We start from the raw sequence: 144,179 nt of genomic DNA, 5'->3' as shown, positions 1-144,179 counted from the left end.
GCCGTCTCTCCCGTAATAAAATTGCAAGGATGTAAATGGCACTGTACAAACGGAGAACGGGACACGTGTCAAACTTTGAATAAGGTCCCAAGGTCTTGACCTACCTCTGTGGCTAATTTTGTTTTGGGTGCAAACTCCTGTTTGCATCTGCTATTTGTTCACAGGTTTTCCAAATGTAAAACTTGACAGGAAGCATATTGGCAAACAGTGTCAAACTCTCATTTGCACATTCACCCTGTAACGTATTCAGGGTGTACGTATTGGAGCTTTGCATACGGGTACATAGTTGGGGGTTTGCACATTAGAATTTAATGCTACTAGCCAATACCAGTCCTTTCCAGGATTTACCTGCCTTAAATGAGTGGACAGAGAGTGAAGCGTGTGCAATGTCTGCCTGGAGAAGTAGCACATGTGCAAGTATTTAATGGGCAAATATCGAGTGATGTGGAATCTCGTTCTGAGTGAGTTTGGAGCCAAAATGGAATTAGCGCTCTACTTGTTGCCTGAGCAAAAGGCTAGGATGACCAAGCGTCTGTAAATTTCATGGAACGGTCTGTTATTTTGGTGTCTAGTCCATTGTCCGTTATAATTCTTTTTGCGGGTGCCTTTTGTCCGTAATTCTGGGGTTTTCAGGAATCTGAGATGACCCCTTTGAGAAGCCTCAGGGATTTCACTGCAGTCACAGTTGGGGGCCAGCTCGCATTTCTTTCAAGTGAAGAGGCTTCCACAGCTCCTCCCAGACATATCATTAGCCCCATTGTCATTCTGTCTGTGCCAATTCTCTCATACCTGATGACAATACACCATGCTGCAGTTACAGCCTGTGGTGTGTCTGTGCCTGCATCGGGCAAGGGCACCACAGCAGGAATGCCTAAGCTTTCAGAGAGAATACAATATAATAGCCTGTATTTCAAATGAATAAAATAAATACGTAAAAAGTACATTTTTAACCCACTTGGTACTTTAAGAGAAAGAAAATATTTTTAGCCAAATATGAACAGTGGCTGTGACTTTGTGCCATCGCTCACACCAGAGGGCTCAATGATAAAGTGGGTTGACCTATAGACCCTTGCTGTATGCTGTGGTGGGCTAAAACAAAGTGTAAATTTATCAATTTACAATTTAACAGGTCAATGAATTATTCTGGCTCACCAAATGCCCCTTTATGTATTTATACTTCTGTGCAACTTCCTCTGTTGTGTCTGTAAAAAGTACCTTCTTTTCCCTGAAGTTTTGTCCTGAATTTTGACCTTGTGTCCTGAATTTTTGTCCTGAATTTTGGCCTTTGTCCTGAATTTTCACCCATGCCAGTTGGTCTACCTAAAAAAGGCTTGTGATGGAACGGCCCGTAAACCCCTCCCCGAAGACCAAAACCCCCCTATCATGCCTTGTCCGACACCCCCGGGACTGAGTTTAACTCACCGACACGCCACCGCCGAGACAGGACGCCGAGCAACCTCCATCACCAACGAAACCCCGCCCTTCTTTCTCCCACAGGAGCCAACCCGAGCAACAGGAAGGGAGGAACCATACCAAGCTGACCCCGGAAGTCCCGCCCCCCTGGCAGAGTCAGCACAGGATAAAAGCCCGGATTCAGCACAACAAGGCGTCGGAGTTTCGTGGCAGGACCCTCTGGCTGGAGACGGAGAAGGTGACCAGACGTGCGAGGAAGAAGTGTGGACGGAGGAGTGGTGGAGTCCCTTGGAGGTGGCTGGAGAGCGGCCGTAACTCAAAGGAGAGTTACGGCGGACCGCGTGAGTGCCTTTTGCCTCCTTTATCCCTACTCACTAGGAGTTCGTGTTAAAGCCCCTGTATATATACCCCCTCTCCATAGTCACACTCCCCATGCACTGTATTATAGTCACACTACCCGTGCACTGTATTATACGTATATAGCACTTCACTGTAGAAAGCCCTTTCGTTACTCGCACACCCCACCCCAGCACCCTCTCTATTACCCTGACCTGTGTTCCTTATACCCGGTACCGTCCTTCCCCCACTGTCCGTTTCCGACCCCGCTCTTGCACTACCCGGGTGAAGGTGTACAGTTGAGACTCTCTGTCTACTCGATCAGACTAACGGTCCCTTGTTTGTTTCCTCTCTTCCGGTCCTCCTGGGAGCCTCCCCGTCATCGGAATATATCCGGACCGTCCGCGGACCTCAAGAGGAGAAGAAGCAGCGCCTCTGTCTTCATCGCCTGGTGCTACCCCTTGGACCTGTTGGGACTATCTGTGCTGTACATCAGTAATAAAGACCGAATATTGCCAACTATATACGGCCTCCTCGCCTGCTTTTCCGGCCCGCTACACTCACTCCACGACAAGGCTGAACAGCAAACTCTTGTGTTCTTTTAAATCCAGATAAGCTTCTTCTGCTGTTTTGCTTTTTCTTCTCATAACTGTGTAAACTCAAGAAATGACACAATGTAACTGCATACTTCTGCCAAAGACGTTAGTGTAAAGTGAACTGAACATCCGTACTTAACACAGCATCGAGCCCTCGTGGAAATAAAGGTATTTCTTTTGATTGGAGACACTGTCTGGAGATTTTGATCATTGTGCAAGATACATGTTCTAACTGAAAACATTCAATACCACAACCAAGTTCCAAGAGTAAGTTTCCACAGCTGGACCTCTCTATCCCCTGACAATCAAAATGTTAAAAGGAGATACTTGGGGAATCAGTGATTGCGCACATGTAACTGGGTCCTTTGGGTCCTGAGACCGCATCAATACCTATCACAGGGACTGTCTAGTGGCCCCAGAGTTCCACCAACCACATAGAACTGGCCTGGGGCTAAGGGCCAAGGAGGTTTCTGCGGGGATGTCATGTGATGCAGCCAATGTCACCTGGCAAATGCCCCACTTGCTGAACAGGACACACCAAAGGTGTCAGGCTGTCCAGAGTTAACAACAATTGCTTGGTAGTAGTAGTTGGTGGTAAACCTGCAGCAGATTTGCCTTTGAGTGACTCATGAAAGAAATACCTTAGTACATAGGTAGGGGGTGCCAGGATAACCTGCAGCAGCCGCTACAGTGGTGAATTCACCGTCTCTTACCTTCCATCCTATTGTCACTCAGGACAGAAAACACGCCCTTTCTCTGTTCTTTCATAATAATATTAATATAGCAAGTCAAAGGTGAAAACAAACCTCACCTAGTGCTACTTATTCAAATTTCGGACTCTTCTTTAAATAACCCAATATCACTCATACTGAAGGATAACATCCTGACAACTCTGACACCACAAGCGCGAACAAAAATGCTACAACGCGCTACAGCCCTTGTCAGCGGCATTTAGTATTTGACTTTAAAATAACATCTGCTGTGTTAGTCTTTTCTGCAAACTGTTTGCCACCATCTCCACCTCTCGCTTTATTGCTCATGCTCGCATTAAAGGCAGTCTTCAGAATCCCCTCAGGAGGACTGAGTGCACCATGGGGACTCATATCCCGGAGAACAGCATCTGACTGCGCGGGTGATGCACTGCGGAGCTGGGAGTGGGAATGGCCAGCCGGCGGTGGTATTCCCATTCTGGGGATATTTACAGCGCAGCTGACAGCTAGTTACCTACCTATTGTGCTAGTTATAAAACCAGAATGAATACTGCATTAGTCACCCACCAGGCGCCACGGGGGCAGTAAAAGAAAATAATTAAAAACCTTAGGACACCAACATTTCCCTCCTCTAATATAGCTAATTGAGAGGAGGGCCTGATGGAGGAGAATGAACATGAATAGAAATGAGGGAGCTCCAGATGGAGCAGGAGCTAATAGGCTGAAATAAATCTTGATTTCGACAAGAATAACTCAGTAAAATTTATTTGAATATGTCACCCTGCAGTTAATAGAGTCAGAATAACACTTGTCAGCCTTGTTACAATGAATCAAGCTGGAGGGCCCCGGGCTTGGCTTTGCGGTGAAAGGGATCTGTATCAGGATGTGCTTGTACCCCCTGACCACCGCAAGGGGGCGCTGCAGAGGAGGGTGTCATGTCTTAGGGTAAGCGAGGTGCACGAACACAGACCCCGCCAAGGGCTATGAATTAGGCACGGTCAAAAGTATGCATCGTTCCCCCTGGTACGTGCAAGAAAACACCGTTTTGCTTCTGGTTGTGTATGTTGGATTAGGCATGCACTAGAATATTCAAAGTGTCGTCAATCAGCTTGTGCACAAACAGGAGTTTACCTGACAGTTAAGACCTGTTTTTCACAATTTTGAGTCATGCAACAATGAGACTCTTCGAGGGTTTTTTTTCTCCTTCTGTTTGTCCTCTCTTAGTCTGTTCATTATTATTACTTTCCACTTGTCTTTGTTCCGAGTGCGTAAAATGGGTGCCGGGCAATTATATATTGATAATGCCTTTTACACCATTCTGTAATGATATGTTTTCAACATTTTATTGTATTCCCTTTCCTTTTTAAAAAGTTCAACAGTTTTTAGTGGCATGTGACCATTACTTACCCTTTTCGTTCATTTACAAAGCAAGGGATTAACACGTGTGATGTATGCCATCCCCACAACACACCTGAAAATGTGCGCAGCTGATAGCATGTGCTCTAATGCTGACTTTTTCAGAGATGGAAGTGATGTGTGTTCCCACACGTCCTACCACATTCATTCATTAACCATTTGGGTTTAAATTGGATGTGAGTGTAAGTATAGGAAGTTAACCTCGTGATTTCTTTGAACTCCATTCATTAGTATATATGGTAACATTTGCATGGCATTTCTCAGGAGATTCAGTGGAAATGCTGAGTGTTATATTCTGAACGGGAGACTGCGTCTGTGTGCATGTGTTTAATTATACACACACAGCCTGCCTACATACATACTTTACAGATGCTTGCTGCTTTCTGACCCATGGGTACAGTACACCTTAAAACGTTATGAATCGATGCGATATGCTTGCCCATAGTAGAGCAGGGTGACTGTATGACTGCAAAGCACAGAGATTCGCAATTACAATGACCTACATCACAGAAGCAAACAACGTGCTTAACAATGTCTTATTTCTGCAGGTGTGTGATGGCTGCAGTCATTTTTGGGGACCACAGTCTGTATTTCATCATCAGTTATTGACCCAAGGCAAGGCGCAAAAGAGAAAGGCAGGAAAGGAAAGATGGTGGAAGAAAGAGGTCTGAGCTACAGTCAAAATCAGGCAGACTCGGCATTTATCAATCCTGGTGTTCGACGAAGCCAGAGGGAGGCTCCAAAGAACAAAGGTTGACACTGGCACCTATGCTTTTTGTAAATTTAGCACTGGGGCTGATACAACCATTCTGTTTGTCGTGTCCGAGTAGGAAGTAAATAGAAATCTTTTTTAGTAACCCTGTTTATTTTGTGGCGGGTTGGAGAAGGTCAACCTCATCAGCTCTTAATTGAATAACTAGCTGCAACGCGTCAGCTGGAGCTAGTTAAGATCTGCCCTGCTGAGGATGAACCAGCTTAATATAGATCAGAATTGCAGATCGATTTTGATGCAAGGCCGCCTATGCTACAAAACGAGATTTCCATCGGCATTTATTTGTATTTGTAGTCATTGGGTGCTCAAGTCTTCCTTCCATCCCTGCTGTTCATGGTAACATAACTGTCCCCATACTTGTTGTTGGAAGATGGTTCATAGCAGAAATAGATTGTTGATACTTGTCTGGTGACTAGTGATGACGTGTACAGAGCTCACTATATGATGTATTCAGTAAGCAGAATTATGGATTTAACAAAATCAAAGAGCATTTCCATGGTGACTGACACGCTCGATAATTAACTGCATGGTGATTAAGCTGCTTGTCCCTTAACCTTGTCTGTGTTCACACCCCTAGATTAATTGAGCTGTTGTAACCTTCTAATTTACCCTAGTGTCAAGACTATAGTTGCTAGTTGTGTGAACTCGCTCTCAATCTATATGTGCTTTCCATTACGCTGTTGGCTGGCATAACGTGCTGGGTTATTACTACAGATGTGTCTAAGGACAGAAGTTTGGCATGTCATGTATCTGTCAATGTTTTAAGGTTCCTTCAGGGTATACTCCCTGATATGTTGTGTTGGGTTGGAGTATATGTGTTTTTCCTTGTGCAATGCCAAAATAATACTCTTACAGAAAACTGCAATGAACTGGAGATCATTCCTATTAGATGTATGGAACAGTTGGAGGAGATTAAATCACTAACAACATTTGGATGCAAAATAAAATCACAATTATAAAATTGAACATCTTTTCCAAATGTAAAATACTATTTACAATGTAATTTCCCGTTTCTGGTAAAGCAGAAGCAGCAGGATACCGGATGCTGCACGGCTGCCTCTCAGGAGAGAGGCGCAGGACAGGGGTATCCTGCAGGCTCCTCCAAACAAGCAGCACGTGGGTCGAACCGGGTTTCCAGGAATTTATAGATTTCTTCAAGAAGCTACGTCTGTTTACATTTTAACAAACATATGTTTGCTCTAAGCAGATAATGGTATCACAGAAGGATGGTTTAACACCAAGAAAACAGGCCACTGAACCACTTAATTTAATTTGAATTGTGGAGATTGAAAATAGACTTTAGAGAAGTAATTATGCCCTCCTTCCATATGGCAGAGACCTGAAAATCGTAAGGACAAGAGTACCTAATGAGAAAGGAGAACGTCTATAAAGATAACTTTATGAAAATTTAATACTGTGAAAAATAATATATTTTTCAGAAATCTTGGATAGCACTTGCTATCCTTGAAATGGCCTGCTTTGTTTTGGTGACTACTATAAAGTTACTAAAATGTAAATATTAGATATCAGCACATTAGAGATTACAAAGATATTACATTATCTTTCACATGCATCAATAGAAACATTGGTGACTCGCAATTCAGGGGGGCATCACTTACCGAAGCTTATGTTGGGGAGGGTTTTATGAGCTATATGGAACATTACTACAAAAGGATGTGAGACAAAGCCTCTAGGAAATACATTCTCTTCAGTAACAAATGGGTTTAAAAAACCGCAAAGTAGTATGGAAAAGTATAAAATTTAAGCAAGGTGTTGTTAGGACCTCAACATGATATGTAACCAAATGGAAGACATCCATGTCAGATGAGTTTAGTCACCACTCACCAGTCAGATTAATTTTCGACCAACATTGAGCATAAAAAGAAAGCAAAGGAACAATTTGCATTTGTCGTTTTCATTATAGCAGAGGTTGTATGTTTGAAATAGACCTGTTCGAGCAGATAGATCTAGTACTAAATGTAATGATTCAAAGATGTATTACGACATGTACTGCAGCCTAGTGGCAACAAATTCAGGGCATGGTATAGAGATGGGTAGTAAATTATAATCTATGCAAAAGCATTGTGCAAGTGTGAGTTCAACCAGAGGATCTTTTGTCAAAGAAATTACCATCACTACCCATCAGAATGACAATGGTAATAAATGATCTAATGAAAATAGATTTCATGGGCAAAAATACATAATTCCTACCATCAGTGTCATTTCAACCAGAGATTTCGATGCACGAGGAACATCTTCACTGTGGCATAGCAGCAGGAATTCTTCAGACAGAGAATATTCCACAGAAAATTACTATTTAAAAGAAATAATGCAACTACTGAATCTTGGAGGATTATAAATTACCACTCTTCGTTAAATTACGCTCTTCCGCTAGAATACGTTTTAGGCCCAGGTTTAGAGTTGAGTGGCCACTCGCATGAAGTGGAAATGTCACCCAACAGAATTATGCACCACCACAGAGTTGATCCTTCTTGCATATACACTAGCAGAGGACAGTCCTCCATAGGATGATTATCAATCACATTTTCAGGGTATTTTATGTCACCACCTATTTTTTAATCAATCATATATTCTAATGGTTAGATTGCTAGCCTTGTTATATTTAAATTCTTATCTCAAATTAAGAAAAGCATCCTAAATTCTGGCAATCTTCTGTAGCTCCCTATTTTTCTTAATTGTAAAATTGTGTAAAGTAGTATAATTGTGTAAGATAAAAATGTCTGGTGTACTACATGAGTATATAGCCATTAACACAACCCCTACTCCTAAAAGAAAGAGAGCACACGGATGAGGGCTGCTGGATTAAGGCTTCATTTTTGCGTTGGGCATCCCCTGACCCAGGAAACAGGAGAGATGCATTTCGGCTGTAGCAGCAACATCTCTCAATCTGGTAAGCGCCATTTTTCTTAACTCATTTATCATGTCTACGTAGATATAGAAAAAATACCACATGTTTAAAAGTTTAAAAACACCTCCCATTGCAATCAAATGCATTGCATTAAAATACTATCCAATGTGTGAGATGTATACATACAGTGGAACTACTAAAACTCTCAAAATGTTTTTAAAAAGGCATAATGCACCATTAATTCCTCTGCTGTCAATACATATACAGCCCATTAAAATATGATAATCGCTTTGCACAAGTAAATGTAAAACAAATTCTTTCATCTTTTGGAACACCTTTTTTTTCTTTTCATAAAAAATAGCGAAACCCCCCCTGTAGTAGCACTTTCATATTGCACGTGTTGCATATATTTCTAACACTAGGGCGACTTCATTTTCCATTATAAATTTCCTTAAATCCATTGATCGTATATAGAGCATCGCCTTCATGTCTCATTTTCATCAACTGTATATAATACTTGCGGATTTATAGATAAGCTTAAATAAACACGCACGGATTTCCATCATACAATAACAGTACGAACACCAACATGAGTAAATTGTATGCTTTGAAACATTGCGATTGCCATACAAATGTGTTAGAGTCATAATGAACTGCTAGTCCCATAATGCCACATTGAGGTATAAAAAGGATTCCAAACTCATGAATTGCACAAATAGGTCATGTGCAAAATATGCTGCCATATTTGGTGTTGTTTAATTATTTATATCCAAAATCAAGGAAAATTCAATGTTATGTATTTTTTAACCTGACTCGAGTTGCGCAACAAAAACACCTTTGTCCAAAATCTTATGCAATATGTGCTGACATGGCAGGCCCACAGCTACCACGTCCTCAAGTCCGTCTCAGAATAGTCTCAAACTCCTTCATTTACTTTAATTGTAAAATTGTGTAAAGTGATACTGCTGTGTAAGATAAAATTGTCCTGTGCACCCCATATGTATATATTCCTATGCAATTGTAAAAATTAACATTTCGGTATAAATGTTCCCATTCCTTAGTCCATAGGCATCCAACTTTCAGTTACCACCAGCCACCTGTCAGCAGGGTACTTTGTGTACAGGAAACCATCATGATTAAGAAATCTTTTTTACATTAGATCGATACCATTCATGTACGATAGGGATTTGCCAGACGAAAGATATCAAATAAAAGGTATAAATATAAATAAAAGTTCTTCCGGCAGGACGTCTGGAAAACACTAAGCTCGAAATACAATGTCAAGAAAGAAAACCCAGCACACCAGATTCCAACGTATATCTCCGATTTAAGTCACAGTTATGATTTATTCCATCAAAATAGCAAACTCCAAAGACGGATTTAACCTTAGTGGCTTCCTATTAAGAATATAGATCGAAACAAAATAGAAAGCTTGCAATAATTTCCTTTACATAACATGAAACCCCTTTGACATTTGTTATAGATCAATCAACTGCTTAACAATAAAATATATAAAATGTTAAAATGCATGAGGTTTAAAAAATAATAGCCTGCACATTGATGCCTCGGCCACAAAATACTTAAAAGAAATACAGGGGAAAACCAAGGCAGTGATGGCAAGTTAATTATCTAATTTATAAATACTCAGTTTGGCAGGTGTCTAGCTTGTACAATAAGTACATTAATCAAAGATGCCTCTGTAAACGCAACCTACTTCCTTTTTTAAAGGAAAAGTCAGAAAATCTCAAGGGCAAATAGTGCATCTGATACACCAGTATCCTACAATATCTTATACGAGGTTCACACATAACAGGAACATGGAACCGTGTTTCAAGTATGAGTGTTTGACCTACATTTAAATATACTATGAAGTACACTTAACCAATTCATGCAATTGATCAAACCGCTGTTCACACAGCCACAGCTAAAGTTATGAGAAGTTAAAACTCGAAAAAAGTAAAGGGTGCTATTACATTTTGTGCAATTTGCACACTTTTATATCTGGTTAACATTTCTTGCAGTAGAAACTTTAAGAGGAGAGTTTTCTATAAAAACAGGTTACTTACTGCTACTTTCTGGGCTTTTTCACTCTATAGGCAAGATTGAAATAGAGCAAAGAGTGTGCTCTCAGTCTGTGACATTTGGTGGACTTGAAGAAGTAGGTACATTTGGAAGGTGTCCTGGGGCTGTCATGAAGTCTGCCCTGAAGCACAATGATGCTAAAAAGGATAAAAACCAGGCTGGTGGGTACAGATGAGAGTTATTTATTCAACCAGGGCAGAGTCTCCTCCAGAGAGACAAGAAGAATATGAATTGGAGGCAGTGGCGTCACTGGGGTTGGTGTCACCCGGTGCGGGTAACTCATGGTGTCACCCCCTCACGACTTACCGCCTGGACCACCTCTGTCGGAAATGTACGGCGCTAGGTACTGTCTTACTCCCTATAGCTCCCTCTCTCTGTCTTGCTCTCTCTAGCTCCCTCTCTCTGTCTTACTACCTCTAGGTCCCTCTGGTTCCCTCTCTCTCTGTCTTACTCCCTCTAGCTCCCTCTCTCTCTGTCTTACTCCCTCTAGCTCCCTCTCCCTCTGTCTTACTCCCTCTAGCTTCCTCTCTCTGTCTTACTCCCTCTAGCTCCCTCTCTTACTCCTTCTAGCTCCCTCTCTCTCTCTCTGTCTTACTCCCTCTAGCTCCCTCTCTCTCTGTCTGACTCCCTCTAGCTCCCTCTCTCTGTCTTACTCCCTCTAACTCCCGCTCTCTCTCTCTTACTCCCTCTAGCTCCCGCTCTCTCTCTTACTCCCTCTGGCTCCCTCTCTCTCCCTTACTCCCTCTAGCACCCTCTCTCTCTGTCTTGCTCCCTCTAGCTCCCTCTCTCTGTTTTACTCCCTCTAGCTCCCTCTCTCTCTCTGTCTTGCTCCCTCTAGCTCCCTCTCTCTCTATCTTACTCCCTCTAGCTCCCTCTCTTTGTCTAGCTCCCTCGAGCTCCCTCTCTCTCTGTCTTACTCCCTCTAGCTCCCTCTCTCTCTGTCTTACTCCCTCTAGCTCCCTCTCTCTGTCTTACTCCCTCTAGCTCCCTCTCCCTGTCTTACTCCCTCTCTCTCTGTCTTGCTCCCTCTAGCTCCCTCTCTCTTATTCCCTCGAGCTCCCTCTCTCTCTGTCTTGCTCCCTCTTTCTCCCTCTCTCTCTATCTTACTCCCTCTAGCTCCCTCTCTCTGTCTAGCTCCCTCTCTCTCTGTCTTACTTCCTCTATCTACCTCTGTCTCACTCTCTCTGTCTTTCTCACTCTAGCTCCCTCTCTCTCTGTCTTTCTCACTCTAGCTCTCTCTGTCTCTGTCTTACTCCCTCTAGCTCCCTCTCTCTCTGTCTTACTCTCTCTAGCTCCCTCTCTCTCTTTGTTACTCCCTCTTGCTCCCTCTCTCTCTGTCTTGCTCTCTCTAGCTCCCTCTCTCTGTATTACTCCCTCTAGCTCCCTCTGTCTCCCTCTCTCTCTTACTCCATCTGTCTTCCCTGGATTTATATAAACAAGAGTGCGAGCAACAGGTGGCACTGTAGTGAAGAGCAAGCTGAAATTTGGAACTGGTTCACTGGAAAACTGAAGACTGCAAGATACTGAAAAATAGGAAACCATGCACCCTCAGATGAGCTAGGCTGCTTTAGAGTTGCCTTGTGAGCAAAGAAAATTGCAGTCAAGCATTGCAGATCTCCTGCGAGACGCTGGCGAGGGAGCAACAGTAAAGGTGAGAGCAGAGGCGAGGCTGCAGTGCAGATTGGTGTCACCCCATGTGTTGGTGTCACCCGGTGCGGGCCGCACCCCCCGCACCCCCCTAGTGACGCCACTGGTTGGAGGTCCCTCAGGTTGAAAGTCTGACACAAGCGGAGGTGCTGTTGCATATCTACTGAGAGACTGCAAGATGCCTTGCTTTGAAAATAGCCTTATGGACCTTAAAATAAAAGTGGGTGAGAACGAAATGAAGTTGGGATGACTGATCAACACCTAATGGAAGCTGAAGCATAGGTATAGAGAGCCAAGGTGGTACACTGGAGCATCATGAGGATTTAAAGGATGTGCCATACAGTTGTGGTCCACCCGGGACGAATGGTCAAAATACTAACCAAAGCTGACAGCGCCTCAGACTGCGGGTTATTTGTATTCTACAGCTATTAGAAGATGAAGGTATCAAGAAGGTGGCTAGGCAATGTCTACAGTTCGAAGTGCTGGGTCTGTGCTTCCATAGCAATGAATGTTCTCAGGGTCCTTTGTTTGCCTACAAACGGCCCAAGAGAATCACCACTTTGTGCTAGGACTATCATGGTTGATCCATGGACCCCGGCAAGCAATGTAAAGCTGTCACAGTAGTAAACTCAGTGGTTTTGCATACAGTAGCAGTAAGGCCAGGAAGAAACAACTCCAAGCAAACAAAATGATTTGTTGGTAGTGAGGCTGACTGTTTCCCTTCAATTCAGAGAGTAGTGTGAAGGGTGGAATTGGTCTCCAGAAAGCCACTGGCTGCAATGAAGAGGATTGAGGATTATTGAAAACTGAGCGACACAAAGGGTGATGTAACTTCCGAACCGACATAAGAAATGAGGACTGGAGGTGACTAGGGTTTATGGCCTGATTCCCCAGATCCGGGATTATCATCGTTTTTTTTGTTACTCTGATTTCATGAAGCAGTGCTTTTTACTCATGTCTCCTACTTTCCCTACTATTTTTCCCTTTTTTTATTTACTAAGTCCCAGAGTAGCATATGTTAATATACTGTTGAAAGGCAATTTACTGAGGCTGAATATGGAAATCAGATTTTTTTGTTATGGACTGCATTTTCCGTGCTAAAGATAGGTTGTGGAGTGTCTAGTAATTTGTTTTACAGCTCAATAAATAAGAGTTATATATACAAGTTAAATAACTAATGCTAGAAACAGGCATTCAAACATGTTTTGATATGTGCTTCTTCCAGCTTTGAACAACAGCAATTAATCTGGTCCCTAGGGCAGGGTCACCGTCTTACGTGGCCTGGTCAGGATTGACACAAAGTGCCTTGGGCTACCATAACAAATTTCTGATTTCATAGCTAACGGGACAACTTCCACCTGTACTGCTGACATCTTGTATCCCTCCAATTTAAAATGACTGCAGAATTAACACAAGGTGACCTCAGCCTCTATGTTTCAATTATTTCACTTATTTGTCAGTTCGAATTGTTTAAATTCATCACCAACATACACAAAACATAAAAAAATAACAAGCATACAGACAGACATAGATAAAAACTTTGTTGATGGAAGAATAACACCTACATTTTAATAAAACATTTGGTAGCAAGTGGACATTGATTTATAAAGTGGCCAGTGCAAAATGAGTGCATGTGCTAAAGCAAAGCAGGTGCTCGTAAGGAATATACAAGCAAAGAGAACAAGCATTTTAGGATAAATATCTCCTCATGCTTTTAAGATGGAGAAGCAGTTGGTAAACATTGGTCAAGCAAAGGGACGCAAAGGGAGTATCTAATGCAAAGTTGATACATGAGCAGAGGTGAAAAGCACCATTTCCTAATCAATGCTTAAGTAGTTTTAATCTTTTGTACCAGACGGCTTGGAGGAATTTAGTTATGGCAAGCACCACCATAGGGATAGAGTCTGTTTTGCAAATCCTTGCTGCTTCTCAAAAAGGTCTAAGCCCCAGAGCTAGAAAGAGCGGTCTAATCCATTTTAATCGCTCTTGCCTGCACACGGGGCAAAAAAAAGAGAATGTGCTCAACACGCTTGCTGCTAAGGGTACATGCAAGACAATTATCATGGTCTGTCTTTGATGCAGCACAATTTGTTTATGAAAGAAAGAAGCGGGAGAGTACCCAACCCAAGTTGTACAATTGTCTAAGAAACTGGGTTTGCAGATAATCTAAAATAATCCTCGAAATTATGAGAGGGCTTCGGGTCTAAGAAAGATGGAGTTAAACTTCCCACGGAGGATGAATTCACTTTATTGAACTGGACTTGGTACCAATAATTCCTCACATTAATAGGTTTATTGTGCGGAATGCAGGTTGGATTAGACCAAAGGCCTTCCAGTCTAAGGTTGGCAATGGCAAGGAACTCTTTAATGTACTTCAACCATGGAATTTTAAACACGTGCTGTCTAGGGATAATGTCTTAAAGTCCTGTTCCAAAATGTGCTAGTTCCTCATTGCACAAGATTCTGACCCAGTTTAAAAAAAGATTTTTATTGCTGAACACTTGTTTATTAGTAGCAGGCCTAAATCTAACAGCAAAAGTAGCAAAAAAGATATCTGTGGCAACCTTAAGAATGATCTTTGAGGGTGCAAGATTTTCAGCATTACTATGGCCCCAGAGTTCAGCTCCATAGATTGCTGCATTAACGCCCTGGGTTCCATAAACCTCACAGCAGGAGATATTCGGTTAGAGCGCCAAACCTTTTTTAAAAAGTACTACTGCACATGCCCTATGTTTTTTGAAAACGCTTACTCTTTTCGATTTGTTCACCATATGCATCCGATTCTGAAAGCCTAACACCCAAGTAGTCGCAGACCCTGTCTCTGAGTCACGCCCACCCAGCTACTGTCTCAGATGCATGGACTCCGCTGGAAGCGGGTGGGAACGTTTGGCAGTGATTCACCCACTGCCAGTTAGGCATCGGTCAGGATCTGTGAGTTGCCTGACTACAGGCCAATGTGTTTTTCTTGTAGTGTGTGAAGCTACAATAAAGTTTTTCAGGGAAATACAGTAGTAAGATAAAAGTACTGCTTAATTCAAGAATGCCTATTCCATCAACTGTCCCAGGAGCAACTGACATAGAGTTCCCTTCCAACATTCCAAACAACGCATTCCAGTCATATTGCTCTGTAATGGAATGTTAGAGACATCACACTCGTAGCTTCTTCATAAAATGTCAGTGACCTCTTAGTGCATTACCTTAAATATAAAAACTCGAAGGATCTGAACCATAAAAATATACAGGAACATTCCTATAACTAAAAGCTAAAGTACATATGTCCTATTTGGTAGACAGCGTTTGCAACGCTGTGACTACCACCTGCGTTGGTAACAATGCGGACGTTACATCGTCCGCATTGTTACCACGCATGGCATTACATGGCGCACAACACCAGGGAATGTGTTGGATTTTAAGTCCAACACCTTCCCTGTTGTTGTGGTAACTGGAGTAGGAACAGTAATTTATACTATTCCTAAGTCCAGCGCACCATCTAGTGCAAGTCGTAGAAACGACTTGTGTTGTAATGCCATGCGTAGTACCAACGCGGACGATGTAACTTCCGCGTTGTTACCTACTGTGATGAAATATGTGGCATTGTAACATCAAATATTCGTCTTATTTTAGTTTGTTTATAGTTCTGGATATATCCTGGCTCATAATACTTCCTTTTACTCACTCTCATAAATGTGCCTTTGCTCATGGAAGTGTTCTTTCTTTCTGATTGCCCTTGTTAGAAATGAGATTCCAGGTTGGCGGAGGAATGCACCCAGGCCAGGCAGGAATTATCACTCTGGTCAAGGTGAGCTAGATACATACTAAGGGTTTACCTGTGCTCACCCTCTGGTAGCTTGGCACAGAGCAGTCAGGCTAACCTAAAGATAATGTGTATGGTATTTGTGCAACACACACACACACACACAGTAACACAATGAATACACCACAAAAAGACTCCACTCAGGTTTATAACCAATAGATTATTGTATTCTAAATAAAACAAGACCAAAACAACAGAAATCCAAAATATAGAAGTTAAGATATAGAATTTGAAAGGAATAAATGCAGTAAAGCGCTTAGGAGCAAGTAGCGCAAAAAAGGTTACATTAGGTAATGCTGGACAAGGGCAAAGTCGATATTCGGGCTGACCGTGATGAAGAGTCGGGTGGCTACAGAGCCCAAGAAAGCTCGATGAACAAAGCATCTTTCTGGGTCACAAAAAACGAGATGCGCCAATGTCGAGTCCCTCAGGTGCAGGATGCATCGATCTTCTCATCGGAGTGAAGGAGATGGGTCAGTTACGAAGACAGGTTCCAGAGTTGAGAGGCATCGAGCGATGTGCCGGATGCTGCCATGCAGCTGAGGGGATGCGTCTATCTCACCAAGCTGCAGCGGCAGCGATACGATGTCCAATGCTTTGATCTCTGGAGTCAATGCGCTCATTCCGATCCGATGCACCGATTTCACTCCTGCAACTGGATTTAAGGGCTGGTTCGGTTCTGCTACACACAAACAGGAGATGAATTGAAAACCATGTTGAAAAACAGCAGCAGAACCCACTTCTGAGGCCCAGAACTTGGAGAGGGCAACTTGGGCAAGGGTAGGACTCACAGAAATCAGAGTCCAGTAGCACCAGCAGAATTGTAGGCAGTATTTTGTGTTCCTGAGACTTCAGAAAACAGGAGGCAGGCCAGCAAGCACTTAGAGATCACTTGGAGGGTAAGTCCAGCTCTCCTTCAGCATAGTCAGGGGTCAGCAGGCATAGGGCAACATGCAGATAATCAGTCCTTCCAGAAAGGCAATCCAGTTGAGTCCTTTAAGCTGAACTGCAGCTCTTCTGATAGAGGTTCAGTTCAAGATCCAGAAGTGTTTGATTATAAGCGGTCAGAGACCTAGTACTTATACCCAAAAGTGTCTTTGATGTGAAGGTGACTTTAAAGCCGCTCTCAAAAGTGAACAAAGGTCCCTTTCAACCCAGTCCTGTGTACCAGGCTATCTATGGGGTATAATCAGTATTTTATGTGGGGACAGGACACTGCCTATTCAATGAAGTGTTAGCCACTCCCTTCCATCTTGCCCAGGCAAGGCCATCAGAATGCAGATTTATTTATATGAGTACTCAGACATGCCTATCCTTCCTGTGTTTTGGCTGTCTAGCGGGAATGGACAAAGTGTAGCTGTCCCCCACACCAGACATGTATTAGAGGCAGGCTGTCAGGCATACAGAGCAGTAAGTGCAGAGAAATGTCCACTTTCTAAAAGTGGCATTTCTATAACTGTAATGTTAAATACAATTTCACCATTAAGGATTATTTATCATTACTATTCCAAACATTTGAAATATGAAAAAGCTACTCCTCTCTGATCAGGAATTACAGCTTAAAAGTGTATTAAGGAATTTGTCATGCTAGTTTATGAGAAGAGTAGGCCTTACAGTAGTGAAAAACGAAATAGGCTGTATGTCACTACCAGGACATGCAAAACATACCAGTACACATGCTACCATTCATTTACACAACACCCTACCCTTAGGGCTACCTAGGCTAGGACCTCCCTTAGGGGTGACCTATGTGCAATAGAAAGGGACTTTCAAGCTTAGCAAGTAGTTTTTTTATGCCAAGTCAAAGTGGCAGTAAACTGCACAAAAAGGCCCTGCAGAGGCAGCGTTCAGACTGGTCTGAAAGGCTACTCTGAGGGATGCACAATCAGTGCTGCAGGCCCACTAGCAGCATTTAATTCACTGTCCTTAGGTATATGGTATACCACTTTACAAGGGACTTACAAGTAAATCAAATATGCCAAACTGGTCTAAATTAATTATACCATGTTTAGAGGAGAGAGCACATGCGTTTTAGGAATGGTCAGCAGTGGTTATGTGCCCAGAGTCCTTAAGCCATAAAAAAGGTTGTCAGAAAAAGAGGAGGAGGAAGGCAAAAATGTTGGGGTGACCTTTCAGAGGCGGCCATTTTCAAACACCCCTCAAACCTGTCTTTTGCATATTGTATGTCTTTTGTGTTTCATATTTCTGTGAGTCAAGAAGGGCAATCCAACTTTTGTTCCATAGTCTACCATCCACTGCTTTACTGCATTACAAAATACTTTGATGACCTTTTGAGATTGTGTACATGTTGCCCACACTACACAACCAACAGGTGCTCTAATTTTAATCCAGTCATCAATTTTGACTTCAAGATCTTTTACATTTCTCCACACATCAACCTTTCCCTACCGTTGATTCAGAAGCATCTTCTCTTGATCTCTCCAATCCTATTAAATTTCCATCCATATATATTATGGTATTTGGAGATCTTCCTTTAAATAATTCAAAAGGGCTCATTCCCCTTGAAGAATGAGGAGATACATGACAAGCTGTGATTCTTCGTTGCTGCTGCTGTTCAATCCTCCAATCTAGAGAATAAGCTTTGGCTAACTGAATGCTTTCTTTCAGAATTTTAATAAATCTCTCAATTGCTACATTGATTTCAGGATGAGAGACCTAACTCTATTTATTATGACAAATACTACATGACTCAAAATAAATACTTAGTTCTTAGTATAGCAAAATTGAGCTCCATTGTCTGACAAAATACATTTTGGGAAACTCTTCATTTTAAATATTTCATTAAAAACTTTCATAATACTAGTAAATGCAATGTTACTTACATTGAGAACTTCCACCCACCTTGAATACAGGCCAATCAAGACCACTAAATAAGGAGTTTTATGTTTGCGATACAATCGCCCTACAATGTCAATTGATACTTCCTCCCAAGGATGGCTCAGAAATCTTCTACATACCATTGGCATTTGATGAGACTTTAATATTTTGTCACTACCTGTACATTCTACACATTCTCTAACATATCTTTCAATTTCTTCCTCGCCACCAAAATTGGCTTTCTAACTCTCTTTAGTTTTCACTCTTCCAAAATGTTCTTCATGTGCTTTAGTGATGAGTTTACACGTCAAACTGGAAGGTGGCAATAACGTAGTCCCTCTTAACAACATCTCTCTATTAATGGACAACTTATTCTTTAATAGAACCCATGTTTTCTCAAACACCACCCAAACTCTCCATCCTGCACTGCGTTAATTACATCTAATAACTCCAAGTCTTTGTTCAATTCCCTTCTCCATGCTTTTTCGGTTACTGCACCCAAAGGTTTCTCACACACTGCCTCTTCTTCTTCTACCATTTCTTCTATGTTTCCTCCTAGATTTTTTACATCAACCAACCGAGAAAGACAATCTGGAGGCGTAGTTTTACTCAGGTACACACTCTACCTTGAAATCGAATTCCTGAAGAGGTGTAATCTATCACCTTATCCTTTCAGATATAAAATCGAATCCTTTCTTCATGGAAACCTCTACCAGAGGCTTGTGGTCAGTATAGAGACACCAAACACAGTGCCCCACACAAAGTTGCAAAACCTCTTTAAGGCACAAAAAATGACAAGAGCTTCCCTTTCTGGTACAGAATAATTTATTTCAGATTCATACAAAGACTTGGAGGTACAAGCAATCAATCTTTCTTTTCCTTTATTTTTATGTCGAGCATTCAAGACCTCTTTTATATACTTTAGTGTATACTTATTATATACTTATATTTGGTTGTACTTTGTGGGCTCTGGAGATCAGCCCTAGGACTTGTCTGCTTCCACTTAGGGACTTTTTTTTCTGTTCTACTACCTCTATTTAACAGTCTTGATAGAAAATGACCAGCAGACATCACTAAAGTACCAGAATTGCTTTCTGCTGAGACACTTTATTATTTTTCTTTTTCTTGCAACTCCCTTTATTTAACTTTCTTTTTTTTAATAAACTTTTTTATTTTCATTTCATTCTTAGGAGTTTATATACATCAATTAACTACAGTCGTCTCCATTTGCAATGATACAATACAATCTTCGGACACTGCACACATAAAAAGGTTGCTCAATACATTCCAATCTCTATTGCCTTAGTAAACACATCCCTCACTCATTTCACTCCATCCCCATCCCCTTATTGACCGGTCATAGACTTAGTAGAAGGTCTCCCCTCAGGTCAAGGGCTACTTTCAGGGGTCAATGACGCACTAGGTGTTTCAAAAATATTCCCCCGGGATTCATTCCATTTCCCCCATATTCTCGTCCATTTTTTGGGGCATCCCGATGGGTGTAAACTGCTTTTTCAGCTACCATAGTTGTGTCCATATCATTCTCCCATTGTAACTGCGTGGGTATCACCCCAGATCCCCAGTTCCTTGCTATATTGTGCTTTTCCATCGCCATCCCCAGCGTTGCCCATGCTTTCAGTCCCATGTTCAGGTCCGTCGTTTGCCATATATTCAAGAGGCAGCACTTAGGGTCTTTCTGGATCTCCACCCCACCCACTTCTGAGATCTCATTTAAAACTTGCTCCCAGTAGGATTGTATCTTTGGACATTCCCATATTATATGACAGTATGTTCCAATTTGTCCGCATCCCCTAAGGCAGAGTGGGTCGGGTGCGTGTTCGAGTTTGTGTATCGTGGTGCGGGGGTAATACATACGATGCAGTACTTTGAGCTGTACTAGTTTTAAGCGAGACATGATAGCTGCCTCCCTGGCTGACGCCAGCGCGTCCATCCAGTCTGAGTCCGCTATGTCTCCCAGTGGTGCACAGACATAATATCGACTCCACAATTTTGAATGGACAAAATATCGAGTAAAAAATATCGAACATAATCAAATATCGAGAACAAAAATATCGTTGTTAAAAATATCGATTACAATAATGATAATAAAATATCGAGTCCAAAAATATCGACTCAAAAATATCGACATGACAAAATATCGATTAATAGCCAAAGTAAAAAATATCGATAATATGTTGAAAAAAGGTAAAAAATATAAATAAATTGTAATACTAATATAAATTGTAGTTAATGTTTAGGAGCGGGATGTTGGGTTAATAGGGGATAAGGGCGGGGAGTAATTTAAAATAATTAATTAATTTATACATGTTTGTAAATATTTTTATATTTTAATAATTGGGAAATAATTAATATTAATTAGTTAATTAATTTATATAAATTTCTATAAAATTTTTATTAGTAATTAATTGGTAATTAAATAATATTAATTAGTTAATTGGAAAATAAATAATATTAATTAGTTAATTAATTAATATAATTGGTAATACAATTTTATGTAGTAATTAATTGGTAATTAATTATTATTAATTAGTTAATTGTAAATTAAATAATATTATTTATTTAATTAATATAATTGGTAATAACATTTTATGTAGTAATTAATTGGTAATTAATTATTATTAATTAGTTAATTGGAAAATAAATAATATAAATTAGTTAATTAATTAATATAATTGGTAATAAAATGTTATGTAGTAATTAATTATTAATTAATTATTATTAATTAGTTAATTGGAAATAAAATATTAATATTTATTTAATTAATTAATATAATTGGTAATAAAATTTTATGTAGTAATTAATTGGTAATTAATTAGTATTAATTAGTTAATTGGAAAATAAATAATATAAATTAGTTAATTTATTATTATAATTTGGTATAAATTTTGTATTAGTAATTAATTGGTAAATAATTAATATTAAGTAGTTAATTACATTATTTAGAGTAATTGTTATATATATAATATTTTGTTATAGTTCATTAAATAATTGGGGAAAAATTTATTAATAATTACATGAAAATAATTACAGCTAATGTGCTAAAATATTTTCATCTTTGTTATTGGTATAAATTGTAGTTAATGTTTAGGAGCGGGATGTTGGGTTAATAGGGGATAAGGGTGGGGAGTAAATAAAAATAAATAATTAATTATGATATGTTTGTGATTAATGTAAATTATGAATTAATTGGTAAAGAATAAATATTAATTTGTTAATTAATTCATATAATTTGGTACATATTTATCATTAGTAAATAAATAGTAATTAATTAATATTAATTAGTTGATTTAATTATTAATACATAATTTTCTTTCCTTCATATTTTGTTATTATTAAATATTTGTTTGGGAATAAATATTATAAATAATTATATTTAATTAATTACAGCTATTTTGCTAATATATTAACTTATTAATTATAGTTAATTAATCATTAATAGTTAATTAAATAATATTAATTAAATTTGGGTACAGGAGGAATTTTAGTGTTCAGGGTCAGTTTTCTCTCTTTAGGTAAAGGGGTATTTTAATGTTTCAAGGTCAGTTTTCAGTTTTAGGGTAAAGGGGTATTTTTAGAATTCAGGGTCAGTTTTCAGTTTGTGGGTAAAGGGGTATATTTAAGGTTCAGGGTCAGTTTTCAGTTTTTGGGTAAAGGGGTATATTTAGGGTTCAGGGTCAGTTTTTAGTTTGTGGGTAAAGGGGTATATTTAAGGTTCAGGGTCACTTTTCAGTTTTTGGGGAAAGGGGTATAATTAATGTTCAGGGTCAGTTTTCTGTTTTTGGGTAAAGGGGTATTTTTAGGGTTCAGGGTCAGTTTTCAGTTTTTGGGTAAAGGGGTATTTTTAGGGTTCAGGGTCAGTTATCAGTTTGTGGGTAAAGGGGTATATTTAAGGTTCAGGGTCAGTTTTCAGTTTTTGGGTAAAGGGGTGTATTTAAGCTTCAGGGTCAGTTTTAAGTTTGTGGGTAAAGGGGTATATTTTTAGGTTCAGGGTCAGTTTTAAGTTTTTGGGTAAAGGGGTATATTTAATGGGTCAGGGTCAGTTTTCAGTTTTTGGGTAAAGGGGTATATTTTTGGGTTCAGGGTCAGTTTTCAGTTCTTGGGTAAAGGGGTATTTTTTGGGTTCAGGGTCAGTTTTTAGTTTTTGGCTAAAGGGGAATTTTTAGGGTTCAGGGTCAGTTTTGGGTTTTTGGATAAAGGGGTATTTTTTAGGGTTCAGGGTCAGTTTTCAATTTTTGGGTAAAGGAGAATTTTTTGGGTTCAGGGTCAGTTTTCAGTTTTTGGGTAAAGGGGTATTTTTTAGGGCGCAGGGTCAGTTTTCAGTTTTTGGGTAAAGGAGAATTTTTTGGGTTCAGGGTCAGTTTTCAGTTTTTGGGTAAAGGGGTATTTTTAGGGCTCAGGGTCAGTTTTCAGTTTTTGGGTAAAGGAGAATTTTTTGGGTTCAGGGTCAGTTTTCAGTTTTTGGGTAAAGGGGTATTTTTAGGGTTCAGGGTCAGTTTCCAGTTCTTGGGTAAAGGAGTATATTTTTGAGTTCATGGACACTTTTCAGTTTTAGGGTAAAGGGGTATTTTTAGGGTTCAGGGTCTGTTTTGTGTATATAAAGTGTGAGAATTTTTTTTATAAATATTACAAATATTTGAAATTTTTTTGTGAAAAATAGTTGCTCATTTTTATGCTAATAATAATTTTTTGAACTACTCAGCAAAAAATATACTACTAATATATGTTAATAATATTTATAAAATATATATAAATATTTGACAAATTTTACACTATAACATTATACTAAAGTAGCTATTCTAATTTATACATGGTCAGTCTTCAGCACCTTTCCAGATATTACTTTCACTTGAGTAGGAATAGTAAATAATAATTGGTAAGTGTCCAGCAACTTCTCTGATAATACTTTGACTGGAGTAGGAATAGCAATTATTAATTGGTCAGTGTCCAGCACATTTGCATATAATTTTACATTAGTGTGTTATTATATTACAAGACAATGCAAAATGGATGTTTTCACAAAACTTTATTACAATTTTCCAATTTTTTCATGTGTAATACAATACAATCACTTTCAAATATAACAAACATTTTTGGAAATGTTGTATTTGCAGAATAACACATTATCATTTATGTACATGTTTTAATTTGTCACACAACATTTTTTCACAACATTTTTTATGTCAAAACAAAATATTATTATCAATCACTTTCTGTAACAAGTATTTATATTGAAATAAATAAAAATCAAGTTATTTTTCAGTTTCTTCCATTTATATTTAATAATGTTAATATAATATATTATATTATTAAATATTTAATTTTAATATATACATTTTTATAAAGTAACATGACAATTATTATATTTGCTCAAGATATGGAAATACTAATTAAGACATTTTTTTCACATATTTCTGACAATGTTGTTTTTAAATTATACATATAAATATATTATGTTGTTAACTTTATAACTGTAAAGGGGAATAATATGTTTAATATTTATATCTGGTATTGGTAAAAGATTATTTATGCAATTATATACTTTTATAATACTTAGACATTATTATTAAAAAAAATTCATTAATAAAAATAATAACAAATATATTTATTATTATTATTATTAATTAATAAACTTAAACATTTATCTTTTTTTTTCAGAAATATATACATTCAGAGAAATAAAAATACATTATTTAAGGGCATTATTTATATAGTAAATGGTTATAATTTTTATATTAATAATAATAAATAAGTTATATTATTTATTATTATTAATTATTTACAAAACAATTAATAATTTTTTGTTATAAACAAACACAAACTTATTCCTATAAATGTACACAAAAATACATTTTTTACATATATTATTTCAAGTGTTACATACTTATTTAATATTAATAATATATATTAATTACTATATATTAATTAATATTAAAGAAATTTAATTTTTTTTAACAGTTTAAATTATAATGAGTCTACTGTATTAATTTGTTACAATAACAATGTGTATGTATTATATTTTTATACTATAACATTGTATTTTCTATGATACCTTTTCAAAATTGGTTTAAGGGGACTACTTTTTTACCGCGTAAGGTTATTGCGCTTCATTCAAGACTGGAGAAGCTCGCGGTTGGGAGTTGCTTCGTGTGGAGAGAGGTAAGGTAAATTTTATATACCATTTATGACTGAGTGGTAATGTTTGAGGGTATATTCGAACTGTGTAGTGTTTTTGTGTGTATGTATGATTTGTTAATGTAGCGTTTAGGTGTAAAGTCGTCGTTATAGATGCATCATGTATGTTTTAGTTCTAGTGTTATTTGAATTGTTAGGAAATGTCTTCTTACATGGTTAATGTTAATTGTGAGTGTATTTACAAATTTTATGGGCTATTTGTGGGTGGGTTTCGTTATGTATGTTTTTTAACAGGTTCCGGTTCCTCGCATGAAAACTACATGGAAGGAAGCGTGGTTTTTTTCGGAGATACAAATGTATGACTTATTATGGTTATATTTTTACGTGTATCTCCTATTTTTCGTGTTTGCCAGGAGCGGATTTTAATAATTTTAACCTTTTTTCGGGATTTTTGAGGGTTTCGTATTGGATTGATACATTGGTATGCGTCACCGTTTTTTTTAAAGTTGTGTGTATATCACTTTAAATACTAAAGTGTCCACACTACTGTTTTCGGGATTTCCTGGAGCGTTTATTTTATTTTTACATAATTTTCGGGTTTTTGATGGTTTCCCATATTGGATTTTTCTTACTTTGTAATGGATTGTATGGATTGTATTTTGCTTCATTACGTCTCTTTCATGTACAGAAATTGTAAGTATTTTTATATTTCTATTTATTGGGTGGGAAATGTCGATCTTTATGTAATGTGTATGTGTGATGTAATTATAAATATTGCATATTTGTTCAGAAATAATGTGCAAAATTTTGATAAGTTTGTAAAACAAATATGTCTTATTTATAATTGTTTAGAAATGTTTATGATTGTTATATGTATCATTATTGTAAGAAGATATTAGTATATTTTGTCGACATTTTTATAGTAGGGTTTTAGCTATTATTGACAGATATTCTAATCCTCTAGTTGTAGGGTATAGTGTGACTTGACTTTGCAGTAGTCGGAACATTTGTTTAGTTTGTTTACTTAGTTTTGGACCAATTTGGGTCACAGATTGTTCCATTCTTAGTTCTTGATAGCTTTGTTCTTTTATCAAAGCTTCTAGTAGGTTATGGAATGTGGGTCTTGTTCTGCTTGTGGTAGCTTGGAAAGCATTATGCCACCCTTCTACACTGTTGTTGGTTTTAGACTCTTGGTTTAAAGTACTAAGATAGACATTCCACCAAGGGATTTGGAATTTGGGTTGGCGTCGATGTCCAGACCTGTGCAACCTTCCCACCCAAGTATCTTCGAAATAATCCAGTAATGGGGTTAGTTTATCTTCATTCCTCTTGTAATATGTGCTGTCAATTAATAAATTATAGTGTTCCGCTACATCGGTAACAGGAACGTAGGCCAGTGCTATCAATTTTTTAATTTGATAGGCAAAGGTGCTATCTGTTGAGTACAAAATACTTAAAGTTGATTTTTGGAGATGTCTCCATATGCTCTGATTGAAATGATAGTAGCAACCCTGGATTGCTGTGTGGGGAAATATTTTCAAAATGCTATTAATCATAGCTAATTCGAAATCAATAATTATTTTTTCTGGAAAAATAATATTTCTGTGTAAGTGTTTTGCTGTTTGTTTGGTAGCAAACAGTAAATGAAAGGGATGTAATAATAATAAACTTTATTCGGATTATTACAATCCATAAAAGCAATACAATTTAAAAAATCTTCAAAGAGATCTAGTTATTAGTTACTTAAAATGATTGCAGAAAGGAATTTCATTAGTATATACAGTACAAATATATTTTCTTAAAGGTTTTTCCTGTGTCTGTATATACATTTCAAGAAATTAAGGACATGGTAACATGTGGCTTCGGTATCCAAAAGCTGCAGGCTCAACATGGCCACTCTGCATTGTCTGAGACCCCACGATTTTAAGAGGGTCAGTAGCCAGAGTTTGCGGTGTTCCTGATAAAATTTACAGAACAGAACTGTATGAAGCGTGGATTGACCTGATATCCCATCACATGGGCATGGAGGTGAATTTGGGTCCCACACGTTTGGTGTTGGGAAAACCACCAGTTTGTGAAATAAGTTCAGTCTGAATCTTATCAGGAGGAATCGTTCAAAGGTACCAATGTCAAGATTTAAATAGGGCTGCATTGAAAGAGTAGATTGAACCAACATGGCGTGTTGCGCCGACTGTTTCCCAGCCTCAACCTGAAGTCTTAGTTTGATCAAATGGTCCAACGCTCGCTGTTTTAAATTCTCCTTTGCGAGTTCTCCAATTTTTTCGGGATTAAAATAATATTTTTCCATTCCAAGATCTCGAAGAAAGGTCCGAATGTAGGCCAGCCATTTAATTCTCAAAACATAATCCAGGGACATTGCGTCCGCCACTATCATTTTTGTGAGGGCATTTTTATCCGATGTCCAGATACGTCGCCAAAGTAAAATTGGTTGTAACTTGGCAAGGTCTTCAATATATGGTGCCCCTAGTTCCAAGTGGCAGGCGTAAGTGGAGGAAGTTTTGGGGGCAGATAGGATAAATCTGAAGAATTTGTTTTCTGCAGTTTGCAGAGAGGTGACGTCCATGTGTCCCCATAAACCTGCTCCATATAAAGCTGTGGATTGGCATTTGGCTTTATATATAGTTATCAGTTCTCTAGGTGGACGTTTTCCTAATTTTTGAGAGAACGATACCAAAGCGGCTAGTGCTCTTTTAAAGCAATGGCTTCTGGCTTCTATTGCTGGTTTCCAGGAGAGTTTATTGTCTATCATGACCCCCAGATAAGAGTATTCTTTGGTTGAGTCAATTTTTTGACTATCAAGGTAAATAGAGTTTTGCTGTTTTTTCCCAACCCCAGCATTCATTACAAAAGTTTTTTTCACATTTATGTGGAGGTCAAGAGTTCTCATAAACTGGGAATAACTATTAAGGGACCTTTGGAGTTCACGGGGAGTTTGTGCAAGAAGGACGGCGTCATCCGCATACAGCAGGGCGGGGATCGGGCGATGTTTTGCCAAGGGGAGATCACGGGCACCCTTTAGTAGCTCAACCTCCAAGTTGTTGGTGTAGAGGGAGAAAAGGAAGGGTGCCAGGACACAACCTTGTCTGACCCCGCGCTCTACTGCGAAGGACTCCGTCAGTTCTCCCTTTATTCCATAACGAACTCTTGCAGATGGATTGGAATAGAGTTCCCTTAGAAAATTCAGGAGTGGGGGATCAACCCCCATCTGTGCCAGGAGGGACCACAATTTTGTATGGGCGACGCAGTCGAACGCCGCCGACAAATCTACGTAGGTCATATAAAGTTTTGCTTTCTTTGCATGCACATATTTTCCAAAAATTAATGATAAATTTAGGGCTTGTTCCACGGTACCTAATCCTTTTCTAAATCCGAATTGAAGGTCGGATAAGATACCTCTTTCTTCTGCCCAGTCCTGAAGTCTTTCTAAAATCACTCTTCCTGCTATTTTTCCCAATGAGTCCAACAAGGAGATTGGGCGATAGCAGGCGGGGTCCATGCGATTGCCTTTTTTTAAAATCGGCACCATAATGGACCTAGTCCAAGACTCCAAGATTCCTATTTTTGCTGTAGCGGTACAGACTCTTGTTAAAATTGGTGCCCAGAGATCTGTTTGATGTTTGAAAAGATCTGCCGGGACACCGTCCGGCCCTGGAGCTTTCCCTTTTTTGGTGGAGTTCAGTGCCACAAGAATTTCGGGAATATCAAAGCTTATATCTATTGGGTATGGTGAGAGTATTTTTTCCTCTTCTTCCAGGTCTTGATCGTGGGTTGGTTTTCGGAAGATGCTGGTGAAATGTGACACCCAAGTTACAGCGTCTATGGCAGCTTCGATTTTTGGGCATATGTCGTCTGCCAAAAAAGGAGTTCTTATAATTTTCCAGAAGGCTTTAGAGTTTTTTTCCTGGGCACTGGTGTGAAGTTCATTCCACAGCTCTCGCTTCAGTTCCTCTTTCCTCCTTTTTCTTATTTTTAGATATTCACTTCTAAGAGTGGCTATTGTTCTGGGATCCCTTTCTTTTTTATTTAGGGCTAGCTTTAGATTTGTATGAGCCTTGGTGCACTCTTGATTGAACCAGCCATTAGGCTTGGATGAGCTAGGTTTTTGTTTTCTTGTTAGTAGCACCTTAATTTTTCCCATGATTTGGGCGAAGTTGGTTAAAAGATCCGTATCATTGGTGGCTGTATCCAGACAAATTTCAATTTGGGGATGGACTAATCTTATTAGCTCTTTAGTAAGTTCCTCTGGATTTGTCCTCTCCCATTTTATAGAGTACCCATTTACTTTATCCATGTTAATATCTTCCTGAGTCAGTGCGTTAGCTATTATTTCTGAAGAACATTTCTGGTGAATTAATGAGACTTCCAGAGTTAGAATTGCATGGTCGCTTTGGGAATTTGGTATTACTTCAAAGTTCTTTACTCTTAGTTGTAAGGATGCTGATATAATTATAAAGTCTACCGTAGTTTGGTAGCCTCTTCCAATATAGGTGGGTGCAAGTGAGTTTTCCCCATAGTCCGAGGTGTTTGCTATCTGGAGATCCAGATCGGATAGGAGATCATTTATTTGCCTTCCCATTTTATTGTGGGAAAAGTGAGTGAGTAGGAGGCCTTCTTCCGTCACCATGCCGGGACATTTTCTTTTTGGTTTGGTACAGGCATGTAGGTTGAAATCGCCTGCCCATAATATGTTTACCGGGCCTCCTTCTCCTTGTTTCATTCTTAAATTAATTAATTTCTCGTGAAGGTGGGCCAAAACTTTCTCGAAGTCCAATTCATCCAGATTGTTGTAAAAATTGATAATGATCATCGACTCTCTTTTCTGGAAGTAAAGACCAAGGATCTGCAAATTTTGTGCCAATTCGATGACCTTTATTTTAACGTTTTGGATAGTGTTGGCTATAAAAATACAGAGACCTCCCTTTGGTCTACCTGTATGTCCCGACTGCGCAAGGGACGAGTACGTTTTAAATCCTTGCAGGTGGTATTCTTGTAGGGACCATGTCTCCTGTAAGCATAGTACTTGGTGATTAAGCGTGTGGTACAGGATTGTCCCATCCTCTATTTTTGTCTTTAATCCCGCAATGTTCCACGAGATCAAGCTCAGGATTATTACGCTATCCCTTGAACTTTTTGTACTTTTTAATTCATTTCGGATCTCGGGAGCTGGTAGGGTCTCTGAGTCTGGGGGGACTGACGGGCTTTCTATTTGAGGTTGGGAGTCTTCCTGAGGTTGTGATTGTGGTAGTCAATCAACACATTCCAGGGGGCTGTATCTGTTTACTAATTGGGGGCCATTCCAGCTATCCCAACGTGTGGAATCGTTGCACTTTATCCGGTGGTCCTGGCCACTCCATTCGTCCCTATTTCTGCCATGATGATTTGGGCCTAGTGGGTTGAATGGGGGAAGCCATCCTTGCCGCGGCTGTTGCCAAGGATGGGTGCTAAAATGCATTGGTTGCTGAGGTTGGTGAGGTTGCCACCCTTGTTGGGTGGTGTGATGTGGATATTGTGGTAGGTTGATGGGGTGTTGGGTTGCATGGTGTGCGAATTGGGAAAATAAGGCCGGTGGTTGCCACTGTAAAACTGAATGTTGTAAGTTTTGTGGGAAATTAGGCCTATCTAAGTAGTGTTGGGGATGATATATGTTATTTTCGGGGGGATTGGCAGGGCCGGGGTTTGATGGATATGCATAAAAGGGAAAATTCTGCCTTGAAGGTGAGGATAAAAAGTAAGACAAGGGGAGGGGATTTATTTTTGTGGCAGGACCTCTGTTGGGCGAATTACAGATATAATTTGACGCCCCAATCTCCCTGAATTTGATACTGATGACGTCCCCCGCTATTGCCTTCGGGGTTCTACCAACCCAGTCTCCTCTACGTACAGAGAAGATGTCACCCCTAATATGTGCGGGTAATGGTCTGTGGAGTTGGAGCCATTGGGCACATTTGTTCCTCAACTCTGCAAAAGTTTCTCTCGTACCCTCCTTCAGTGGGGGCACCGCTGTTAGCACCACCACGAGGGGAGAGGCTTCCGGGGGTAAGTTAATTATTTTGGGCCGAGGTTGCTTTGTCTTCAGATCTGATGGTTTTTCCTGAGAGGGGGTCTCTGGTGGGATAGTGAGATTCCCTTTTGTTTGTCTATTATTTGTTTTTGATTGACCTACTAAACCTGTTTGTGTGGCAGAAGGAAGAGCTACCACCTCCGGAGTGTTTTGGGAGACTTCCAAGTTGCTCCCTTTTTTTGCTAAAGGAAGTGTTTCTGCCGCTTTTTTAATTTGTGAAATATTAGGATTGACTGTTTTACCTGTTATTTGTTTAGTGCTGGGTGATTTTTGAGGAGTTTCCTTAGCTCCCTGTGTTGGGGCAGGACCATTCCTACTTAATTTACAACTGCATTTAGTGTTAATTAATGACGTAAGTCTGTCCAGCTTTGATATGAGTGGTTTGATCTGTGCTGTAATTTTGGCTTCAAGGTCAGATTTTAGATCCATAACCATGTTTTCCACCCAACAGGGTATACCTGCCGAGGGACTTGGGGTAGGTGTGATCAAATTATGGTTCTTTATTTTTGATTTTCCCTTGATGATTGGCATTTCCTTTGTGAAAGTAGTGATGATTTCCTTTGTTTTTGTTGGTTCTGCATGCGTTTCTGGCTCAGGTGGTAAAGAATTACAAATGGGACTTTGAACTAATTTCTCATCCGGTGATTGGCAAGCTTCTAGATCAGGAGTTGCGTCGAGATCAACATATGATTGATCGGAGTCCGATTGGGTTACGGATAAGTCTACTGAGTTTGGAACAGTCACCATAGGAACGATGGTTAATGGCAGAGGTAAGGAGCAATTATTATTATTTGCCCCCTGATGGACTGGAGAATTTGCGGTAGCAATTGAGCCGAGCGAAGATCGTTTTGCCTGTATGAGGTCTAAAGAGACTCTTTTCTCCAGTAAGATGATGCTTTTGTCAATGGTGTCATTTACCCTGGATATAAACAGGTCTATAGGGCCGGTCACTTGCGTCACCAGTGTTGCTTTCTTGGACGCGCTTCTTGTTTTGGGACGCATCCTGATCCCCAATAATGTGCGTTAAATAATTCAAAGGGGCCCAGGGGGGTTGTCGTGGGGTGCAGGGTGACAGGGCCTGGGCCGTCCTCTGCCGTCCTCGAACGGCCCTGTCTTTGCCCTGTCTTCGCCCGAGCTGCGTCCCGCGCTGCGGGAGGGAAGTGTTGTTTTGTAGGAGGTGCAAAGGGCGGGGGGCGGGCCAGCAGGGAGAGCGGACCGGAAGCTCTTCCTTGGTCTTGCAGGGACTTCTGGGAAATGAAGTCCCCGCACGCTCGCAGCCCCGCTGGTCCCTCGCGCCCCTTACCGCCTTGGAGTCTTGCTGCCGGTATCCTCGCCTCAATCCTACGAGATGGTGCCTCTACCAACACCCACCGGCGAAGCGGCACCCGCGAAGCGGGTGCGGCGAGAGGTGGGCTCGGGAGGCTGGGAGACTGATGCGCTGCTTGGCTGGTGCGTGAAACTGATGCCTTCCGCTTGGCAGTATCTAACTCCGGCCAGGGCAGGACGCTCATAAACTGGAATGAAGCTTGTTTACTTAGTTTTGGACCAATTTGGGTCACAGATTGTTCCATTCTTAGTTCTTGATAGCTTTGTTCTTTTATCAAAGCTTCTAGTAGGTTATGGAATGTGGGTCTTGTTCTGCTTGTGGTAGCTTGGAAAGCATTATGCCACCCTTCTACACTGTTGTTGGTTTTAGACTCTTGGTTTAAAGTACTAAGATAGACATTCCACCAAGGGATTTGGAATTTGGGTTGGCGTCGATGTCCAGACCTGTGCAACCTTCCCACCCAAGTATCTTCGAAATAATCCAGTAATGGGGTTAGTTTATCTTCATTCCTCTTGTAATATGTGCTGTCAATTAATAAATTATAGTGTTCCGCTACATCGGTAACAGGAACGTAGGCCAGTGCTATCAATTTTTTAATTTGATAGGCAAAGGTGCTATCTGTTGAGTACAAAATACTTAAAGTTGATTTTTGGAGATGTCTCCATATGCTCTGATTGAAATGATAGTAGCAACCCTGGATTGCTGTGTGGGGAAATATTTTCAAAATGCTATTAATCATAGCTAATTCGAAATCAATAATTATTTTTTCTGGAAAAATAATATTTCTGTGTAAGTGTTTTGCTGTTTGTTTGGTAGCAAACAGTAAATGAAAGGGATGTTATAGTTATGGTATAACCCGTGGATGGAATATCGTTGATAAAAAGGTTTTGGGCATGGTTTAAATGTTCCATCCATCATCCATTGGGGACACTGTTGGATTTTTCTTAAATTACTTGCAGTTGCAAACATTATGATTCTGTTTGTACTGCTTTCATTGTCAAAAAGGATACATTTGTCCTTATTGTGTGTGATGGACATTTCTGGTGAAATAATAATTTCCTCAAAAGTAGTAGGGTTGGGTGGGGTAGTGGAAGTGTGTCTTTTAGTGTATGCAATTGTGCGTTTTAGGGAGTCAATAGAGGGTAGTTGACCTGAAGCATGGGCTGGGACTTTTAACAGTTCCTCTTTAAGGATTTGTGTTGTTGGTCTATCACTTTGTGTGCTAGCAGTCTTTATACTTTCTAAAGCATCTCTTATTTCAATTTCTGTGACATTGGGGGGATGATTGTGTTCCCTGGTAAATAGCACATTAGTTTCCTCTGTAGTAGCCCTTCCATAACATTTGTTTGAGTAATATTTTGTACATTTCCCAAAAACTTTTCTACCACTTTGTCTTTCTTGGCTATAAAAATAACCCATATAACATAACAGTAATTTATTTTTCTGTGACATAACAAATTCTGCACCTTCTGTCATTTTGTTTTACTTGTTCTAGGAAAGAGTAGAAAGAAACAAAATCAAATAACATATATTTCACTTAGTGGTGCTAACATAATTAATGTTGTATTTATACTTACGTTTACTAAAAGCAGTAATCACAAATGCAGAACTGTATTTTGAAGGACTTTCTTGTATGTATTTCTTTATTTACTGTTGGTATGAAAATATAGAAATGCTAAATTAATGTTTATACTTAAACGTTTTTCCTAGGAAAAAGCAGTTTTTTAATTTGCTTAGTACTACATTTGATGTGAACATTACATATACTTACTTGTTTAAATAGTTGAGTTGTAGTATTTGGTGGAGTACATCAAGGTAGTAAAGTTTAGATCTGTAGAGAAGATAAAATAAATACATGTCACATATGATAAAAATTATTTTGAAGCGTTGGGAAATTGGAAATATTTAAAACTATACTAACTTCTAAATATGTACTTTTCTTTGCTGTAGGTAGAATAGATGTATGATGTATTCACAATATCTGTAGAGGAAATATAAATACATAACATGGTGTTAAGAACATAGTTCTTGTTTTTATATGAAGTTTTAGACGAATTGAAGTATACTTACATTTTTTACAAGGGTAGTCTTGTCTTTTGGTATAGTTGATGTAGGATGTAGGGAAGATGTAATATGCAAAATATGTTGTTTAGAAAATAGCATTTTAAATATTGGTTGTTTACTAACAAAAACATATATACTTACATGTTTAATTAGTGTAGTTCTATACATTTGTAGTGTTGAAATCGGAAAATCGCAGAATATCTGTGAATAAAATGTTTTAAATTAAGTATGAATCTTGTGAAATAATGTTTAAAAACAGCTGTTGTTGTATAACAGACCATTAATATATATTTACTATCTTATTTTGCAGGGGAAGAAATAGGAGCATTTATTAGGAATTTTTTTGTAGTAGTTTCTATCAGAAAAGTAGGAGGAGATAAAAATTAAATAAGTGGAAGAGTTAGGAGATATAAGTAAAATAATAGACTACTAATTTAGATTTTTAAATAATGGAATGTAACTTACTTGAATGATTAGCTAGTGAGCTGGATCTTTAAAGATGTTTGTTCAGGAACAAAATCTTCAGAGTGTTGGGATCTTCTTTCTATGGAGTTAGCAGCAGCAAATGGTAGAATGCATTTATCCCTTTTATAGTATGTGTATTTTGTGTGCTTGGATTTGATTGGTTGTAGGATGAAAGGAAGGATTGTATAGGCTAGTTTGAATTTTTTTTATGTTAATTGGTGTGTTTGTTGTTGTGAGAATGGTGGTATGTGGTGCTTTCCGCATTAAAGCAGGTTAGTTGTTAAATAAAATACATGTGAAAGTGTAAAAATATTATGAAAATTTTAGTTACATGTAAAGATTCTTTTTCAAATGATAGAACGCATTTAATATAATGTATAGCAAATGATGATAAATAGTAATGTTATAAAAGTCACAGGTATTATATGTAAAATGTTTTTTGTATAGAGCAATGACTTTTATAGACCATTAATATGGTATTTTAGACATGAAAGGGTACAAAAATAACTCGATATTTGTTTAGAAACGATATTTTTGTACTCTATATTTTAGTAGTCGATATTTTTGTAGTGTTAGGTGTAATTTCATGAACAACGATATATTAGTAGTCGATATTTAATAAGACGATATTTATGTACTCGATATTCTAAATACTCGATATTTTTTAGTCGATATTTTTGTATTTTGTGTAATAAGTATACAAAGTCGATATTTCTGTAGTCGATAATTATTCAACGATATTATTGCTAGTCGATAATGTGACCGTCGATAATATTTCAGTGATCCCTCCCAGTTCCACCTCCCATTTGCTACACAAGACTACCGTAGGATCCGGGAGATTATTTATTAATTTACGATAAGTCTGTGATATGGCTTTTTTGTCCATGTGGTCTCTGAGGAGTCTATCTTCAAGGGGTGAAGCGTCAGCTAGTTTTGTGCCTGGGGATAGCGCTTTGGAGTGCATGTCTGATTTGGATATAGCGGAATAGCTCTGAGTCTGCCAGTCCATACTTCTCTTGGAGAACTGTAAACTGAATGATCTCCCCTCTTACCCACAGATCGCCAATGCTTGTGATACCTATTAGGTCCCATTGTTTGAACCCTTTAGTGTTTGCCAGGGTGCCCAGGCGGCGTGTCTCCCAGAGTCAAATTTTTATTGTGTGTGCCGTGGTGCCTGTCAGGGTGTGTCGTCTTTTGTTTGTGTAAAGGGCCTTCATCAAGCGATCGACTGGCGACACGTTCCTGTCTAATCAGTATGCTGGGTCGTCGTGTGGGGCGTGAAGCCATTGATTGATGATCGCTAGTTGTGCAGGCCAGTAATACAACTTGACGCTTGATAAGGCTATTCCCCCGTCATACCAACTGCGTATCAATTTAGATTGTGCTGTGCGGGCAGGTTTCCGTCCCATAAGAAGGAGGAGATTTCTGCATCGATGGCCTTAAAATACGAGGGAGGGACAGGGAGAGGGGTATTTTGGAGTGCATATAGGAACCTAGGGAGTGCAAGCATTTTAAAAAGTGCTGCCCTTCCCAACAGCGTCAGCGGGAGGGATCGCCAGTGTGAAACGTCCGATTTCAATCTCTGTAGGGGTTTCATTAGGTTTTCTTCCATAAATACAGTATCCTGGGGGGTGACATAGATTCCTAAGTACTTAAATCCCCTGGTCACAATCTGGGGGAAGCGTTGGTACTGGGCCGTGCAGTAAATAGAGCAGTGATTTTGACCAATTTATAGTATAGCCTGATTTCTCTCCATTAACTGTGAGGATGTCTGATAGGACCACCAGGGATTCTGTCGGGGACGTCATATATATCAGCAACTCATCCGCATAAAGGGAGATTCGGTCTTCCCAATCCGCCTCCCATGTCAGCCCTCGGAGCAACGGTGTCGTGCGTATCCATGTCACGAGTGGTTCCAATATTAATGCAAGGAGGAGCGGGGACAGCGGGCAGCCCTGCCGTATCCCTCTACCCAGTGCAATCTCCCTTGATATATGACTATTTGCCACCACATGTGCCAAGGGTGCTGTGTACAGTAACTGAAGCCACCCACAGAATTTGGGGCCAAAACCCATCTTTCGAAGCACTGCAAATAAGAATGGCCATTCCACGAGGTCGAATGCCATCGTCGCGTCTAAGAAAAGGATGGCCACATCTTCTTGGAGCAGTGGGGTACGGGCCAGCACACCATTGAGGTGCCGTAGATTAAGGGAAGTGTTACGTCCAGGCATGAAGCCTGATTGGTCGGGGTGGACCAGCGTCATAAGATGGGGTTGCAGTCGGAGCGCTAGTGTTTTTGCCAATATCTTTGCTTCTGCGTTTATTAGGGATATCGGTCGAAATGAAGAGGGCTGTTCCGGAGGCTTACCAGGTTTGTGTATCGTCACAATGGTAGCCAATCTTTGATCCCTGGGTAGCATCCCCTGTGTTTGGCAGTCAGTGTACATGTTTAACAGATGGGGGTGATCTTACTTGCTACCTTTTTGTATAGCTCCACTGGTACACCATTGGGTCCCATTGCTTTGCCTGTGTGGAGCGCCGCTAGCGCTTTTCCCACCTCCTCCGCCGATAAGTCGGCTTCAAGTGTTTCCATGTCCTTTAGCGGTAGAGTGGTCAGAGGTATGTCATTTAAAAACTCCATGCACTCCTCTTCTGTCGCTGTTACACGTGGTGTGTATACCTTTCCATAGTAGGTTGCCAACTCCTCCACTATCAATTGGGGATCTGTCGTAAGAGTACCGTCCCCCAGTGTCAGCTGGGCAATCCATCTATCCGCCCTTTCCTTCTTTTCTAGCCATGCGAGCATTTTCCCTGTCTTGTCTCCCAGTTTGTATACCTTGTGCAGGGTGTCTTAGTGCCTAGCCTTTGCCATATCCTCTGCATAGGCTCTGAATTCCTGAGCTGCTAATGCCAGGGTCTGTGCTGTGGCCTCGTTGGGGTTCATGGCAGAAAGCCCTTTCCGCCTGCTGCGCTGCCGCTTCTAAGGACTCAATTGTTTTTCTATGTTCCCGCTTGTGTAGGGTAATAGTCGAGATGGCTTGTCCCCTGATGACTGATTTGTATGCCTCCCAGAGTGTGCATGGTGAATCTACTGTCGATGTATTTTCGGCAAAGTAGTGGTCAGTGGTTGTTACTAGGACCTTAGCAATTTTACGGTTCTGTAGGTAGCCAGGATATAGAGGGTAGATTCTCTGCCTTTTAGGGAGCTGTTTAGTGTAGGTAAGTTGTATCGGGGAGTGGTCTGGGATCCCTCTCGGTAAGTGCTCAATCGCCGTGATTTTCTCCGGGGCTATCGCTAATGTCAGTAAATAATCTATATGGGAGAGACTGTTATGCGCCCCAAAGTAAAAGGTGTATTGGTGCTCGGTGGGGTTCTTGAGTCTCCACATGTCAGTTAGTCCCATGGCGTCAAGAAATTCCCTAAGGGCCTGATTGGATCTATTTTCCTCTCTGGGTGGTTTACGTCGATGGCCGCGTCACTTACTGCATTGAGGTCCCCCCCTATGATCAGTTCGCCCTCAGGTAAGTCCAGTAAGAGTTTCCCAAGATAGTGGAAAGCTGTCTGGTGAGGTGTCGGGGGGATATACACTGAGATCATGTTGTAAATGCGCCCCTCCCATTGACAAGTATGTGCGGAGAATCGCCCATGGTCATCAGTCCAAGTTTTCGTGATCACCAGCGGAGAGCTTCTATGAATTAGGATACCAACCCCCTGGGATCCGGAGGAGAACTCCGCATGCGTGGCCATTTTGAACCCCCATTGGTTCAGTGCCTTACAGGCCATTCCCGTCAAATGCGTTTCCTGAAGCAGTACCACCGTGGGGACCTTCCTCTTTAGATATTGCAAGACCAGTCCCCTTTTAATTTTGTGGCCCAACCCGTTCACATTCCATGAGATGACAGTCAGGGGAGGGGTGACCATTCGTGTTGTCTGGGAGCTATGACCCGGTACTTCGCTTCTTAGCGTAGCTTGTATGGGGTGGATGTAGCCATGCGGCCGCATTGTTCGTCACCATCGGCCCAAGGGCGCTCCGTCTACACGTAAGCCCTTCATAGTCAGTAAACATCTTCCCCGTTTGCGTGTCTAGTGCCTGTGTCGATGTAAGTGTTGTTCTGAGGAGAGACTGTGTAACTTCAACCTTCAAACAAAACCCTACAAACTTTACATTGCATAAAACCCCTTCCCCCCCACCCTGCCTCCCTGCCCGGCGGATCCAAAACCGTCCACCTCCCCAACTGAGCAGAGCGCTTATAATCCCCTGTAACCTGTATAACATGTGAGGGTGAGACCTCGGTGACCCTTGCGAAGCCCCCTCTAGGAATTAGTCCCGACAGTTCTGCTTAGGTTCGATTGCTGCTACCTGCTGCAGTCCTCATTTTCTTTCCGGCAGTGTCTGCCGTACGCTGCTGTAGTTCCATGTTCAGCGTTTCCCCCCGCCACCCTCAGTAGCTCCTTCTTATGGGATGCGTCCACAGTACAGGACAGTGCCTCCGGGATGGTGGTTGAAACTTTAATCCATCGTCTGTGATGAAATCAACTTTGATGCACATCCCTCATAGTCCATCCTCCGTGTGTTGCCTTTCGTCGTCCAGATTGTTGCATGCGTTACCTCGATTCCTGGGTCCACGTGCCGGTCACCAGCCCTCCAGCCAGTCTCTTGCTTCCCCTGGGGATTCAAAGAACCATGCTTCCCCTTCGGATTCTACTCGTAGCCTTGCTGGAAAGATCATTGAGTATTTGATTTCTCTAGTCCGGAACTCCTTCTTTACCTCTGTGAAGCTCCTTCGTTGTTGTGCTACTGCCGCTGTGTAATCAGGGTAGAAGGTGACTTCCGAATTCTCGATTTTGATCGGTGGGGCAATCCGTGCGGCTTGTAATATGGGGTCACGGTCACGAAAGTTAAAAATGCGTGCCAAAATCGGACAAGGCGGATTCCCTGGGCGTGGTTTGCCTCCCGGCCCGCGGTGGGCCCGTTCCACCGAGAAGTAATTAGAAAGTCCTCTTGGTTGAAGCTGGTTTTGCATAATGTCTTCTATGAAGAGGTCAAGGGCTGGAACCCCGGCCGTCTCCGGTACGCCAACCAGGCGTACATTATTGCGTCGGGATCCTCCTTCTTGCTCATCAAGCTTGGCCTTCAGCAGGGTGTTATCCTGCTCCAGTTTGCTCACTTTGGTCTGTAGTTCCGCCGTGTCTGCCGAGAGTCCTGTCGTCGTTTTCTCCACTTCTCCCAATCGGTCCGACACTTTGGCGAGGTCAGCGCGCATGAGAGAAATGTCAGTGGAGATTGTGCCCATGGAGGACTGCATCATCTGCAAGGCCGCCATTACATCTTTGAGTGTGATCTCACCGTCGGCGCCAGGGCTGGTGGACGCTCGGGTGGAAGGTTGCGGAGTGTCCCCTTTCGCCGAGTCCGCGCTGTCTTTGTTGTAAGCATATTTCTCTAGCCGTGGAGCCTGCTGCGCCCTAGGGCCCCTGCCGCTCATTATTACTTGTCGTGGCGCACTTCAAACTGGTCTGCGTGGGGCTGTAGAGTATTAATATGTAACCTGGCTTCCGCGCCGCCCTCACCTCGGTGGCACCGTCTCGGGGTCAGGGCCCGGAAATCTCGCCTGGCACCCCTCTATCCGGGCCTGCGTCGTTCTTGTCGCCTCACTGCTGAGGGCCCCTGGATTTCCGTGGGTGTCTCTGGTCTCGGTGCCCCAAACGTTAAATGCCGCTCCTGTGCTGCGTGTCGGCGATTATGGTGAGGCCTGCGCAGTGGTGCCACCCGGGATTCTCGCTGGCGCTGGGTACCTGCTGTTGGCGTGAGGTCTCACTGCCGGGTGATCCCCACGGCTCCTGAGGCTAGTATCTCTCAGCTCCACGCAGGTGAGTAGCTGTTTGCAGCGGGGGAGTGACTGGGCTTCCGCTCTCCTCCACAGCGTCTCTGTGGCCCCAGGGGTGCCTCAGGCCATCTTTTCCGACCCCGTCTCTATATCGGGTCTGCTTGTGCCCGCCCCGGACACCGGAGAGATCCCCCACCGTTGGCTGGCATCTCCGCGGGGTCCCGGCTCACGTTAAAGGTTCTTCCTGGCCGCCTCCGAATTCCGGCGTCTTCTCAGCCGCACTAGCCTCCGGGTCTCAATTCTACTTTAGTCCCTGGCTCCGGCGGTCTCAACAGGCCGCGATCTGCACGGCGGTGGATCTTCGCTTCGGCAGGGTGCTCCGCGATGTGGGTAGGCTCTTCGGGCAGCAGAGACGCTCCAGTTTCTGGATTGTGGCGGCAGCGCCGTTTTTGAGTAGGATAATTAAGCGGATGTCATGGGGAAGCTCGTCAGGTCACAGAGCTCTTCTAAGCTGCGGCCATCTTGGCTGGTCGCTAGCCATGCCCCCCTTATTTAACTTTCTTGATATACAACGATCAGCAGAGGTCAGTAAAATACCAGAATCACTTTAGCATTCTCTATATTCCAGTCCATAGAAATTGTCTTCCACAAGCACCCGTAGGCAATAATATTGTTTTCAAATCTTGTATTTTCAGTGATATGAGCACCGACGGCCCTGATTTTATATTAAAAACAGAGCTTTGGACTATTCCTTTTCCTGCTGAAAGGCAATATTTCTCTCCATGTGTTCCCATACCTGGTGTTGCACGCAGTTTGGAGCTTACTTTCCCTCCTTGTTAGAGAACAGTAGATGTTTCAGCACCCAGGCTAATATGCTGCATGGCTAAATGCATATAAGGTCCCAAAGACCGATTGCATTGCAAAAGCTTGTTTGGGTTTATACTGCACCCAAACCTTTAGAGCTAGCATTAGTAATGGCGAATGTCTCCTCACCTAAGATATAGGCCAGTAAACAGGGGGCATGTTTCAACATATCTTTCAACGAGTCAAACTCCAATTTCCATGAAGAACTCCACTCATATTCTTTACCTTTTTTTAACAATGTTCCTAAGTGTATGGATTTTTCTGCTCGATTCTTTATAAATCTTACATAATATTCCACCATCCCAAGAAATGAACTGACTTCTTTCCTGGACCCTGGTTCTCTCAGTTTTATAATAGTATCTTTAAGCTCTTGTTTAGGTTTAACCGCTCAACCTGAGAATAGGTGCCCTAGATAACTGACTACTTGCAGGATAAATCAACACTTCTCCATCTTCTAAGTCAAACCAGCTACTACTAACCTTTATAGTACCAACTGCACTCTGGTATCATGTTTTTCTATAGTACCACCAAAACCAAAAACATCCTCTTGGCAGCACTTTACACCACTTACACCTTTCTATACTCTGGTCACATTGGAAAAGAGGGGCAGCTGACACTAGACCGAAAGGCATCCTTTTAAACCTAAATTGCTCCCATGGGTGTTATGAAAGCTGTGTGTTCTCCATGTTGAGGTGTTCTCATCTCAAATTGTGGACACATGGGCTAATTGTTGCCAGTATGAAGTTAGAAAGAAGGACTTTGGAGAAGTACAGAAGTAAGGTAAAAGTACTGCTTTATTCAAGAACACCTCATCCATCAACTGTCCTAGGAGCAATTGACAGCGAGCTCTTTACCAACATTCCATACAACGCATTCCAGTTACATTGTTGTACAATGGAACAAGAAAGCTAGAGACTGTGCTTCTGACAGTGACAGAAGACGGGCAAAGCAGAAGGCTTTTGGTAGTCATTAGTAGACTGGACTTGCTGCAGTAATGGAGCAGAACACAAATGTCTGCTAAGGGATGATGGCAGCCGTCAGTAACAGGAACTATGATGTGGTGACATTGGGTCAGGCTGTGTCTCTGGTGGTAGTTGACGATAACCATCTGCATAGTCAGACACAAGCAAGAGCATGCCTGACACCCCTTGCCTTGACATTCAGCCTCCACTTTTCTCCTTTCTCAGTTTTCCCTTGAATAAAATGTTACCACATCTGCAGCCAGATCCCTGGCTTACATGACACGCATAACATCATGCCATCATTGGATCACAATGCAGCCTCCAGAAGAAGCATGCATGGAGGGATTGGGAACAAGTGCAGCCCAGGTAAAAATTATTTGAGCCCTACATTGCATAAGTGAGTGACATCAGCCTGCGAATTCTATGCTTTCAATGTATAAGAAAGTTCACCTCCAATTAGTGATGGCTAGTGACCTTTGGACGAGCTTGAAAATATCAACCCTGCATTAGACAAAGTGCGCAAAGAGAACAAGCCTGACTTCCAGTAGAATGCATGAGGTTGTTATTCCTCCAAATATTAATGTTACATACATTTTCAAATATGTTCTCAAAGTAGCGTCCTAAAATAATCCAGTGGTTTCACGGTGACAAGCACTTGGTGTGACTGACCCACCCCAGTTGTGTTCTGGGTTTACCTGCCCCAAGAACTTACGACAAAGTGATCAACTTTTTAGCACAGTTTCTCTAGGAAGGACTGAAATGTCATATATTTAGACAGTTTGCAAAATGTACTTTCACATTGCCGATCACTGTCGTAGCATTCTTCTTTATTTCTGTATTTTTACATCCTGACTGCTCTTTCTACGTAGATTTTCAGTCACATTTTGTGTTGGAAAATTACATTTGAAGGTGTGAGGAAGAAAAATAATAAATTGCACACATTTCCCAATCTCAGGTCAGAAAGAGCAAAGCTGTGGACAGCAGAAGTGACTATGAAGCAAATATTGGTTTTATATATTGATGAAAATGCTCAATTTGTTCCCAAACCAAAGCTTTTCAGTTTATGAAAATACATGAATTCTGCTACTTAATACAACCTTAGAATTTTCGAATAATAAACTCCATACTCCAAAACACAAGGTGATTGCTTTCATGAAAGTAAATACAATTTTGTCTGAGATAGCAGCTTTTCATTTTTATTAAACATACATATGTACTACTGAGACGCATGGAAAGATTCTACCTCGCAGACATAGATGCTCGTGATATGTCACAGACGATAGTGTGTCAGGGCTATCTTTACAGAAAGGGTGGATAGTGAGCACAACTGCCTTTTATACATGTGTAAAATCCTAAAATATAAAGCTTATTTTCGTAAAGTGCTCAGTACCGAAATGTTGACATCTCTAGGCGCTATAGGTTATATACTGCATGGTAACTCAATTTACCAGCCTCAGAAGGATGGGAGTCTGAGTACATATACTGAGATTGCAGTTTATGACTTGAAGGTCTAACACAGATGTCGGAGCGAGTGTATACCTCACTGAGCTTTCTTTCTACCATTTCCGCATTTAACAAAACTGTCATTCTGATGTATGTCAGCACAATTATACTTTTTGCTATGACTGCAATTTTTTAGAAGTTTACCATTCTTAGGTTTCATGACAGAAATAGTGTAGGTGAGGGCTCTTTAAAAGAAACAAGACAGCACGAACAGCGCAGCCGGTAGTGGGAGTACCGGCCGGACGGTGACGTGGGGAGGGGCAGGGTGGGGGTTAGTAATGTATAGATTACGGACTTTAAAAGGTAAGTAAACATAAAAATGAATAAAACGAATTTCGTTGCAGACACTGCATCACCAAATGAGATGCAGTGTGTGCAACGAAATTCGTTTTATTTATTTTTATGTTTACTTACCTTTCAAAGTCCGTAATCCATACATTACTACCCCCCCACCCTGCCCCTCCCCCTCCCCACGTCACCGCCCGGCCGGTACTCCCACTACCGGCCACGGCTGGGCACGAAACAAAGAGGCATATTATCAAGGGCCTTATCTCCACTTTTTGACTTTAAAAGCCAAAAAAGCGGAGATAATGTGTTCGCCTTATTAACAAGGCAGTGCTAACATGCATTAGCGCATGTTAGCAGACTTGTTACAGATGCCTCGCTTTGTATCTTTAATGAGATGCAAAGTGGGCGTCACTGGGCAGTACAACCTTGCAAATATCGCTGATGTTCACATCACGATATTAATAAGGCTGCCCCAGCATTTTAGCAGACATTAGTTTTTGGAGAAAAACGCTGTTTTCTCCCAAAACTAACGTCTGCTAAAATGCAGACTTACCTATCCCTAACATTGGGGTGTACTTTGCTGATACAACCCTGTGGGTTGTATCAGCAAGGTTATCGCCAATTTGCAGGGAACATCGCTAGAAAACCAGCGATGTTCCCTGCAAAACGGCGAAAACCTTGCTATCTCTGGAATTTTTATCACCCTGGAGAAACCCGTTTTTAACAACGCGCCAACAGGGCGATAATTCCCGAGATAGCCTGCGATAAAAAATGTATTGCTAAGCACGGCCAGCGACGCTGGCCGTTGATAATATGCCCCAAAGTTTCTTTACACAGACTTCACAAACGCCGTTTCTGTCATTAAATATAATAATGGGACAGTCTCAAAAGATTCTACTGATAGCAAACTGTGTTATGATGATGAGATGCACCAAGAATAAAATCTACGCAAATGGGGGAAATGTTTCTCTCTGTCTCACCCACACCACTGCTGAAAATGTGCACAATTTGCCACAAATTACTAATAGCAGGGTCATATTTAAAAAGGGGTGTAGAGTTAGCACATCACCCTCTCATCTCTGTGCGCAAATTTTAATGAAGGTCTTTTTTCCTATCAATAAAACGTGTGTTTTTGTAAAGTACTGAGTACTCCAATCTTGCCATCTCTAAACGCTGGTCATAAGAGATGGCATGATTTCCAAATAAAGAGGCACTCAATTTATCAATCTTAGAAGAATAGGATTCTGAGTTTGTATACTGAGACTGCCTCTTATGATTTGGAGGAAACTTATGAAAGGTAAGTAAACATAAAAATAAATAAAACGAATATCGTTGCACACTTTGGTGATGCAGAGTGTGTGTAACGAAATTAGTTTTATTCATTTTTATGTTTACTTACCTTTTAAAGTCCGTAATCCATACATTACTACCCCCCACCCTGCCCCTCCCCCTTCCCACGTCACCTCCCGACCGGTACTCCCACTACCAGCCGCGGCTGCTCACACAGATGTCAGACCAAGACTATAACTCACTGAGCTATCTTTCCAGCATTCCCACATTAAATAATACTGTGTTTCTGATGAATGTCAACAGTAATAGAATAAAATTGCTTTGACTGTGGAATTTATCTGAAGTTTGTATTCTTAAGTTTCATTTTAGAAATGGTGTAGGTGAAGCCTCTTTAAAAGAAACATGACAGCATGAAATACATAATGCTTCTTTCAAAAACTTCACAATCAAATATAACAACATCTGAATTGAGAATTGTGTAGTAATTTGACTATTTTGAATCACAGTGTATTTGCAGTTGCGGCCCTTGAAGGGATTTCCGTGGGGTGGAAAGGCTGGGCGTGGGAGGGGCAGGGTGGGGGGGGGGGTAAACACCGGAATATGTATGATTGCAGGTAAGTAAACAATTAAATGAATAGGATGAATTTCGTAGCACGTGCTGCATCACATTTTGCGATGCAGTGCGCGCAACAAAATTCGTTTTATTTATTTATATGTTTACTTAACTGTAATTGGCCGTAATCTATAGTTTACTACCCCCCACCCTGCTCCTCCCCCTCTCCACGTCACCGCCCGGCAGCACTCCCACGACCTACCACTACTGTCTAAATCTTCTGATGCTTGCAATGAACACTACCATCAATCACAAAGAAAAATAGCCATTATATACAGATACAAGTATTGGGATTTAGAAACCATGATTGCTTTGCCACATACACATGGATGTTGAGCCTCAGTTGTTGCATTATTGAACTCCTTGGTTGACAATGTTTTCCATACACCTGTGCTGTATTACGTTCTGCCACAAGATATTATACACCATCACTATGTGTGCATGTGGCTTGCTGAGGGAAAGGCTCAATTTGTAAATTATTTGCTCTTAGAGAAGAACAGGTCTGAATACATGTAATGCTAAAGTGTCCATCTGATGCCTGTTTTGCGGCACCCTATACTTTTGCTGGCTTTCGAACTCTGTGCAGTTTACCCATGCTAACCAGAACGGTGCCTGTGCTCTCCATTTAAAACTTTGGATCCTAATTTACATATTTAGCTTGTCTATTAGTCTTTACTACACGGGCCTAATGAATCACCCATTATAACAGCTTAAGAGGGGTGCCTCTAAGGCAGATACAATTGTTTTAATGCCCTTCTTAACATTTAGCTTTGCCATGCAGGTCATCCAAACTCACAGGCTAAAACTAATAAACTCTGCTTGAAATAACTATAATAACACAGTTGTGGGGTGGGGACCAAAAGAAAACCTTTTTAAAAGCAGCCTAAAACGTTTATAGAAAGATAAATTATTAAAATTACAAAAAAAAATATCGTCAAAAGAAAAGAAAGAATGAAGGATGAAAGTACAAAATGAAAGGTAAAAAAAAAATGAAAGAAAAGAAAGAAAGCAGAAAATATGAAAAAATGTGAGATGAAAGGATCGGCGATTTAAGGAAAGAATTAGAAAGAAAGAATTAACTAATTGAAGGAATACAAAAAGGAAAAATGTAAAGAATGTGTTAAAGAATACCTGGAGCAGCATAGGAATAAATGGATAGAAAGCTAGAAAGAAGAGTGATGGAATGAGAAAAGAACAGACAAAGGAAAGAAAGATTGAAAGAAAGAATGAAATACACAAAACAAAAAAAGGTGTTGGATAGAAGGAAAGAATGAAGCATAAAAAGAAAGAAAGAAGATGGAAAGGGTGAATGAAATGGATCAATAAAGGTAAATACATAGTTTTGGGCTAAATTCCATTAATATCATTATTAGAAATGGGGGTCTCCAGTTGGCAGAAGTAGGTACCTTTGTCCAAATAGGGGCCCTGCTTCTAGTCAGGGTAAGGGGGATACACTTCTAAACTAATCCCTGCTCACCCCCTTGGTAGCATGGCACGAGCAGACAGGCTAATATCAGAGGGAGCGTGTAAAGCATTCCTGACACATACAGTAGTACAGTGAAAACACTACAAATGGACACCACACTAGTTTAGAAAAATAAGTAATCTTTATCTGAACCAAAACAAGGCCAAACAACAGAAATCCACAATACAGTTATCAAGATATCCTCAAAAATAGCTTATTCAGTCAAGTAAAGGGGAGGGGGCGGGCCTGATATAACAAGTGTGCAAACCACCCCAGGCGTGTTGTAAATTGGGGGGTTAAGTCCCCTTCAATCCTGATGGTCCTTGGGGGCCAACTAGCCCACCAGGTACCTCCAGTAAGCGCCACAAAGCTGCTTTGCAGAGAGGTGGTCCAAGGCCACCCCCCTTTTTAAAACACTCTGCAAACGCTGCTTCTGGTGCACTGCTGGTGGGGTGATGAGGTGCTCTTGTGTTCTGAGGATGTCAGGACACAAGTGGACTTAATCCTCTGAGCAGCAGTGCGCCAGAAGCCGCGTTTGCAGCTTGGTGTAAAAAGGGAGCGTGGCCTCGGGCCACCTCTTTGCAATCCAGCTGTGTGGTGCTTACTGGAGGTACCAGGTGGGCTAGTTGGCCCCCAGGGATCCTCAGTATTCAAGGGGACTTAATGCCCCAACTTAGAACGCACCAGGGGGCGTGTTTGCGGAGTGATGAAGAAAGTGGGCGTGGCCTCTCAGCAATCCCACTGTGTGATACTTACTGGAGGTAAGAAGTAGGTTAGTTGGCCCCTAAAAGACCCACAGTTGCAAAGGGGACTTCAATCCCCATCCAAGAGCGCACCAGGGAGCGCGTTTGTAGAGTGATGGGAAGAGGGAGCATGGCCTGCTCTTCGAACTTAGCAATGCTGCTGTGTGGGATTTACAGAAGGTATTAGGGGGTAGTTGGCCCCAAGAATATCTTTGGGGGCCAACTACTCCTCTTGTTACCTCCAGTAAGTCCCGCACAGTGGGATTGCTAAAACGTCTCCTGGGGCCATGCCCCTATTTCTCCACCTTTCTGCAAACGCACCCACTGGCAGACTACGGGATGGGGATTGAGTCAAATTTACTCCTGAGGGACTTTGGGGGCCAAGAAGCCCTACGGGTACCTCCTGTAAGCCCTATGCACTGTAAGTCCTGCGCATTGGTTGGAGATCCAGCACCCTTTCTCCACCACTCTGCAAACGCGATTACTAGTTAAAAAAGTGTTTGCAATGTAATAGGTTTCACATTTGTGAGAATTAGAGCTATTGGCATTGCAAATGCAAATGTTTTATACTAATGTTTTTGGGAGTGGAGTGGATGTACGTTGTGTGTAGTGGAATTATGTGAAATGTTGTGCAGTGAAATTATGTGGATAGAAAGTATGTGGTATTTAATGTATAGGAATTATGAAGAGTGGGATTATGTGTTATGGAGAGTAATTATGTGGTATGGTAGTGTGTGTTGTGGAGTGGTAACCTCAGGTTTAGTCTTCCTCGTTTCCATAGAAGCTCAACAATGAACTCAGTGAGACAAAAAAATATGGAATCACTGAAGAGCACTTGTGGACCTAGTCAGAAGTATGAGCAGGGCCACTGGAATTATGTGACTGTTTGGCTGCACTGACTTTAGCACAATTATACATTTTCTACATTAGCCACATAATTTATCATCTGCACCCTAATCTGCAGATTTAAACAAAAAAAGCCTTGTTTCTAGCTTATATAGTAGTAGGAAAAACTGTTTTTACCTACAGTTTATAGGGGTTTTGTGATGCACTATGCACCTTGAAAATTGCGGTACTCAAATGATTATGATTTGTGTAACTTTTATATTTTGTTTGTGTTTTATGATTGTGTAATTGTTTAGAATGTTGTAACTAATGTGTCCCAACTGGACAACACTGTATAAACTTTTTAATGATGCTTTTCAGACAGTGATCTGTATTTTAATCCATGAAAAAAACTTTTTAATAAACAAAGAAGAGTGTAAACGTCATATTTCCGTGTTGGTCTGATATATAATAACATCTGTGGTGGCTTATTGATTGATGTGCATGGGAGATAGTACACAAAAATAGATATAGTCCAGGGAATTTTTCTCTGACTTAAGTTCTAGCTGAAACAAGTCAAACGTTCCAAAAATGCAGCGATAAGTGTTACAGCGTGGTGGAAGGCCCTTTGCAAACCGAGAATGTCACCTGTTACTTATTGCTAAATGTGGGTGTTAAATTGGTACTAATGGTGTGCAAGCTACTCTTGCTTCCCTCTGCACCTCTCTTACTTCTTTCTGAATTACTGTTGCTTTTGTATGAACGTTTCTTTCTTTTTCTGCACTTCTCTTGACCACATTCTGCAAATCTCTTGTACTTTCTGCACCTCTCTTCCCTCTTTCTGCATGTCTGTTGCCTCTTTCTGCACCTCATTTGCTTCTTTTGCACCTATGTTGTCTCTTTCTGCACTCACCTTCCCTCTTTCTATACATTTCCTGCATGTTGTTGCATCTCACTTGCCACTTTCTGCACTTTTCTTGCTTCTTCCTACAACTCTGTTGCTTCTTTCAGCAATTCTTTTGCCTGTTTGTGCACTTCTCTTGCCTGTTTTTGCACCTCTCTTGCCTCTCTTTTCATCTCTGTTGCTTCTTTCAGCACTTCTCTTACTTCTTTCTGCACCCTTGTTGCTTCATTCTGCAATTTCCATGCTTCTTTCTGCACCTGTCTTGCTTCTTTCTGAACCCCTGTTGACATGCCTGTGCCTTGTACCTCTCGTGCCTCTTTTTACACCACTGTTAGCTCTTTCTGCACCTCACTTGCTCCTTTCTACACGTCTCTTACCTCTTTCTGCACCACTGTTGCTTCATTCTGCACTTTGCATGCTTCTTTCTGCACCTGTCTTGCTTCTTTCTGCACCCCTGTTGTCTCTTTATGTAACTCTCTTCCCTCTCTCTGAACGCCTCTTGTCACTTTCTGCACCTCATTCGCTTCTTTATGCACCCTGTTGTCTCTTTATGCAATCGTCGTCCCTCTTTCTGTACATTTCCTGCCTCTTTTTGCATCTCACTTACCTCTTTCTGCACTTTTCTTGCTTCTTTCTACACCTCTGTTGCTTCTTTCAGCAATTCTCTTGCCTTTTTGTACATTTCTCTTGCCTGTTTCTACACATCTCTTGCCTTTTTTTGCACCTCTGTTGGCCCTTTCTGCACCTCACTTGCTCCTTTCTACACTTCTCTTGCCTTTTTCTGCACCCCTGTTGCGACATTCTGCACTTTCAATGCTTCTTTCTGCACCTGTCTTGCTTCTTTTTTTACCCCTGTTGTCTCTTTATGTACCTCTTTCTGCACTTTTCCTGCCTTTTTCTGCACCTCTCCTCCCTCTTTGTTAACATCTGTTGCCACTTTCTGCACCTCATTTGCTTGTTTCTGCACCCTGTTGTCTCTTTTTGCACTCGTCTTCCCTTTTTCTGTACCTTTTCTGCCTGTTTTTGCATCTCACTTGCCTCTTTTTGTACTTTTCTTGCATCTTTCTACTCCTTTGTTGCTTCTTTCAGCAATTCTCTTGCCTTTTTGTGCATTTCTCTTGCCTGTTTCTACACCTCTCTTGCCTCTTTTTGCACCTCTGTTGGCTCTTTCTGCCCTTTCTTGCTCCTTTCTACATGTCTCTTGCCTCTTTCTGCACCCCTGTTGCTTCATTCTGCACTTTCCATGCTTCTTTCTGCACATCTTGCTCTTTTCTGTATCCCTGTTGTGTCTTTGTGTACCTCTTTTTTCTCTTTCATTACTTTTCTTGCCTTTTTCTGCACCTCATTTGCTTCTTCCTGTATCCCTGTTGTATCTTCTGCACTCGTCTTCCCTCTTTCTATACCTTTCCTGACTGTTTTTGCAACTCACTTGCCTCTTTCCGCACTATTCTTGGTTCTTTCTACACATCTGTTGTTTCTTTCAGCAATTCTCTTGCCTGTTTGTGTATTTCTCTTGCCTGTTTCAGCACCTCTCTTGCCTCTTTTTGCACCTCTGTTGGCTCTTTCCGTGCCTTACTACTTGCTTCTCTTGCCTGTTTCTACACCTCCCTTGTCTCTTGTGCACCTCTGTTGGCTCTTTCTGTGCCTTACTTGCTCCTTTCTACAGTTCCTTTGCCTCTTTCTGCACCCCTGTTGCTTCATTCTGCACTTTCCATGCTTCTTTCTGCACCTGTCTTGCTTCTTTCTGCATCCCTGTTGTCTCTTTATGTATCTCTTTTGCCTCTTTGTGTACTTTTCTTGCCCTTTTCTGTACTTCTCTTGCCTATTTCTGCACTCCTCTTGTCTCTTTCTGTACACCTGTTGCTTTATTCTGTAATTTCTATGCTTGTTTCTGTACCTGTCTTGCTTCTTCTGTACCCCTCCTGCCTCTTACTGTTCCTCTATTGCCTCTTTGTGTACCCAATTCTACCTTTTTCTGTACCCCTCTAGCCTCTCTCTCCACCCTCTTTCTGCACCTCTGTTGGTTCTTTCTGCACTGCTCTTGCTTCTATCTGCACCTTACTTGCCTCTTTCTGAACTTTTGTTGTTTCTTTCTACACCCCGGTTGCTTCTTTTAACAATTCTCTTGACTCTTTGTGTACTTCTCTTGCCTGTTTCTCCAATTCTATTGCCTCTTTTTGCACTTCTGTTGGTTCTTTCTGCACCTAACTTGCTCCTTTCTAGACTTGTCTTGCCTCTTTCTGCACCCCTGTTGCTTCATTCTGTACTTTTCATGTTTCTTTCTGCACCTATCTTGCTTATTTCTGCACCCCTGTTGTCTCTTTATTTATCTCCTTTTCCTCTTTCTGCACTTTTCTTGCCTTTTTCTGTACTTCTCTTGCCTGTTTCTGCACTTCTCTTGCCTCTTTCTGCACCCTTGTTGCTAATTTTACACTTTCCATGCTTTTTTCTGCAGCTCTTTGTACACCCATCTTACCTTTTTCTGCACCCCTCTTGCCTCTCTCGCCACCCTTCTTCCCTCTTTCTGCACATCTGTTGGTTCTTTCTGCACTGTCCCTGCTTCTATCTGCCCCTTACATGCCTCTTTCTTCACTGTCCCTGCTTCTATCTGCACCTTACATGCCTCTTTCTGCATTCCTCTTGCTTCTTTCTACACCTCTATTGCTTCTATCAGCAATTTGATTGCCTCTTTCTGCACTCCTCTTCTTCTTTCTGCACCCTTCCTGCCTCTTTCTGTAGCTCTCTTGCCTCTTTGTTTACCTCTCCTACCCCTTTCTGTATCCCTTTTGCCTCTTTTTATGCCTTGGTTTTTTCTTTCTGCGCTGCTCTTGCTTCTTTCTACACATCACTTGCCACTTTCTGCACTTCACTTGCTTTTTTCTGCACCTCTCTTGCCTCTTTCAACACCTGTGTTGCTTCTTTCTGCCCCACTATTGCCTCCTTCAGCACCTTTTAGTTAAAGGTAGTTTTAATCCCCCTGCCCTATTATGTACTAGGGCCACACAGATGAGGTCATGCCAGTCACAGAGGTACCCCAACCCATAGTTTACCCCAGTGTATGTAGGTGTTTTTACTGTATTCTAAGTGTCATTCAGCATAGCACTGGCTACAGGCCTGGTTACTCAGACTCAGTTACCATCAGTACCTGTCATCAAAAAGTTATTGGCACAGGATGACTTTGCAACAAGGCCTCTTTCTGTCTCCTCTGTTGGTTCTTTGTGCACATCTCTTGCTTCTTTCTGTACCTTTCTTCCTCGTTCTGCACATGTCTCTTTGTATGCATAGTTAGAAATTAGCATTTAAAAAACCTTTGAAATTCACTGAAAAATACACAGGCTTCAGGGTTGTTATAGTTAGAAATTAGCATTAAAAGAACCTTTGAAATTCACTGAGAAAACCATAGGTTTCAAGGACGTTAGATTTAGAAATGAGCATTTAAAAACCTTAGAAATTCACTGACAAAAACACAGGTTTCAGGTACGTTATAGTGCGTTGGACATTTCACTCGTTCAGAAATGTGGCTATTATAGCTAGTTCAGCTAACTATAACTCGCGCCCCCGCATTGCACTGCTGATGATGTCACATATTACATCATTCATGACATGGTCAGTAACATCACTGATGACATCTCAAATTACATCATCCACGTGATAATCTGATGCACCTCCTCATACCCAAATATAACCTTTGATATCATATTTAAACTTTACATAAACACACAGTCACTGGATGATGTCATCAATGATGTCATCAGTGATGTCACTGACCATGTCATAAATGATGTCATGAACGATGTAATATGTGACGTCATCAGCAGTGCATTGGGGGGCGTGAGTTATAGTTACCTGAACTAACTATACGGCCGAATTTCTCTGGTTTTGTACAAATGAAATGTCCAACTAACTATAATGTCCCTGAAACCTGTGTTTTTTCAGTGAATACATATATATATATAGGCTGAAATGCGTCTTCCCAAACGTTTCGCTATTCCAGCAGCATTTGAGCCTTCATTGCAATAAAATTCACCTTTGGCCACCGAACATGTGTCAGCCCTGTTCCTGTGGAGTGGGATTGGACTTAATATTAGACGGTATGCAAAAACCGTGTTCTGGCTTGCCTTTCGGTCTGGAGCAATGCGCTAGTTTTACGAAGTGTGGTGTGGTGTCTTGAAAACATAGCGTGTGGCCCCCCTGAAAATTGGATCTACTCACAGGAGTGTGTAACTGTTTGGGGAGAAAGCAAGCAGCGGTCAGCAGCGGTCCGCTGCTTGAAGGTGGCCATAGTTAAAATTGACATCTTTGCCTCCTGATCAGACCGCCGGAGGATTAGTGCTCTCCACAGCCAACAATGGTTTGAGACACCACTGGGTGTTTGGAAAAGCAGATCACTCAGCCGCGGCCCGTGGAGGGAGTTTCGGTGGGGCAGAAAGAGGGGGTTGGGAAGGGGTATGGTGGGGGTGCTAAAAACGGGAATATGGATAATTGGAGGTAAGTAAACAATTTAATAAATAAAACAAATTTTGTGCATGGCATGCTACGAAATTTGTTTTATTTTTTAAATTGTTTACGTACTTCCAATTATCCATATTCCGGGTTTTTTCACGCTACGAAATTAGTTTTTTAATTTAATTGTTTAGTTACCTGCAATCATCCATATTCCGGTGTTTACCACCCTGCCCCACGGAACTCCCTCCACGAGCCGCGGCTGGACGTGGGTGAGCGGTGCCATGTATATGTTGAACAGCGTTGGGCTGAGGGGTGAGCCTTGGGGTACGCTGCAGATGATCTTGGTGGCTTCGGAGCAGAAGGGGTGGGAGGCGGACGCTCTGTGTTCTGCCGGATAGGATGGAGGTGGTCCAGTCCAGGGCCTTCTCTTGGATGCCGGCATCATGGAGGTATGTGCATTGTGTGCGATGGCAGACCATGTTGAAGGCGGCTGACAGGTCCAGGAGGATGAGGACCGCGGGTTCTCCATTGTCTAGCAGGGCACTGATGTCATTGGTGGCAGTGATGAGGGTGGTTTTGGTGCTGTGGTTTCTGCGGATCCCGGACTGGGAAGGGTCCAGGATACTCTTCTCCTTGAGGTAGTGGGTCAGTTGTCGGTTGGTGGACTTCTCGATGACCTTCGTGGGAAAGTCAGGAAGAATTTTGGTTAAGGAGAGGGGCCATGTGGCCCTCTTCCTGGGCCATATTCAGCTCCCGGGACCACCACCTCCCCGGGGCTGGCTCCTGCTGTCTCCCAAGGTGCCCAGGTTTGGGAGATAGCACTTTGCTCTAGCTTGGCAAGAGCTTTGAAAGCCCCCACCAAGCAAGAGCAAACAGTAACTTTGCTCCAAGTGGGCGGGAGCGGGAACACTGCTCTCGCTCACTGGGAGTAGAGTTTTCGTCTGTTTCCCTGCTCGCTGTCAAGCAGGCAGGGAAACAGATGAAAGGGTTGCTCCTGCATGCAGGGAGCAGCATTTTTGGCTGCTCCTTACATGCAGGAGCAATGCCACTCCCACTGGAGGTGGGGAGTGGCAGGGACCGCAGGGGCATTAAGGCTCACTCTGCAGTCCCCAACATAGCACAATGAGTGGCTCCAGAGAACACTTGGTGCATGAGTCCAGGCCTATGGGGATGCAATCCCTGAGGTTGAAATCGTCCCCGGGGAGGGGGAGCATGCAGCCTTCCTCCTCTTTCAATCATTTTGACTGGCCCCGGAAAATGGGTTCCCGGGGTCAATATCAGCCCTGTGAGGGGACTGCACATCCCCCCTTCCAATAATTGGCTGGGGGATGGGGTCTCCAGGGCCAAAATTGGCCCAGGGATGGGGACTGTGTGCCCCCAATAAATAGTTGGCTGAGGCCCAGGGAGGGGGCTGCCTGCCACCGTCTATAAAAGGGGAAGATAATGCAAGTGTGTTATCTCTGTAATTCCACACTGAAAAATGATCTGACATCCTTTGTGAAGATGAATGCGTTGTTAATCTATTGGAGTTCAATTTTTAGGGAATGTGATGAGTTGGTTCTTTCTTGGTCTCCCCAGATAAGAACAGAGCCCATGGTTCTCTATTTTAATTTACTACGAGTATGGAAATGAGCAAATAATTTGGAAGCTTCGCCCATTTGGCCCGCCCATCTTGGTAGCATTCAAAGGACTTCCCGCCTTTTGTCAGGATGATGGACAGCATAAGAAGAGGCCTTCTGCGCATTTCCCACTGATTCTGGTGAGGCACTGTTGATGCCAATGAATATGAGACCGTCTCCACCACACAAAGAAGCACATTACTTCCTATAGTTTAGAAGAACAACACTGGTTTGGTTGAGATCTACTTCTTTCTAGTCTTGTTGTCTTCTCTATAGTAATATTCATGTTATCTTAGATTTCTGGATAAAGACACCCAAGGAACAATGACATTGCTAAAATGCACACAAGGTTACTGGGGACATATCCTCACGGTCCATTACGCAGCTATAGTGTGGACTACATATTAGACATTTACCAAACGAGGTAGCACTAAGGCCCAGATGTAGGTAATAGCAAATTACCGAATGGTAAATACCGAATTTTACCAATTCGGTATTTACTATTCGGTAATTGCTATGTAGGTAAAAAAAATTGGTGAAAATACTGAATCGGTAAGACCTATTGAAGCCTTGAAGCCCATAGGATTCCATAGCAAATACCGATTCGGTAATTACCGAATCGGTAAATTTACCGATTTTACAAAGGGGACAGCGTGTCACTTTGACACCCTGTTGCACCCCTGTTTCAGGCTTGTGTGCCATGTGACACACAGACATGCCCTTAGGGCATGTCTGTGTGCCACATGGCACAGGTGTACATGCACAGATGTGCATGTACACAGGAATTCGTTATTTACCATGTAATAGTATTACATGGTAAATACCGAATCCTGAATGGCCTGTAGCACTGTTAACAGTGCTACCTACATAGCAAATTACAGATTCGGTATTTTTACCGATCGGTAATTTTACCGAATCGGTAAAATTTACAGAATTGGTACATTTACCGATTCTGTAATTTTACCGATTCTGTAAAATTACCGAATCGGTATAATTACCGAATCTGTAGGTTTTTCAGACCCCTACATACCAATGTCCAAATGCCGGTCGCAAACGGCCGAAAATCGGTATTTTCGGCCGTTTCCGACCGGTATTTGGACACCTACATCTGGCCCTTAGTATTTTACCAGTAGAAAGTTGTCCACTTGGGTGGATATTTTGTGCCAAACTGTGGATTTGTTTTGGATGAAGGGGCAGGTGTGGTTTCGTTGTGGTCCAGTTACTCACACAGCTACTGACACAACCACACAGACACTTAGACACCCACTCACACAGTCATGCACTGACACACCCACTGACAGACCCACCCAGACACTGATACATATACTCACCCACCCAGTGAGACACTTATAAACCCACTCCCAGACCCAATTAGACACTCACACACCCATTGAGACACTCATGCATGCACTCACGCACACACTGAGACAATCACGCACTCACTCACACAGTTTTGAAACTCATTGACATACCCACTGAGACAATGACACACCAACTGAAACACCCACTCAGACACTTACACACCCATTTGCACACTTAGCCAGAAACTGACCCACCCACTCACAGATCTACACAGACACTCACACACCCAATCACAGGCCCACAAAGAAACTCACAGCCAGTCACACATCCACACAGACACTCTCACACACACTCAGAGACCCATACAGCCACTAACACACCCACTCACCGACCAATACACCACTCACACACTAACTGTCAAAGGTTACAGGTTATAGTTAGGAAATAAAACATTTAAAAACCTTAGAAATTCACTAAAAAACAAATGTTTGTAAAGGTTCCAAGGATTTTATAGGTAGGGAATAACATTAAAAAACCATAGACATTCATTGTAGAAGATCACAGATTACCGCAATGTTTATAGTTATGAAATGGAATTTAAAAAAACGAAGAAATGCACTGAAAAAAAGGTGACAGAGATGTTATAGTTAGAAAATAGAATTTTTAAAGCTGTTGAAATTCACTGAAAAAACCAGAGGTTACAGGGGCGTTGTAATTAGGCTCAGAGTTCATGTGTACAAAACCAGTGAAATTCAGCAGTAATAGTCAGGGCCACTGGAATTTCGCAATTGTGCGGCTACAGCAATTTTCGCATAATTGTAGATTTGCCACATGATCCATCATCTTCCACATAATCGTGAGACTTTAACAAAAAATGTTTCTAGCTCAAAAGTTACTAAAAATCCAGCAACACATGTTGCTGCACACTGGAAGGCCTTTCCATAGCTAGACAAGTCACTTTTTTGCTGCTTACTCCTATATTTGAGTGATAAATGGGTAATAATGAGGTGTAACTTATGCCCAGACAGTGTTTCCAAGATTAAAAATTATAAACTAATTGGGTAATACTTTTTACAAAATGTGCTGCATTATCCTACATAATTTGCCTTTTTTTGTAGAATAATTTACTCAACCCTACTGCAAAAGTTGGCCCTCTCCTGCCGCATAAATCTAGTGGCCCTGGTTCTAGTGACCTGAGCTAACTATAACTTACACCCCTGCAATGCACTGATTTTAACCTCACATATTACATCACTCATGACATCTCAAAAGACATCACTGATGACATCATCCACAGAACCACTCACACACCCACTCAATCAACCTCTCACATACCCATACAACCACTCATATGCCCACTCACTCACTCAGACACTGACACACCGACTGACAGTCCCACTCGGACACAGATACATACACTCATACACGTAGTGAGACACTTATAAACCCATACCCAGACCCACTGAGACACTCACACACTCATTCAGACACTCACGCACTCACTCACACAGCTTTGAAACTCACTGACATATCCACTGAAACACTGACACACCCACTCAGACACTTACACATCCATTCACACACTTAGTTGGACACTGACACACCCACTCACAGACCCACACAGACACTCACACACGCTCAGAGACCAATACAGCTACTCACACACCCACTCCCCAACCAATACACCACTCACACACTTACTGTCAAAGGTATCATGTTACAGTTAGGAAATAACATTTTTAAAAACCTTAGAAATTCACTAAAAAAACAAAGGTTATAAAGGTTCCATGGACTTTATAATTAGGGAATAACATTAACAAACCATAGTAATTCATTGAAAAAAATAATCAAAGATTACAGAGATGTTATAGTTATGAAATGGAATTTTAAAAAACATAGAAATTCACTGAAAAAAACAAAGGTTGCAGGGACGTTATAATTATGCTCAGAGTTCCTTCGTACAAAACCAGTGAAATTCAGCAGTCATAGTCAGGGCCACTGGAATTATGCAATTGTGTGGTTACATAATTTTTGCATAATTGTAGATTTGCCACATGATCCATCATCTTCCACATAATCTTCAGATTTTAACAAAAAAAATGTTTCTAGCTCATAAGGTACTAACAATACAGCAACACATGTTGCTGCACAGTGAAGACCTTTTCCATAGCTGGACTAGTCACTTTTCTGCTGCACATAGCTATATTTGAGTGTTAAATGGGTACTAATGAGGTGTAACCTATGCCCAGACAGTGTTTCCAAGTTTAAAAATGACAAATGAATGGGGTAATACTTTTTACAAAATGTGCCGCATTATCCTGCATAATTTGCCTTTTTTGCAGAATAATTTACTCAGTTCAGTTCAGTTCGTCTTTATTCGATAATTTACAATCATAAAAGACACAATACATACATAAAAGTGTCATAAAAAACAGTTAAAACGCAAAAAGCATATATTTAATACAGGATTAATACAGAATGAAACCCACAGTATCGAAAAACTAACTAAACACAAAGGTCAAAATAGATTTATCTAACATAATGATTCCTACATTCATTCTCTGATAGGGAGCCAGTTTGGATTGTGGCTCTCTAACACTAAGTTTAAATCCTCAGCAATCTCCAGTTTTTTCCTCCTCAGTGCCCAGGCCCAATTCAGAAATTTTGCTACAGCAATAACAATGTCTGCACGCGTGTCCGATATCAGGATACGCATAGCCATCATGCAGGATCTACTGCCAAGGTTGGAATACAGTGGCTTTAGCCACCCATGGTGTGGGCCTTTATAAGCCGGACACACAAAGAGTACATGAATTATTGTCTCTTCCTGAGCATGTCAAAAAGGGCAATTGGCATTCATGGGTTTTTCCCATTTAGCAACGAAAGATCTTAGAGGGAGTGAACCCACATGGATTTGATGATATAATTTCCTATCTCTATGCTTAGTAATCAAATTCCAGTATGGTTCTTCTTTCGATGCAAGCTTGTGATCGAGAAAGACACCTGTAAGCGAGGTGCTGCCCACCGTTGACAGGGTCTTTCAGGTGATCATATCCCAATACAAATTTTTTTAAATATTTTTATTGGGAAAAATATTTTCTATTGGATCATCCCACAATTGACCAAGCCCCATTTCCTTCAGGTTGTGCTTGATCTTCTGCAGCCATTTGATTTTTGGAGATAGATCGGTACTACTAATGTGCATTACTGCACTCGCATTCAATGCTAATTCGGGGGTGGTCCAAAGCCTCCTCCAATAGGCTAGGGGTCTAAAACCTGCAACCTCATCTAAGGAAATACAGCCCAAGTCTAAAAGTAAAGGCTTCATAGGTGTTGATTGTGGAAGGGCAGTCAGGGATCTCAAGAACTTATTTTGTGCTTGTACTAGGGGTAAAAGATTTTCGATCCCCCAAAGTTCAGCGCCATAAATAACGAAGGCCTTAATTTTACCATTATAGATATCTACTGCTAGCCCTATGGGGTTTATATGGGACAGTCGGTGTTCCTTTAGTAGGGCACAAGCCAGCTGATTATGCCTTACAACTATGACATCTAGATGGGAGGCCCAGTTCATCTTCCTACCCATAGTTACTCCTAAATAGGTGAATATATCGATCTGTTCCAATGATACATTATCCAATACTACCCTACTCTTGACACATTTGTGCCTGTGCAATACCATGAACTTTGTTTTATCAGAGTTTACCACGAGCTCACGGTCATTGCAAAAAACTGCAAACCTGTAAAGAGCAAGTTGCAGACCTGACTGAGTTTTGGATGAAATTAAGATGTGGTCTGCAAACATTAATAAAGGTACCTTTGATCCGGCAAGAGATGGTGCATCGGTTGGAAAACCAGAAAAATATGTAATCACCTTGTTCGTAAATAGGGAAAATAGGGTGGGGGCAAGGACGCACCCTTGCCGTACTCCCTTATTGACTGGGAAGGAATCGGTATATTCGCCCTGCTGTCCCCACCTAACTTGAGCATAATTTGCCTCATGCAATTAAACAATGAAGCCAAGAATTTCCTTAGGCATCCCTGCCTCCTTTAGCGAATCCCACAGCTTATGGTGGGGTACTAGGTCAAATGCTGATTTTAAATCAACAAATGCTGCATAGTGTTCCCCCTGCTAAAATCACAGTGCACCAATAAATTATCATAAATCTAAAAACTTGGTCAATGGTGCTGACATGGAGTCGAAAACCCGCTTGATAGGTAGTTAGAACATCCTGATCTTTAATCCATTCATTAACTCTACCTAGGACAAGTCTTGCAGCTATTTTTAGTAAAGTATCTATTAGGCTTATCGGCATATAATTGCTGGGACTGGCACGGTCTCTCTTTTTATATATGGGGATAATTTCGCCAAGTTCCCGGTACTGGAGCACCATTGGCTATAGCATTTACGATGATAAAAATATATTCGATCCATATCTTCCTATCCTTCTTATAAAGGTCTGCCGGGATGCAATCTGGGCTGGGGCCCTCCCTGCAGGGACCCTGCCAAGCACTCTATCGATATCTCCTTTACTAAATAGCAAAACTTCCTCGATAACAAACTCAGGGTACTTAATGCATATACTACGAGGGCAAGCAAACTGGCCTTGAAAATGCTGTACCCAAAGTTCAGGAGGAACGTTATTGACTGGTGAGGTTCCTGTTGTACTTTTGCCCCATTTTACCAATTGCCAAAATCCAGTCCAGTTCTTCTCATTACTGACATTAGCCAGGCTAGCCCATCTGTCCTCGTCAAAGTCTTTTCTTGCCTTGATTTGGGCTTTCTTATAATTAGCCCTTGCTATTTTCACATCTAAAGGGACACCCATCCTGATTGCATTTGAGAGATGCCGGAACGCAGCTCCACATTCCTCGTTGTACCACTTGGCCGATTTTTTTGAGGGGGCTTAAACGGCTTCCTAGCTTTTGTAAGTAGAAGCCTTAATTTGGCATAGTGGTCCTCGTGGGCCTTCATAAGGTCCTTGGGGCCATTACCGTTTGTCACCTGCAGCCCCATCAGTGCTACAGTCTCCTCCGTGGTTGCCCTAATCTGCTTTAAGAGATCCTCGTCCTCTAAAACCACTGCCCATTTTAACCAGCGGCGGTCGTGGGACATGGTGACCTCTCCTATCTTGGAGGCAATGTCAGCAATTGAGGGATCCAAACCAATCCTTTTTAGAGTCAGTAGTAAAGGATCATGGTCACTCTCCGGTCTGTGGGATACCACCATATCCACTAGTCTAGACCAGAGCTCCAGACTTATGAGCATGTAATCGATCCTACTGCCCCTGGTCCCATTGGAAAATGCAGCACCACCTTCCAAATCTGAGGGAGTTCTCCCATTGGTAGCTCTAATCCCCCGACCATTGCTGAACTGGCACCAACGAAAGGGACAGTATACCACAAGTTTGGTCCTCCTCCGTGCTGAGGCTGCCATCATCCAATCCCAGAGGCTCCAAAGTGCAGTTAAAGTCACCCACTATAACCACAATACCCGAGTCAGACAATCCATCCAAAAACATGTCTAGGAGGGCCATAGTTGGTGAAGCTTTCCCACCCGGTATCCCTCTTGAATAGACATTGATTAATATTAAATCCAACTTGCCCTCAGAGCAAATTTTGATAGGAAGGATGTCCGGGCTATCTATGGGTAGTTCCTTATTTTGATAGGAAGACTGTTGCTTTACCTATGTTGTCAAGCCCCCACTAGGTCTCCCCTTCCTGTTTGCCATTGCTGCTTTAGCGTATGTCAGGTATCCAGGATGACACATTGTATCTAGTGACCAGGTCTCCTGGAAGGTAATAAAATCCAAACCCCTCTACAAAGCAAGACCAATCAGAGGCCATCGTCTTATTGAGTAAACACGCTATATTCCAGTATTCCAGGACATCACAGAAATTGCCAGAAAAAGGGGAATCCCAGAATCTGCCTGGACTGGTCGCCCAGTCACAGGCTGAGTCCGTCCGCCACCATAGAGTAGGAGGGAACCTCCGCATGGCCTGCGGAGTTCCCTCCTGTGCAATTAGGATGTGACCGCGACCCTGGCGGTCACATCCTCTATTTTTACCATTGCGGCGGGTGCGGCTTTAAGCTGCATCCGCCGCAATGGTAAAAATGCATACATTGCATTTGTATGCAGAAAGCAGCAGGCACCGTGCGGTGCCTGCCGATTTCTGCATACAAATGCAGGGGGGTACCATAGGTACCCCCCATGTGCACCCCCCACCCCCCCTTCACCCAGGGGGCCCGCAACGGGCCCCCGCAGTGAAGTTACACATGCTTTTCCACGGCGGAAAACCCGCAGTGGAAAAGCATTTTTCACAGGCCATCCTAATATGGCTGACGGTGTCTGAGAGACACCGTCACCATATTAGAGCTTTTCCGCCGCGGTTGTAAGCCAACCGCGGCGGAAAAGCGGCGGACGGAAACCAGGACCCACCAGCCATCCTAATGTGGCGGTGGGTCTTTGGTGGGTCCGCAGAGGATTTTCCGCATCCTCCAGGCCGGCGGTGGCTTCCGCCGGCCCGGAGGATGCGGAAAATCCTCCATCGTAATAGGCCCCTCACTGACACCCACTCACAGACCCACACAGACACTCACACACCCACTCACAAACCCACAAAGAAACTCACACAGCCAGTCACACACCCACACAGACACATTCACACACACTCAGAGACCCATATAGCCACGCACACACCCACTCACCGACCAATACACCACTCACACACTTACTGTCAAAGGTTACAGGTTACAGTTACGAAATAAATTTTTTAAAAACCTTAGAAATTCACACAAAAAAACAAAGGCTATAAAGGTTCCAAGGACTTTAAAGTTAGGATATAACATAAAACAACATAGAAATTCATTGAAAAAAATCAAAGATTACAGAGATGTTATAATTACAAAATGGAATTTAAAAAAATGGAGAAATTCGCTGAAAAAAAAACAAAGGTTACAGAGATGTTATAGTTAGAAAATAGAATTTAATAAAACGTTGAAATTCACTGAAAAAACACAAATGTTACTGGGACGTTATAATTATGCTCAGAGTTCATTCGTACATAACCAGTGAAATTCAGCAGTTTTAGTCAGGGCCACTGGAATTATGCAATTGTGCGGCTGCAACGATTTTCGCATAATTATAGATTTGCCACATGAGCGATCATCTTCCATATTATCTTCAGATTTCAACAAAAAAAAAGTTTCTAGCTCAAAAGTTACTAAAAATGCAGCAACACGTGTTGCTACATAGTGGAAGACCTTTTCCATAGCTGGACTAGTCACCTTTCCTCTGCCTATTGCTATATTTGAATGTTAAATGGGTACCAATGAGATGTAACCTATGTCCAGACAGTGTTTCCAAGTTTTAAAATGACAAATTAATGGGGTAATACTTTTTTACAAAATGTGCCGCATTATCCTGCATAATTTCCTTTTTTTGCAGAATAATTTACTCAACCCTACTGCAATATTTGGCTCTCTCCTGCCGCATAATTCTAGTGGCCCTGGTTATAGTGACCTAAGCTAATTATAACTTACACCCCTGCAATGCACTGATTTTGATCTCACATACTACATCACTCATGACATCTCAAAAGACATCACTGATTATATCATCCACAGAACCATTCACACACCCACTCAATCAACCACTCACATACCCATACAATCACTCACGTGCCCACTCACTCACTCACATATACAACCACTCCCACACCCATAGATGTACTGAGTCAGCAATACAGACTCTCAACAGAGTCACTTGCCCACCCACACTACCACTTACATATGCATTCAAACATCCATGCAAGCACTCACACATCTATTTACTCACCCAATAAGCCTCTCAGACAGACATTCGGTCTCCAATACACCCACTCACATACCCACTCACTCACCCATCCAGCCATCCACAAAGAAACTCACTCACCCATTCAGCCACTCACACACCCACTCACTCACCCATACAGTCACTCCCCCACACACCTCCTCACTCACCAATACAGCCACTCAATCACACATACAGCTACTCAAACACTCACTTATTCACCCAAACAGCTACTTACACACCCACGTAGTCACCCATACAGCGACTCACATAGCCAGCCATCCATACAGTCATTCACATAGTTACTCACTAACCCATACAGCTACTCACATGCTGACTCAAACTCATACAGAATCTTACACATCCACCTATTCACCGATACAGCTTCTCACACAGCCACTTATTCACCCATACAGTCACTCACACAGCCACTCACAAACCCAGTTACTCACACATCAACTTACACACAGTAACACAGTTCCTCACATAATATATGTTAAAAATGGAATCATTCATTAGCAGTTGGCAACTTATACTAATTTTACTTTTGTGGTACCTTAGTATATAAGTTTAACACTCAGAAACATTCACAAAACACTCACAAGCACCGGATGATGTTATCAGTGATGTCATTTGAGATGTCACCAGTGATGTCACAAGTGATGCCACTGACCATGTCATGAGTGATGTAGTATGTCAGGTCATAAGCAGTGCATTGCAGGGGGAAATAGGTTATAATTAGCTCAGGTGACTATAACTGCTAAATTTCACTGCTTTTGTACGAGTGAAATCTGAGCCTAACTATAACCTCCATGTAACCTTTGTTTTTTCAGCCAATATGTATATAAAAATATCTCTTTTTAAAACTATTACACTTTAACCTATTCTTTTTTCGGGGGAACCCCCACCACAAGATTGTAATTTACTCCTAACCTGTTTTTACCACTCCCAACCTCTATAACCTAAATTTACCTTTAACACCTCTAAACCCTAAAATGACTATTCCCTCCCTTTACCACTACCCAACCTTCAACTCAAACTTTACCCTACCACCCTATTAACACTACCCACACATAGGCCCTTTACCACACTATGCGCACTTAACCCCTAAAATTATGTGTTACAGTTTATGTGGTAAAGGCAGTGTTGTAAAGGCTGTTTCCCTGCTAAGACAATGTTTGTGTATCCTCTTTCTTGTTGCTTAAGGACCTTGCCTTTCTCCTACTAGACTTCTATGTTATGGGTTTTCTGTGTGTACAGTAACTGCTCAAAACATAATTTTAGTGTTAGATGTGGAACAGCATTAAGATTACCATAGTACACCCCCCCCCCCATACACACACTCACTTGTCCCTCAGAACCCAAGTTTGGTAAGGTTAAATACTTTTACCATCTTGAACATAGCTGAAATGGTTAGCGATGGCCTGGGAATTTTCACCTCATTGGTTAGGTTGTGTTCATGAGCCGTTCCCAGCTACTAGATCATGCCATACCTGCATATATATATATCAAGGCATATGACCCTTTCTGCTGCTTTGGTCTTTCTCAAGCATGCTGTCTGATGGTAAATTAATCCACATTAGTCTAAATGTTTGTAGATTCCAACCCAAAGCATAGTATTTGTGAAGTAGATACCTGCTTCTCAGTGTCCTAACGTGACAATATCACTTTCATCAGTGATGAAGACAATGGTTGTTTTCTCAGGTATCATCTTAGTATAGATGGTGTACACCTATTAGCGACAGTGTGGGATGTTGCAGGTTGTCCTTGCGTCCCTACCATCTTTATACATCTGGTTATCTACATGCGTTCAGATATTCTGCATTCCACTGTGTATCTACTCCAATCTGTTCTCAGCATGAGATGTCATTACTTATTTGGGGCTTGCAGCTGCTCTTATGAAAAATTGGTGTTTCTCAATCTCTCAAAGAAGAGATAACTAGTTCATGAGCTGAACCTCGCTGGGATGTTCTCTAGATTGTATAGGTTACAATGGGGACTGTTACCAATACTAGTTTGACTTTGTTGCTTTTGCTGTTGGATCGTGCTTCTTGTCTCTTGAGGAATGATGGCTGATTTTGTATGCATTCAATTTTACAATTGGCGTTGTTCCTCAATAAATGTGTGTTGCCACAATTGATAACTAACTTCTGGTTGTATTGACTGGATTGGTCTCTGTCAGCAGACATTATATTGCATCTCTAGAAGTGATGCTCAATCGGTGGTAACATTTGTACTTTAAAGGAATGATTTTCAGTCAGCATCTCCTGTTCTGCTTCTCCAGTAACCTGACTTTCATTCACATTGCTGCATGCGGTTGTATGGAGATACCATCGGAGGTAAGACATTGGTGGTAATATATATTTGCATCCTCTTCACCATTACCATATTGGTAGTACAGGAATACCTCAGGAAATGTGAAGCCTTTCAGACTCAATGAAAAGTATTTCTTCCCTAAGACATGGATGCAGTCTGTACTATATAGTATAGATAATCATGTAAAGGGTCTAAACAGAAAACCGAAAACGAAATGTAAAAATCTTTTTGACTCTTTGCTTCAAATGTTTATAGACATGGAAATCAGTCATTTATGTTTATGTTTTCCTTGAAGCTGATTATTATTTATTGAGGGATAGTTTGTTTGGATGCTTTATTTTTGTAGGATACCAGGAACATAGTTTATACAGATTTTAAACAAATTAAAGCAAATTGACTTTTACTTGTTGACTATATTTCCCTGAATTTCATGTTTCTGTCTCTGCGTGAACCTAGGGTAAAATACATATTACAATGCAGGCAGCGGCACAATACGAAAAGACAGCTCAATTGAGTTCCGTGCCACCGCCTCGGTAAGGAGCGGGATGAGGAGCGGCTGCAAATGAACAAGACGTTTCACACTGAGATTCACTACTGCTCTGGATTTTGATGAAGTGTGAACAAATTCCAACCAGACTTTGCCTGATACCGGTAAGTGAATGATTGTGGTCATGGGTTTCGGGCACTATTGATCAAGCACTGAACTTAAGTAGTTGGTAAAAAAAAAAGATCTGTCTATCCGTGAAGTATAAGGACACCAAGCTTCACAATACGAAGTATGGTGTTAAATTTAAGTGCGATGAAAAGGTTGGGGTTTCTGAGAGGGCGTGAACTAATAAAGAACCCTATACACGAGGAGTGAACTCGGTAACTGATGGCACAACCTAATTATCTTGGGTTAGAATCTTGTGCTTCACATATTCATAAATAGATCCATCATTCACAAAGTGAATAACTGAAATCAACAAACAGCAAGATATTAAATCAATTATAAAGCACCCTTACAGTGGACCATTAGCAATAATACATTTGGCAAGGGGCATGAAAAAACCAAATGCATTCAGCATTCAAGGGCAGAGAAAGAGAGAGAGCAAGGGTTGCTCATTTGCCAAGGGCCAGATTCAAAGGGAGAAAATAGTTGCAGCCTTACGTGCATTCTTTTTCAAAAGGTCCAAAAACATAAATCTATTTCCTATTACACTACATCCTGCAGATAACGTTCAGCCACTTATTGACAGGCCACTTATATTTACCAGTGGCATAACGAAACCTGAGTCCCCCCCTGCAAAGATATTGGAGTGGGCCCCTTGCTCTGGAACCAGACAGGAGCTCTCAGTCCTTACGCCAGCCATCTATGCACAGGACCAGAGGGGCCCCCTGGAGCTTGGGGCCCCAACACTACGGGGGGACTGTGAGGGCTATTGTTACACTGCTAGGGCAGCAATTGTTCATGTTCTAAAACCCAACACCTGGGTTAGACTTCTCGTACCTGCCCATAATGCAGGACACTTGCTATCCATCTTCCATCATCTCATATTGTTATATAGAGGTTGTGTTGGGCAGAACTGTCATCTGGCTGATTCACCCACTGGAGCCTATCTATGTCATCAGGCAGGGGTCTATCAGAGGTCACTGTTTTCAGTGGGAAGCAGTTGTTGTTGGGCAGCTACAGGAAACTCCATGGTATTTCTGGGTACCTACAATAAAAACGATTTACTGGTGAGAAATGAGTGAGGAGAGCTTTAATTCACATTGTCTCATGTTTGCCCTGGCCCTTTCTTCAGGGTGCAATTGACTTTACTTACCTGGGCTTTCCTTTGCTGAACTCGTTGTCTTTTACGACTCTGTACACTTTTTCCCTGCTAAACAGTGCTTGAGCTCTCCCTTGAAAACATGGTAAAATTGTCTTAAACCTGATTGGTACATGTAATTTACTTGTAGGTCCCTAGCATATATGGCACTACACATACCCAGGCCCTGTAAATTAAATGATACTAATGGGCGACAGCACTCATTGTGCCACCCACTGAAGTAGCCTTTTAAAACAAGTCTCAGGCCTGCCACTGCAGCCTGTAATTCAGTTTTAAATTGCCATTTCGACCTGGTAAAATAAACATTTTACCAGGCCTAAACCTTCCTTTTTAATACTTATAAGTCACCAGTAAGGTAGGCCCTAGAGTCTCAGAGGGCAGTGTGTGTGGTATTTAAAAAGCATGACATGTGTATTTAAGTTTTATATGTCCTGGAAGTGAAAAACACCCCAAGTCAGTTTTCATCGTTGTAAGGCTATCTTTCAGACTAATACTGGGTTACCTTATTGAATGTAATAATTGCTAACTTCAGATTGGGAGCAGATGGTGTAAGCAGCATACTCTTACTTCATTACAATGAATAAGTGTTCACTTCAGATTGGGAGTTGTTGGACCTGGCCCTTTTTGCATGGTTATCCCATTACTTTTTGCTTTTCTCCTGTATTTTTTCTGACCTGTTTTTGTCGGTTTTATGTCTCTGGGCACTTTACCACTGCTGATCAGTGCTCAAGTGCTTGTGCTTTCTCCTGTAAACTTGGTAACATTGGTCAACACCTGTATGGCATATTTAATTTACCTTGTACAGTGGTATCCCATATACCCAGGGCCTTTAAATTAAATGCTACTAGTGGGCCTGCAGCGCTGCTTGCACCACCCACAGAAGTATCCTTTCAAACCTGTCACAGGCATCTGCCGCTACAGGGCCTGCATGTGCAGTTTACCGTCACAGTGACGTTGCATTTAAACTGTTTGCCAAGTCTGCAACTCTCCTTTTACCACATATAGATCAACCCTAAGTTGGGCCCTAGCTAGCCCAATGGGCAGGGTGCTGTATAGGTAAAAGTTAGAGCACGTGCCTGTGTTGTGTGGCATGTCCTGGTAGTTACAAACAGCCAATTTGGTTTCTCACTGCTGTGAAGCTACTCCACTCATATGAAAGGGGTAGCATGGCATGCTTGGTATGTTTGGAACAGTGGTAATAAATCCTGCTTATTGGTGAAAGCAGATTTGTTATTACTATTTTAGGAAAGCCGCTTTTAGAAATGGGCATTTCTGTGTGCTTATGACTCTTTGTGCCCTCCTGGTTATGTATTCAGCATCTGGTTTCGACTGACAGGAGCTGGGGATGGGCCTTCACTCTTGAAAGTTACAAAGGGGGGTTGAGGTGTGCCCTGCCTTGCCTGGGTGACTCAAAGCCAGGCTGAATAGACCTGGCCTGCATTTAGAGTGATTGGAGGAGTTTTGCTCGCACCAGAATAGAACTGTGCCTGCCATTCACAATGTTGTCTCCTCCCTCCTGTAGTGTGTTTGGAGCCTGGGATCGGGTTTGAATGGGGGTGTTGTGCACTTCTGAGGTTTATTTGAAGTACCCCATAACAAAGACTTTGTGAGTATAAGTACAGGGGCTGTGACCCCATGTTGTTAGACACTGCATGGGACTTGTGACCAGACACTGATGGATCTACATGCAGCACATTCACTGAGGACTGCTGGACTTCCAGTAGTAACCCTCTTGGAAGTTGATTACCCTGTAGAGCTGATCTGCTGCCTGTTGGGTTGAAATAAGGACTGCCACTTTGCTCCACTGCACTCTGCTGGTAGGCTCCGAATGCTCTCCAAGGAGTGCTAGTTATGCCCCTTGTCCTTGCCAGCATAGCGCAGGGTGAGTGTGGTATTTCTCATCTTGAGGAGAAGGAAGCTGCCTGGTGGGACAGAAAGCGCATGTGAGTGCTTCATTGGGCAACCTCGTTTGCAAGAATAAGCATGTGTGGTGCACTGTACAATGGGTTCTGGGACATGGGAGGGAAGAGCTTAAGAGTGGAAGTGTCCCCCCTCCTCCTTAATATCCAGCTCGTCCGCTTTCACTTTTTCTTTTAAAAGTGCCCAGCACCTTACGTGTTTGGAAGTTCCTGGTGCCGGGTGTGCTGAAGGTTCGTGGTGTTCATCTTCTGCAAGGGATTGCCTTGGCCGCCCCAACAGCAGCATCAGACCGACTCCCGCTGCCACTCCTAAGTGCAGCAAACAAGGCTCTGCCAGCCGGGCCATGAGCATCATGGGTGGGTAGGAACCTTGGCGAACAAAGCGTGGCAGCCTGCCAGCTGTGTGAGGACCACGAGTCTCAAGACATTGGCTGGTGACCTACACTGCAGCAAGGTTTCTAGCTGCACCCGGAAGAGAAAGCCAGAACATCGTCCTGGGTTGAACTAGCTGCACCTGGCTGGGGTGCAGCTGCTCACCTAAGAAAAAGTGGCTGCCCGCATCTCCGACCTCAGCAATGTGGGAGGGTGCCCTGGGAGCCAACTGTTGGTCCCACCGTTGACCATAGGGGGGACCCTGGGAGTCCATTTAGTTTTACTTCCTTTGCCCGATAGTTGGGGTTTGCCCTTCTGCCCACTGAGAAGATCTGGGATGGAAGGATCCCTTGGGTGTTTTTCTGTGCACCTGTTCACTGTGGCAATGCAGGACGGGGTAAACCCTCGATGGAGGTCCCATTCCTGCAGCTCCACCGCATTGACCCAAGCTTGTGCTAGGTGCGCAGACATCCTTGTGCCCTTCAGGTGGACCAGCAAGTACTGTGCAGCCCATATGAGAAGCACAGAAGCACTGTGGCTGCATAGTAAAGTACAAAGTGGTGATTTGGGCACGTTCCCGCTTCCCAGCCGATCGTTCCTCCCCCCTCCCCTACTTAATGGCAGCCGCTGTGTGGTCGTGCTCCGCTGGTGCGCCTAAGACAAGCCTGTCTGCGCCCGTCCATGACCCATCCGCGACCAGCGCTATGAACCCTTGATCTTGAGCTACCCACTGCTACAGCATAGCCACCCTCCACGCACTCAATCCCACAAAACTGGTAGACTGCCAACAGGCCTCGCCAAATACGGCCCATGGCCAGTTCTCCTGCCTTCACTGCTGCCAAACCTTAACCACCACCCTGCCTCCAACACAGCTGAGTCCAGCACCGGCGACACCCTAAGATGCATCCTCCTCAACGTGGGCTCCTTGCACAAACACGCAATGGAAATCTGGAACCTACTCAACTCTCTCTTGCCCAACATCGTCTTCTTCACGGAGACCTGGAGCAACGCCTCCTTTGCCCCTGACATCAATACCGCCATCCCGAACGGTAACAAGATCCAGAGGAAGGACCGCCCCAACCACTCAGGACGGAGCCTCGCCATCGCCCACAGGAGCACCCTCTACCTCACCACCTCCAGAGGAACCTTCCCCTCTGCCAAACACCTGCACTTCCAGTTCCAGACCAGCCGCAACTTCACACTCTGAGGAACCCTCATCTAGAGACCCCCTGGCCCTTGGACATCCTTTGCCACCACCATCACCGACTTCATCACACCCCATGCCATTGCCTCAATGAACTGCATACTCATTGGTGACCTGAACTTCCACCTTGACAACCCCAGGGAACCCAACTCCACCATTCTTCATGACAACCTCGCCAACATCAGACTTAAACAACTCATCACCACACTGACCCACAGAGCAGGACACACCCTTGACCCCATCTTTGCAGCAGGAAAAAGCGTTCACTTCAGCCACGCAACGCAACCGCCATGGACCAATCATCACGGAGTACACTTTGTCGTTGACAAATGCAAGGCACCCAAACCAGCACCACGTCCACCATGAAGCAACTGGAGCAAGTTACTGATGAGCAACTCAACTCCACCCTCCCCCAACACAACCACACCTGGGAACCTAACGCCAACTTCACAGCCAGAGAACTCCACATTTGGATCTCCAAATGCGCAGACGAGCTCATCCCTCTATGCAACCCCGACAAACAGCGTCCCAGGAAGGCCGCCTGGTTCACCACCGATCTCCAAGAAGCAAGACGCACCTGCAGACGCCTGGAGAAGAACTGGAGAAACACCAAGACACCTGATATCTACACCACCTACATGGACGCCATGACAGACTACCACAACCAAATCAGAACCTCCAAGAGGAACTTCATACACAACAAAATCCTCACCAACTCCACCAACTCCAAGCAACTCTTCAGTGTCATTCAGGAATTCACCAATCCACGCAGCGAAGCCACAGACATCACCCCATCCCAAGACCTCTGTGATAAGCTTGGAACCTACTTCCACCTCAAGATCAAAAAACTCTACGACAATTTTGCCAACCATCCACCAGACGCCACAGCCGGCCCCCATCCCACAGACACACCAGTCAGCCCACCTTCTCCTTACCTGGACATTGACACCGTGGCCCAATCCACTACACTCTCTCCAAATCTATGACTCAGCCAGCAGGAGCCTCAGCCAAGTGTGATTTTACAAGGCTGGGTACAGCAGTCGCTACCAAGTCCGCTGGTGGTCCTCCCAATGCAGTTGATGCAGGCATGAAGTTGCAGCGCTCACGCCACACATGTACGGTGTAGCACAGGGGCCTCACCCTCCACAGCTTACGGCCAGCCCAACATCACCCGGCCTGTGATGCAGGGAGACGGCACACACCATTGGTAATCCCCCGTGCACCCCGGTGTGGAGGTGGATCGTAGTATGTGATGTGGACCTCACTATGTTGGTGCGCAGGAGCGTCTCTACCATTAACAGCTCCAAGGGTCGCAATGTGGTCTTCTCACACAGGTCAACAATGTGTCTCCATCCGACCTGCCAGACTTCACCACCAGGTATGGGCGATCGTCGCACCTTAATGTCTACCCCCATGGCTCATCGACTCCACAGCTCCTCCACATCACTCTCATGGCTTTAGATGCTTGTCCAGCAAGACATCCTGGCTCCGGACGCTTGTAGAGCAAGGTATCCAGGCTCCAGACGCAGGTCCAGCGATGCATCCAGGCTCCAGATGTAGGTCCATCAAGGCATCCAGGCTCCAGGCGCAGGTCCAGTGAGGCATCCAGGCTATAGGTGCAGGTCCAGCGAGGCATCCAGGCTCCAGGCACAGGTCCAGCAAGGCATTTAGGCTCCAGACGGAGGTCCAGTAAGGCATCCACGCTCCAGATGCAGGTCCACCGAGGCATCCAGGCTCCAGACGCACGTACAGCAAGGCATCCAAGCTCAAGGCACAGGTCCAGTGAGGCATCCAGGCTCCAGTCGCAGGTCAAGCAAGGCATCCAGACGCAGGTCCAGCAAGGCATCCAGGCTCCAGAAGCAGGTTCAGCGAGGCATCCAGGCTCCAGATGCAGGTCCAGTGAGGCATGCAGGCTCTCATCCTGGTCATCCTAGATATTGGCTAGCTTGCAGGCGTTGTTGATGTGTGCTGGACTTGGCCCTGGCTGCTCCATCCGGCATGTTATTGTTTTTTATGCGTATTTTATATTGGAGGTTGACTGATAGGCATTTTTTTGCATTACAGACAAGAAAACCCACGCTGGGCTAACTAACCTGAGTTTTCTAGCCACTAAATGGCCTACCACTAGTTATCGCCCACTAACGCTGGATTTCCTATCTCCATCGCGTTGATGTTAGCGGCAGTTTTCACCGCCATTCCCTGATACTAACGCCATGTAGTGAGGGCATGTTAATACGCTGCTAACATGGCGATAGTTTTCAGAGTTAGTCGGCGATAAAAAAACTGCCGCTAACTGGCGTTTGCAATAGGTATGGCCTGTCCTTGTGAATATGCCCCTATATGTTATAAGAGTATTTAGAAAAGGATCATGTTTTGGGTGTAGGAAATTGGGTGGGTGGAGCCCCGAGGTTCTAAGTAACAATCCATCCTTGAGAGCTATGCATATCACGACGTTTCAAAGTAAACTATGTTTAGGCTAATTGCTGCTGTCATGTGTGTTGTAGTCAGTCTGTTTTTTGACAGGAGAGACAGACCTGCTGTTCTTGAGGTGGACAGGTCTATGCTTTGATATATTATTATTCAATGTCAGATTACATTATCCACTTAAAAACAAATATTTTTCTAGAAGCCTCTGAAACTAGCAGGATCATAATACATTTTTTAAATCTCTGGTTAGACATTGTAAACCAGTGGTTGGCATTTCTGTACTCATATTCCGTTCATGTTAAAATATTTAGGTGCATCCCATGGGAAATACCATGCTATACCTTGGCCAAAGCTGTTTACATTCGCAAGTGAAAGTCTGCTTTTGTATCCCGCTGGCCTCAAACACAGCCTGCCCTCGTAGTGCCACTCCCCCAGGGAGTTCCAAGTGTTGAAACATTTTTTTTTCTACATAGCGTGTCTCTTCTGGTGCGAAAAAGCAATTCAGAAGGCTAACAATATCCCTGCATATGCGATGCAGGCAGCTGTGAAACGGCAAAATGGAAAAAAGTGAAGAATGCCACTTTGGAATAGTGTTCAAGTAAAACATGGCCACTGTTCTGATTTGTAAGGAAAAAACACAATAAACAATGCGTTTCTTTGGATATATGCGATATGTTTCTGTAGCTGAACATGCACACTGGTTATGTTAAAGGTAGTTGTTGTTGTGTTACGGTGGGTCAAACATATTGCCATGAGACCACATACCTTGCATTCGTTGTACCCACAGCAGAGACTGAAAGTCTGAGCCATTCTAGCCCTTTTTAGATGGCAGCGCCCGTACACTGCACAGGCTGCTCTCTGTACCTGCTTGGAATAACGATTTATTAGGACAAAAATGCAGCACAGCGGCTACACCAAATGGTACATGTGTATGGAACCAACCAGCAAAAAGAATAAATCCCCTTGTCCTTTTAACCAACTAACATCCTCAACAGTCCGTGTTAATAAAGATCACACAATGCAACCTTTGTTTGATAATGCCTGCTTGTGTTGTAAAGCCTATTGTTGCATCATTCATTAGATGCAACAATAGATGCAAATATAGTTTGTTAGATGGACAGATGGACTAAACTGTTGTTGTACAGCTGTTATTTGTGGGTTGGGAGGAGGCGATTACTTTGAGTTAGAAATGATGACAGCAGTGATCAGCCGAGGCCGCAAGTGGCAACATAAAAAGGACAGGACATTAGTGAAGGTGAGCAGCATGCTTCTGCTGTTTTTCTTACGAGCGCTAGTTCCATTTATCTGCCAAAGAAAATCTTGTGCATGATAAAGGGTTTGGCAGAATTTACTCTGCCCATCAGGGACGCAGAGGATAGTACATCCGCCCCCCTGACAGACAGAGCTCCGCCATATTTAGAGATCACTTCTGCCCAGCGCCAGAGCCAATGGGGCCCTGCCATGGAAATCTGACATTCCATCCAATTTACAATAGGACGGATCTCCGTCGTGTGTGAGTACCTGTCTGCCAAAATCTAAATCAGGCCACAATTCAAAGTTCACCAGTGTTCAGCAACATTGCCAAGCGTCCCCAGTGACTGATTAGATTTGCAACATTTACATTGTTTAATTGCACTTTCCATGAGTTACTGGTGTGGGTCATAAAAGGTATGTACATCAGTTGCAGTGATGCATTACTGTGATTACCATGTTATGGTTTGTATGGCCATGGAATGCATCAGTAGAGGAAGGGCTTAGTGAGTGAGAATAAACTGATGGCAATCTAGCAAATATGTATAGAGTAAATAAATAGGTAAATGTTATGTTATGTTAGAATAATAGCGCACAGCTGCCCCAGCAAAGGGGCGTCCCAGCGCTAAAAGCAGTAATAATAGCTAACAGCTAAAAAAACAACATGACGAGAAAAGGAAAAAAAGACCAGTGGGCCATTAAGAGCCATAGAGGCAGACGGAAGGGCGGGGACTGCAAAACACCTAAAGAGAAGGGAAAAAATGTGTCTTCAGTGTTTTCCGAAATGCCAGATAGTGCTTACTATATCTTTTCCCCTTTACCACTGCATCAGAATGTCCTGTGACATCATGGAATGTTTAAGTGCCTGACTCTAGCTAGAGAGTCAGTTGGTCATCTCAGGCTGAGGAGCTGGAAGCTCTCTCCTGGTGGGGTTTTCTACTTATATCTTACTAACCTGTAACCTGTCACCTAACTACCTATTAATAAAGAGGTATCTTCAACTACAACTGGACCACGCATCATTGTTTGTGTACCACATTATCCATACTCCAAATATGTACAGGAAGGCCATTCCAAAGCTTAGCTGCCAGTGTGCGAAAGGAGCGCCCACTGGCGGGTGCCCTCCTGACCCGGGGGACAACTGCCAGGTGTTGACCTACTGAGCGGAGAAGACGAGTGGGAGTGTAGGCGTAAAGCAGGCCCGCTATGATGCCTGGGGCAGGAGAATTCAGGATCCTAAAAGCAAAGCAGAGAGACTTGAACTCCACCCGTCTCACCACCGGCAGCCAATGTAGCTGACGAACGGCACTGGATGTGGGGCAGCGTCTAGGTATGTCAAGAAGAGTTCTGGTGGCTACATTTTGGACTCTCTGCAGTCTTGAAATCTCCGTCTGGTTGGCCTCCAGGTAAAGTGAGCTGGCATAGACCAGTCTCGACAGCACAGATGCCTGGACATCATCTGTCGGATGGAAAGGGTAAAAAAACAACAGAAGAGGTTTAAACCTGCGCAGAATACCAAAGCATGTTGCCGCCAACTTCTTAGTTTGGGTTTGAAAACTGAGCGCCAAGTCGACCCAGACACCAAGGTTTTTCAACAACTGTTTGGGGGTGAGTGCAGGGCCCAGGGTGGCAGACCACCACTGTTTGCTCCATAGCTGAGTATCTTTCCCTACCAGCAAGACCTCAGACTTGCTGGCATTGAGCTGGAGACAGTTTTTTTTAATAGAGTTTTATATAGCGCAAACTTGACCCTAATCGGGTATCAGAGCGCATTACATAGCACCGGTTGCGTTACATGAGGCCACATTAATTTTTGTTAGGGATGGTGAGATTAAGTGATTTGCGCAGAATCACAGAATGTTCAGCGCATTGCCGAGACTCAAACCCAGTTCCCCAAATTCGAGGTCCACCACCCTAGCCGTTAGGCCAACTTCTCTCCCCAGTTGGCAGTCATCCTGCAACGTCCGCAATACTGCTCCGAAACTTAGCAGCATCATTCAAACAGTCATTGGAGAGGGCGACTACTAATTGTGTGTCATCAGCATATGATACAATAGTCAGCCCTCTCTAAATAAGTTGTGTTCAGTGAACGTAGACTAGCCACAAAAGTTCTTTTTATTATGAATATTCAATTTTTTATAGGTAAATATTATGTATCTACATTCCCCATGAATTAGTAGTTTTTAAATGAATTGTTTTTATTCTTGTTAAGATGCTGATGTAGTATGTGTGTCTAGTATTTTGCATTTTTACTATGGTTTTATTAACTAGACAATAAACAATTGAATTGTTTCCTGGTGCACTGACAAGCCCAGGCAGAATTGGAAGACAGAAACTGGGGATCTTTGCCTAATGAATATGATGGCAGCACCAACTATCTTGCCTATTCTAGAAATCGACAACGAAGTTATTGATTTTTTTTTCAAAGAAAAGTTGAGGTATCACATTGAAATCTGCACACTTTGAAGAAAAATCTGTGTTGTAGGATGCCACACTGACACCCTGGGAACTTGTGGCACTTGGAGAGTGTTATAGTGTGATTTCTTCTCTTCTTTCTTTGCATTGATATTCTTCTTTCTGTTCAGCCTGAATTACTGTAGAATGTAGGTTGATGTCACGGAATGTTGAAGTGCTTGGTCTTGGTTAGAGTGTCAATTGAAGATTGGAGTAGTACAGCTCTTCCTTGTAGGGGTGCCTGAGGCTTCAGGCGTATGAGTGTTGTACGTGCTTTGCTTTCTTCTTTGTTTATTAATTTGCTTGTGTGCGCATGTATGTTGCTTTTAGTGGTATTTCTGGGCATGCGTTCTACTTTGTGTGTTGTGTGCTTTACAGCGCAGCCTTTCGTTTCTACTTTTGGTTCACTTCATGCTTTGCCTGAGACTGTAGGTCTCTTCAGGTATGTGTATTTCATGGCGTATGCTTTACCTTTGGGTTGTGCCTTTCCTTTGTGAGAAAAAGGGATGGTGTGCGTGTGTTTTATTTATTTGGTGTCTGTCTCTTTTCATGCCAGTGTACTGCAATTTTATGCCACTGTATTATTGTATTTTCATGCCATTGATTTACTGTGTTAGGCAATTTTCTTGCCATTGTATTGCTGCAATTTCCTGCCATTGTATTATTGTATGTTCATGTCATTGTACTTTTGTGTTTAGGATAGAAATCCATGCTATCTTTTACTCTGTTTTATTTTCTTTCAATTGTTGAATTTACATCTTTGACTTTCTTTATTCATTTTTCCTTTCTTCAGTACATTTATTTTGTGGATGTAAAGAAAGAGGATATGTTATAGTGTAATGTCTTCTCTTCTTTCTTTGCATTGACATTCTCCTTTCTGTTCAAACTAAAAGACTGTAGAATGTAGGTTGATGTCACGGAATGTTGGAATGCTTGGTATTGGTTAGCGTGTCAGTTAAAGATTGGAGGCTGAAAAGCAGGGAGGGTGCTCCTGGTGGGGCTACTACTGATTATCATCTTACTAGCTATCTACCTTCTCTCTACTAACCTGGAACTGAATATAATAAACTCCTTCGTTGGAACCTACTACTCGGCTTACATTTGGACTTCTTTACTTAGTACAGAGAGCTATTGGTAGCACTTGGCCTCTGCTCTGTGGTGGTCACTGCCTGACAGTGGTTTGTTCATGCTCACCCCTAAGGACCACATATGTAGAGCATCCATATGAGAACTAGTTTTTTTGTGACAATTAGCTTTATAGCCCCATTGAAACACACCACCTTCAGCGATATTGACTTGGTGGGGTTTGATGCTAAGTAGAACGTATTAAGAGTCAATGAAGAGAAACTTTCCTCACCATTTCTAAATGCAACATTTATAAGGTCAACAAGAAGTTTCTTGAGGGAGAAATAGGTAAAGGACAATTAATGGTGCATGTTTTACAGAATATGGGATTGGCATCAGTCTCGTCATTCTAGGAGATTGGTCGACTGTAAAGGCACCTCTAAGACATTATTTAGTTCATGGGAAGCTACTTCTAAACCCTTACTCAGAGTGGCCATTATAAATTATCAACATCCTCTGGAGGGGTTCTTAGGTCAGGAGACCATGTATGAAGAATACAGTTTAAAACATTACTTCCTCACTCATATAATCTGCCTCTAGATGGCCGATACATCTTTCCTAATGGTGAATACAGGCCCCATGCTGGGGAGCGATTGTCCTGGGTTTGAATACCAATTGATTCCCAAAAACAGTCAGTATTCACAGTGTATAAGTATGAAGAAGACTTGATATCATTTTACCACAGTAAACACAGGTCCTTTTGTATTAACATTTTTCCACATGGAGAATGGGTAAAACCATTTGATATATCAGGCCCCCAGCTTCTGGAGTTCTCACACCCCTCTACTTATATAGCATTGGTTAGTTGTACCTTGAAGTCTAAAATAAGTCGCCAGTATAATGGCTTGGCTGCCCAGTTCTTTTTCTTGCATAACAAGGTCTGGGTAACAGTATGTATATGTAATGTAATGTAATGTAATGTATGTGTCTTGTAAAGCACACTGCTGCCCTGAGGCGTCGTGGCGCTGTAGACCGCTGGGGAAGCTGTCCTGGCTATCCCTGTGAGATGGTCCCTACTGGGTATCTCCAAGGTGAAACCAGGCATCCCTGGCGAATGTGGGGGCTGTTGTAGAGATGAGGCAAGCTAATGCCCAGAGTTGCCGAGTGTGATCCCTGGTTAGAGTAGGCACCGAGGCGAGAATTATTGAGTCCGCTGACCCTGGTCCACGACCCTGCCGCGTCAGGAATTGAACCCTGGTCCCGGGCCGTTCTCTGCTTCCGGGTCTGCCGCCTCTAACCAGTGAGCCACACCACTCCATGTGCTTTTACAAGGGTGGAACAGATCTGCAATAAGGTGGGTAAGGCTATCCTGCTGGTAATGCTGACCCTTGATATAAAGTCAATCCCCAACACTGAACATAGCAACTCTAGGAAAGGGCATGAGCACTATGTGTATAATATACTGAAAACATACTTATTATTATTTTTTTATAGAAGGGGAATTCAATTCCAGAGTTGTGTCAAAAGGCACAGATGAGATTCAACTAACCTTGCTGGATATATTTGGCATTTCTTAAGCCATTCGTAAGTCAGTCAACACAGATCTGATTGGACTGATTAAAACACAGTTCTGACAAATGAATATCATGGTCAGTTTGGATTTGATAGACCAGCAAACCTGCCTTTTTCGTATAGCAAGATAAATGCTCTGATGAATTCTGTATTTATTTCAGTGGCCCATTGTGAACTTTGTTATTTTTTAAGTGGACAATGATGATATTACCTAGCATTTTTGCTTTGAAGTCAAAGATATCTTTAATCACAAAGGATATCACTAGGAAGTAGCCAGTACATATTGAAGTTTCACAATAGCTCAAAATAATGATTACAAAGGAATTAATGTTTCACTTCTGTAACCTTTCCAATATAGTTAATGCTTGCTATTCATTTTCTCTTGCATTTAGCCCTATTTCTTACAGTAAAATGCATCCTCATGGCTATTTTGGACACGGGGGGCAATTTTGGGGCTAAGAAAATAGCACTAAATGCAGAATAACTCTTCTTGTGCAATTCCCTGTAATTTTGCAGAATTACTGGGTAATTCTATGTGATTATGCTACAAAGAATTATGTAAATGATGCCCATCTCTAGTCTTGATAGATGTTGGTTGATCCAAGCGGGGTGGAAAATTCTGGACTGTCAAAACTCAAGGGGCCTTATTTATGAGGCCGTGCGTCACTTTTACGCCACTGGTGCATCACTTTTTGTGACACACCAGCAGTGTAAAAAATGTGTCTTGTTTACAAAGTGACGCATGTAGGTAGATGCTCCAGGTATAATGTATGCAGGGGGGGTTCTGACGCAAGAAAGGGTCATAGAATTAATGCTGTGAAATCTATGAGATTTCACTGCGCCACTTCTAGGACGCAAATGTGTCAATATCTTACGCCTGCCTCACAGCAGGCATAAGACTGATGCAGGCCCTTTCACATGGGGCTTGCCCAACACATTGCCCAACACACTGCTGGAGTTTTGTCACACACTCCAGCAATACGTCACTTTTGCGCCATACAGATATGTCAGAAATACTGACGTATCTGTTACTCCTTGTGACATGATGATGTCTTGTTTGAACGCGAGGATACACGCTACGACATCGAGCTGCGGTGCTCCTAACTATAGTGATAGACACATCCAAAAGTCTACGGAAAATACAACGTGGGTAGGATATTACTCCCACCTCATGGTGAAATCTCACCCACTACAATTATAAACATTAAAAGTTGCCATAACTGCATTGTTGTAATGGGAACGATCCTGGGAACCGGTAAATAGTGAAAAAGGACCAGATGATCATATAAGAAGAAGAAGAATAGTCGTGATTAACGTGTTTGGAGGCCCAATATCGATAAAGGACCTTTCAATAGAAGTATCTTTCAATCCTATGAATGCCACGAACGACATTTTTTTATGAAACATTTTTAAATATTATGAAGAAAAGTGACCTGTATTGGTATTTGTCCCAAAGAAGGTGGTTGTTGCACATTAATCCAACTCTTCCACCGAAACGCGTTGATGCCTTTGCTTAATGAGAATCCAACAAACAAAGGGATATTAGATAAGAAAGATAACTTCTTACAATATAGTCCCAAATAGATCATGTATTGTTATTGGATCACTTGGATTTTTTAACAGTCTATTGTCATTTTGTTGTGTCTAGGGTCTAGGTATTCATTTATGTGTTGTTTCGCACTCCTGTGTGATGCAAAGGATTGTGATTTTTTTATTCATTGTTTTATTTTGCACTCATTGTATTTATATTGATAAATTTTAATATGATAGTGGAGAGTTAAACTCCTTTTAATAAAAAAGACATTTTTTATAAATACTATTTTCTAGTTGTGGGACCATAATTGTGTTTGGTGTATGTCAAAGATTTCAAGTGTAGGTTTCTCAAATGCCAATATAAACCTGCTACCAATGATAAGCAATATTGAATAACTTTTTCTCCCATGTTAGACAATGTACAGCCAGTGGTGTGAAGGTGTGTAGAGTGAATGATGAGTAGTACTTACCTCCATGGATCTTTCTCTGCTTAATTGACATGATGCGTCATACAGTAAATATGATGCATCAATCATGTCGCAAGGAGGGCGCACTGAGAAGTGTTGCATTGCTGCTTTCACGCAGCGATGCGTCACTTCTCATAAATGAGGCCCATGGTGTGCACAAAGTTAACTAGATACCTGGGATAGTTGTAATATAAGCTTGATTTTGTGAAGACTAATGTGACTGATTAAAAGGCTCAGAAGAGAAACAAAATACAGGAGTGAAGCAACAGTGGTAATTGTACAGGTAAAGAAGAAAATAGCAAACATAAAACTGAGAAATTAGGACGCTCCGGGAACAATTACTAAGCAGCAGTCATAAAGGAGGGCATAGTTCTAGAGCAAAGCAAACTATAACAGAGTAAGATGAGGCTAGTGCAGACAAAAGGCAGATCAGCAGGTTGTTGGATAGACATCGCTTGAAGTGAGTTGCAAAGCATTCAACTGAGGCAGAAGCTCATCTTAGTGCCTCATGCCTCAAACATGTGTGAAACATTTCAGGTACAATGCTGTCAGTTTGATTCGGCATTGAATCTGAGGGCTGTGCTCCTGGCACAGACTGAAACAGTATTGCCCTACTCATCATGTGCTTTATGCTACTTCTGGTTCTCTTGGCTCGCAGGGAAAAACAGCATTCTCCGCCATCAGGCATGTGTGTAGTCATCATAAAATGCTCTCCATTGAAAGAGCCCAAATGATTGCCACACTTTTTATTTCTTACAGCCTTCCCTGCAAGTCCAAAACTCAGGCACACCTTCCACCTCAAGCAAAACAAGCTATATTGGCTTTGACAGAAAGACTTACATAAAGACATGCTGATTTAACTATTTAAGTCAAGAATTTAAGTAGCTAGTATTAAAACTAAGGAATGCAGGAATGCTCACAGGAGATGCATTAGACATCTGAACAAATTATGCAAAAGAATTCTAAATGAAGGTTATAACATGTCAGGCTTTTAATCAGGTCTCAGCTGAACTATATGCACCCAGGACAGGGGGATGGACTACATATTCCAGCTATAGGTAGGTGATGTGACAACCTTGAACCAGGGGACATTTTTTCTTGATATGAAAAAGATAACTACATTATTCCAAAATTGGATTTTAGTAATTTCACTCCATTATCTTGCACCCATCTTGCTCAAATTTTCTCGTGATTAACGCTAGTCAGAACTATAATTCACTCATATATCCAAGATATATGCCCTCTACTGGTGCACTTCATGAAAACCACATCGTACATAAATGACACAGTAGCTTTGTCAGATCAAGCTAGAATAATTCAACATTGAAGAGACTTACAAAAATTCCCATAAAAGCATAACCAATATTTATCTTCAGATTCTGCTACCGATACACCCTCGGGTCCCCATGGCAGCAATACTTCACTCACCCCTTTGGATTCCCTTTCTGATGGGGAATCGGTAGGTGAATGTTGAAAGTCTCAGGGGCATATTCACAAGGAGTTCCGTAAATGTCTGAAGACCTGGTTACTCACTAGGGCCTTTGCGGTCTAAATGTTGCCTTGATCTGCTGCCGGACCGAATTAATGCCATGAAACCTTTTTGGTATACATGCGCTCTATGAATTCCCTTAACTTCAACTTCATGTAACTCCAAATTATCCCCACTTTAACTCATCAAAAGTGGGGATAGAATTAACACCTCATTCACAAGCTGGTGCAAACTGCACACAACACCAGTATTGCCGCGATAACTGCCCCCAAAATTATCTCCAGGGTGGACACCACCAAGAAACACTAATGAGATGCAGAGTAGGCGTTCCCGTACAAAAACACACAACACCACATTCAGAACGAACTGCCAGATCTGCGAAGCAAAGGAAAAACAGGGATTTTACACCTGCCTTTTGCTGGTGTTAAGCAGGATGACTACCTGCAGCATGGAAGGGAACACTGCCAGGAGCCTTTTAAGATGAAGGTATTCCAGAGGGAAGGTGTCTGCCTAAGTTAACGCCACTAAAATGACAGTATTGTTGATTAAAACAAATGGTCAGACTTCGAGGAAGCTGATTGTCGTGGTCTGATGCTGCCAGTCTCACAGTGACACCTGGCTTCCAGCAGGGGCAGTGTTGGGCCGGGAGATAAAAATAGTGATGATGGGACTAGTTAGCCGATTATCATCCATTCACAACATATTGCCGGCTAATGCAGGATTTTAATGCGCCATCGCGATGAATAGTACGTGGGTTTTGACACCCCTTCCCTTTTACTATCGCCATGTACCGCGGGCTTGAAAATAGCCCGCTAACATGGCGATATTAATCAGGGTTAGGCAGCGTTAACTATTCTGCCGATAAATAACTATGGCTATAGTTATTGCACGTTCTTGTGAATATGGCCCTCAGTTTCTCTTTCTTGGGCTACTTCTGAATTCTCATATTATTCAGACCTTTTTCAACTACAGATCACAGTTCTAGCAGAACACTTGCAGTATTCAAAAGTTGATCTATTTGAGGTAGGAACAATATTGAATTTAGGGGAAAAATAAAATGGCCACTGTACTCTATTTGCTTTTAGATAAGAATATCCCCGAAAACTGGTGGTTCGTTTTCGTATTTACCACAAGCTATAAGATATAAGGCGAAGAATGTTCTTCAATTTTTTGAAGCTCCCAGCCACTTACTAGTAAAGGTAGAAAAATTCTAGTGTAATGGTATGACAGGTTTAAATGTCTGATGCAGGTCCATGATCCCACATTCCATCTGCACCGTCCTGCAGCCTGCAGTTCCCAGAAGCAGATGCCGTACCATGCACAGCAAAAGGGACCAAACCTCCTACTGTTTTGTTCTCTAAAAGTAATTTATTACTTCTTTGCAAGTGCTTGTAAAGTTCAAATGACCATAAACTCTGAGGTTCTTTGGGGCATATCCGAAGGTTGCTCTACAACCATCACACAATTAATTAAAGATAACTTTCATAGAGTGTGTGAGTAGCTCATAATTACAACAGGTGTGCGAAACAATATTGTCACTTGAAGTAAAGATCTGTGTTGCTTGTATGTCCTGCCCATTCTCGGGTGAATACTGAATCATGAAAACTTTGTATTCCACCTTTACTTTGGTTTTTGACTTCTTGGAAAATTCAACCAAAATATTGAATAAAAAAATTCATGATACAAAAATATTGCGTCACAGATACTGTCATCTCGGTATCAGTCGTGGCCCGTGGAGGTGTTCTGTGGGGCGGAAAGGTGGAGCCGGGAGGGGCAGGGTGGGGTAGTAAACACCAGAATATGGACGATTAGAGGTAAGTGAACAATTAAATAAATTAAATGAATTTCGTTGTGCGCCCTGCATCGCAAAATGCGATGCAGGGCGCGCTACGAAATTCATCACCCCAGTTCAGACCCAACCATATGAAAATCAGAAATGATGCTGTTCCTCATAGGAACAGTCTAGCTCAAATTGGCAAGCCAGGTCTTTCCTGGAATGGAAACAAACATCCTGGGACAAGTTTCGGGGTAACACCCCTCATCAGCAAGGCTAGCTTGAATTCACTTGTAAAGTGAGCAAGGGGCCCACGTCTGGGCATACCCTGCCAACTTAGGGTGAACAAAGCAAACACAAGGAGATGATGGATGGGACACTGAAACTTTTCAGGCACTCAACCCCAGTCACTATTTGATCTGGGTTGAATTCATAATCGTTCTTTAGCAAACTTCTCCACCCCAGTTCAGACCCAGCCACATGCAATTCAGTCTTGGCCCTTGATCTCTCATTCATATTGTTACTCATTTACTGGGCAATCTCCCTCTTTCACTTTCTTCCTCTTTCTTCATTTTCGCTTTCTTTTTCTTTCACTCTTATGCCCTTTCTCACAGAGGTAATAGTTCCAATATTATGGTAAAGGGTGATATTTTACTGCTAGCATCTAATATCTTGGCTATAATAAAACTGATGACAAAGGAGAAGCCAAAGTTTGGGAGACAGTATAGCAGACATTTTTGAAACCTACTTAAATCCTTCTTGAGAATAGTCACAACAAATTCTCTAATTTAATTTCGTTTTCATCTTGGTAATAGTTACTTGATTAATTAAACCCTTAATCCCTTGACCGCTGTGCAAATTCTACCACGGTGCTGGGCAAATAATGAGTGGGCGGGGTTTGGACTGCCCCCGGCTGTCCTCCACCGACTGTGACGTCGGATGGTGGGGGGTCGTCCGAAGCATGCAAGGGTTTAATGCATCTTGAGACGATTCCTAAGACAATAAGCCTTGGGAGTCAGTAGGACTTGAAAAATGTTTTTAGAGTATAAAATGCACTAGTCAACAGAAAGAGCTTAAACTGTAAATCAGAACGTTTCCGTAACATTTTAAGAACTGTTCTCACCACCTAACGGTACACAGGTATGGAATGCTAGAAATATGATTTTGAATATGTGAATATATTGCAGTGTCAAAAAAACCCTAGAAGAATCCAGGGAGTCTGACAACCCAACGCATTCTCAAACAAAATAAACCCACAAAACTAATTGAGAAGCAGTGAGGGTCTCATATATATAGCGTAGCACTGCCATCAACAAACGTAGTGAAATTTGTGAAATCGTGTATCTGTCATTAAACTTCCACCTCCATTATACACTTGTGCCAGAATGAAGCTAATGCAATTGGAATTTATATGTTCTTTATGCTCTGCAAAACTATATTTTGCAAATATATTTTACCTCACATTCAAGTATCTGTAAATATTCTTATTGTAAGTTTTATCGCACCAATGTCAAGGTACGAAAAAAAGTTTGCCATGGAATATTTGAAAGACAAGTTTGACATTTTGCAATAATTTGAAATTGCAATAATAGACACTGTGCAGACCTTTAAATGGTGGGTATACCCTTGCCACTTAGGGCCAGATGTAGGTAATTCTGTTTTACCGATTCTAACATACAGAATTTTACTGATTCGGTATTTTAGAAATGGAAAATGAGATGTAGCAAAAAAATCCGTAAAAATTACTGATTCGGTAAAATTCGGAATTTCCGATTCGGTATTTACCGAATCGCTAAATACCAATTTGGTAATTCCCATTCATTCCTATGGGCCTGGATGCCAATAGGAATGAATGGGAATTACCGAATCAGAGATTAAAAAAACAAGCAATTGAGCTAACAACCAATCACGTGCCTCCACCCCACCCCTCAACCAAGCAACAGAGGAACCAACCAATCATGTGCATCCACCCCAGCCCACAACCAAGAAGTAGCCACACCTATGCAGGTGCAGACTAACTGAACATCCAGGAGAGCTGTGAGACACTGACTGGCTGTTCTGAGCTGAGCTGAGCAGAAGTGCAGGATGGATTCACAAGACTCTCAGAGTGAAGGTGCTGACCGGAAAACAAAGCTAAAGTTCAGCACAGGTGAACTGCAGGTGCTGGTGGAGGAGGTGGTAAAACACCACACCCAGCTGTTTGAAAAACAGTCTCTGTAGGTAGCAGAGGCTGTGAAGAGGAACACCTGGCTGGGTATCCAGGCTAAGGTGAACACCATAGGGGTGACTACAAGAGAAGTGGATGACCTCAAGAAAAGATGGTATGATCTGAGGATCATCACTAAGAAGAAGTTGGCATCACAGAGAAAAGAGGCCAATGTCACAGGTGGAGTAAGGAACAGGGCACCTGCCCTTACGGATCTGGAACAGCTAGTGGAGTCCACCCTGGAGCCAGAGAGCATATTTGGGATTGGTGATGCTGACAGCTCAGCCTGAGCTGCAACAAAACAAGGTAAGGGACATGTCCATAATTCCTCCCCCCCTTGCCTGTCTCCCTTCCCCAATGTGGCTGTGTTTTACACACTCCAGTACAGGGTTTTGTATCCACCAGCAATGCATCATGGGAGTGGTAGTCATTTCAACATACATCAGTGCAGTCATCATGAAAGAATGCCAGGCATGCCACACACTACATTTAGAGGCAGATGAGGACCATGAAATTGTGTGACTGAATTGAAATTTAATATAGAAATACACAGTTGCAGCACCACTAAGTCAATGTCCATATCTGTCCACAGGAGAGTCATCGCGCAAGACTGTGCAGGAGAGAGAGAAGTGGGCACCCCAAAGGGAGAGGAGTGAGGATGGAACCAGGAGTGCAGGGCCCAGCACTGTAACACCTCCAACACCCAGTACACATGCAGCTGCCACACCAGAGGCAGGCACCATACAACATCCATCATCGCCTCTGCTCTATGACTCTCCACAGCAGGACCCACAAACACAGTCTTCATCAGCAGCCTCAGAGGTGCCGGAAGTCTTCAGGCCCAGGAGGCATGATGTTACCCCGCTACAAATCCTTGCAACCTCCTCTGATGAGGAAAGGGAGGGTGAGAATCAAAATGAGCCAGTGGAGGCAAACATTGCTGGGCTTCCGTCCACTCCTGTAGCTGTGCACAGAGGCGCAAGACGCCGTAGGGTCCGGAAGCACAAGTGGCCATGGTGACGGGGGTCTTCTGTGGGCTGGAGGGCACGATGGTCAAGATGCAGCGCCTGCAAGCCTGAGCAATTACTGCAGTACAAAGACGAATGCGCCACCAGAACAGTAACATGGATAACATGAACCGGGGCATCACCTCCATGGCGGAGAGCATGAGGGACATGGCAGATGGGATGAGGGACATTTCCCAGTGCATGATGTCACTTTGTGAAGAACTGCATGAAGATCGCACACAGAGGCACAGGGAGAGGCAATGCATGCAACATCAGACAAGGCCATGAACCGCCTTGCAACAGCAACTTCCCTGTTATGTCGCAGTTCTGTTGCAATGCAGGAGGGGCTGGTGCACTGCTGCACAGATCTTTCCAGGGGGATGGGGAGAGTTACAACAGCGATGGAAGTGCTGCTGACAAACCAGTCAGCCAACGCAGGAGATGAAGGTGTAGGGGACACTGATGAAACCACTAGCAGGAGCAGCAGCAGCACCCCTATATAGGACATTAGGAGGAGCAGCAGTCGCCAAACTACAGGCCCTGGCTCAACAGCCAATGTTCAATCCCAACCACAGGCATCCCGCAGTTTTGTGCGTGAGCGCAGACAGTAATGCTGCCCACACTCCAGAGGACATGTTAGGGTGAGGTAACCAATGTCCGCCTAGTTACGCTAGGCACAATTTGGACTACAAAGATGTGTCATTTGACATTTACCGTAGTGCGCATCTTTCACATTGAACCCCTGCCCGTGTCTCCTTACTTACTTAATAATAGCTGCATTGATCTCTGCCCGTCTCATTCTCCCATCAGTAGCTGGCATACTCCTGCTGCATAGGGCTCTGGCGGTTCAGTTCCATCATCAATGTCCTCATGATGTGTTATTTCCACTTCTGTGCCTTTCTTAGTGGCCAAGTTGTGCAGCATGGCACAGGTCGCAATGATTTTACAGCAGATGATAGGAGTGTACTCTCGTGCACATCCACTCTTGTGGAGGCAGCGGAACCTGCTTTTTAAAAGTCCAAATGTGCATTCAACAACGTTGTGTGTTGCTCTGTGTGCCACATTGTAATGTCTCTCACTCCTTGTAGATGGATTCAGGTAGGGGGTAAGGACAAAGGACCGCACAGCATAAGCGCTATCGCCTAGGTGGAAGAGAAAGTGCCGTGAGTTACATACTCAAAATACAATCATGTGCATTATCAATCAAGGTGTGTCACAGCTATTTACCTAGCAGGTATCCTTCCCCAAATTCATCGGCAGCAAGGCGTGTGTAGATCCCACTGTTCTGGAATATGTACGAGTCATGGGTGCTCCCCGGGAATTTCGCCACAATGTCTGTTATCATGTTGCCAGTGTTGCATATCACCTGCACATTGATTGAGTGGGTTGACTTTTGGTTCCTGTAGATGTATTCTGTGGCTGCAGGTGGGCAGATTGGGATGTGGGTGCCATCTATACAACCTATGACGTGAGGGAACTGTGCCAGTTGATAGAACTCAGTTTTTGGTTTCCGCATGTGTGTCAGGGAAGCTGATGTAATGATGCATTCTCTGCATCATGGCCTCCAGGAACTTACGGAAGAAACGGGACAGGCAGCTCTGGGACACCCCACCTACCGCAGCGATCACACTCTGGTAACTCCCAGATGCAAGCAGGTGTAGGCTACAGAGCACCTGCACATGGGGTGGGATGGCGTGCGCCCTTGGTGTTGGGTGCTCCAGTAGTGGGTGCAGGTCCCTGATCAACTCCAGGATGGTTTGGGGGTATAATCTGAACCTTTGTAATATGTCTGGCTCGGTTAGTTGGAAGAGCTTAATCCTCTGCCTGTAGACTTGCTCCTCCCTCATCCATACCCTCTCTCCTGCTGCCTGTAGCCGTAGCCGCCTTGCAATGACATAGAATGCCGCCATTCTGGTCACAGTGTTGCATTTTGGGGCCTTTTTTATAGCCTGCACCTGGTTACCACCTGTTTTCACTCCATGGTAAATACCGACTCTTAAATACCGAATTTCACGAAATTCGGTATTTTTGAGGATTCCTACATCTCAAAATAGGTTTTTTACCATTTCTTATTTACCGATTCGGTAAATAAGAATTCGGTAAATTCCGATTCGGTAAATTACCAACTCGTATTTACCGAATCGGTACATTTTTTACTCCTACATCTCAAAAACACAATTCCGGTCGATAAAGGCCGAAATTTGGTAATTTCGGCCTTTACCGACCGGTAATTGCCTACCTACATCTGGCCCTTAGGGTGTTAACTTAAACACACAAAAGTTTACGGGAGGAATGTTTGCAATGTGTCTAACAATTGCCAATGACTCGTGGTATCATCCCAACTTATCATTCTTTTTCTCACCATGCCACCTCAGTTTGGACCCATGTTAGAAATGGGGTTTCTGGTTGTCTAGGGTATGCACCTAAGCCAGACAGAACACACCACTCTAGTCACGGTAAGGGATATACACACACAAGATAACCCCTGCTCACCCCCTTGGTTGCTTGGCAGAGCAGTCAGGCTATCTCAGAGGCATTGTTTAAAGCATTTGTGGAAAACACACACACACCGGTGACACACTTTGCACACCACAAAAAGAGACTCCACTCAAGGTTATATATAAATATCCTTTGCATTGTACATAAAAACACTTTGTAGTATATAAAGCACATCAGACCACAAATCACATAAACCACTTTACCACTAGGCAATTGTCATAAGCATAACAGGTTATAACTCACGTTGACAACCAGGCAAGTGTCATGTCATCACATGTAGTGCACTGAAGTAAGTACCTGTAAAATGCGCCAGTCATAAAACATTGTAAAGCAACATTACTGCACATATTATGCTGTTTCTGCAAATGATATTTAATTTTGGGTCATAAGGTATAAGACAACAGCACTCATAATGTCAGGGTGTGAAATGCAGGATTAGGCCATGCATAAATCATCAAATATTATTGCACATATATCATCAAATCCATATCCCCATCACTGCATATATTGCGCAGTGTGAAGTAACCAGACACAAGGATCAACACATGTGGGCAAGGAAGCAAGGCAGTTTGTGACCCAGCACATAAATGACTGGATTACCATCCGAGTATAGGTTGCAGTGCCTCTGCACACCTATTATGGGATATACAGTACTGGAACCACAAAGGAATGGCTCAAAGGCACAGGCATGCCTACTCTCCAAAGCACAGTAAATAGACATGTTTTAGGGAGCCCTACATTGGGGGCAGACCAAGCGATTCCTTGGATTAAGGATTCCTCCTGCCGGGCCATGAGACCAACAATGCCCCCAACGGTATGCGAAGATCTGCACTTCACCAAGATTCAGTCGGGGGGGCCTCTGTCTAGGACTCTCCCTGGAATGCCCCTCAGGAAGACAAGTGCACCCAAAGTAATGAGGAAGACTACGCTGGGTCCCTCTTCCGGGAGCAGCACCCCTCAGCTGCCTGCATCCACAAGGTGCACCAGCCACAATGCTGGTGTAGGAGCAGAGACACTTCTCTGGCCTCCGACTCCGATCGGTCACACGGCAAATGCTGGGCCCCAGACCCAGCTCGAACCTGGGGCCTTCAGGCAGTACCTCATGTCGGATATGCAGCTGCTGACTCTCACAGTTGCCATGTTGATGTCTCCACCCGTCTTACTTTGTAGTGTAGTTCCTATCATCCCAATAGGCTCTGCGCATTGGAATAATATCTTCAATAGTATAGACCTAGGGCAGAGGTTAACTAGGTCTTCTACCGACGATATTAGACTTAAAGTTTTGTGTTTGCCAGCTAGCTCAGAGTTCACTAGAAACTTTCTCGAATAGGCAAGGAGGATTTTAACCTCCCTGGATAGACAAGAAGGGATTTAGTTTCTGACAACCATAGAACATGACAACTTTGCTCTCCCCTAATCAAGAGTGTATCTCTAGAGTCATGTGAAAACAATAGACAACTTATTTTACTCAGTCAGTTCAGTGCATTCTTAGTTTCACCAGATTGTAGAGAAAAGGAAGAGACGGGCGTGTTCAATAGAAGATATTATTTATTGATCAGTCTCCTTTCTCATACAAGAGAAATGAATCGCTATTATTGTAATACTTATAGTTAAGTAAAGTGCATATAGTAAAGACAGAATTATAAAATAATACTGTAAAAGCATTGATATGGTTTCTGAGCCATATGATACTTTAAAATGGATAAAATAGATACATACATATATACATTTGACTAAGCATACTCAACTGGTGCTTCTAACCACGCCTACCCCAATGTACCTGACCTAAGCCTAATACGTGGGCGGGAGTAGATAAGTAGCAGTTTAAGTTAAGTTTGTTTGCCAAGGGACTGACTCGAGAATTCTCTGCAAGGGGTTATTCAGTCTGTACCTGAGATCTAGAATGATGGAGGGCTGGTATCTCTTATCCCAGGTCTTGATATTCCAGCTGCCTGCGAGGGCTGCTTGGAAGCGCCGGAGCTGGATTTCTCAGCAGGAGAAAGGCAGCGCTCGTTCTCAGCGCGTCAGGAAAGCGGAGCAGCGCCTGTGGGCTTCGCTCTCTGCTGGGCTCCTCGGCACGTCTCGCTGCTCCGATCTCGTCACCACCGCATGTGTTTGCTTAAGGCAATGTCGGTAATATTTATACCTGAAAGGTGCCGAGATTGACGTAAGGATGGACATATATACGTCAATAAGGATGTCATATGAACGGGCTCGTTCGCACATTCTTTTGCTGAAGTTCTCGGTGAAATCAAAACAATGGCTATGGGAATTTCCCAGGTCGCTGTAGGTTTGATTTGTTTTGAGAACTCAGTATGCCTTATCAGGGGCTGGAGGAATATCGCTTGTCTAATTAGATGGCATGCATTATGACCTAATCAGATAACGCGCTTCTGTGCCGTGGTGTGGCTTAATCAGCTAACGGTTTTTGCACCGTTGGATGGCTGCTAGTTAATTATTAACCAGACCAGGGTCAGGAGTAGGGGAATCGATACAGTACCTATAGGAATACATCACACCCACTCCACGTAGACTATGTCCATATTTACAAATCTAGGCATAGTGAAACCAGTAGCGTTTGTGTATACCGTACCACCCCAAAATACATTCATATGTATCCTGAAAATTTTGAAACATAATCACATGTACTATCACGTGTACTATATGCACAAGCAGTCTAATAATGCTAAACATATAACGCATATTTTTAAATTCAGCATGAATAAATGCGAAAACCACACATGAAATGGCTCTTAATACAGAAAAAAAGTGCGAGACCATTTCATCACAATCATAAAGTTATGTATAATAGTGCTAGAGGATAGCTAATGTCTCGTGACTACCTAAAATAGAAATTTAGTTCTCTAAGAATAATGTCTACTTTAAGCAGAAGATAGGTGTCCCAAAAAATCGTAAATATTTTTGAATTGGGGAAAAGGCTCTTGCAGTCTGAAAAAATGATGAGAGAAAAAAAAATTCCATATCGCTTTTTAGAAGTTGAAGGCCAAATTCAGCATGTAGGGAACTCCAAGTGCTAGTTTGCTCAAAGTTATTCCTGCTGCTCTGGTGAAAACATCATATCATTTAGACTGTTGAAAAAACTGTCAACAGCTTCTTGCGTAAGTTCCACTAATTCTGAAAAAGTTGTTACCATGCATTCATGAGCCTGAGCATGATTGCCTCCATTGATGTTTTGATCAGCATAGCTGACTGAAGGTCGTACCTGATCGATGCTGCTTTCATCTTGTGCTTCACTACCCCTCAATCGTAGTGGTGAAGTCTCCACGAATGCCGTCATCAGGATTGGTAGCCGCTGGGGACAGCACAATGCATGAGCCGTTACCGGACCCAACAAGGTATCTGCGTCCATTGGCACATCCGATAGTAGTGCCAGACAGGTGTCCAACACGCATTCTTCGCCGCATAGCAAGCACCTTAATACAGGCATAACACAACTTTGCCACATTGGTCTAAATGAAAGAAACCAAGTCATGTTCAGCTCCCGAAGCCGTGCTAGTCCAAGGACTTTAGTTATGCGGTCCCGGTAGCCAATGGCTAGGATCATTTCTTCCCTTGTCGCAGGTGTTTTGTCTGTGACATGGTTTGCCATAGCGAAATAACAGGATCAAAAATAGAATACCCGCTAGTAGTCCCAAAAGGAGTGGAAGTCCGCCAAAAATGGAATGGACAAAGTCTGGAAAAATACCCAGGATGGCTTTGAATGGAGTTAAAGCACCCGAAAACACTGCTTTAAATACACTGGAGACACCAGTGGTATCAGAAATATTTAAGATTTCGTTCAGTATTTCTGCGAAATGTATGGGGGAATTAGTTGATAATAATGAATGAATCTCTTCTGTTGTCCTTGCAACTTGGAGATCATACGTTTCTTTTGATGACGTGAGCCTGGTCGGCGTCTGTAGGAGCACAGTCTTCATTCTGCTTAAAGTATCTATTCGAATAGAAGCAATTTTCAAATCGGGCCATAACCTTGCCTCCCTGTCTGGAGAATCGTTCGGGAACAATACTCGTTCACAGCACATGACCTTCCTAGTCACGGTTATGAGATAAGGTTTTCCGGGCAGCAAACTACAACATCTGCGATCTACTATTAGAATGTAACTCCTGTTCGAGAGTCTCCTAAAGAATGGTTCTATTCGTGTTGCAGGTGTGCCTAGCTGGTAACATGAAAGGTTATTTGAAGTCCCTTCACAGGCTCCATGCAAGCTAATACCCTGACACAGAAGTGTACCGCTTAGTGATTTTGCACAATTATTGACACTGAGAAACACTTTCTGGCCTTTATTACTGACACATTCGTGTGTATAGGGCAAGTTCCATATTGACTTAATGTACCCTTTACCCAACCTTTCATACTGGCCTGCCTGTATATATTTTTGGCAGAATTGAAACTGGAAAGTAGTTATCGGAATATTTATTATTCCATGTATTATCCATTCAATGACAGGTCGTTCTGACATTGTCAATGGTAATCTCTCAAGTCTTTCAATGCTCAGAATTGTATAGTCAGCACCCTTCTGCGCCAAACTGATTTGTTTATCAGTAAGGTTAAAGATATCAAATAATGACGTTGTGTTGATTAAACGCCAAGGCACATAGCCAGAACGCAGATTTTGTAACGTCCAGCCAAGCTGTACAATAGAACGCAACTGGGACTGACCGTGTTGTAACATCAGTAAGTCTTGCGATATTATATCGATTGCTGAAGACACAATGCTGTCCAGAGAATATATTCTGGAGGACAGAGTCATTAACCCATTGTCCACCACAGAAAATGATTTTTCCAAATTAATACGGTCAATTTCCCGTATTTTTTCTGCTGTTTCAATTTGAGTTACTTTCCAAACTTCGTTATAAGCTGCATATATAGAGGCCGCTATGAAACGTTTTTGACGCTGTTTGCGTGGTCCCAATATGAAATCAAGCAAGTCAGCACCTTCTGTAAGTAAAGTTAGGTGTTGCTTAATTTCAGCCAGTGTGGACGTTTGTAGCCATTGAAGGCAGAGCTTGCCCACGCTGTAGGTGGTTACTATCCCTGGATGTTGTCTTTGGGAATATCTAGGGTCTGGCCTAGTCAATGTGAACCCCTGTTTTTTGTTCAGGAATCTGTCTTGACAGTTATTTGTATCTGTGGGCCAGATCAACCATTTTTTCCATTCAGGATGTGTTCTGTTTTGGTTTAATATATGGTTTATGTCTATCTCATCATCTATAGAGCTATTACTGTTCACTGTTGGCTTTGGAATAGACGGTTTATTCAAATCTTTGATTTTGGCTAAGCCAAGACAGGTAGTTTGTTGAATAGTGTCATTCAAAAATATAATTTGTTCTGGGATCATGCAGGCTCTAAACAATGATTCTATACCTTGTACTTGCCAATCTCTTGTACCCCAAACAGTTTTTGCTTCAATATTATTGTTCCAGAAATCAAACCCAAATGTATTCATTTGCTCAAAGAATGAATCGGAATATATCAATTTTGTGTTTGTAAGCATGGTCTTCATACCTGTCTTATTTGACAATTTGAAATAAAATGTTTCTGCATTACTTGTGTTAAACCCTGAAAAGTATGAATATTTATCATAAAATGTTTTTGAGCTGTCTTTTGGAGGAGTAGCACAATGTTCCCATTGGTTATAATTTAAAACATTTCTAGGTTGTGCAGATTTATGTAGATAATGGTTACCATAGTGGTTATAGCAGAACATCTGATCATAATTAGACGAACCCTGCAAATAATCATGTTCTGTAAATTTAGCAGACATCACAAGTTCAGACATCATATCATTAATACTTTCAAAGTCCCAATCATCAGCAAATGAGCTTGGTTTTACAAAGTCACTCAATGAGATCTTGAATTGGTGTGGATACTTCAGGATTTCAACCGGACCATAGATTTCATAATCAGTTTTGTCCCATGCTACACCGCCTGGTATAGGATTGGCTGTGAAGTTTACTGAAGAAAGTTCTCTTTTCTCGATGTGTGAAGATGTGTGTGGTTTAAGGACCAAGTTGATTTTCTGGCTTGCTGTGTCCATTTTAGCATATTTTCCTTCAATGAAATGTCCCAAGCATAGTACCATGATGAGCCAAAGAATGAGGATAAATGCACCGAAGGCCACCCAAAATTCAATCCATGGAGAAATCAGATAGGTTTCTTTCAGCTGTTGAAAAAGTTCCTTAGCTTTGTCTTTAAAAGTTTTTGTTGATGGCTGTTTCTTTGCTTCACTCAGGTCTTCAGATGAATCATCGAAGTTGATGAAGTAGCCGAATGCTGTTCTGTCAATTGTTCCAATTGTTTTTGGATTTTGCTTTGTTTCATTAGCAAAGTCTGCAGTTACATCATCATAGGTTGTTGTTTCTTGATGAAAAGTTTTAATTTGGGTTTTAAGAGGTTCAAGTTCCATTGCTTTGTTTCATAGTCCTTGTTGATTCACTGTAGATTTTCCAAATGTGATCAGTCTTCCAGTTTGAGCCTCTGTATTCGTAGCAAACATTGGTGTTCTGCTACTTCTTGGGAGTCCACTTGGCCTACTGTTTGTTATCGGCCACATGATTGTGGTTTAACCAGGTCGATGGATACAACTCGGTTCTCCTTTTACCAGCAAGGGGCGGTAGTACTACTGATCTTGTCCCGTTGACAGACAAGACATGAACTGCTTTTCTGTAAGAAGGCCCAAATTCCTTCTTTACCGCGATCTTTTCTCTGACTAGATGCCCGACTTTTGGAATCCAGACAGGCCTTGCTGGGACAGGTGGTTTCTCTTCAGTGGTTGTTGGCTGTTGTTTCAACTTTATGTTGCTCAGGTCTTTTCTTGTTTCATTTAAGTCCTGTAAAATAGCCAAACGATCTTTGATATCAAAGCTTTTGTCTTTAACCACTGAAGTCTGACTATCAAGATCTTGGATCATCATTCTAGTCCCGAACAATAGTTCGTACGGACTGAACCCTTTCAGAGAATTCCTTGGCAGGTTATTTAGACTACGTTGGACACTTATTAAATGTTTGACCCACCCAGCTCCCGAACCTAATACCTTTTCCGTTATAGATTGCTTTATGTCTTGGTTTTTTCTTTACACCATCCCGTATCCCTCAGGAAGGAAGTGAGAAGAGTCCCGCTATGCTATGCTCATTTGGTCATGCTTCCCTTTAAGCCTGAGGGCTAAAGGGAACACATTATTCAAAACGTAGCATGCTCCTAGCGTATATGCCATTATAGACTTGCAAATCCTTGTATAACAGTCCAGACGTCAGCCGATCGCGGGGGTGAACATCATAAGTGAAAATTAGTCTTTTTATGTTAATATAACGCTTTTTCGTGATGGGTACATTCTTATTGTTGTGGTTTTTCTGGAGCGAAATGCCATGGCAATAGTCCTCCTCGCTCGCCACAGCGATCTCTATTGCAGTTTTTTACAAAAATGTGATGATGCAGGCTCATGCCTGGCCACCAGTACACTGATTGTAATTCTTCTAGAGAATCTTTTAGCTTAAGGTGTCTGAGACCCTCACCCATATGTGCGTCTGTTATTAACAAGCCTCTCCTGTCCGTGTTTGGAATTACTCTATCCCCCACTCCAGGGATTCGAGCAAAAAGGACTGAGTTTGCATCGATTATGTATGTATAATTGAGTGGATAATTGATCGGTAGCGCTGAGCAGTCGCCTTTTGATGACGTTTTCACCGCCAGCACAGTTTCACCGTCAATGTGTTTTACTGTACGCTTTTTTGTAGCTACGGAGGCCGGTTTAGTTGCTACCGCCGTGGCTGTCTCAGCCAATGAATTCCCTGCAACGTGAACGCCATCATGCTGATGATTCAGTGAATGTATCACGTGAGTTTTTGGTAGTTCTTTCTTTAAAAGAACTAATTGTTCCCAAAGCGCTTTCTGCTTTATTGTGGCACCTGTGTCATCTTTGTAACCATTTTGAATCCATTTCTGCAAATCATTATTGTATGATTTGACGCAGAAATACGAATCGCACACAATAAGTGTCGGGAATTCGCGATCGGCATTATCTAGCGCCATTTTTAATGCCATTATTTCAGTTTGTTGTTCTGAATTATTTTCCACTGAGTGTGTTTTTGTAAGTAGAGGTCTTAATTTGCCTCCGCGCCACACTTCTTTTACAATTTCGCACGTGGCGTTGTAAGCCAGCTCTCCCCAAACTGAGGGTTGAGCATGTCAGTCTGTATATATTATACAGGCGTACTGTCGTAAAGGCAGAATGTCGATTGGCAGAGGGTATTCTCTCTCATATTTTAGAAATTTTAATTCTTTCATTTCTGGGTCAAAATAGTATTTTACTTTGTCTGTAGCAACAGAATTTACCCATTGTATCCATTCTGGATTTAGTGCAGTTGTCGGTAAATTACATGGTGTTGTTAACGCCTCAAAAGTTGATTCTGCTGTTCTGACTGTAACCTGTCTACCGTCTGCTTGGTATTTTTCCTTTGCTACAGCTGTTTGAACCGCATGAACAATGTTTTCCTTAATGTTGAACCTTTTTTCAGCTTCTGTGTACAAATGTGATTTGTATGCTATTGGTACCTTCTCTCCTTCATTAGAGGTCAGGTATGTGAATCCGCATCTTCCTGGGATGACTCGAATCACAAGGTTACGTGTGTTGTCACGTGTTTGTAATTTTGTTTTAACTAACATATCTGTTTGTAAAGATCTCAAAATTTCTGTGTGTTTTTGAGTCCAATTGATTCTTTTAAAATCTGGTTTTATTAGATCATAGAGAGGTTTAATTCTCTCTGCATAATTTATAATGTAAGTTCTTCCGAAATTTAGGAAGCCTAGAATTGATTATAAGTTTTTCAGTGTTCTAGGTGCTTGGATTACAGCACATTTCTCTAGGAAATTGTCAGCCAGGCTTTTGCCTTCACTTGATAGTTCGTATCCTAAAAACAGGACTGTTAGATGGGCAATCCTTGACTTTTTAAAGTTGAAATTGTAACCCTCTGCTGCGAACCCAAGTATTATGGTGTTCACTCTTTTCAAGTGAGTATCCAAGTCATCATCTGTTAGATAGATGTCGTCGACATAAGATAATGCCTCGTCATCATATGTTTGTAGTAATTCAGTTACTCTCGCTGAGAATAGTCCTGGGCTGTTCTTGAACCCCTGGGGCAAACAACAGAAATTCTTTTGCGTGCCATTTATTGAGAACGCCGTCAAATATCTGCTCTCTGGTGCTATATTTTGACAAAAGAATCCATTAGAAATGTCTAAGGTGGTTTTGTATTTTTTGCGCACTATGTTATTCATTAGTGCAGCACTATGCGAGTTTTGTACCGCAAATGTTTTGCAACATGAGTTAAGGTGTCTGTAGTCCAAAACAAGACGATATGAATTGTCCGGCTTGGAGACAGGAAACAAAGGGTTGTTCATTTGTGAGGTGCAAGTTTCAATCACCCCCTGGTATTCAAGTTGATCTAGGATCTCTTTTACCTGTTTTTTAGCTTCTTGCTTAATCGGGTACTGCCTCTGTGCAGTAGGTTGTGATTTTAATTGGATTTTGTGAGGAGGAGAGTCCTCATCCCATCCCACATGATTTTTATATAAGGCAGGGGCTTGAGCTACTGCCCACTTTCTTGCAAGTGTATATTTTTTATGAATTGGAATATTGTTTGAGAAGGCAGGCATAATTATTTCTTCGCCATGTGGGCACTCCCTGACAAACTCTGGAGGCCAGTCTCGTTCAGCTAGAAGGATGTCATAGCCCTTGGAGAGATTATCCCAAAATAGACCCCTTATTTTTCTAGTCTTATCCCCCTCTATACGCAATGTTATTTCATATATTTTATGAGGTTTGCTAACTCTGGTATCTGCAGTTTCCACCTGAATGTATTCATTCGTGTCCACTGTCTCCAGATGATTCATAAGGACTTTGCGAGCTATGCTCACTTCTGCTGCGCTGTCTAGCATTGTCTGAGCCCATTCTCCGTTTTTCAGCTGTGTCCTCAGTATTCTCGGCATTGTTAATTACTTTAATACTGGCTACCTTCTTTTTTGGAAATTGTAATTTTTTATTCTGATGAGCAGGTTCTTTGTCTTTGGACTTGACGTGCTCTTCCCTGTGTTCTGATCGTCCTCTTCTTTCCGATTTCTGCGAGGAAGTCTGAAAAGATTGAGAGGGACGTGTATCAATATCTTGATATCTATCAGGTTTTTTTTATATTATCCCTATTTCTAAGGTTGTATTTTTTCACAGAGGGCTCCCTTTGGGGAGACTTGCATCCTTGATCAGGAGATCTTTCTCTCCGCCGAGGAGACCTTCCTCTGGACTGGAATCTTTTTTCTTTAGGATTGGATTGTTTATTTCCATCCCAGCTCTTTTTTTGAGTGTTTAAATTATTTTTAATCAATATCTTTTCAGGACTTTCAACTAGTTGGGGTTTCACTGGTATTCCACCCAAACTATCTCTTCCTAGTTCTTCATAGGATTTTTCTATGATTCTGGCAATTTCAGATGGTTGGTCTGCTATATTTGTCTCTTTTAACCTCTGGCGAATCGCCACATTTGCTGCTTCTCCCTTTATGTTGGCTAATAATATTGCCGAGACCTGCTTGAAGTCTTTCAGTAATTTCATACCGAGAGTTAAAGCGGGTTCTGGACCGTATTCATCTTGAATCTGTTTTAGCACATCTGGTATTACTGACATGGATGGTACACCATGTGTTTTTGTGTAAATGGAAGCAAAGACTGTTCCCCAAGTGTCACAGTCCTCCACATGTGGTGCGATTCCCATTGGAAGACAGATAGTCAGAATCCTATGTTTCTCAACAGGGGTGGTATCTGGAAACACCGCCTCTATTTGAGTGATTTTTTGTGCTAGCCAGAAAGGAATTTGTCCCCGTTTTGCGGGTACTTTACCTAGACAGGACTGTATGTTCTGTGGTGTAATTTTATTTGTGTTCCCCTGATGAGTGGTCAACTGTGGAATTTTAATTGCTGGTTGGATTGTTGAAGTCCGCATTACATATTGGACTAACTGTCTATGTATTTTTATTAATTGTTTTAGCTGTGCTAAAAGCTCTGGTGCAGGCATTTCTTCAATGTCTGGATGTGGTGTATATCCGGCTAGGACCGGCCACGTTGCTCCTGGTCTACCTAGGGGACCGAGCCTGGTGATGTGATTATTATGTTTTAGGGCGCCATGAAACAAGAGCAGGTGCTCTTGGAATTTGAGTGGTATTTCCACTTCCTCGAAAGGAGTGTACTCACTAGGAGGTTCCTCTATTTTGTAATAGTGGAAGTCCTTTGTTACAGCGTTTGCTGCTGGAAAGTTTATCCATGAATAGAATACCTCTGTCTGCCGATATTTGTGTGCCTCAATTACCAATATGACTGTACCACCTCTTGGTGTCAGTCCATTTTCTATAAGTTTTAGGGTTATAGATTTCCTTATGTTGACCGGGATGAGTATTGCATCTGGGTCATTTTCCAGCAGAGTATTGTCTGCTACTAGGAGTTCAGCTGCTAGTCTAACTGTCTCCCTTTCTTCTTCACTTTCTGTCATTTTACTGACAGGAAGGTTATTCTGTTTGTTTGCAGATCAGGTTTCTATGGAAACAAAGATTAGATGCACAATATTTTGGAACAGTGTATCCTTCAACGTTGAATAAACCAAGAACCATACATAGGAGTCTCCTCCTGCGAGGTTTGGCGGATATGACCTTTCACCCACTCCAGACGTCTTTGGAGTATTATGGGAAAAAAGGGGTTCTGTGTGAAAAAGCACGACTGAGTTACTCTAATGTCTTGCGTTAGTTTTATCGCCTATCCAAACGTTGGGCGCCATGTAGTGTAGTTCCTATCATCCCAATAGGCTCTGGGCATTGGAATAATATCTTCAATAGTATAGACCTAGGGCAGAGGTTAACTAGGTCTTCTACCGACGATATTAGACTTAAAGTTTTGTGTTTGCCAGCTAGCTCAGAGTTCACTAGAAACTTTCTCGAATAGGCAAGGAGGATTTTAACCTCCCTGGATAGACAAGAAGGGATTTAGTTTCTGACAACCATAGAACATGACAACTTTGCTCTCCCCTAATCAAGAGTGTATCTCTAGAGTCGTGTGAAAACAATAGACAACTTATTTTACTCAGTCAGTTCAGTGCATTCTTAGTTTCACCAGATTGTAGAGAAAAGGAAGAGACTGGCGTGTTCAATAGAAGATATTATTTATTGATCAGTCTCCTTTCTCATACAAGAGAAATGAATCGCTATTATTGTAATACTTATAGTTAAGTAAAGTGCATACAGTAAAGACAGAATTATAAAATAATACTGTAAAAGCATTGATATGGTTTCTGAGCCATATGATACTTTAAAATGGATAAAATAGATACATACATATATACATTCGACTAAGCATACTCAACTGGTGCTTCTAACCACGCCTACCCCATTGTACCTGACCTAAGCCTAATACGTGGGCGGGAGTAGATAAGTAGCAGTTTAAGTTAAGTTTGTTTGCCAAGGGACTGACTCGAGAATTCTCTGCAAGGGGTTATTCAGTTCTGTACCTGAGATCTAGAATGATGGAGGGCTGGTATCTCTTATCCCAGGTCTTGATATTCCAGCTGCCTGCGAGGGCTGCTTGGAAGCGCCGGAGCTGGATTTCTCAGCAGGAGAAAGGCAGCGTCTCGTTCTCAGCGCGTCAGGAAGGCGGGGCAGCGCCTGTGGGCTTCGCTCTCTGCTGGGCTCCTCGGCACGACTCGCTGCTCGATCTCGTCACCACCGCATGTGTTTGCTTAAGGCAATGTCGGTAATATTTATTCCTGAAAGGTGCCGAGATTGACGTAAGGATGGACATATATACGTCAATAAGGATGCCATATGAACGGGCTCGTTCGCACATTCTTTTGCTGAAGTTCTCGGTGAAATCAAAACAATGGCTTGGGAATTTCCCAGGTTGCTGTAGGTTTGATTTGTTTTGAGAACTCCGTATGCCTTATCAGGGGCTGGAGGAATATCGCTTGTCTAATTAGATGGCATGCGTTATGACCTAATCAGATAACGCGCTTCTGTGCCGTGGTGTGGCTTAATCAGATAACGGTTTTTGCACCGTTGGATGGCTGCTAGTTAATTATTAACCAGACCAGGGTCAGGAGTAGGGGAATCGATACAGTACCTATAGGAATACATCACAACTTCTGGGGGCGGATGGACTTCGTGCAGGTCGCGGCTCATTGCCGGGCAACGCCTAGAGCTTTTCCTTCGTGCGCTCATTTGCTGAGTGGCTACGTTCCGCTCTGTTCTCTGTTGTCTCTTTTTCATTCTTGATCCCCATGGCACTGCCAGAAGTGCCTTGGTAGTGTACACATCATGGTGGGAAGGGGGAATTGGACCCAGGCAATCTCCTGTGGAACAGCACCAGGGAATTCCTAATACTGACATTTCTAATGGGCAAAGCACTTGGGAATTTCCAGAACATGAAGCATCAGAGAATTTCAAATAAAATAAAAGCTCTAGGAAATTCTTTTTTCTTTAGATGGACAATACAGCACTCCTCACGCGCTGTCTTGCAAAAGTGGTGAATGAACAGTCTAGTCCTTTCTCCTGCTCCAGACAGGAGCAGCAACTACAGGTTATCCCACCCCATGCAAGTCAGTGGCAGGGCTCCTCATACAGTTCCCATCCTTCCTTCCAGGCAGAGTACATTGAGTTCCAGCAAGGATCTTTCTTTAAATCTTTTGTATCCCTGAGACTTGCAACAGGAGGCCAGCACACACAAGCCCCTGGAGATTCTTCACAAGCAGGATACCACAGCAGGGCAAAAAGAGTAAGTCCTTTTTCTCCACCACAGACAGAAGCAGCAACTACAACCCAACCCAACCCTCACACAGTAAAGGCAGTGTTTCTCACACAGTCCTTCTATCCTTCATCTTGGCAGGGCCTTCTTGTTCCTTGAAGTAATCTAAAGTCCTGGGGTTTTAGGCCCAATACTTATATCCCATTTGGTCATTGTTCTCTTTGTGGCAAGGGTTTCTGAACCCAGTCCAAAACAGCCCTCTCCTCTCTGGTGCAGCATGACCACAGGGGGTGGAGGCAGCATTTTGAAAAGGAGACACAGCCTATTCAGGTGCAAGTAAAACTCTTCCCATAATTCTAAATGCAGATCAGGTCTATTTAGGCCAGCAAAAGTTCACCCAGGCACAACACGGCACACCCAAACCTCCCCAGTGACTGTCTAGAATGAATGCACATCCCCAGCTCCTGTCACTCCAACACCAGACGCTCAATACAGAAACAGACAGAGGCACACAGGATGGTAAAGTAAGAAAACGCCCTCTTTCTAAAAGTGGCATTTTCAAACACAGAATTTAAAAAACACCTTTACCAAAAGGTGCATTAATAAATTCTGAGTTCAGAGAGCCTAAATAAATTCTATTTCTCACTCTTGTCCTTATGGAAAGATATGCTTGTAAGATGTTACAAAGCAATCCCCATGTTAGCATATGGGACAGATAGCCTTTCAATAGTGAAAACCGAAATACACAGTATTTCACTATCAGGACATGTCACACACACCTGTACATGTCCTACCTTTCATATACACTGTACCCTGCCCATGGGGGTATCTTGGGGCTACATTAGGGGTGTCTTAGATATAAGGAAAAGGAAGGTTTGGGCCTGGCAAGTGGGTGCACTTGCCAGGTCACATGACAGTTTACAATTACATGTGCAGACACTACAGTGGTAGGTCTGCGACACATTTATATGGCTACTCATGTGAGTAGTACAACCAGTGCTGCAAGACCAATAGTAGCATTTGATTTATAGACCCTGGCACACACTGTGCACTTTTACTAGGCCCTTACCAGTAAATCAAATATGTCAATCTTGGATAACCAATCATATCACAATTCATACAGAGAGCAAATGCACTTTAGCAGTGATCAGCAGTGGTAAAATGCCCAGAATCCTATAGCCAATGAAAACAGGGTCAGAAAAATATGAGGCAAAAGGCATAAAGTTTGTGGATAAACCCGTCAAAAGGGCCAGGTCTAACAACCCAACTATATGCAAATCAGTCTTGACCCTGCTTGCTTCAATAGGAATAGTACAGTCTGAAATGCCAAGCCAGGTCCTCCCTGACATGGTTTTGTCCAATGTAATGCTCATCAGTCGGGTATAGCTTGATTGCAGTGGCACAGTGGGAAAGAGTGCCACGTCTACTGATAGACCAGAATCAAGTCCAAAAATTGTTTTATCCTCAATAAGTATGAAAACATACATTGTTGAGACAAAAGCTGGTTCAGTCTCTCTACTTAGCTAAAAGCATCATAGGTGTTGGTCAGAGGTGTTAAGTAAAGGCTCATTGATAATGGTATTCACCGCCTGTGATTACAGGGCTTCAATCACAAGCAATTCTGCATGATTAACTTAAAATTTTGTGTGAAAAAATGCCATCTGCACTCATGAATTCTAAGTTTCTGATTTGAAGATCTATAGATTACTTTAAGCAACAGTATAACTTACCACAGTAGTAATACCACAACCTTGTGTATTTCTTCAGAAGGCATACACAGACATATATCCACAAACACCGTGGGTTTCTGCAACCCTAAGGTTTGAGTTATGGGTGGGAAAGAGGGCTTTTGGGGGCTGATTGTACAAAACACCCACAAACTATAAGTCTGTGAGTTTGCATTAACTATTTAAAAGGGGCAAACAGGATGATATAAACCTACCCTTTGAAAAAGACAGTGAGAAAGTTGCATAAGTACAATAGCAAATGTAAGTCGAATTTTCACGAGCAAAGTGCTAAATGTATTAAAAGCAAGGTATTCACAATAGGTGACCTTGTATTCATAAAATCGTTTACTTATTTGCTATGTTACTGCACTGTGGAGTAATATTACCCATGAGTATGTTTCACTCAATAGGTAGGAATGGTATTTCCCTGGCAATGTTGGCCTGGATGTTTTGTAACACAAAAAAGTTGATGGTTTGTGTGGATTATCAAAATGTTCTTGGATCAATTCTCATCCTGGAAATTGGTGTAGATTTACTATTATTAATTAATTACAAGGTTAAGTTATTTTCTAGGGTTGCGATAGAAAATAGAACAGCCCAAAACTGTATTTGTATGTCATGGAAACAGTGAATTCCTGGGGAAAATATTTGTCCTAGGAAGAAACAAACCACTGCAAAAATTCAACAGCATTTTCAATGCACAATTGTGCATGCCATGAAGGCATGCCTCTGCATGGTCGCAATTGAATATTCACTAACATTGCATGTGAGGTCTGGTAGGTCAGAAGACTGAAGCATCCACTGCAGGATGCACATTTCATTTGATCACAGGGGCACAGGTTTGAATCCTGGTTGATCTAGATAGCATGTCTTCCTTCAGAGGTCAATAAAACGAGTCCTCTGAGAAGTGTAACAAAAAATATCAGTTATACAGCATCAAGTTGCCCCCTTGAGTGAACATGTTGTATTTACTTTTGGTAATGCACCTGGAAATCTGAGGCTGTCCAGGTTTCGAGACTTACTGGAAAATGTGGATTCTCAAAATGGGCACATCTACAGCCACTCGAAGCAGGGCCGGCACTAGGGCAGTGCGATCGGTGCCACCACACCGGGCGCTGACTTGGGGTGGAGGCGTCATTTTTGCAAGTATATTATCATTTTAAAAGCACCTGCTGCCTCTTTCCCAGTCTCCAGCAATTTTCAGGCATCAGTTAAAATGTCACATTAACTCTGGTTATTAATCGTCTACCTGAAAATAGACCAGAGTTTTGTCTGGTGGAAGTTTGGACTCATCCTATTGCAGTGCAAAGGGTTAAAATGCCTGCTGCTATTAACATGTAGTATGCAAATAACAAAGCGCATATAATGTAAATAGGTCAGTGAGTTACTGTTTCTGCAAGAGAGCTCCTTTTGTAACTTGTCGTTCATAAGTCAAAATCCTAATATAGATCATTGAGTTATTAACTGTCATCATAGCGCACTGTATACAAATTAGGGCTTTGTGGGGGAGCGGCTGACCATCGGGAGGCCTGCTACCCCCGGGGGGTTTTGCGGCCCTGGAAGGGGGGGGGAGTTAGTGCCGGCACAGGAAGTAGACTGGTTGCCCTGTTGGGCTGGTGGTAGGCTGGGCTGACTTTGGGCTGGGTTTGGGCTGGCTTGGGCTGGGGAGGATTAAAACCGGACATTTTGTGTCACTGGACACCATTTTGGTGACAGTGACCGTTGGGTGCGGTGCAGGAGCATTTTTCCCACCCTGCCACCCCACGTCTAGGAGGTCTGGTCTGCTTCGGGGGGGGAGGGGATTTCTTTGGGTGAGGTGATGGACAATGTTTTTTTTTTCGGTGTGAGGGGTTTTGGAAGGGTTTTCTTGGAAGCCGGTGCATCCGGGGGCTTCGTTATTGTAAGGGTTCTTGTGTCGCTGGAGCAGGTGCTGGTGTGCGTGGACGACAAGGGGCAGTTTTCCTAGTCTGTGGGGGCACATGGTAGGAGGCCTGGGATGTCTGGACATGGGGGGGGTTCACATATGGCAAGTTATTTAGTTAGGTAGTCAGGCATTGTGCAGTTGGTCAGTTGTGGTTATGTTGCTCTTTGGGGAACCATTTTAGGGGTGGGGGTGGGGGGTTGTTAGGCAGTCCATATTTAGTGAGGTTTCGTTTTGTACGGCACAGGCCAAGTGGAGTGGTGTGGCTCACTGGTTAGAGGCGGCAGACCCGGAAGCAGAGAACGGCCTGGGACCAGGGTTCAATTCCCAATGCGGCAGGATCGTGGACCAGGGTCAGCGGACTCGACAATTCTCGCCTCGGTGCCTACTCTAACCAGGGATCACACTCGGCAACTCAGGGCATCAAGCTTGCCTCATCTCTACAACGGCCCCCCACAGACGCCGGGGATGCCTGGTTTCACCTTGGAGATACCAAGAAGGGACCATCTCACAGGGAAAGCCAGGACGGGTTCCCCAGCGGTCTCCAGCGCCGGGACGCTTACGGGCAGCTGTGCGCTTTACAAGTCCAACACATTTACATTTACAAGGGTTTTGTGTTTTGTAAGGTGCACCTGCTTCCAATAAAGCGGCCTTTGTCACACCATACATTGTGTCTGTGGTCGGTGCTGTCTCCCCCCCCCCCTCTCCTCATGGGCCCCAATGCAAGGTATATGTTAGAGCTATATGTTTTTTTGCCCAGTTTTTCATCATCCTAATCTTGAGAAAAGGGTTCGTTAAGGTAGAAAACAAATATTATTGATGTTACTTTTTAAATTCTGAATTTGTGCTTTTGCAGACTAAGGACTGTTAAACTATATTGCCTACCAGTATCGATGATCTGTCACTTCTACACTACACCTAGTAGTACTTTGTGATGTAACATTTCCTATACACTGATTTACACACATATGATTGTCTCTGTGCAATGTGTGTGTGATGTAAAGTGCTCTGAATCCATGGCAGAGATGGTCATTGGGGGGCGCCAACAGACATTGAAGCACAGGGCACGCCCAGTGTTAAAGCTGGCCCTGACTCGAAGTCATACTCCGTGAGGTGTAGAGGCAATTGTAGTACCTACCCCCTTAGTCATCCAGGGTGGAAAAGTTAAAGGAAGAGCCTGAAAAATTCAGGAGGGAAGAAGTTCCACCTTAAAGAAAAATATGCTCCTGGTAAAAATAAGAAACACGTTAAGTACTCACATGTGCTGCGCCAGTGCGGTTGCTGACGCCATTTTCGCACATTTCCACGGCTGCTCCTATGAATATTTATTATCCTTCGGAAAATCTGAACTCTAGCCACATCGCGGGCATAAAAGTGTGACCACATACAGTTTCCATACGGTATTAAATGTAAGCAATTCGGGGTCCATTTTGACATTTGTGGTACTGAGTTACTGTGTAGAGAATTAACAGCAACTCAGTGCTCGCTGAAATAATGTTCGTATGTAGCATGTACTTGAATGATGTTCTCGGATAATTTAAACATCTATGTTTAGATTATGTGGCCTTCGGTAATAGCAGATGTTCACAGTTATCGGCATCGTATCAGTAATGTGTGTCTCATAAGGCTTCACTTCATCAAGCCAGAGAAACGCAAGAGAGCCGCGCGAAGCAAGCTCATCCTTTGAAAGAGACGCAGGGCCAGAGAGCCTCTCTCCCCTTCATTAATGGGCAGTCCCTCCAGACCGCATCTCAGAGTGGAGATGTATAAACAAAGCACTGTGGGAGACAGGTGCCGCTTTGTACCTGGCCAGTACGTAAACAAATCATTTAATTGCATCGCAGGGGCTACCCCTGGGCATGGGCTCGTTTTTGTCACAGAACAGGCTAACGAGTTAGGTGAGACCATGTGGCAGATTAAGTGCTGCGTTAAACTGCCGAGCAAGAGACACAATTGTGCGCGGTGTGAAAGAGACATACGGGCTAATTTATCAGCCATTTTATTTTCATTCTCTGCATTTGAGGAAAACTAAAATGCCTGCTAACCAGACTGCAGTTTACTTTAATTCGATGCCGCTGGGCATGGAGTTCAATGTATCTGTCACCATGGGGTACTTCACACAAGTGATGGGATTAAAGGGCATTCGCTTTGGAAAATCCGAGGGTGCCAAAACCTTCCAACAACTGACCTAGCACTAACGAGGCTGGCAGTTCCTGTCAACAATGGGAATGCTGTGGGCAGAGGATTGTTAGTTGCTGCCTCCTCAAAATGTCGCATTGAAGAATGTGAGGCGCGAGCGCATCACAGAACTGTCGATAAAGAGGGCACGTTGCAAAGGAAGAGACAGAAAGAGAAAACGTTAAGAGTTAACAGAGGGAAGGAATAGCTGCTGATGTTCAAATGTTATGTAATGTGCTGTTACTCGTCTATGTACTGTTTCCCCTTTGTTGATGTGGCCTCTTTTCATTACCGGTCATCTTGTAGATGTACTGCGCATTGCGGAGGACTGGAAACACAGAAAGACAGACAGACAGACAGACAGACAGGCAGGCAGGCAGGCAGGCAGGCAGGCAGGCAGGCAGGCAGACAGACAGACAGACAGAGAGAGAGAGAGAGAGATAGATAGATAGATAGATAGATAGATAGATAGATAGATAGATAGATAGATAGATAGATAGATAGATAGATAGATAGATAGATAGATAGATAGATAGATAGATAGATAGATAGATAGATAGATAGATAGATAGATAGATAGATAATGAGGAATATTAAGATAGACGAGAAGAGAGAATGGCAGAGAATGAGAAGGAGCTATACATCCAAAAAAACAGACATGGAAGGAGGGGGAGAGGAAACTCAAAGGAGGAGAAACATACAAATGGAAATGGCAGAGCACATACAAATATTGAGAAATAAAATGAACAGAAAACAACTAAATGACATATCGTTTTTAACAATGGAAACATGGAGGATTATGAAAGGAAAGAGAAAAGCGCTGTTTCCGAAATTCACTCTGAAGGAAAAGATTGGCTAACCCGAGTTCTCGGAGAAACGAGGGACCTCTCGCGGACTCGCCACCGCTAATTGGAGAGAATGTTCTGACAACATAATGGCGCGGCACACTGCAACAATGCGAGCCAGGGAGAGTGCACGTCGCCCCTTTCAGGACCGGAGGCCTAGGTCCTCCGGCTCAGCAATCAAATGTGAGCTGACACGAGTCCTACACGAATGGGAAATAACTGTGTTTGTTTCCATAGCGAGTGAGGTGAAACTGAATTAACTTCTGACAGGCCGGGAAGAAAATGGGACATACAAGCAAAGATTAAAGAGTATCAAATGACAAATCAATGTCCACCCCGGAAAAGTCCATTATTGCATATTCCTAGACCACTAAAATGCACAAATTAAATAAAAAGAGAAAAGAAGGTGTTAAATTACAAGACAAATGTGCCCGGTATGAGCGACCGGAGAAGCATTTCTGAGATAATAGCAGTGGAAGTGCACCCCGAGGAATTCAGTGGGAATTAAGGTTTATAAATCACCCTTTTGATTTAGTGTGATATAATCACAGCATTCCCTGAAGCCCTGAATATAGTGCAGTACATATGGACCTGCCATCAACTGCACAGCTCTAAAGTGTCTAAGGATGGATCTTCACGAAAGCACTCTATATAATCAGGCTCTTACCTTTGCAGTGTGATGTATGACGCTTTATTCCCCCAACAAAACCTGGGAAGTTCACGATTTTTCACCCTTTTGGAAGGTCACAAACACTTCCGGCTTCCTTCATTCATGCACATTTTGTACTCAGACCGTTAAATCATTTTGATTGGCACTGTCAAGCCAAATACAACAGCGTCCTGCAAATTCATGCTACTTGGAAAATTGTATCGTAATTTGATGCTGTAAAATGTGCACAACATTTTTCTCAACAAGATTACATTTTGCAAATAATTTCTATGCAAAATTGCGTTGTGGAGAAAAATAATTTTCTTTTCTTTACATTCTGTCAGTCCAGGACTAATTATTTTCGTGTTAAACAAGGATTATATGTACAATTAATTATCACAAAGCCACAATATTCAGGCGAATGATTAGGAGCCGAAAACTTTGCAATACATACAGTTAGTACATTTCTATAAGCCTTTCATGAAATTTAGAAAAAAACATCATGACTTTGCACAGGGCTCTACCTTACATCTGGAAAGTGATAAGAACTCGGGACACAGGTCCCCCAATGGCAGGTCACTGTACATTTCATGCGAAGAGTGGACGAAATCCTGAGTGTTTGATCTTGACTTATTTGAGTAAGAGTTTTTCATGCAGGTGCTACACTAATGCTAGTGCCTTCCTCATAACCTGGGCAACCACACCTCACTCAGTTACCACAATAGTCAGTGAAATAATTCCAATCAATAATCATGGAACTACACAATGCACACTACAACAAAGGACACTGTAACTGTGCGAATTGCGTCTGCAGTATTTTCCACATAAAAATGGATTTGCAGCATTGCCATGTATTCCATTATTTGTTGCATAATCTACAGATTTTAACAGAAAAAAATAGCTCAAACGGATCAAACATTACTGAAAAAGTGGCCTACAGAAAGATTAACTGACTACCTTCCTGTTGCGTATTTGTGTATTTTGGAGGCAAACTGGCAATAATAAAGTGAAACATTTACCCTGATAGTTTTAACATGGGTAAAAATGAAATAGTAATGAGGTCATATAATCACTAAATGTGCTGCATAATTTGACTTTTATTGACTTATAAATATAATTTAGGCAACTATGTCTCATAATTTGCTCCTCCCTAGCTCTATAATTCCAGTGGCCCGACTATGATCCCCAATAGGCACGTGTCACCTAGTAAATTCTGGATCTACCTTAAAGCTAAAATCGCACTCCAGGTGTGCAACACACACATAGGCACATACAATTTATAGAACAATAAAGATAATACCAAAATTGTACACTATAGATAGGCAATAGTAGCTCCTCACAACCGTTACCTGTTCTTGGCTGCTGCTGCCCAGTGAAGAAGGGGAAGACCACAACCCCCAGGCATGCAAGTGGCGCACACGCCGCCCACGTCATCGCCCTAGCGCCAGGAGGCGCTCATAGATCGTCTGGGGCTCCCGCAGCTCGGGAGCTCGTTACCTGTTCTTGGCTGCTGCTGCCCAGTGAAGGAGGGGAAGACCACAACCCCAGGCATACAAGGGGCGCACACGCCATCCACGCCAGCACCGTAGCGCCAGGAGGAGCTCAAAGATCCGCTGGGGCTCCTGCAGCGGGGGAGCTCGTTACCTGTTCTTGGCTGCTGCTGCCCGGTGAAGAAGGGGAAGACCACAACCCCCAGGCATACAAGGAGCGTGCACGCCGCCCACGTCATCGCCCTAGTTCCAGGAAATGCTCAAAGATCGTCTGGGGCTCCTGCAGCACGGGACACGTTCGGGCATGGGCGGGCCAGTCTGTGCCCATCAAAGCCCGGATAAGGCTGGGCTGGGCCTATTCTCTTGGCTCTGATCTCTTTTCTTTGCTCATCATTCCCCAAAATTGGATTGAGTGAAATAGTAAGACCTTGGGGAAAAGAACCTTCTCAAGTAAGCACGTCAGACCTTTTTTCATTTACTTCTGCTATACTTAGTGTGAATTGAGTTGGACGGATGGGGGAAAGGGAGAGTACACCCAAGTCCCTACAGAACTCAACCCTTGACTGCTTCCTAAAGCGAGCTGCAAAATCTATAGATAAAGAAATACTAGCAGTTCAATGTCGCTTATCTATAGAGGGGGTCCCACTATAATTATGAACCAGGAAGCGTCCTTAGGTGCTCAAACAAAGGCTATGGACCTAGAGTGTAATGCTCTTGACTAATCTGTACAGGATTTAGTCACCTCTGTGCGGACTCCACATCGACTTCAAGCTTCTCCAGTACCTTGTCCCCCAGCTAAAAGGAAGAGGAAGCAAAAGCCATTAGAGCCTGCATCAGTAGCTTACACCTGATCAAAGAGAAAAGCTAGACAGTCCCCTACCGGGGGCAGTAATAGTTCTACTGTAGCATCACCAACTAAATCGAATCCCTACCCTGTGCCACCTCTCCCTGCAGCCTTATCCCGGCTAGACAACAAGCTCTTTCTAGATTGGTTCGGAAAACTATTACAAAATGGTTTGCTACCCACGATGAACAGGCTAGATAGCCTAGAAATTAGTGTGGAAAATGTAAAAAAGACAATCTCCACCCTAACCGTAGGGACAGACAATCATGGCTCCCAATGTCCTGGGTGGGTCTGTAGAACAACTGGGGGGTGAAAAACATAGGAAAACCAGCATCATGGTGGAAACTCATCATTGTAATCTAGTACAACCCACAGCTGTGACCAATGAGCAAACAAATGATCACGACACATGGGAAGATGCCCATAGGGAAAACAGTCCGCATAAGCCTGCTAATTATTCGGGCTTTAACACCATCAGCCCGCCTTTGAATAGGAATGAAACAGCAGCATCTAGACAGTCCAATTTACGATTGGGTGATGTTTCTTCCGGTGGAGATAATTGCAATGACACGACTCTCCATCTTCCCCCGGATTGCTGCCCATATGTGGGTGGTGATCTAACATTGAATACTGATTTGTCTAGCTCCTGTTTTCATGATATTTTGTTTGTCTGTAGAGTGGATTGGGTTGGTCCACTACGGAAAGTAGCAAAGGGAGATTGCATAGTAATCAATTGCAGATCTCCAGATCTCGCAGGCCAGTTGCTCCAAAGTAGGGGGAAACGACCTGGGTGTGGCCCAAGACAAGGGATTAAGTTAGTGCCACTCCGCTTTTTCTATAGGCATCTTAAGCCGACTGGGTTACATCCCCCACTGTATGTCCACCTAAACCAGAATACACCAAGTAGGAAAGTCCACTTTCCCCTGGAAGTGAGCATTAGATATGAAGCCCTTACTGACCTGGATAGCACAGACTTACTAAATCAAGGGAGAGGAGTGTTGGCATATGACGTAGCCACAACCATCCAAGTAGAGGGAATAACAACTACTGATAATATACTATGTAATGAGACAGTTAACACCTCTCCCACCCAATTAACCTCCCACGAAACAGCCCAGAAACCAATATACTCTAACTCTACATTTAGTTGTAGGCAACAGGGAAGCGTGGGTGACGAACAATTATTACAGATTGTTTCCTGGAATATTGCCGGAATTAAATCTAAGCTAAGTGACCCTGAATGGGGTAGGATGGTTAATAGTAATCATGTATGCCTGTTTTAAGAAACATGAGCGACAGAACGGGTACATAGGGTGGGGTTTACCACATTAAGTATCGAGGCTGGGCCATCAACAGCGGGTCGTCCGGCTGGGGGGCTGTTAATTTGGGTCAGGATAACATTGGACTGTGAAACTATAATACTTGGGGTAGACTTCCAGGAGATTCTTGGTATTGATTTAATATGGCCAAAAAGGAACATCCAAATTATATTGTTTAACATTTATAACAGGTTCAACAGCCACTGTAAGCACTCGGAAACTATAACAACGCTAGTTAACTACCTAGAGAATTGTAGTGGTGGGACCTATCTAATTCTTGCTGGCAATTTCAACACGACCTACGAGCCGGTAGATTATGTGCAGGAGCTAATACAGGAAGGAGAGCAAGCTAGGGGTGTTAATAAGCTACATACTTCTTCCATTAAAAGACTCACTAAAGTTGGGCAGCAGGTATTATCTCTTACTTTAGCTCACGGGGTGCAAGCCTGTAATGAGCAGACACCATCTGATGAGGCAGCCAAGTTTAATTTTAAGAGGGGGAGTACTAAAAGTAATATAGACTACATCATGGTGGACCTTGATATGTGGCCATATGTTAAGGATATGACCGTCCAAATCTGTGAGGACAGTGATCACAAGGCTCTCTTTTTGGAGTTAATTGGCCTCCCAATTTTTGATAACCAAACCCCTAAAAGTACAGCCCCAATTGTAACTATGAACAATAACATAAGAATTAAATGGCCCAGGGTAATAGCAGACCGGAAAACACTCCCAAAAATTTACAAAGAAGTGGCTCAGACTCTCATAGTCTTTAGTGATCTAGACCAAAAGGAGGATGATTTTATCTTAGCCAGTTATCAGAAATTGACCAATAGCATTAAACAATATTTCAGAAAATCATCTAGTTTTAATACTTTCAAACGAAATACTGCCCCATGGTATAATGAGGATTGTAGACTAGCACAGGTTGATCTACTGGTGGCAGTCAAGCAGGGAGTACGAGAGGACATTAAGAACAGAAGAATGATGTATAAGAGGGCCCAGGCTGGAGGAAAAAATAGCTTGGAGGCTGATAGCTGGCCTTTATTAGCCGTGGCCTCTAGACAGAAAGATAGTCAACTGTTCTGGCACCTACTTGCTAAGGGCTCAACAAAGCAGGTCAGTGAAGACGACTACTTTAAAAAGCTTTACACTGGAGGGGCCCCTAATCTCGAGGAGGGCCTTGCAGTAGTCATAGGGGAAGGCACCCTAGAGTCAATACAGGAACATGTAGAAGGCTTCTCCCTAAAGGAAATCATGGTAGCAGTTAACCATATCCAGGTTGGAAAAGCTTCTGGCTTAGATAAACTCCCAGGAGATTTGTATAAATCTGAGCCCAATATGTGGGGCCTACTGTTCCAAAAGGTTTTTAATGCTATTCGACGTGGCGGGATATCCCCCCAACCTGGAAAGGAGCTGAAATAATTCCCATTTTTAAAAAAGGAGAGAAAAGGGATCCCTCAAATTACAGACGAATAAGTCTTATAGACAGCTCCCAAAAAGTTTTTTGTAAAGTAATTCTGCTATGTCTTCAAAATTGGATGGAGGAGAATAACATTATTTCCCACCAGCAGGCAGGCCTTAGGCCATCTACAAGCACCCTAGAACACGTTTTTAGATTTTTGCTGCTTACTTGGAAGGAAGTGAAGATCGGGAAGGGCCACCTATATGTTGTATTCGTTGACCTTCAAACAGCCTTTGACTCCATTGATCGTAACAAGCTGTGGGCTACACTTGGAAAACTAGAACTCCCAAGTGACTTACTTCAGTTATTGGTTCGCCTACACCATGATAATTACGTCAAAGTCAGGTGGAAGTCAGATGGCAGTCTTTCCAATAGTATTGCAATTTCTAAAGGTGTACGCCAGGGATGTGTGCTCATCCCAACCCTTTTTACTTTGTACATTAATGGGTTGACACAAGAGCTATATGACTGTGGGGGTGATTCCCCCCCAGATTAGCAGGCAGCCCTTTGCCCTCCTTGCAGATGACACATTGCTTGTCTCCAAGACCCCGATGGGTATCCAGAATATTTTAAACAAGTTTGCTGAAGCTTTCAAAGATCGGGGCCTTGAGATCAACTGCTCTAAAACAAAGTATATGGTTTTTAACCCCTATAAATCCTCCAAGGGGAAACTGACGCTGGATACCCAACATCTAGAGCAGGTTAAGGGTTTCAATTACCTGGGAGACAGAATTAGTGACAACTTAGCTTGGACTCCCCAAATCCAGAGGAGTGAATTGTCACTACAACATGTGGACTGCGCAATATCTAGGAGGGTAAGACGCTCAACCTTTTCCCCAATATCCCCCACATTTAAAATATACTGGGCCAAATGCCTAGGTGTATCCCTATATGGAGCCAAATTGTGGGGCCTGGAGAATACGAAACAGTTAGAGGTAGTGGAAAATACATTTTTAAGGGCAATCCTCAAAGTCCCAATCAATACACCAATATTGCCACTACGCCTCCATTTAGGGATCAAATCCATTTCACATGCTGCTGTCCTCAAAGCATTGATGTTCTGTGTTAGAATTTGGACTAACAATACGAAGATCCCCTTAAAAGAGGCAGTGGTGGAATTATTAACTCGCCAAAGCCAGAAAGGCGAATTGCCGTGGTTTAATAGGACCAGGAAGTGGTTGTATCAGCTGGGCTTGGATATGATGTGGGAGGCCCCTTGTTCTATTACAAAAAGAATGACTCCGCTGTTAAAGAAGAGATATTGGGATTTTATAAACTCCTGGGCAAATGCTTCAATTGCCCATCCTGTCAGACTGCACAAGAGACCATAGAGCACTTTATTTTCTTGTGTCCTGCGTATTGAATGATAAGGAAAACAAGGATTATCACAGCCTGCCGACTGCTTTCTTTCACACGACCCTCCGAAGCACTACGCATATTCAGTTCAGACACAACAAAGTGGCTTGTCTTTGCAATAACTAGATACCTGTTATATGCTTGGTGGAAGAGATTGACAGCTTTGTCTCAATAAGTGCTGGGGTCGGATTGGTTTTAGTATATGTGTCCTTCTATCTGTATCTCTACTTTTAGAATTGTAATACTGTAACTTTTTATGTCCAATTGACAGTTGATTTAAGCAAGGTTTTAAATCATTATTTTAAGAAATGTTTTTTAACGTATTATTTGATAATGTGTATATTTGAGATTTTATGTCGGTTATGATCATGCTATTGGACGATCAATAAAATAATAATAACTCCTCACAACTGACAAATCTAGATTGCCTAATGGCCAAAACCATGTGGTAAAGTACAATTCAGAAAGCAACAAATAACCCTGACAGGACAACACAGTGTATCAGTGCAGAGTTCAAACAGTTTACAGCAGTACAGGACTATTTTAATGGAATACAAGCCTGTGTCAATACCAATAGCATAACCAGTGCTTTAAGGGCAATGCAAACTGGTGGGGTTTCTGAAAAGTGCATGTTCTATCAAGCGTACCTAGGCATCCTTTCTAAGAGATGTGGCCTATGCAGTCAAGGGTGTGGCTTAAAACATGCAACCTAAAATTCTCTACTTATAGCATGCCACCCAATCCGTATTTATTCTGGTACAGGCTTCTGTTACTGCATGCCTGAGTTGGCACACACACCGTGTCTGTGCAAGGAGGGAGCATAAATGCTCCATATAGTTGTGAATATGGATAATTTCTGCTCTCTCCCTTTCATGCAGCACAGCTCAGCAAGTTCCCTTACTGCATTAATAATAGTAAAAACGCTTCATAGAGGAAAGTCAGTTCACAGTAGACACTATACAAGAGTAACACACTGCAGGAAAAAATATAAAGACACAATATTCTGGAAAAAGCAAATACTCATAGTGATCTCAGGATTAAAACAAGTTAAATGTAAATAGAAACTGCATCACTGACTTGGATTTCCTTAAATATTTTTGCAGTTACTGTTAAGAAATAGATCAGTGTTTTGCATTTATAGTTGAGGCTGCTACTGAACGGCGGTGGTGAGGCGGGGATGCCGTCGGCTGTCGCCTCTCCTTCTACGTCTTCGCAACAGGTAGCATACAGCCTCTCAGAATCCCATGGGCAATCACGACGCTGCCTTACAGCAGCATTGTGATTGGTCTGAACACTGGGGTACAGTGCTCAGAGAGGGGATAGGAGGCATCAGATTGTGCATCGTGGCCTGGTAGGGAACATGCAAAGTGCGCATGACTGTTTGGCAGTCCCAAGATGGCCGGACAAAATGCCATGGACACTTTAGAGTGTGCTTAATACTCCTCCTTTTGGCCATGCTCTGGCCAGCTCAACCCCACACTTAAGCAGGAAGGAAAACAAAATTGATAATAGCATCCGTTATTATCATTTTAGTTTTACTTTTTAAACTGCTTGCAGAGCAGTTGGGCGAGGAGCCGCCACCAGAACCTAGGGCACTATAGGGAAGGGAAATGTTTACAACACAATTTACCAAGGACTGGCTATCTGCTTGACAAGACAGCAGGGGTATACACGCAGAACTAAAGCCGCTCATCTGGAAAATGGAAGCACGTTCATTTCCACAACAACATGCCCCAGAATTAGCTGCAAGCAGCACAGGTACTGGAGTTCGGTGACTGCTTGGGCTATTACTGCTGCAGGAGAGCTCCTGGACAACCTTCAAGCACGTCAATAAAGGACAAAAGGTTGCTCTTCACATGCCCACCAGGCAGCAGCAGGTCGGACAATCCATAGCTTGCAACACATGTGGAGGATGAGGTGAGCTGCTGAGCACAGCAATTAAAATGTGCAAATGAAATTTCATACTCATTTCCCATCACCTTGGAATGTACAGATTGTGACAGGTCAAACGTTTTTTCATAAAAGTCTTTATTTAGTTGTATTTACTCTGGCATAGCAGATAGAACACAGCGTGGCTAGGTTTTTCAAAGACACAGCCCACACATGGCAAATAATATGCAGCTAATTTAGCACACCCTTAACACAACCTTTGCAGTACTAGGGAAAAAATAAAGTTAAAAGACATATGGGAAAGTAATGCCACTGTACATTCTACTCAGACCTGACAGCTCATACGGTCTCATGATACACAAGTCACCAGTGTCTGCTCTAAAAGAATATACATACACACACACACATACACAGCACCATAAGAGCAAGGAAAAACCGCAGCATAATAGATGGAACCTGCATCCAAGACATATATCCACATTTATATTCTACAAATACCCTGGTAGTCCATAATATTGATACGGAAACCAACCAGTCTAAGTCACCACCTCAACCTCTTCTACATTTTCTATGTACGCATGTACGTTTACTACTTACCACTGCAATTTCTTTTCACACTTCTAGTACTTTTCCTTGTATTTAGATTTATTACCAGAAATGTACCTCTTTGAAAGTAGCTTTTTTACTACAGGGAATACATATCCTTTGAATTGAATGAATAGGGAGAAACAGGCTTGTGAGTGTGCATACAGCCGCAAGCACAGATTAACAACGTTGCCTAACAGTAAGAGTAAACTAGCATATAGCCATTACCTTACCGAGAACATCATAACAGGATCTTGGACTATCCAAGTAGTAAAAACAGAACTGGTGGCAATTCAAACTACCAGCCTACAAACACCATTCTCCTCCCACCTCCCCTACAGTCCCGGACTGGCCGTTGCGGGCATCGGGCAATCCCCCGGTGCGCCGCAAGGGTGGGGGCCGGTTTTGGGCCTTGGGGGCCGTATTTGTTAGAGGGCCGTTTTTGCAGCATAGCTGCAAAATCGGCCCTGTAAAAAAATCGGCTAGAAAACCGGCCCCGGCAAAGAGCTCGGTCGCACCCCCAGGGGGCTGGCCGAGCACTTTGCCAGGGCCTTTTTTGGTTCTCAGTCCGGCCCTGCTCCCCTACAGCATTTCTATTGCCTTCCATACTCTTCACCAGAGCACCCCTTTCGCAGCTCTGCACATCTGACAAGTCACCCACAGACACCCTCCCGAATGCCCCTCTCAGGTGCCTCACCAGACAGCCCTATTTTCGCCCCCTCTCACACTTCACCAGCTCGTTGTTGTAGGTCTGCAGCACTCACCCCCTGCTGGCTCATCCGTGCACCCCATTCCCCCTGCCTGCAGCACTCGTCTGCTGTCTCCCGTAACAGCCTCACTACATAAACCGGTGACGCGACCAAAAGGCGGAGACCGCTGCAGCCATCTTGGAAGAGAGAAGTAAACAGGAGCGGATATAGTTTGCTACTACGACGCAAAGAGTCAGAACATGATAGCGTCATCATGAGTTAGACTGTTATAAAGCAGATTCCAGAGAAAGAAAGCAAATTGTAACTAATTATAGGTACACCACAGAAGCACATATCTACATGTTTTTAAACCATTCCAGCTACTTTTGAGTAGTAATATTGTACTCAAATTATTCTTTCTTGTAAAGACGTGGCTGACTGTTTTATTCCACCTAACTACACGAACACCCGGCTCTCCTTACTTACCACCAGGCCCAAACTACTGGTGGAAGGAACAACTACGGAAATAGAGACTCGAACCGCAGAGGCCATCTTAGGACATAGCTCTAGGGCGTTAAAATATGGGGACATCTAGCCTAGACTATAAAATCTCATAGAAATAAACCTGCTTAGATCTAATACCTAAATATAAATAAATAGATATGCGCATTTATATGTTTTCAATATCTTAGTCTAGTACGTTTTGAAAAACAAAAATGATATCCGAATGACAATTTATTGCAGTATGTTTTGTTTGTTTTAGGGACTGTGATTGTTTACTCTTAATGGGCACAACGCCAGTTTAAAATAGGAACTTAGGGGCATATTATCAAGAAAGAGCGTTACATTATCGCAGCATTTATCGGCAGGAAACTTCCGATAAAGCGGCGATAATGTGCTTGATAATATGCTCTATGAATTCCAATCGAAGCCCATGTTAGATGTCTTCACATCTAACATGGGCTTCGATTGGAATTCATAGAGCATATTATCAAGCACATTATCACTGCTTTATCGGCAGTTTCCTGCCGATAAAAGTGGTGATAATGTAACGCCCTTTCTTGATAATATGCCCCTATGTTACTCCAACGAGCCAATGGAGTCTGGGTGCGTGAGTGCGTTTTTTATGTTCATATCTACTTTCTGCATGGCTGTCTCCTTTTTGTAGTTATTGAAGACGTTTGTCGCGCGTGGCCATCGGATAATGACAGGTTACGTCATTAACCGGCGTGAGCGGAGTTGCAGCACATGAAGTGATATGGCTTACTCTGCCGGGCGTGAGCAGCTATCTGTTGCTTGGAATACCCTGAGCCTTGGTCTCGTACCAGCCGGTGCCCTGGGACTGGCATGTTCCGAAGCCGTGGTGAAGGGGAGGGTGAAGGGGGTGTAGTTTAATGAACATGTTGGTCTCATCCGCGAAGATATAAGACATACTTGTCAAACTTATTGATTTTGAACTGAGTTAGCTACAACTTGTTAGCAGCACTACAGTTTACTTTTTTATCGTAGCCACCCTTTTGCTTTTGTGAAAGCGGTGTTGGATTAAACATAAACCTGGTTAATCGGAGCTTCCTTAGCTGGTGGATTAAATGTATTGACTGGTTAACGGCGACTCCTTGAATATGGTCAAGATCAACAGCAGCTCTCTGAAAGCTGCCTAGTATTTTCGAGGTATGTACAATAGGATTTTTTGGTAGGGTCGACACAGTGAGCAAACCACTGAGATGAAATATGTTCTGTTGTAGTTTGTATATTCCATGCTGTCATTTCAGTCAGAACAAATCCGCACAATTGTTATCTCTAGAAATTAAGTGGGATGAAAATGGTGGGGTATCTAAAAGGGGCAAACCCAGGAAGTGTAACTATAAAATCCTTTCCAGCCTCCCAAAACACGTAAGCACTTGATATAATGTTGGTAAGAATGTAGTAAAAGCTGGAAATTCCAAGGGCATAGATGTCCAAGTATAACATGTTGCAAACAAGCATTTGCAATGCAATAGGTCTCGCATTTAAGAAAGTTTGAGCTATTGGCATTGTAAATGACAATGCCTTTTATTTATGTTTTGGTTTTTAAAACATAAAAAAAAACGCATTGCCATTTACAATGCCAATAGCTTAAACTCGCGTAAATGCAAGACCTGTTGCATTGCAAATGCATGTTGCTAAGGGAGCCTGTGTACGCGTTCGATATACAGGCTCCCATACAGTTCAATGGGAGTCTTAGCGAACCGAGTCCATCACCATACAGATGCAATGGAATTGGTCACTCGGACTCGTGGAGCGCAATTCGCTAGGAAAGCCCTCCAGATCCGAGTCGTACGGAGGGCTTTCCTAGCGAGATCATAATTGGCCCCTTAGAAGTAAATGTGGATGTGACCAGGGGGAGTTGCTTTAAAAAAAGAATACTTATGCTGAATGGGAGTAGTTTAGGGAGGGTTAAAGAGGGCTTTAAGGAGGGACACACACACCCACCCACAAAAAAGTAAGGCCATTGCTATTCACAAACTTCACCTCTAAAGCTACTACATCCAAAAAGGATCCAAAACAGTAGTAAATGATCTCCAATGAGCATTGTTAAGTCTAGCACCACGCATGGCCTACCACTAGTACCGCAACACCCTTCCATGAAATAAAATGGAGGCAGAGACTTAAAATAGAACCCCATAGAAAATTAAGCTAAATACTTTGAATTCTTTTAACTTTTTTGATGTATATATGAATTTGAGTTAATGCTTAAAAAATGACTTTCAAATAAAAATAAAAACAATATTTTATGGTAAAATATGCCGATAACGTTTTTTAATTTAAATTGAAAGGCAGTTTAAATATTTTTAAATAATTATATTTATTTAAATTAATTCTATACATACATGTTTGTGCCTTCTAATGCACAATATGTGAGTAAAAACGATTTACTTTAGATATTTAAAAAAATTATTTAAATGTAATTTTTGTATTTAAATCAACATAATATTACTAGTGCTGTTTATTTTTTTTCCACATTTTAAACATATATGTCATATATAAAAATGTATTTACAGGGATATTTAACATAAAATAATATTGTCACATTTAAATAAAATAAATAATAAACGTTTCAATTTTTTCTGATACTTTACCATGAGGAGATCTCCACCCCAATGGTAGAGAACTCTGCCGATATGAGAAAAGTTAATAGTAGTTACTTTACACTATCAACTTAATTCATAAATTAAATACAGTAAATTACATTTAGTTTTTAAAGATTTATTTTGAAAAATCCACCTAAATTAAAATATTTCTATTTACTTCATATTTATTAAAACAATATTAAAATATTTGATAATAAAATAGTGTTTACTTTTATATGCATACAACTTTTTAAACATTGTAATAAATGAATGTTTTAAAAAAGTTAAATTAAATTAATTTATTTAAACATTATTTCCTCTGGGGTTCTAATTTAAGTCCGTTTCAATTATTTTCTATGGGGATGGGGGGTGTTGCAGTGCCAATACTGGTTGGCTGTGTGTAGTGTTGAAGGTATTCCAGATCTGAGCAACTACTCTTTTGGATCCTTTTTGGCTTTAGTAACTTTGCATCTATCTCAGACAGTGGAGATATGTAAGTTTACACTTTGTATAAATGTACACTGTGGTGAAATGCAATTAATAGTAAATTTAGTAAAAATCTAACAGTAGATTTAGGACCTGATTATGAATTTGGCTGTGTGGGAGTGGAGCGGAAAGCCACTGCCAACTCCCACACTGCCAAACTTCACCGCAGACCTCCTGCCAGATTATGAGTTGTAATCCGTGCGGGTGGTCCTGCGGTGGCTGTCCTACTGCACTGCCTTACAAAGGCTGCACCGCCAGCATATTGTGTCCTCAAACCACTGCAAGACCACCAGAGATCACGGATCCCTGGCAGTAGCAGGGGTCCTATGATGGTCTTACTGCCAAAGTCATAATACAGCGATCGTAACGCCCATACAGTGGTTGTCACACACCCACAGTGGATTTGTCGGTCCATTGGACCACCAAACTCATAATCAGGCTCTTACTCACATAGAAATTTACCTTCATAAAGAGGCCCATGAGTGTTTGATCCCTGAATTTGGCAATCATCTTCCCTGATACTGATTGTAATGGCAATTTTGTATTCTAAGTAGAAACCCCTTTTCAGTATATACATCTAAAAATACAAGTCAATCATCCATCTTGTGTCTAGAAATAAATAAAATAGTCAGGTTTGTGTAATTTTTGGTTATGGTAGTAAGTGTCAAGGTCAAACCAATACTTTGATCAAGGCTTTAAAAACTGAAATTGTGTAACAAATTTAGGTTCACTTTCCCCTCATTGGCAGTGTTGTGTTACCACTGATAATATAGGAACACCATCCATCCATATGCCAGTACAAGGTTTGAGGAGATTCAAAAATTTAACATTGACTACACCTTACGTTTTTCCAGTTTCCTACGGTTAGAAAGAAAGCTTGCCTTACGTACCTTCATTAAATAGTTGCTTTTAGTATCCCTTTAGAGGAAATTATATAATTAAATTACATTTCTACCTCATAGTGTGTCACACATGTCAGGAATAACACTTTAAAGGCTCAGAGGAAAAGTATGAACCCTACATATTAGAGCCGCCAAAGAACTGTCAAAACCTCTGCAAGGATTATCCATATAAACAATGGCCACTTTGCCTACTGTTTTTGAGGCTGCTAGGATACCCAGCTCTAATCTAAAGAGGCATTTTAGCATTGCAGGACAGACATGAAAGAGTTTTGACTGTCCCCGATGTTCACTTTGGTCTAGTACATTTGTTACAGAGTATATTAGAACAATAGGGCAACAAGGAGACCACCTTTTCCACAAAGCCTTCCACAGATAGAAGAAGGTTAGAACCCCCGAAAATAGGTTGGTAATAAAAACAAGATAATACATTACTACGTCTCGCCATTGGACGAGAGACCATTAAAATGTGGTACCCAATTCAATAGGGTTGTATTTCAGAATATTGTGGTCAGAAATATCAACTGACATAATAACTGTGGCCTACATATTGCTTCTAAATATATTATCCCATTGGGTACAAAGATTCCACTATTATCTCTAATGGGGTGATATTTTTGTAAACAATATTTAGGACGAGATATTTATGTCAAACAATATTCTGACCACAATACCCCTTCTGAAAACTAAGTGAAACAGCATTTTCTACTCCCAAAACTCCTAGCATTGGATTTGATGCCATTCATAAACAGTTGTTGTTGTAATCTGTTATGGCATTCTGAAGGGTATGTATCTCCCCCCAGATTTTGGAGTGGGGACAAGGGTGGAGGGACGAGGTGATAGCAGAATTTCCCCCTCCCTTCCATGATTCGCAGGGCCATTAGTGCGCAAAACGCTATGTATACTCTCCCTGTACTTGAACTGCTGACCTGCTTTTATTTATCTGTGACCAATCTGATGATCATAGAATGAAGGTGAGTCAGGAGGCCACATTCTCCCTCTTCCCCTTCCTTTGTGCTGTTTACAGCTGCACGCATTCTGCAAGCCTGAAGACAAAGGGAGAGAGGAGACAGCAGTCTTTCCTGATTGCGCTGCCATAACCCCCTGCCACTATGAAGACGAGCCCTTCCTCTTGAGGTAGGACTCAAGAGGGAACCGAGTCCCACTCAGCTTGCCACCTGCAGGATGAAAAGGAGGCCCAGTGAAAGAGGGCATTTTCCTAGGATCACTTCATTTGGTGAAATGTAGGCGAGATTGAGCCAGATTTAAGTTTCTCATACTTCACACTTCGCAGTTCTAGAACGGTATCATTTCAAATATCTACACCTAATGTTTTTACCTAGTTAATGAAGGGGTCGATTACAGTGTGGATGACAGGGAAAATCCACATTTCATTTTGAACAGTTTTGCTTAGTATTTTTGTTTTGTTTTTGGTGTTACATACTTTAGCATACTGATATACATTATGATATTTTCTGTTTTGTATCATCTCGTTTGACTTGCATTATAATTTGTTTAATTAATGTTCAAGTATTATGAGTACAGACAGAAACAAATCGACAAATAAAATACAAAACAATTAAAAGTCAGGGTACATTGCTGATAGTCAAGCAAGGTATTAACAATACAGTGTTTCTATCAATGCACCTGAATAAATGTTCACACATTTCACAATGTTACAGGGAAATACGGTGAGTGCAGTCCTTGCCCATAAGGATGAGTGCACAAGACCCTAAATAGCAAAACACAGTTTGACTGTCACAGTGGTTAGATTGCATATTGTATTGTAGTCAATCAGGTCTCTGTGTACTGGTAGCATATGTATCTGAGGTGTAGAATGCTTACTTTAATATGTGGGTTGGGCTATGGGAGGTTGATGGTTCAACGTCGTCATCTTCAGCAGTGTGGAATAAGAAGGTACATAGTAGGCCCTAGATATCTTTGGGTCTTGAAGAAGGGGGCTGTAGTATCGCATATTTTCAACTTCTTGTGTTACAGAGGGCAAGCTCTCCTAGCCAATCTTCTGACTTGTGTCATAATTGATTCATCATGAAGAGGAAATCAATGAATATTCCATGTCACATAGCGCCCTTTCAAGTGATGTAGATTTCATTACACAGTTCTTAATATAGACCATAACTCCAGGAACTTCTTCTGTTTAAATACTTCAAGTTTTGACCGATGTGGAGCTGCCCAAGATCACAGAGAAGTAGAACTGTGGTCTCAGAGCCAGTTTACAAATGATGAACATTAATCGGTGCGGGCACAGAGGGTCTGAGGAGAGAGGGATGATGTGTCTTGGACACGGTGAGTCTGCGGAGAAGGGGATGACCTGTGTTGGAGACAAAGGGTCTGAGCGGAGGGCTATGATCTTTCTTGAGTACAGAGGGGCTAGGGGGGCAGGGATAGTCTATTAAATAAATCACAAGAAGTAATTGTACACCACACATCCTGAATTCAAAAATATTAATGTGCCGTCATCTGTTAATGAAGAAAAAAGAAGGCACAGCGAAATAAAATCTGCTTGGGATCAGACAGGATTATCAAGTGGGGAACCCCGGATTGACCTCAGTTTTTGTAGTTTTACATTGTGCAATTCAGCCTCTAGATTGTAGTGTAGCTCCTATTTTCCCAATAGGCTCTGCGCATTGGAATAGTACCTACAGCAGTAAAGGCCTAGGCCAGACGTTAACTAGGTCTACTACTGTCGATACTAGACTTAATTTTTGGGTTTGCCAGCTAAGCTCAGAGTTCGCTAAAAACTTTCTCGAATGTTCAAGGAAGGATTAACTCCCCTGATTAGACAAGAAGGGATTTAGTTTCTGACAACCATAGAACATGACAACTTTGCTCTCCCCTAATCAAGAGTCAATCTCGAGAGTCGTGTGAGCACAAGGCAATTATTTTACTCAGTCAGTACGTGCATTCTTAGTCTCATCAGAATGTAGAGAAAAGGAAGAGACGGGCGTGTTCAATAAAAGATGTTATTTATTGATCAGTCTCTTTTCTCGTACAAGAGAAATGGATCGATATTATTGCAATACTTATAGTTAAGTAAAGTGCATACATTAAAAGCAATAGTATAAAATAATACTGTAAAAACATTGATATGGTTTCTGAGCCATATGATGTTTTAAAATGATTAAAATATATTTACATACACATATACATTTGACTAAACGTACTCAACTGGTGTTTCTAAATACGCCTACCCCGTGTACCTGACCTAAGTCTAATGCGTGGGCGGGAATAGAAAGTTACAGTTTAAGTTAAGTTTGTTTTTGCCAAGTGAATAACTAAAGAATTCTCTAGGAGGGGTTATTCAGTTCTGTACCTGGAATTTAGGATATATGAGGAATGGTATCTCTTTCTCTGCTCTCGATATTCCAGGCTGCCTGCGAGGGCTACCCGGAAGCGCCGGTGCTGGGTCTCTCGGCTTGAGATAGCAGCGCGTCTCTCAGCGCGTCAGGAAGGCGGGGCTGCTGCCTGCGGGGTCTGCTTCTGCTCTCGGCTTCGGCAAGTATGGCTGCTCCGTCCTGTCACCACGCGTGTGTTTTGCATAGGGCAAGGTCGGCAATATTTATACCTTAAAGGTGCCGGGATTGACGTAAGGATGGACATAGGTACGTCAATAAAGATGTCATACGACTTGCTCGTTAGCACATTCTTTACTAAAGTTCTCTGTGAAATCAAAACAATGGCCGCACGGATTATCCAGGTTGTCATAGGTTTGATTTGTTATGAGAACGTCGTATGCCTTATCAGGGGCTGGAGGAATGTCGCTTGTCTAATTAGATCTCAAGCGTTATGACCTAATCAGATAACACGTTCCTGTGCCGTAGTGTGACTGCGTCAGATAACGGTATCTGCATCATGGGGGATTTCTTGCCTCATGGGCTGACTGTTAGTTAACTAGCTAGGTAGTTTAACCAGAATAGGGTCAGGAATAGGGGGATCGATTCAGAACCTATAGAAATACACGACACCCACTCCACGCTAACTATGGTCATATCTACTAATCTATGCATAGTATAACATAGTACAACATACTATAGAGTATAGTGTATACCTTACCACCCCAAAATACATAAAGGCATTTTGAAATTTTCAAATATACTGAAAAATTGCAGTCATATATATTGTATGCACTTAAGCTATGAATTAAATGCAAAAGTAAACACGCATCGTTATGCATTATTGCTTGTTGGTATATGAGAAATACACATGAAATGGCTCTTAATATGGCTATACAGAAAAAAAGTCGAAACCATTTCATCACATAAAATATATTGTGAACATACCAGCGGGCAGCTAAAGTCTATATAAAGTCTATAAAGTATCTAAAAAAATAGAAATCTTAGTTCTCTAGGAATAGTTTCTTACTTTAAGCAGAAGATCAGTGTCCCGGGGCAAAAATATATAGAAAAATATTTTAAGGGCTTGCTGAAAAAAGTTGCTGTCCGTGAACTGGATTGTAATTGTTCATGTGACTTTATTTTTTAAAAGTTGAAGGCCGAATTCAGGGAACGCCGTGTGCGAGTTTACTCAAAAGTCTCTATTTCTGTTCCGGAGAGAACATCATATCATTCAGGCTTTCGAAAAAACTGTCAACAGCTTCATGGGAAAGTTCCACTAAGTCGGAAATAGGGGTAACCATGCATTCATGCGCATGATTGTCTGCATTGACATTCTGATTTGCATTGCTGACAGAAGGTCGTACCTGTTCGATGTTGCTTTCATCTTGAACTTCACTACTCTTCAATCGCAGTGGTGAAGATTCCAGGAATGCCGTCATCAGAATTGGCAGCCTTTGAGGGCAGCACAAAGCGTGAACCTTGGTAGGAACCAGCAGTGTATCTGCATCCACCGGCGCATCCGATTGTAGCGTCAGACAGGTGTCTAACACGCATTCTTCTCCGCATAGCAGACACCTTAGTACAGGTAAAACACACCTTTGCCACATTGGTCGAAATGATAGAAACCAAGTCATGTTTAGGTCTCTAAGCCGGGAGAGTCCCAGGATTTTTGATATCCGGTCCCGGTATCCAATGGCTAGGATCGTATCTTCCATTGTCGTGAGAGTTTGTTCTGTGACATGGGTTGCCATAACGAAAAATAAGGACTAGGAATAGGATTCCTGCAATTAGTCCCAGGATCAAGGGAAGTCCGCCAAAAATCGAATGGACGAAATCTGGAAAAATACCCAGTATGGCTTTGAATGGTGTTAATGCCATCGAAAATACTGTCTTAAATACCTTTGAGACCCCAGTGGTATCAGAAATATTTAAGATTTCGCTCAGGATTTCCGCGAAATGTACGGGGGAATTAGTTGATAATAATGTATGTATCTCTGCAGTCGTCCTTGCGACTTGTAGATCATACGTTTCTTTAGATGACGTGAGCCTTGTAGGCGTCTGAAGAAGCACTGTTTTCATTCTGCTTAAAGTGTCTATTCGAATAGAAGTAATTTTCAAACCGGGCCATGCCCTTGCCTCCCTGTCTGGAAAGGAGCTGGGGAACAAAGAACGTCCACAGCACTTGACCTTCGCCGTCGTAGTGACGAGATAAGGAGTCCCGGGCATAAGACTACAACATCTGCGGTCTACAATAAGAATGTAACTCCCATTATAGAGTCTTTGAAAGAATGGTTCTATTTCAGTTGCAGGTGCGCCTTGCTGGTGACATGAAAGGTTGTATGAATTCCCTTCACAGGCTCCGTGCAAACTAATACCGTTACACAGAAGTGTGCCGCTTAGTGACATAGCACAATTGTTGCCACTAAGAAACACTTTCTGTCCTTTGTTACTGACACACGCATGTGAATAGGGCAGGTTCCAAGTTGTTTTAAGGTACCCCTTTCCCAATTTCTCGTACATGCCAGCCTGTATATATTTTTGACAGTATTGAAACCTGAAGGTTGAGATTGGAATATTTATGATTCCATGGATTATCCATTCACTGACAGGTCGTTCTGACATTGTCAACGGTAATCTTTCTAGTTTTTCAATGCTCAAGATTGTATAATCAGCACCCTTCTGCGCCATACCGATTTGTCTATCAGTAAGGTTAAAGATTTGGAATAGTGACGTTGTGTTGATTAAACGCCAAGGCACATAGCCAGAACGCAGATTTTGTAACGTCCAGCCAAGCTGTACAATAGAACGCAATTGTGACTGACCATGTTGTAATAACAGTAAGTCTTGCGATAATATATCGATTGCTGAAGACACAATGCTGTCCAATGAAAAAATTCTGGAGGACAGAGTCATTAACCCATTGTCCACTACAGAAAGTGATTTTTCCAAATTAATACGATCAATTTCACGTATTCTCTCTGCTGTTTCAATTTGAGTAACCTTCCAGGCCTCATTGTATGCTGCATATACAGAGGCTGCTATGAAACGCTTTAGACGCTGTTTGCGTGGTCCCATTATGAAATCACGCAAGTCAGCACCATCAGTAAGTAAAGTTAGGTGTTGCTTAATTTCAGGCAGTGTGGAAGACTGTAGCCATTGAAGGCATAATTTGCCCACACTGTAGGTTGTTATTATCCCTGGGTGATGTCTTTGGGGATATCTAGGGTCTGGCCTGGTCATTTTGAAACCCTGTGTTTTATTCAGGAATCTATCTTGACAGTTATTTGTATCTGTGGGCCAGATCAACCATTGTTTCCAATCAGGATGTGTTCTGTTTTGGTTAAGTATATGGTTTATGTCTATTTCTTCATCTGTATCAGAGTTATTGCTAAACATTGTTGGCTTTGGAATAGACGGGTTATTTAAATCTTTGATTTTGGCTAACCAAGACAGGTGGGTTGTTGAACAGTGTCATTTAAAAATATCATTTGTTCTGGGATCATGCAGGCTCTAAACAAAGCTTCTATACCCTGTACTTGCCATTCTTTTGTACCCCAAACACTTTTCAAATCAACATTTTTGTCCCAATAATCGAATCCAAAAGTATTCATTTTTTCAAAGAATGAATCAGAATAAATCAATTTTGTGTTGGTTATCATGGTTTTGGTCCCTGTCTTGTTTGACAATTTATAATAAAATGTTTCAGCATTACTAGTGTTAAAACCTTGAAAGTATGAATATTTGTCATAAACGGTTCTAGAGCTCCCTTTTGGAGGTGTAGCACAATGTTCCCATTGATTATAATTTAAAACATTTCTAGGTTGTGCAGATTTATGCAAGAAATGGTTACCATAGTGGTTATAGCAATACGTACTATCATAATTTGTAGAACCTTGCAAATAATCATGTTTTGTAAATTTAGCAGACATTACTAAGTCAGACATCATATTGTTTATACTTTCAAAGTCCCAATCATCAGCAAATGAGTTTGGTTTTGCAAAGTCACTCAAAGAGATCTTAATTTGGTGTGGATATTTCAGGATCTCGACCGGACCATAAATTTCATAGTCAGTGTTGTCCCAGGCTACCCCACCAGGTATTGGAATTGCTGTGAAGTTGGCTGAAGAAAGTTCTGAAGAAAGTTCTCTTTTCTCGACGTGTGAAGATGTGTGTGGTTTGAGGACCAAGTTGATGTTCTGACTTGCTGTGTCCATTTTAGCATATTTTCCCTCAATGAAGCGTCCCAAAGTAAATACCATGATGAGCCAAAGTATGAGGATAAATGCACCAAAACCCACCCAAAATTCAATCCATGGAGAAATCAGATATGTTTCTTTTAGTTGTTTCAAAAGTTCCTTCGCTTTTTCTTTAAAGGATTTTGATGATGGCTGTGTCTTTTGTTCGCTGAAACCTTCAGAGGAATCATCGAAGTTGATGAAGTAACCGGATGCAGTTCTGTCAATTGTTCCAATTGGTTCAGGATTTTTGTTTCTTGCATTTTCACTTGGTACTTCAGTATAGATTGGTGTGTCTCTGCTAAATGTCTTTATTTGGGTTTTCAGAGGTCTAAGTTCTATTGCATTGTTGCATAGTCCTTGTTGTTCTTCTGTAGGCGTTTCGAATGTGATGAGCCTCTTTGTTAGGACCTCTGTACTGGTAGCAAACCTTGGTGTTCTGCTACTTATTGGGAGTCCACTTGGCCTACTGTTTGTTATCGGCCACATGTTGTGGTTTTACCAGGTCGATGGATACAACTCGGTTCTCCTTTTTTCCAGCAAGTGGCGGTAGTACAACTGATCTTGTCCCGTTGACAGACAAGACAGGAACTGCTTTTCTGTAAGAAGGCCCAAATTCCTTCTTTACCGCGATCTTCTCCCTGACTAGATCCCCGACTTTTGGAATCCAGACAGGTCTTGCTGGGACAGGTGGTGATTCTTCAGTGGTTGTTGGCTGTTGTTTCAACTGTATGTTGCTCAGGTCTTTTCTTGTTTTGTTTAAGTCCTGCAAAATAGCCAAACGGTCTTTGACATCAAAGCTTTTTTCTATTACCACTGAAGTCTGACTATCAAGGTCAGAGATCAACATCCTAGTTCCGAATAATAATTCGTACGGACTGAATCCCTTCAGAGAATTTCTTGGCAAGTTATTTAGACTACGTTGGACACTTATTAGATGTTTGACCCACCCAGCTCCCGAACCTAATACCTTTGCCGTTATAGATTGCTTTATGTCACGGTTTTTTCTTTCAACAATTCCGTTCCCCTCAGGGTGAAATGGACAAGAGTACCGCAATTGCACGCCCATGCTGACCATGGCCTCCTTATAAGCCCGAGAGCTAAAAGCAGGACCATTGTCCGAATGCAGAATGCCAATTGCGTATGTGCCGATAAAGACCCGCAAATCTTTTATAACAGTTCTGGCGTCAGCCGTTCGCTGGGGCCACATCCATATGAATCTCGTGCATGAGTCCACTGCGACCAAGATATATTTATAGTTACCATCCCTTTGTAAGGGACCGCAGTGGTCTAGATAAACACAGGCTAATGGTTTATCCGAGATTAGAAGGGGCGTCTGTGCTGGACGTCTCACAGTTGATACTTTCATTTTTTGACATATTTCACATGCTAGAACATAGTTCCTTGTTTGTCTTCTCATTTGTGGCCACCAGTATCTCTGTTTTAATAATGATACTGTGGCTGAGACGCCAGCATGGGTAGAAGCAAGCCCTTCGTGTGCCGCTATTATTAGTCCTAACCTATGTTCCATGTTTGGAATTGCCCTATCCCCCACTCCAGGGATTTGAGCAAAAGGAACATTGTTTGCATCAGTTATGTATGAGTATTTTACTGGAAAGCCTTTCGGGAGTGTTTCTATCGAATCCTTTTCTGTAGCGCTGACAGCCTGTAATATTTCGCTGTCTATTTTTGTTTTTGACCGTGTGATGGCAGCTACGGAAGCCGTTTGCACAGCTGCCTTCGCGGCCTCATCAGCCAATGAATTCCCTGCAACGTGAACGCCATCACGTTGATGACTCAGTGTATGTATCACGTGAGTCTTTGGTAGTTCTTTTTGTAAAAGAGCTACTTGTTCCCAGAGCATTTTATGCTTGATTGTGCCACCTTTCGCATCCTTGAAACCATTTTGAAGCCAGATCTGCAAGTATTCATTGTAAGATTGAACGCAATAATACGAATCGCACACTATGAGTGTGGGGAATTCTCGATCCGTATTTTCAAGCGCCATCTTGAATGCTAGTAGTTCAGCTCGCTGAGCTGTACAATCTCCTAGAGATTGTGTTTTAGTTAGGGATGGTTTAAATTTCCCTTCGTGCCAACGACCTTTAACAATCGCGCACGCAGCACTGTAAGCTTGTTTACCCCCTACTGCGGGTTGTGCTGATCCGTCTGTATATATTATACAGCCGTATTGGTCTAGAGGCAGAATTTCGGTTGGCAGAGGACATTCGAATTCATATTGTAGAAATTCTTGTGTTTTTAAGTAAGGATCAAATTCGTACACCACGTCTGTTGCAGCAAGAGAGTTAGCCCATTGTATCCATCTCGGATGGAGTGCTTTCGCATTTGGAATGCTTGCCTTTGTTACCGCCTCTAAGGCTGGTATCGGTGTCACGATTATTATCCGTTTACCTTGTGCCAGGGCTCGTTCTTTTGCTATAGCTGTCTGTGTTGCTGTAAGAATTTTTTCCGTTGGGCTAAATTTCATTTCAGCCTTAGTGTACAAGTGTGATTTGAATGCAATTGGTACCTTTTCTCCCTCATTAGAGGTCAGGTATGTGAATCCGCATCTCCCTGGGATGACTCGGATCACAAGGTTGCGTGTATTATCACGTGTTTCTAATTTTGTCTTAATTAGCATGTCTGTTTGTAAGGATCTCAAAATGTCTGTGTGTGTTTGAGTCCAACTGGATCTTTTAAAATCTGGTTTAATTAGATCGTAAAGGGGTTTGACCCTTTCTGCGTAATTTGCAATGTAAGTTCTTCCGAAATTTAGGAAGCCTAGAATTGACTGTAGGTTTTTTAGTGTTTTAGGAGCTTGGATTACGGCACATTTCTCTAGGAAATTGTCTGCCAGGCTTTTGCCTTCACTTGATAACTCATATCCTAAGAATAGGACCGTCAGATGGGCAATTCTGGACTTTTTGAAGTTGAATTTGTAACCCTCTGCAGCGAAACCAAGTATTATGGTGTTCACTCTTTTCAAGTGAGTCTCCAAGTCATCATCTGTTAAGTAAATGTCATCGACATAAGATAATGCTTCATCATCATATTGTTGTAGTAATTCTGTTACTCTCGCTGAGAATACCCCCGGGCTATTCTTGTACCCCTGGGCTAACCGACAGAATTGTTTTTGAGTGCCATTTACTGAGAAAGCTGTTAAATATCTGCTCTCTGGTGCTATGTTTTGACAAAAGAATCCATTGGAGATGTCCAAGGTTGTTTTGTATTTTTTGCGCACTATGTTATTCATTAGTGCAGCACTGTGTGAGTTTTGCACTGCAAAAGTTTTGCAACATGTGTTAAGGTGTCGGTAATCCAAAACTAGACGGTATGAATTGTCTGGTTTGGAGACCGGAAACAAAGGATTGTTCATTTGTGAGGTGCAAGTTTCAATCACCCCCTGGTATTCTAGCTGATCTAGTATTTCATTTACTTGTTTTTTAGCTTCTTGCTTAACTGGGTACTGCCTTTGTGCAGTAGGTTGTGATTTTAACTGGATTTTGTGAGGAGGAGAATCCTCATCCCATCCTACATGATTTTTGTATAAAGCAGGTGCTAAGGCCACTGCCCACTTTCTAGCAAGTGTGTATTTTTTATGAATCGGTATTTGATTCGAGAAGGCAGGCATAATTACTTCTTCGCCATGAGGGCACTCCCTGACAAACTCTGGTGGCCAGTCTTTTTCCGCTAGAAGGATGTCATAGCCTTTGGAGAGGTTATCCCAAAATAGTCCCCTAATTTTCCTAGTCTTATCTCCCTCTATACGTAATGTTATCTCGTATATTTTGTGGGGCTTGCTAACTCTGGTATCTGCAGTTTCCACTTGAAGGTATACATTCGTGTCCACTGTCTCCAGATGATTCATAAGGACTTTGCGAGCTATGCTCACCTCTGCTGCGCTGTCTAGCATTGTCTGAGCCCACTCTCCGTTTTTCAGTTGTGTCCTCAGTATTCTCGGCATTGTTAACTACCTTGATACTGGCTACCTTCTTTTTTGGAAATTGTGATTTCTTTTTCAGTTGAGCAGGTTCCTTGTCTTTGGACTTGGCGTGCTCTTCTGATCGTCCTCTTCTTTCCGATTTCTGCGAGGAATTCTGAAAAGATTGAGAGGGACGTGTATCAATGTCTTGATATCTATCAGGTTTTTTTAATATTATCCCTATTTCTAAGGTTATATCTATTCCCAAAGGGTTCACTCTGGGGTGACCTTTGTCTCGGGTTTGGAGATTTCTCTCTTAGCCTAGGAGACCTTCCTCTGGACTGGAATTTCTTTTCTTTAGGATTGGATTGTTTGTTCCCATCCCAGTTCTTTTTTGGTGAATTATTATTATTATTAAAAAACATTTTTTCTGGACTTGTAGTCAGTTGCGGTTTTACTGGTATTCCACCTAGACTATCTCTGCCTAGTTCTTCATAGGATTTTTCTATGATTCTGGCAATTTCAGCTGGTTGGTCTGCTATATCTGTCTCTTTTAACCTCTGGCGGATCGCCACGTTTGCTGCTTCACCCTTTATGTTGGCTAGTAATATAACCGAGACCTGCTTGAAGTCTTTCAGTAATTTCATACCAAGAGTTAAAGCAGGTTCTGGACCGTATTCATCTTGAATTTGTTTTAGCACATCTGGTATTACCGAAATGGATGGAACACCGTGCGTTTTTGTGTAGATGGAAGCAAAGACTGTACCCCAAGTGTCACAGTCCTCAATGTGTGGTGCGATTCCCATTGGGAGACATATAGTCAGAATCCTGTGTTTTTCTAATGGGGTGGTGTCAGGAAACACCGCCTCTATTTGGGTAATTTCCTGTGCCAACCAGAATGGTATTTGTTCCCGTTTTGCTGGGACTTTACCTAGGCAGGATTGGATGTTCTGTGGTGTAATTTTATTTGTGTTCCCCTGGTGAGGGGTCAGCTGTGGAAGTTTAATCGCTGGCTGAATTGTTGAAGTCCGCATTACATACTGAACTAATTGTCTGTGAATTTTTAGTAGTTGTTTTAGCTGTATTAACAGCTCTGCTGCAGGCATTCTTTCGATGTCTGGATGTGGTGTTTATCCGGCTAGGACCGGCCACGTTGCTCCTGGTCTTCCTAAAGGACCGAGCCTTGTAATGTGATTGTTATGTATTAGGGCGCCATCAAATAAGAGCAAATGCTCTTGGAATTTGAGTGGTACTTCCACCTCCTCAAAAGGAGTGTACTCATTAGGAGGTTCCTCTACTTTGTAATAGTGGAAGTACTTTGTTACAGTATTAGCTGCTGGAAAATGTATCCATGTATAGTATACCTCTGTCTGCCGATATTCGTGTGCCTCGATTACGAATATGACTGTGCCACCTCTAGGTGTCAGTCCATTTTCTATAAGTTTTAAGGTTATAGATCTCCTTTTGGCGACCTGGATGAGTATTATATCCGGGTCTGCTGTTTGCATGGTAGCATCAGCATCTGCTATTTCAGTAGCTAATCTAGTAACCTCTCGTTCTTCATCGCTGTCCATTTTGCTGACAGGATGGTATTATGTTTATTTGCAGATCAGGTTTCTTTATGGAAACAGAGATTAGATGCACAATATTTTGGAACTGTTTTATCCTTCAACGTTGACTAGACCAAGAACCATACATAGGAGTTCCCTCCTGCGAGGTTTTGGAGGATATAATAACCTTTCACCCACTCCAGACGTCTTTGGAGTATTTGGGAAAAGGGGTCTGAGTGAGAAAGCACGACTGAGTTACTCTAAATGTCTTACGTTAGTTTTATCGCCCTTTCCAAACACGTTGGGCGCCATGTAGTGTAGCTCCTATTTTCCCAATAGGCTCTGCGCATTGGAATAGTACCTACAGCAGTAAAGGCCTAGGCCAGACGTTAACTAGGTCTACTACTGTCGATACTAGACTTAATTTTTGGGTTTGCCAGCTAAGCTCAGAGTTCGCTAGAAACTTTCTCGAATGTTCAAGGAAGGATTAACTCCCCTGATTAGACAAGAAGGGATTTAGTTTCTGACAACCATAGAACATGACAACTTTGCTCTCCCCTAATCAAGAGTCAATCTCGAGAGTCGTGTGAGCACAAGGCAATTATTTTACTCAGTCAGTACGTGCATTCTTAGTCTCATCAGAATGTAGAGAAAAGGAAGAGACGGGCGTGTTCAATAAAAGATGTTATTTATTGATCAGTCTCTTTTCTCGTACAAGAGAAATGGATCGATAATATTGCAATACTTATAGTTAAGTAAAGTGCATACATTAAAAGCAATAGTATAAAATAATACTTTAAAAACATTGATATGGTTTCTGAGCCATATGATGTTTTAAAATGATTAAAATATATTTACATACACATATACATTTGACTAAACGTACTCAACTGGTGTTTCTAAATACGCCTGACCTAAGTCTAATGCGTGGGCGGGAATAGAAAGTTACAGTTTAAGTTAAGTTTGTTTTTGCCAAGTGAATAACTAAAGAATTCTCTAGGAGGGGTTATTCAGTTCTGTACCTGGAATTTAGGATGAATGAGGAATGGTATCTCTTTCTCTGCTCTCGATATTCCAGGCTGCCTGCGAGGGCTACCCGGAAGCGCCGGTGCTGGGTCTCTCGGCTTGAGATAGCAGCGCGTCTCTCAGCGCGTCAGGAAGGCGGGGCTGCTGCCTGCGGGGTCTGCTTCTGCTCTCGGCTTCGGCAAGTATGGCTGCTCCGTCCTGTCACCACGCGTGTGTTTTGCATAGGGCAAGGTCGGCAATATTTATACCTTAAAGGTGCCGGGATTGACGTAAGGATGGACATAGGTACGTCAATAAAGATGTCATACGACTTGCTCGTTAGCACATTCTTTACTAAAGTTCTCTGTGAAATCAAAACAATGGCCGCACGGATTATCCAGGTTGTCATAGGTTTGATTTGTTATGAGAACGTCGTATGCCTTATCAGGGGCTGGAGGAATGTCGCTTGTCTAATTAGATCTCAAGCGTTATGACCTAATCAGATAACACGTTCCTGTGCCGTAGTGTGACTGCGTCAGATAACGGTATCTGCATCATGGGGGATTTCTTGCCTCATGGGCTGACTGTTAGTTAACTAGCTAGGTAGTTTAACCAGAATAGGGTCAGGAATAGGGGGATCGATTCAGAACCTATAGAAATACACGACAAGATGGTTACTTCTCTTCTGTTATACATCAAAGGTTAATGCCTTGTCTTCTAATTCTTGGTGCCTGCGACTAGAGCCATATAAAGGATCAGCTGACTCTGGGCTCAAGGGTCCTTGAGGAGCTCGAGCTGAGCCAGACTATAATGTTTTGCCATAATAGTAAAAGGGCCATGGGGTGATGTTCACTTTATTTCCAAGACCTGTTATTTTTTTTACAGCTGACAAGGTCTCACACCTGAGTGAGCTAAGCCAACCCCACCCCTTCTTAGCGCACACAGGAAAAGAAAGCAAAATGAACACAAACTGTCTAGTTCAAAATGTGACTCTAAGTTATGCTCCCTAGAATTAGTCATAGACTGGCTCAGGAACCGCAAACAATGAGAGACAGGGTACGCCTGACCCCCTGTATGTAATTTGCTCAGCTTGGCACTGGTTTGGCAACATAAAGGACCTCCACAGAATCCTCAATATATAAGCAGCATGCAGTCTTAATAGTCTTTATCTGTGTCCAGAATTCTTATCCAATACAAAAATGTGTTATATTTTTTTAATGTGTTCTGAGAAATGTCGCCATGCAGAAAACCAAATTCCTTATTCATATGTTTTATATCGAGTCACCATACTCTGTTGATTTGCACCGCTTCTTTGAAAGCTGGGCCATTCACTTAAGGAGCTAATTCAACCAAAAGCTGATGGTCTTGTACACACAGTTTTGAAGGTGATATGAGCACAGTTGGCAAAGCTATCTTGCTGGGGAAATTGAATGGGTGAGAGTCTTAAAACATAGATGTAAAAGCAAAGAAAACTTTCAAAGGGGTATTTTAAGCACATAAATCTTTATTTACGTGCTTCTCCAGGAGCTTGGATACTCCTGGCAGCAGGGAGATCAACCTGTAGTTACCCAAACAGAGGGGGTCAAGGCTGTTTTTTTAGAAGTGGTTTTACCACTGCATGCTTCCATTGAGAGGGGACCAGCTCACTGATAGCTAAACTACAGCACCCCTATTCCTGAGGTTATTGCGTGTTACGACAGTGTTGGTCATACCAACCGAAAGCTGGCACCAAGCAAATGCCTTTTAATCTGTTTGATACACATCTCACAATAGACATAATAGACAGGGAAAGGGGTGCTATCTAATCAGCTTGTCTGTGTCTTGTGTCACATGGCTAGACTACCTGTGGTTGTGCACTCTTCACACCCTTGGCTTCTCGTGTTTGCTTGCATCTTGTGTGGCATGCTTCTCATATTTATGGGCGTTGCACATTATATTGAGCATTTTATATAACATGCTATTTATTTTTGTGACAATCCCATATATTGTTTTTGTGCTTTTGTGCATACCACACAAAACTCATTTGTGACCTTCCACCTGCTGTATTCACTTGTAAGTTTCATACATGAACACTATTTTCTAGTGTTTAAAAGTATGACACTCAGCCCCTCATAGTTGTGTTGTTTATCTCTAACACTAACGTCTGAGCTTCGCCTGAGGCATCACATCTCTTGCTGCATATCTCACTTTATCTATCTTTATGCAAGCAAATAGCATACAACACTTCTTGTGTATATTTCTCACACAGCAGGTTGTTTCACATTTTAAGCATCTCACTTCCACACAAACCTTGTTTATCCCATTTTATTTAAACATCTCAAACATGAGGCTTATTCTTATTGCAAATGTGTCTCATAGGGCTTCTTGTGCATGTGTGCAAGATATGCAGGTTAAATGCACTCTCTTAACTCATGACACCCATCTGCGAACACTCTTCC

The sequence above is a fragment of the Lissotriton helveticus genome, chromosome 2_2, assembly GCF_964261635.1.
Source record: "Lissotriton helveticus chromosome 2_2, aLisHel1.1, whole genome shotgun sequence".
In the NCBI taxonomy this organism is placed as follows: domain Eukaryota; kingdom Metazoa; phylum Chordata; class Amphibia; order Caudata; family Salamandridae; genus Lissotriton; species Lissotriton helveticus.
Note: the sequence above shows the minus strand (reverse complement) of the source record.